Source organism: Paramisgurnus dabryanus, chromosome 8 (assembly GCF_030506205.2).
Source record: "Paramisgurnus dabryanus chromosome 8, PD_genome_1.1, whole genome shotgun sequence".
In the NCBI taxonomy this organism is placed as follows: Eukaryota; Metazoa; Chordata; class Actinopteri; order Cypriniformes; family Cobitidae; genus Paramisgurnus; species Paramisgurnus dabryanus.
The window spans coordinates 34,417,830-34,535,720 of NC_133344.1; the positions used below are offsets into that span (position 1 = coordinate 34,417,830).

The 117,891-nt window shown below is 36.4% G+C and overlaps 3 protein-coding genes across 3 annotated transcripts; all 3 read right to left on the reverse strand.

Moving 5' to 3' along the window:
- Positions 1–61,946: 61,946 nt before the first annotated feature.
- fam181b (family with sequence similarity 181 member B) lies at positions 61,947–65,617 on the reverse strand. The gene has a single exon (XM_065281631.2). The coding sequence runs from the start codon at positions 64,915–64,917 to the stop codon at positions 63,994–63,996; it is 924 nt and encodes a 307-aa protein (XP_065137703.1). The 5' UTR covers positions 64,918–65,617; the 3' UTR covers positions 61,947–63,993.
- Positions 65,618–77,938: 12,321 nt separating this feature from the next.
- prcp (prolylcarboxypeptidase (angiotensinase C)) lies at positions 77,939–94,982 on the reverse strand. Its single transcript, XM_065281632.2, has 9 exons — positions 94,827–94,982; positions 90,312–90,452; positions 90,050–90,151; positions 87,709–87,890; positions 87,244–87,395; positions 85,361–85,533; positions 81,258–81,425; positions 80,816–81,003; positions 77,939–79,257 (listed from the first exon to the last, which is right to left on the reverse strand). The coding sequence occupies exons 3-9, from the start codon at positions 90,143–90,145 to the stop codon at positions 79,053–79,055; spliced, it is 1,164 nt and encodes a 387-aa protein (XP_065137704.1). The 5' UTR covers positions 90,146–90,151; positions 90,312–90,452; positions 94,827–94,982; the 3' UTR covers positions 77,939–79,052.
- Positions 94,983–99,160: 4,178 nt separating this feature from the next.
- rab30 (RAB30, member RAS oncogene family) lies at positions 99,161–116,808 on the reverse strand. The gene is made up of 5 exons (XM_065281633.2): positions 116,332–116,808; positions 108,083–108,180; positions 107,451–107,534; positions 106,403–106,586; positions 99,161–101,117 (listed from the first exon to the last, which is right to left on the reverse strand). The coding sequence occupies exons 2-5, from the start codon at positions 108,167–108,169 to the stop codon at positions 100,864–100,866; spliced, it is 609 nt and encodes a 202-aa protein (XP_065137705.1). The 5' UTR covers positions 108,170–108,180; positions 116,332–116,808; the 3' UTR covers positions 99,161–100,863.
- Positions 116,809–117,891: the final 1,083 nt, after the last annotated feature.

Consider the following 117,891-nt stretch of genomic DNA (forward strand, 5'->3'; position numbering starts at 1 on the left):
ACAACCATCAATGTAATGATGTCTAATTATGTAAATGTTTTATTCTCTAAATATAAAAATATTTGCCTAATTAAACACGGATTGTTTTTTTTGTTTTTTTTTTTACAAATATTTAGTTATATAGACTGCAATGTAAGCTTTTATGAAAGTGATGGCCCCTAGTGGAGTCATGTGGGATAAGGTATAGCTAAGAGCGCTCCAGACCAACCTTACGAACGTATGACTTACAGAAGTGATACGTAACTAAGAACGTTTCGGAAAACACGTATTAGCGATAAGGTACAGCTTAAGGTACAACTTAAGAACGACGTAGCGTTAAGGTAGTTTCGGAGAACGCAGCCCTGATACATTAATGATTTTTATGGAAGTCGATAGAGGACATGCACTATTATCGTGATCTCGAGATAACAAAAGTTGTAATCTTGAGACATGATTAAAGCTTGCGTGTATTCTAGAACGTGCTGTTTTGTTTGTAAACAGCAAAAGCATATTTTGCTAAATTAGCATGGATGAACAAATTAGATTTTACTTGGATCAGAGATTCGCTCAAGCTGAAATAGATTTGTCAATATTTACAATTTTACAGTGGTGAATATAGGGACCGTCTTTAAGTTACTCAATAATATACAGGTTTCTACTTTTAACAGCATTTAAATGGAATGACTGAATGTCAACAAACACTCACAAAACCAATGTGTTTATGTGGTTGTCAGCTATAATGCACACTTTTTAGATTTTTGATATTTATTTAAATAAACTCTTAAATACTACTGAAAATAGAAACGTGTACAGTATTACTTTAGCGATGGCCCCTAAATTCACGAACATGAATCGTCCAACTTTATTTATTTATTAAGTCTATCACTGCACATTAGCCACACGTGTGGTAACAGCGAAGACCCCAACGTATGCAGTCCACTTCAAAATACACTAAATATGACAGGAAACTAAATTATGACATTTCGATTATCATGTCAGGATTCATGATAGAAAATCATCAGTTTTCTTTCTGTCATGATCACGAGAAAACAAGCAAGCAAAAATAAAAATAGTGCATGTCCTCTCTTGACTTCCGTTGATTTTAGCCGTAATTTGGGCATTTATCACTTTGTGGAAACAAACTTTTCATATCTTTTCAAAACCAGCAAGTTTTAATTCCACTTACCTAAGCAATCTGGGTTCTTAATCAAAAACTGCAATGCCTCAATAACTATCAATAAAGAACAAAAAGCCATTATTGCTGATTCATGTGAACACCCCTAAATGAAATCTGTTTACACAAAACCAAATGGAGAGCTCTTGTGTTCAACAGTTTGAGTTCAGCAGTATAAATCTTCATGCTGAACTTCAAGTAATTATCCTGTTTCTGACCTTCTAACCTTTTATGATCTATTTGAATATTTGTAAATAAGATGGCCTGGAAGCAATGGACTATGACATTTGTAATAGAGCTTTATAATCACAGCTGTAAAGCAATCTTCACTATTACAGCAAGCTACGTGTGGGGCAGAGCTCTGACCTTAAATATTTAATAAATATTAAATAAATAATATTTAAAAAAAGATTTGAAATGGTTTAAATATCAAACAGGTCACCTTACACTGTAATGCATCTATGAGACGTGCCATTTTTGTTCCTTTGTACACACAATTTCATTTTAGATTAAGTTTATTGTCTTATAACCACTACATAATATCTTATTGCATTTTTAGACGAGATTAAACCTTTATTAAATGACTTAAAGCCACTTATGTGAAATATGTGACCCTATCTGTGAAAAGCGGGCTAAAGTCTCATCATCTGATTATGGGATTAGGAGCATCAAAGGTTGATTTTTTTCCATTGGTTTTAATCTTTGACATGACCTTTCTCAGTCAATACTGAAGATGTTAAAGTCTGGTGTATTGTTAACAGCACTGTAAATGAAGTGATCTTAGTCTCTGTATCACTGCATGCTTTTCTGTTGTGCAGAGAAATATAAAAGCCTCTCTCTAATTGGCAAGGACAACCTTTCAGGTGCCTAATATATTCATGTGGAAGCCATGAGGAATATGATGTGTCATAAAAATCTGTCTTTTAATGAAGAAGGAGGATTACAGACTCTCTGCTCATGAAGATGAGGAGCATATAAAGAGAGTAATAGAGAGACCCCATTAAAAATTCCCATTAGGCAAAGTGATTTCCCAACGTGCATCTCTCCTTCTCTCAATCACTGTCTTTTTTATGTCTGTCTCTCTCTCTCTCTCTCTCTCTCTGATTTTTTGAGCCTCTTTGTGTGAAAGGTACTGTGTGCGTACCCAATATTATAATTGGCTTACAGTTCTTCTTGATAGTTTAGCATATATACAAATTTACAATATAGTCATTATATTTAATGCAGTTCTATTCAAATTTATTCATATTGCACTATTCCCAGTGCACATTTAAGGGTTATTAAGTTACAGAAATGGTTTATGAAATAACTAATGGTTGTGACATAACTGAAGTCTATGTTAAAGAAAAAGAGATGTCTTTTATAACCAGGAAAGGTACTTTTAAAAGTAATGCATTACAATATTAAGTTACTCCCACAAAAGTAACTAATTGTGTTACTTAGTTACTTTCCATGGAAAGTAATGCTTACGTTACTTTTAAGTTACTTTTCCTTCCTTGGCTGAGGCTTGATCTCTTTCAGGCCCTGCAGGTGTTTTTTATGACTGAGAAGCATTTCGAAATTGCGTATTTCCATCGCAAAAATGTCAATTATGGCCTCCTGTCTCCGTTCAGTTTAAATCAGTATTATTTTATACAACAAATTATTTAAACTGAAAAGTAACTTGCATGACTTTTTTTAAAAAGTAACTCAAATATTAATGTGTGATAAAGTAATGCTTACTTAACTCGTTACTTCAGAGAAGTAATTTATTGGATGTAGCCAGGGTTTGACAATTAGTAGGGGGTCCAGGGGTGTTAAGAGTTAACAAATGCTATCCCAGGAGGAAAAAAGTGCACTTAAATAAACTTTAAGTCCACTTACTAAATTCACTATTTGTGCAATCATTTTGTAGTTAAAGCAACACTATGTAGTTTCCATGTAAAAATGACTTACAGCTCCCCCATGTGGTTGAAAAGCGCAACAGTGCCTGGTATCAGACACTCTTCTGCAGGCAGGGGAGGGGCGGGGCTGTGTTTCCTACCCTCCACCGCCACTTTCAGAGTGTGCTTGTAGCAGCTAGGAGGCTGCTCAGGTTGCAGCAACAGTACAATTTGTCCAGTTAAAAGTTGTTCTATCACTTAATTAATTTTAGAGAGATTATTTAAATGTAAAAAAAACTACATAGTGTTGCTTTAATGTATCAAAAATTAGTCTTAAGTACTTTATCTAAGTGTACTTAACTGTGCTATTTTAAGACACCATTTATTTCAATACACTAGAAATCTATTTACTGGTATTGTATACTTTGTCAGGTGCATTGAAGTACTAGTAAAGTAGAACCATACACCTTTTATTAGTATTCGTAGTGCTTAACATTTACAAAATACTTATTTAAATGTAGTTTCAGTTCATTCAAGTATACTTTATTTTTTACCTGGGATCTTAAGTATTCTGTCTGAACCTTTTGCCATTTTACACATGAGAATACACACTCTGTCTGTGTTTTGGGGGTGGACATTGTTATATTATCCCTTTTTTATATTTATTATATCACAATTTGTAAACTCTTTATTGTTAGGGTGGATACCTAATTTGTTTTTATGCAACAGTGCTTATTATAGCATTATATTAATTATTTTAATAAGCAAGATTAGGCAATATAAACAATACTTTGTGTTTAATGCTCTTATGAACGTTTTATGACTCGATAAATGCTAACTCCTAAACTAAATAAATTTAACATGGCCTCTTTCATACCCAATGCTTACATATTTGAGATATTTCACTGCTTTACATCTTTGTACCAGTGTTATTTTCTACTGATTTTAGTGTTAAAAGCGTTTATTACATACGTAATAATCATGATGATTTTTTCATGCGTCTTACTGAATGTATCATGTCAGCAATAACCTGCCCACGCTGAATGATGTTGAATGACGGCATTTGATGGTGATGGTATCTTGTTATGGATTTTATTGTTGTTACTGTCTAATAAATCAAATCAAATAAAAAAGATCACTGTTTAGGTGGTCACCCCGTGTTGCCAGATATTAGTACAAAAACAAACAAAATAGGCCATAACGAAAAAAATTTAACAAAAAGTTCAGACTTTGTCTTTTAGAAATAAATAAGAGACATCGCTAACACTAACCAGCACACTCTCACTTTATAAAAAAACACCACGTCTAAAGAGGATTTTTCACAATGGGATCTGGCAACAATGCAAATGCTACACCGCGGCTGCCAGCATCTCACAGCTGTTAGTCTCTGTCATTTTACGCAAAACTATTGAGAGTGAGGAGTTGTCGTCATGGTACAGAGCTCCTCCCCCTTTCCGCCATGTTGGCAGGATTCCGGCAACAGAACATGATTGTTTACGTGTGTTGTTAGCTCGGTAGTAGATGAGGTTTTTCGCAATTCTACACTGTTTTACCATGCCTGGCAGTAACTGCTGCGTTAAAAACTACTCCAGCACATCACACGATACATATGGAAAACATTGGAACAGTGGAATACAGTTTTTAGGTTACCGAAATGGAGACACCATTATGCATAACAAAGACATCTCAAACAATGGCATATTTGCTTTAAAAATGTCATAACTGAATGAATGACACTTAATAACAGTTGTCATAAACATGCATAAAATCTCCTTTGTATTCATTCATGACATGTGTCATGTCATAAATAATTATGAAGGTTTTATGTCAGTCTTATCCCTTCAAGTAAAGTGTTGGAAACGTTTGTGTATATTGAACCGTTCAATTTGAACGTCTCGTTACAACCTAGTGTTTAGAAACCGTCGCAGTTAATTACTTTGTCATTTTGGTCAAAAAGTGTCTGCTAAATGCAATGTAACTTAATTACAATACACTAAACGCAAGTGAAGAAACGTAAGTTACCTTTGCCAGTACAATGCTGTTTGTGAGCTTGTTCCTGTAAGGTCTCTTTTCTTTCGCCTTATGTTTTGCATTGCTTTATTCATTTTCTTTATCGTATTTGTAGATCGTCTCCGAAATAATAAATTAAAAGAGGTCTGGAAGTCGCGTCTCTGTGAAGTTGCCCCTGGCAACTGATAGCGTCACCTACCATCATGGCCGACCGGCGCAGACCCCTCCCAAATCGGCACGTGACTCCTCACTCTCAATACAGTAATGTGTCCAAACTAAATTATATACGCAGATACCAATATGAATAGTTTAAAATTACTAATTAGTCATTCAAAGAACTTCAGATTATATTTCTTTATATGAAAAATTTTACAGAGGTCTGGACCTCGGTGGCCTCGTAACTGGCTACGTGCTTGTTATTACGTAATGCACGTTACTTGTAATGTGTTACCCCCAACACGGTTTACAACACTATGGCAATTTGTACATATTTTATGAGGTGGCTCATTCATATTAATTGTACGACCACATTCATACATTTTTGTACGGTTTGCCTCGACCCCTGTGATGCTGGGGTTAGGGGTGGGGTTTTTGTTTTTTATGATAATTGTAAGTTTTAACACATTTTGTGTTGATTTTGTGTTCAATTACCGTATTTTTCGGTCTATAAGCCGCGTTTCTTTCATAACTTGGCTGTTTCTTACAGTTGCCTTGGATTTTGTGAAATAGTCCACTGTGACTTATGTACGTTATGTCGTCTTAATGACGCATTTTTGAATGATGCGGCTTATATTCCGGTGCAGTTTATAGTCCAGAAAGTACGGTAAGTAAAATGGTTTAAATGCATGCAAGGTCAAAAAACACTGTCATTTTTTCAAAATACAAATTTAATATTAGATCCCTAAACGATTTGTGCAGAGCCATTCAAAGATTCAGTCCCCACTTTTCGGTAGCCTACTCTGCTCTGATTGGTCAACTGACAAAGTCTCCGCACAGTCCAACAATAGTGCAACATGCATTGACCAAGTTCTAGGTTGACTTACAACACATAACGAGTTTGAAAACCAACATCAATAGACATTATTCATCATTAATCCAAGTAATAAAAATGATGACAGACAATACAAAGGGCTTATGTCGGTTTATGAGGGTTCACACAACCATTCAAGAAATGATCCAGAATCCAATATTTGCATAGCACAAAAACGTAAACTTTACTAAAATCATGTCTGTTATCAATCATGAGAGTATTCTACCAAGTTAAGTTTTCTATCATTTATAATATCCCATAATCCTCTGTCTGCATACAAATTAGAGGTTGGTGGAAAGAATAAAAATGGGATGTTGAAAGAATCAGGCTAAAGTCATTCATAAATGTCAACTTATGATTCAATTATTACTGTGAGAAATAGGCATTTTAGTCATTAAATATTCACTTGGTTATCTGTAAAGTTCCCTGGAAAAGTTCTAGGTTCTTAGTTCTAGACATTATGATGTTTTTTAAACCCGTCTGTTTTTTGCAAGCCACTTTCAGGCCTGATATTGACATAAACTGTAAGCAAGTTGGATGTTTTTGCAGCATTCAGGCAGGCAAAGTGAATCTGGTAATGGAGATTATTACCTTTTTGTTAACTGATTTTTTTAGATTAGCAGACATAAGTCATCATGCTCTTTTTTAAACTACAATTTTAGTTCCTATCTAATTTTCCATAGCATATACGTTGGGAACTAATTATGAATCTGCATCTATTATTATGCTTACTATTGAGTACATGTAGTTAGATAGTTCTTTCCTTCAAGAATCAATAAATGTTTCAAACTTCTTTTTGTTTTGCCATACGGCGGTCCATTGGTCCTGAACCTGAAGTTATCTTTACACAATGTTCATGAAGATACACTCGCAGCCTCTAAGCCATCAGGCGAGCAGTGATGAACGACAAACCACGAGGTTTGACGGAGCGAGAGGACCCTCAGAACCTTGCGGCCGAGAAGAGGTCGGCCACATGCTGCTTGGATCATTACACCACCTGAGTCCAGACCTCTGCTGCCGTCCTGATTTATGATCTCCGGTAACCCAAACCACCCAATGGAGGCGTCCCATCCTGCCCAAACCGAGGCTCATCCATCTTGGTCCGTGAAGCCAAGCTACTCCACTGTACGTCTTGTTGAGCTGTGTTGGCCTCTTCAGTTTTAATCTCACTCCTTGATTTAATGGACACATTAAGGGCAGGACTCAATATGATACGGTAAAATACAGCAGGCTTGCCAGACAAACAAAATTAAAACGGCAGCAAATCGCACAACTCAGACGAATTTAAGCCATGTATGCTGTCTGCTTGAAGAAAATATAATGGAAGGATGGCACATCAACCCAGTATCACGAAATTGCGTGACTATTTCACGCATGGACCAGCGTGACAATGTCACGCTTTGCCGCGTTTGAGCGTGAGCATGTCACGCTTTCTGTTTGTGTCACTGTCACGTATTGGTTACTCAACTTTTTTGTCCTAATTTCTTACCATTGTCGCTTCGGTTTAGGGTTAGATTTACATAAAATGACACCCTTACCTAAACAAACTCTAACCCCAACGTCAGGTGACAATTGGTTAAAGTTTAGAAAATATAAAAGAATAAGTATTGTATCTTTTATTTTTATAAACCAATACTTAAAGTGACAAATACTTAAAGTGACATATAACACAAGCACCAAATCTAACCCTAAACCGAAGCGACAATGGTTTGAAAATAGGAAAAAAAAGTTGAGTAACCAATACGTGACAGTGACACAAACAGCAAAGCGTGACATGCTCACGCTCAAACGCGGCAAAGCGTGACATTGTCACGCTGGTCCATGCGTGAAATAGTCACGCATTTTCGTGATATAGGGTTGGGCACATCGGTATTTCTAAAAATCACCTTTTGGTAACTCACAAGTAATATTACACTGAAAATGTATGATCAGTTAAGATTTGTGAATGGGGGGGAAATAATGTTAATGATAGTTGACAGGCTTAGCCATGTGTCTGTAAAAAAAGCAAAAATAAATTTATAAAAATGGCAGATTCGCTGGAGTTATAAGATCGCATTTGTAGGCAGCATCTGTTAGGCTACGTTTTCAGGATGTTTAATGCTTTGCTGGTATACCTGGCGTCAAATCAATCAATTTTAATAGGAAAGTTCTGTTGAAAAATTACAAAACTTCAGAAAACTCAGTCACCTTGTTCTATAGACAAAATCTGTTCTGGATTAAACCAGTTGCCTCAACTAAATATGGGCATGTGATACCTGTTTGCTGCACCACCTGTCTGCATCAGCTCACATGCACAACATCAAGGAATCTAAATGGGGCAATACATGTTAATGCTAATGACATTAGCCGCAATAACCGAATCCTGGCTCTTATCTACTGTACAGTAATCCCAGGTCGGTGGGATGATCACAATTTGTGCACGCTCTAATTTGTTGCGTGCCAGAGAGAGTTTAATCAAATCTGACAAGATTGTGGTGAAGTAGCATCTGTTTGGACTTATAACTCATGGACTCATGCACAAAAACACAATCATAATTCTCACAGTGCACAAAATGAAAAATTGACGGTTTTGATCTACAAATGCTAAAGCAATAACGGATGAGACTCTGGAACATGCTAACCGGTCGATCTAGTCAATCAGGACTGGAATAGAATCCAATTTACACCTGCTAACCAATTACCTGAAGGCCCGACGGAAGATCAGCTATCGACAAGTAATAAATTGAGCTCATTGCATAATGCCAATTTAATGTTCAATGATATCGTCCACCCGAGACGACCACGCCCCCCTGCATCCGCCATACGCAGTAGACTGACAGGTCGAAAACGAATGAAAAAGACTTTCCTCCGGTGCCTAAACCTTGTAACCAACTGCATTAGCCAGATGCACGCAGCTTGTCTGCATCCTTTGCCGCCCCAGTAATTCTCATTACAGTAATTGTTGCTTGATGTTTTCATAATCTGCTGCTTAGAGGAAACAGTTTTCCTTCCTCTAATATCATCGCCGGCTCCCTGCGGCCCGCTCCTCAATGCTGGCCTCGCATTTTTATTTCTTATTCTTGCCTCCCTGTAATGAATTAGGATTCGTCCCAGTTGGCCGGTAGCCGTTTGGGCAAAGGACGCCTGGCTTGACTAAGCCTCGGCCTTCTGGCAGAAAAGGACTAATGGGCTCACTCCTCCTGACTTAATGACGCGGTCACATGTCCACATCCTGGCAAGCTTGGCTGGCATCTGGTACTCGCTCAACCAAGCACGCTCACAGAGTTTACTTACAATTCACCTGCACAATTACTCAAAATGAGGGATGAGCTGCTTAAATGCTCCCCTCAGGGTGCTATTCAACTGAAAGACGGTCATACATACTGAAGCATGGAATGATGGGGTAATTACCCAAACAACAATAAGGAACGAGTCTGTCTTTGATATAATGTCTGATTGCATGTCGGAACTAGCTGGTGTTGGGTTTTCATTGCAAATCAACCTGTTAGATCATCTTCGATTAATTATCGTTTTGCAATGTGTGCTAAAATTAGAGTTTTATAAATATCCAATCAAGTTACACTCTTAAAAGAAAGGTGCTTAAAAGGTTATTCGCAGCAATGTGATCAAAGAATCAATTTTTGAAGAGTTTTGTTGCAAAACGAGATAACTTCGTTTTTTTTTTCAGAAATCTCGTTTTTTTTGTTGTGCATTCCAATTAATGTCAATTCAACTGCAGTTGGTTTGTTGTGATTTAAACCTTCATAACTTAAAAAATACAGCTAAGTAGCACCATAAAACAAAATAATAACATGATAACATAATAATAAACATGTTTTGACAAAAATGTTAAAAACGGAGTTATCTCGTTTTGCAACAAAACTCTTCTTTTGTTCTTTAAAGAACTTTTTTGTTTAAAGGTTCTTGACAGAACCATTTCTTACCTTTTATAGTCTGGATAATCTTCTTCCACTTCAAAGAACCTTTGGCGGGATACAAACCATATCCGACAAAGCACCTTTATTTACTTAAACTTTATTAATGTACTATTTATAAATATACAATTTATAAGTGTATGTACATTTTTGCACTATACTTTGCTTTCACACTATATCACACATATGATGTCGGACTGTGCATAACATTACAAAGCAATTCTAGAAATTAAAAGCAATTTATTATCATCGTTCACTGTCCCTTAACGTAGTGACAAGTAATTCACACAGAAGGGCTTTGGCAAAAATGCGATTCCTTAAAGTTTACAGATGTGACTTTGGCTATTTAAAGCCGCTGTCACATAAGTAACCAAACAGTGTGTTGTGGGAACTGTTTTAGAGGCTATGATAAGATAATAAGCAAAAACTAACATAAATTGTATATTTAAGTTGAAATAGTTACATATTGTGATTTAAACAGATAAAAGAAACGTTTAAAATTACATTTTTCTGTGCATACACTCTCAGAAATAAAGGTACACACATTGTAACCAGGATACCTTCAAAAAGGTACACTTTTGTACCCAAAGAGTGCATATTAGTACTTCAAAGATACATATTTGTACCTAAATGGTACATTTTAAGATTTTTTTAAAGGGTACTGCCCCAGTGACAGCTTTTGGACCTTTACTACATTGTCGCTAAGGCATCTACAGGTAGTTACACTCTTTACCCTAACCCTAAACCCAAACTTGACCATACCCCTAACCCAAGTCCACAATAAGTATAATAAATACTGAAGTAAGAAATTCTTTAAAACATGCATTATTTTCAAATAATTCATAGTCAATTTTTCCTTACTTAATATTTTACCAAATATATAGACATATTATAGGAACTGAAATGAAACTGTACTGTACAGCAGAAATGACCCAGCCATTGTTCAGTCTATTTCTATTGTATTCATTGTATTCTCATCCACTCATACTGAACCTATCAAACTGCTTCATCGCTTTTGTTATTACCCTAAAGTTCCCAACAAATGTGTATTCAAAGCTTTTATATCTGGCCTTACACAGATGTCTGTCATTTGTTTTATGACTTTAATCCAAGGGTTTGTGATTCAATCCCTGATGGATACCCCCTATGATGTTTTTGCTCTTTTAATTTTATCACTGCATTGATTTGACGCACAGAGAGAGAGAGAGAGAGAGAGAGAGAGAGACATATCTTTCAGCTATGCACTGATGGCAAGAACTCTCTGCAAAGATCCCCTACAGGTTCAAGTAGATTGCTCCATCTACTGATGTTCAATCTGTACAAACAAACGTTCATTTAATACACACTCTGAAACGTTCTCAGAGAGATATTTAACCATCTTACTTATTAAAGACCAAGTTGATATATATTGCAGGGGAATGTTATTTTTACTGTAAAGTGTTTTCCAGTTACTTCTGAAAAGTGTTTTGTTACACATTTACATGTGAAAAGTAAAATATTATTAAGCTGCCAGAATAATAGACTGTCCGAAGTGTTGGTCCCCCCCATTGTAGTTCTCATACAGTTACTCCTTACATCATATGAGTTCTACTGTACTTTCAAAGTTGAAAATAATGACAACAATATGGTGCCAGACTTTGCTGCAGAGGGCTGTGAGAAATGTGATTTAAGGGAAAAACATCCAGTATGCGGCAGTCCTGTGGGTGAAAATGCCTTGTTGATGCTAGAGGTCAGAGGAGAATGGGCCAACTGAGTCAAGCTGATAGAAGAGCAACTTTGACTGAAATAACCACTCGTTACAACCGAGGTATGCAGCAAAGCATTTGTGAAGCCACAACACGCACAACCTTGAGGCTACAACAGCAGAAGACCCCATCAGGTACCACTCATCTCCACTACAAATAGGAAAAAGAGGCTACAATTTGCATGAGCTCACCAAAATTGGACAGTTGAAGACTGGAAAAATGTTGCCTGGTCTGATGAGTCTTGATTTCTGTTGATGGTAGAGTCAGAATTTGGTGTAAACAGAATGAGAACATGGATCCATCATGCCATGTTACAACTGTGCAGGCTGGTGATGGTGTAATGGTGTGGGGGATGTTTTCTTGGCACACTTTAGGCCCCTTGCCAATTGGGCATCGTTTAATTGCCACGGCCTACCTGAGCATTGTTTCTGACCATGTCCATCCCTTTATGACCACCGTGTTCCCATCCTCTGATGGCTACTTCCAGCAGGATAATGCACCATGTCACAAAGCTCGAATCATTTCAAATTGAATTCTTGAACATGACAATGAGTTCACTGTACTAAAATGGCCTCCACAGTCACCAGATCTCAACCCAATAAAGCATCTTTGGGATGTGGTGGAACGGGAGCTTTGTGCCCTGGATGTGCATCCCACAAATCTCCATCAACTGCAAGATGCTATCCTATCAATATGGGCCAACATTTCTAAAAAATGATTTCAGCACCTTGTTGAATCAATGCCACGTAGAATTAAGGCAGTTCTGAAGGCGAAAGGGGGTCAAACATAGTATTCCTGGAGGGCCGGTGTCCTGCAGAGTTAAGCTCCAACTTGCCTCAGCACATCTGCCTAAAAGTTTTAGTATGTCTAGTAAGACCTTAATTGGCTGCTTCAGGTGTGTTTTATTATGGTTGGAGCTAAACTCTACAGGACCAAAGTTGTCCATCCCTGATGTAATGCATGTACGCAGCACTTGCAATTGATTTAGCCTTACAATATTCCTTCTCTGTTCCATGAAATTTCTTACACGAGTAGCCTACCATTAAAAAAAGGCATTTAATTGTCATGAGACGAGTGAGGGGTTGAACAGAGACATTTATGTAACACGCACAATACGCCGTAGCATTTGAAGGACAAAGTAAACGATGTCCAGAAGTCAGAGTTATGAGTCTCCCGGTGTTAATTTATCGATGCGTTACTCAAGCCCCTCTGTGCGTAATAATGAAAGCGGCTATCGACCTCACCATCTGTGGATCAGACAGCTTTTGGGTTTTTCTAATTATCCCGTGCATGCATTCCTAAAGCCCTTGACTGGTGCAGAGGGCTTGTGAAGGAAGTCACAGCAAGGGTTGAGATGCCACTAGGTGATAATGTTCATTTATAATATGGCACACATCTCTCTCTCCAAGCCTTAAGACTTCTAGTAAAATACCCTGATTAGAATCAAAAACTCTGTTATGCGGGCAAATCTAACGGCTTGGGCCTGGCTTTGAAGGTGAACCTTTTGAGGACGTCGCCTTTGTTTTAAATCGGTCGTACATGAAAACCGTGGTTGGTCTGGTGCTGCGGTTATCTCTTTCTTTATGTCCTGCTGCAGTCGCTTTGAGGACAAGGTGCTTAAAAACTTAGAGTAATTAACGCTCAGGGTAATGACATGTCCTTCATACTCGTTGCTTGTACCCGAATTAATGTAGCTGTCCTGGATAATTAATCGATACGAGGGCATGCCAAAATAAATTATGATAAAGTCCGAAAAAAATATCACCAGGTATGTATGGGGCATACGTGGACACTGTTCGGACTCTCTCAGTCATAAAAATGCACTCGAGTCTATTCTAATGGGAAATTGGTTGTAATCTATCAAAATGGTTACGATTTACTTCAGTCGACACGTCCGGTAGAGTGGGTTTGGAAATGGGGGGGGGGGTTTGGATGACTATTAAAGCTCTCAAATTTTTTTCTGTTGCATGATTCATGGGTAGACGGGAGCCACTCTCGTAGGCTGACAGTCACGGGACGTGTGATTGATAGCATGCTGTGCTTATCATTGTGGTGTATCGGTTTTATGACAAAAGCTTGAAGGACGTTTGCTACTTGATATGGTTATTCCACAGCAGGCAGAAGGAGGCTTTCATAGCAAATGCAGCTTCACATTGTCTACTAAAGAATGTGTTTCCTACCCAGAGATCCAATGAGTGACACATCTGACATTCCCAGAAGCTTAGGCAATACCCCAATTGCATCAGTATAGTACATTCACCATTGTTATTTAAATGTTGATATATATATATACTGCTCATTTTATCATAGCTTGTCTGCTCAATTTATTGGTTTGTTCACCTTTTGTTCACCTTATTTGGAATGCAGATCAATGAGGAAAATTGCAACATGGCACTTAAATCATATTTATTGGTGAATCTATGAAAAGGTTTGTTGATCGATATTGTAATGCAAAGAAAATAAATGTATACTGTACATGAGTAAGTTTTTAAATTTAAATGTAAGATTTGTTTATTATTGTAGTATTTGTTGTATTGCCTTTATTTAGAATCTTTTTGAAAGAACAGTGTTATCCATTAATACTCAATAAAAAAATCTCACTTTCTTTTTCGGTGTCTTTGGTACACCTTGTACTTACTATAGTATTAACAGTTATAAAAATCCAGATAATTTACTCACCACCATGTCATCCAAAATGTTGATGTCTTTCTTTGTTCAGTGGAGCAGAAATTATGTTTTTTGAGGAAAACATTCCAGGATTTTTTTCATTTTAATGGACTTTAATGGACCCCAACACTTTACAGTTTCAATGCAGTTTACAATTGCAGTTTCAAAGGACTCTAAACAATCTCAAACGAGGCATAAGAGTCTTATCTAGAGAAACGATTGTTATTTTTGACAAGAAAAGTAAAAAATATGCACTTTTAAACCACAACTTCTTTTCTTCCTCCGGTCCTGTTTATGAGCTAGCGCGACCTCACGTAATTGAGTAATGTCATGAAAAGGTTACATGTTACATATATGAAACACACATTTGTGGACCATTTTAAACAATAAACTGACACAAAGACATTAATTAGTATCATACAACAACGTCAGAACGGTCCTCTTTCTCCACACTTGTAAACACTGGGGTGTAGTTTTGCATACGTCATCCATGACCTCTTGATGTGATGACGTATTACTTGAGGTCGCGCTGGCGCGTCACACGACTGGAGGACGACAAGAAGTTGTGATATAAAAGTGCATATTTTTTATTTTTCTTGCCCAAAATCACAATCGTTTCGCTAGATAAGACCCTTATGCCTCGTTTGGGATCGTTTAGAGTCCTTTGAAACTGCAATTTTAAACTGCATTAAAACTGTTAAGTGTTGGGGTCCATTAAAATGAGAAAAATCCTGTAATGTTTTCCTCAAAAAACATAATTTCTTCTCGACTGAACAAAGAAAGACTTTCAAAACATTTTGGATGACATAGTGGTGAGTAAATTATCTGGATTTTTTTTAAGAAAATGGACTAATCCTTTAATTATGCATAATTACATGCAACTTACCCTAACCCTATAGTAACTACATGTTACCTTTCATTACTCAGTATACTCAGTAATATAATTGCATTGTAACACGGACACTGTAACATAAAGTTCAAAAAATATTTCATATAAAACCAAAAAATACTAACAAAGCAGCATGATGCATATATATAAATATATATATATTTATATATAAATATATATATATATATATGCATACATCATGCTGCTTTCTTTAACATTTAAAATAAATGTTAAAGAAAATAAAGCTGTCTTACGATAACTTTAAAGATGTAATATAACCTTTTTCTGTCATAATTTTGGAATGTAATATGATGTGTTTCCATGTGTTTTACCTTGTTATCCTCATTTTCCTCAGTTTCAGTGCTAATCTTAGGTATCTTATTTGTTAACATTGATGTTTTTTCTCTGGAGAATGTGCCTTGATTTAATGGCCACAACATCTAATTTTCTGGGATGGTTGTCTTTGATTTACGTAGCCCATCCTATCATGGCTTAATCAGCAGAACCCAATGATCTGTGCGCAGGATCGGCCCATTTAATTAGAATGCATGTGAGCATCCGACCAGCACCGGTGTCCAAGGGTATTTAAACCTCGAAAGTACATTTCCACCACAGATCATTCAAATAATTAAGCTGTAATTACACATTGTTCGGGGAGTGTTAAGACAACAGAGGGACAGATTGCGGGACAGACACGTCAAGTAGAATGTAAATTACTGTCATTTTCAGAAAGCTTTTTTCTGTTATTCTCCTTTAAGGCACATTTTAACCAAACCAGAAATGGCTAAAAAAAACTAAAATCTTATAAATTAAGATTGGAATTTTGGGTAACACTACAAAAGGTAAAAAAATTACAAAGATGAATAATGCAGTGTAAATATTGTGTATTGTACTAATGCACAAGTACTGTTCATCTTGGCTTATATAGTTTACATTTATATTTATTCATTTAGCAGACAACTTTATGCAAGATGGCATACATATAGTATAAGTGGGCATTCATTATTCTGCATTAACTAATAGTTTACTAAAAATTAATTATTCAGGGATTTTTGTATTATGATATTATTGTTATGACAGTTACATATCAGTTCGTGTTTTCCCTGAGATTTAACCCGTGAACGACATGAACAATTACTGTGGGCCCCATACACACTACAAAGTTTTGGGAGTGACTTCCTCATTTAAATGCGGTCTGAATGCCTTAATTGATTGCAGGTTGTGATATTTACTTATTTTTAATTTAAAGCATTTAGGTTTGTTTCGGTTAATTGTAGTTCTTGTTTGGTTGTTCACATTAACACTAGGGTTGTGCTAATAGACAATACTATCGACGATAGTCAGACATATAGCGATAGTGGGCCTTCATGACGATAGTTGGTATGTTTGCCCATTATAGTTTTAAGTTATTATTGTGCTATTATAATTATCATCATAGTTTCAAATTAACATTTCCACACTTGCAACACCAATGCGCTTTGCATGCTTTTCCTCGCATGAGAGAGCTTGTAGGGTTCCCTTAAAATTAACCATGATTTCACTACAGTTAAAACCAAATAAACATGGCTACTGTACAGTATTAAAAAAATCTGTAGAAATTAAAGTATAACTGCCAGCTGTTTGGCAGCTAACTGCCAGTAACTTACTGTAGATTTAAATTTATATTATTACAGTTTGTTCAGAGGTAAATGAACATTAACTCTTTTCCCACCAAGTTATTTCGTCAATTAAGAGAAAACATGTGCATGAAAAAAATTTGTTACTGATGTACTGATGAGTTTTTATGGTTATCTGTAACACTGCAATCATCCACTAGAAGATGACTTACCAATTTATAAAAAAAACTGAAGTAAAAAATTATTTATTAATTTTACAGTCCGTGTATGTTTTGATAATCGTTCTGAATCTGATCTCTAACAAAATTCCTTTAGAAAAATGCAATTATTTCAGCTTTTTTGCAAAAAGATTTTTGAAGAAAAAAACCCATAAGCCCATTTATAAGCAGAAAAAAAATTTTTTCCTGTTTTTTTGTTTATTTATTGTTTGTTTGAAAGCAGAGGGTTTATTTTTAGAAGAAAATTTTCCTGGAAGGCATTGTGTGAAACTTTTGTGAAAATCACAAAAAATGCTAGCAGGCAACTTTTCAAAAGTCCTAGTGTTGTATATGGACATATATAACATGTCTGGATAATTTGTGTACTTAGTAAAGCCACATACCTTCTATTTAAATATCAAAGAACAATTTAACAGATTATTTCAAAGCATTCTTTGGCACCTTTAATAAGTTTTAATCTTTACAGAATAAAAATAAACAGCCTGGTGCAAAGAATTCTAGGAACCAAAATCTGAAGGAAAAAACAAAAAAAGGTTCATGAGGATTTCTAATTCCCAGAATGCATTTACATGAGGCTGTTATTTTAGTTTTATTCTGTAAAGATAAAGACTTGTTAATGTTCATTTAACTTTGAATAAAATGTTGTCATTAAATAACATACATATTTATATTATAACATAAATAATATAAATAAAATACTGGCAAACAGCTGCATAACTACAGCATTTTTTACAGTGTAGTAAACCATAGTTATCAATAACCATAGTTATACACCAAAAAAACATAGTTACCACACTTTTACCACAAAAAACATGGTTAATTTTCGACACCTCCCCTAAGACACCTTCTCGCACCTGAATTTAAAATGCGCATGACTCAGACTGAGCTTGTACTATGCGCAGCTATGACATTTCCACGTTGGTGGGCACGCAGAGGTTTAAAATAAAGGAGTAAGTTGTTCCTGTTCCCTGGCACGATAGAAATTTAGAAATGCCTGGGCATCAATGATGCTCTCAGATTAATGGCATCAGTTTTAAGAAGGTTGTGGTCATGATAGTGTTGCCAGCTGACCTTAGAATAAATCGCCTTTATTTTTATTCACCAATGCAGTGGCTTGTCATAAATGAGTAAAACATTAACAAATAAATAAATGAGTAAAGTATTGGCCCACCCCTGATACTATCGTGTATTGTTTATGTAGAAATAGGCCAATTGAAGGGAATGCTTTTAATTGTCATTGCCAAAAAGGTCAAATGCATTATATTCTTCATTTTTATTTTAAATTGCTAAAAGTTAAACTTAATGATTTTATGGCCTAGAAATGACCTGAATTTAATATTTCATCCATTATTTAGATAAACATTGTTTGCCAGTTGGAGTGTAGCCAGTCTCTGAGTTAGCGATCACCGACTATTGCACCAAGGACACGGAAATAACCTCAAGATAAAAACAAGAAGCACATTTTAAAATACATACTTTTTTTGATGGGCTTTATCACAGCCCCTCTTCATCTGCCGTCACCTATTTCTTGGCCCGACCGCGCTGCCTTTGACAGAAGCTATTCAGAGTTTAACGCATGGGCTGTATGCCCGAGCGCTTTCCCCCGAAACAGCGCATTCAGCTCCCTAACAGACTTCAGTATGTAACTGTGGTGAAGGCGAATGTGTCGTCATAGCGCAGCACCCTGAGAGGCTGTGAAGATGCATTGGAGCATGAAAGCTAAGCAGCCAAGCATGTTTCCTACCTGCATTATAATGTTACTGGAGATATTGTGCAAAAAGGCTATTTGGGTGGTTTCTTGGCAGCCGGCTGGCATTGCTGTCATAACTCTGTGACAGCAAATTCAGCAGAATTACATTACACCCCATAAGTCCAGGTTGGGCCCTTCACGTGAATAAATATCACTCAGGCTCTGTATGTCTTGTGTGTTTTTAATTTGCATTGCCCTGCTAAAGAGATGCATAGGCTCTTGATTACAATGTAAAATATACTGGGAATTTTTGGATGTGGTTACATGGTTGTGTTAACGTATCCAAATGATTTATAAACATGAACTACCCATGCATTAATCAATTCAATTTAATTCAATGTATTTATTCATAGAGTGCTTTAACAATTTTTCATCGTACCAAAGCAGCTTCACATGAAATGGAAACAAAGAAGGACAAAGAACAACAAAGCAGTTTTTAATTAAATATAGTTTAAGATTAATTATTAGAATGAAGGGTAACACTTTACTTGAAGGAGTGTTCAGACTGACATAACACCTTCATAATCACGAAATGATTTTATGGACGTTTATGACAACTGTCATTAAAGGTAATTTGTTTAATTATGTCATTTTTAATGCAAAGATGACATTGTTTAAGATGTCTTTGTTATGACAACTTGACTTTAACCAATACATCATAACTTGTCATGACAACTTGACATTACCACTTTTTAGCAGTGATACAAATTAAATTTGTCATTAAAATGTCATTAAGTGTTAATACTCTTGTCATATAGTTTTATAACAGCGTTGTGAATATTTTTCTTGACCTCAGCTACAGTGGTACATATATAATTTTTCATTAAAATGTCATTAAGTGTTAATACTCTGTCATATGATCGTGAATATTCTTGAGTTCATAATGTGTTTTAAGTTCCAGGTGTTAGAGAAATAAAATCAATCATCCAATAATAATATAATTCACCTAAAATTAAATGAAAACGTTGCAGCCTTGGGTCCATATCCGTGCAAAAACATTAATTGCATTAAATTAATTAAATGTTTTGTTCTATGTCAGAAAATTTCAAAACTCTCTGTGTGAGGAAGAACAAGTTCTGTTAGTTGTCAGATTTTTTATGTATTGTGCACATACATAAAGTTAAGTATAATATTTTGACGTGTCTGTTGCATTTTGTTAAAATATTTAAAATTATTTGACAGTATTAACACTTATTGACATTTTAAAGACAAGTTGAATTTGTACAACTGTAGTTGAGGTCAAGAAAAATATCCATGATGCTGTTATTAAACAATTTGACATATAAAGCTAGGTATTTCCTTAGGTTTGATAATTATTTTGCTATGCCATGTTTATGACAGATTTATGACAAGATATAATGTATTGGTTTATGTCAAGTTGTCACAGCATGTATGTAGCCCGTCATGTGTGTGGTTCCTTTTATGAAAATATATGTTCTGCGCATCGAGAGATCCTGTGTGCATCACGTGTTTTGTCAAAATAAGTGCCTGCTGCAGATGCGTCTAAAGGGTTTTTGATAAAGAGACGCTCGCATTTGCCAGGTACTCTCATAATCTCATGTGTATCAGAGTTTAGTGTTAAGGGAGTGTCTTGCATGTATTTGGGAACGTGAGCGTCTCTTTTATCATAAACGGTTTTGACACGTGTGCAGCAGGCACTTTTTTGACAAAACACGTGATGCACATGGTTCACATGATGCAACAAACACATACTTTGAAAACGCAAGCAACACACGACACTCCAAACACTTATTTTGAATTTATGCCCCTCAGATGAGCAGTCACGAGCCGCCACTGAACAATTATAATAAATACTCCAATAATACTATGCTTCATGTCTAAAATACAATGTTAGTGTCAAAGTACAATATCAAATATGTTATTTTGTTATTACTAACATACTGGACATGATCTATATCAAAAAGTACTTACAGTAACTCTACCATGGACCTTTGAAAATATAAAATGATTATTCAGTACCACTGGCATTATTAAGATATTGGGTGTGGTACCACAGTAATACCATGGTGGCATGTAGTACCAAGAACTTGTATGATGAAACTGTATTGCTTTTCTGTGTTGTGACTGTAGTACCAGTTTCATTTTTACAGTAATCATTAAATAGCCTATTATAATCATACCAAGGTTCCTTTGGGTTTTGTTTTCTTTCTATGTTGTTTTTTTAATGTCATGGCATATTTAAATGTTTGCGCAGTATAATTGTATATGGCAATTATTTAGCATTATGGTAAATATAGGTTGTAACCAAGATAAGAGCATCAATTAATAATAATATCAATATATACAGTATGAGCATTTAGACGGCATTAATGTTCAACATTAGATATACTGTAAGCAGAGCTCTGTGAAATCTGGTCAGTCATTTGATCTTATCTGTCTCTCAAATCATTTTCTCAAATCTCTCTCTCTCTCTCTCTCTCTCTCTCTCTCTCTCTCTCTCTCTCTCTCTCACACACACACACACACACGCACACACACGTGAAAGGTAGAATTAAATAGTACACAAGATCTCTATCGCTCTCTCTTATTATTTGTGGCACTGGCATTTTCACACTTGAGAAGATATACAGTAAAAGGGTCGTAAGTCACAATCATGCAACAACAGTTTTTTTATATGGTGTTTTGAAAAATGTAAGTTTATAAATTATAAATTTATTTTAAATTTATTTTGATGTATCGTGTTAATGATGTGACTCTTGTGTGTCTATATTTAGTGTGATATCTGTGAAAACTGTCAAAGCCATATAATAGTTCTTAGATCATGATAGAGTAAGTCTAAAAACTTTCATATTAACATTCTGCTTTATATAAAAAATATGTCATTAAACAGTTTTGTTTTACAACAGTATTAAAATATGTAAAACCTTTGTCGACCAAATGAAATGTGATAACTATCTATAAGTATTGCCATTGTCATTTTAAGTGAAGCTAGAGTTACTTTTAGGCTGGATTTACACTGCAAATCCCGATGCCCAATTCCAATTGTTGTCTGTATCTGATTTGTTTGGTGACACGCATGTTCTTTTCAAATTTACTCCGATATTAACATTTACACTAAACACTTGGCAAACTAATTCAAGGTAGACATTCTGGCCCAGAATAGCTTAAACCACAGAGGAGGTGAAATATCTCGATATGCAGTGGACACAGACAACATTATTATATAATGTTTACATACAAGATTTATTAAAGAGAATCAATCTACCAGCTTTATTTCTGTAAAAAGACATGAAACTTCAGCATCACTCCATTAAGTGTCCATTGCACTACTAAGAAGAGTCATGTGATCACGGGTTGACGTCATTTGCCAACGTCGCTTTATCAATGACGTGGGACACGTTTTGAGATGGGAATATCCTATTTGTCTGCTTACATTACAGATGGGAATGCATATATTTGATTCATATACGACTTATTTCTACATATGAATTACTAGGCCTGTAACCGATCTGAGAATATCGGAATATATGCACTTGTATCCTTTTACACTTTAGTGGGTCATATCCGATCTGTGCCACATGAGAGAAAAAAGACATTTTAAACACGCAATGTAAATGCGGCCTTACTGTGGGTTCACACCAGCCGCGGAAGAGGCGGCAAAAACGCGCTATTCGCGCGTAGTTGGACGCTTGAACATTTGAGTTCACTCGCTTCATTCTCGCGTGAAAGCCGCGGGTGAAATTCTAGTCATTCGAGAAATTCACGCGGAATGGGAGGGGCTTCTGCGACTCCGCGGAGACTACACCACTCCGCTCGCTTCCTGTAATCACGTCACTACAACAGCAAGGTCCTGATTGGTTAACGCGGCGCAGAATTCCGCCAAAGTTCAGATTTTTGAACTCGCGCATTTCCCGCGGCAACGCTCAATTCGTGCGGACCGTGTGTACCGTGCCGCAGGATGCCTAATCGCGTGTTTGCATTGACTTAACATGTAAATCATCCGCGCTTGCCGCCTCTTCTGCGGCTGGTGTGAATGCACAGTTAGACACCTTTAAAGCTCTACTGTGTACTTTTTTGTTTTAATTCTTAACAAAAACCCATGTTTTCTTTCAAAAGTATGTGCTCATTCATGTGTAATTACTTCCCACCCACTAATCAAAGTATTCTCGTAAGTGTAGAATCTGCTATTTAAAATGCATACCGTCGAAGCGCTCTCTGGCTGAATCCATGTTGTGCCTCCATCTTTGAAATACATTCGCCGACGAGGGACATTCCTGAAATTCAAGCTGCGCCTTCGCGCTTTCACTCTACACTCACGCTGGCCGATAGCTGAAGCCTCCGGAGGTTGCATGTGTAGGCGGTATACGTCATCAAGACAGTCTTATTTCAGAATATTAACAATTATAAAGCTGACAATTATTCTTAGTTAATTGTAAATTGATGTAATATGCGAATGACTTGCGAATGTAATGCTCAGTTAATTTAAATAAACCAGGCTTGATGACGTATCCAGCCTGTGACCTGCGTAGCTGAATCCTTCGGATTTTACAACAACCGCACACCGTGATGAACCTGCGATCTAATGCTTTGATTTGAAAGCCGGTTGAAGACATATTCTCGAGGACATTTAAACAAGTTGCCAAGGAAGTGAAACGGGGATTTTAAACGACAACGCGACAGAAAAAACATCAAGACCAAAGTCAATATTGGAGTTAGTTTTCCAAGATGGGGCTCAAGGGACACTGAAGTTGCACTTTCTATCTTCTCCACAGGTAATTCAGCATATTCGTTTACATCTATACAGTCCATGTTGTAAACTTGAAGTTTTATAGTTCCTTGGCTAACTTTAGCATGATTATGCATAACACTTGTTAGTGTAAACATGCATGTGGTTTAATGTGTTCGAACAGCCACACGCCGTCTCTCCGCCCATTTATGTAATCTGAGATAAATGTTTTTCATCTTTTCTGACCTCTAGCACAAACACACGGTGACAGCCCTATTTTTAGCCTTTCATTGATAAAAGCGTCTGATCTGCTCGTCTTTCGTTTCATTTTACAAGCGTGTGAAAGTTGTGCGATCTTTTTTCACTAATATGAGAGAAAGCTCTTACATATACACGGACATGTAACGTTTACTTAAAACATAAGCATTGTACTTTGACATAATATTAGTTCGCGTCCATTTAAACCCGTCATGGTTGCTTTTTGTATGTGATTTTTAGCGGACATATCATGACAATCAGACTTTTTTCATGTTAAACATAAATCTGTGTGCTTTGATGGATCACAGGCAAAGGACATTGCAAATTGTTAATTTTTTTCTCATTGCTTTTGCTTTGTAGCTACTGGAAGCCATGTTAACCTTGGCATGACACGGCCGGGCCACCGTACGAGTTAAAACGCGTTACGAATGGGGGGGGGGCTAGAAAGTAATATTCAGTTGCTTGTCATATAGACTTTCACCGCTAGATGGGAGTAGATCCTACACAGTGGAGCTTTAAAGGACAGACTTTTACTTCCTCTTCAGACCACACCTCTTGAAAAGTGTTTTGAGACATGACAACAAAATTATATTTTGTTAAAAACATTAGACAAGATTATTAAAAACTAAATGAAACCAACATGAATTGTGCAAGCCATTTACTGACCCAGAATGTGGAGGTCCACCCAAAACATTTTGTCCTGGGTCCTGTGAAATTTAGCAAAGGTCATGTTACAGTCACAGTAGTAAATAATGTTACAGTATACTGGAAATAAAGGTTTGCTTTCAACTGCAATCGATTCTTGCAGGCGGTACATGTAAGTCACCCTCACAATAGCTCTAATAATGTACCTTTCATAAAAATAAATGATTATCAAGATTAGTCTAATCTTAATGAAACCAGTGTTCAAAAAAGAGCCCTCTACACAATGCCTTACGCATTACTTTCATTTAAAAGTGCTATGCGGAGTCGAGCTGGAGTTGTTAATTAGATCAACCGAGTTAATTAAGAGAAGATTGGGTATTATGTTAATTACAGGAGCGGAACAGAGATAAGACTTATCTCACGGCATTCCACAAAGTCCTTTATATTATTATTGTTTGCGCTCAAGATTTTCTGTACATAATTAAATGTCAACACAAACCCCAGTCCTGAAACTAAACGCTTCAAAACCCATATTAGTAGATTGTACTGTTTTATGGGATTTTTGAACTGTTCTTTTGCATCAGATTTTGAATATGTGACTGTGTGTATTGCTGCCTTAAAGTCACAAGTTGGACGTAAATTATAATTATAATGAGATGTGTGTTTATCGATTTTAGTCCAAATATTAGAAAATATTTTGGCAGTTTTAAATCAGATCACATTTATGTGTATTGCACTTTTTTGTTGCTTAAAAGGGGCATTGTGTAACTTTTAAAAGGATCTCTTTACAGAAATGAAATATAATATACAAAACTGTATTATACTATATTATCATAACTATAAAGGCCTTACATAATGAACTGTTAATGTTCAGATGGGTGGGCCCATATAAAACAAGGTGGGCAAAGCATACGTGACCCAGGCTGTCTAAATGCATCGTAATGTGTGCAGTCTAATTTTGAGCTAGAGGCAAAAGCAAGTATACATGTCGAAATTGAAGTTTTCATAAATATAAGTAGCTACATTTAGCCCCCGTCCATTGATCCCAATGCTCCAAATGGTCATTAGACATCTAAAATGATGATGTTTTCTTAGAGGTGTACTGTACTAAATGCTTAACCTAAAGTTAGTAAAGTTTTGCACTTGCGCGTCTGCATTTTGGTTTCGTTTTTTAACCTCTAACACTCTGAGGCTATTTTGGGGATTTTCGCCTGGATTTGGCCTACCCAATTTCAAAAGCTTCTCATACCCACAAGCAGAGGTGCACATACAAAAGTTTGTTATCATTTTACAGGAAACCCTTTGAAATTACATAAAAGACTGTTAAAAGTGCTCAACATGGTTGTATGTGTTGTCAGTCCTCTAATAAACACAAAAATAAATAGGCGCTTTTTGATGTTTTTTTCTAAAGTTTGTATTTAAAAGTGTATAACTCTGGTCCTGGGTATCTCAGGTCCCTGCAGACAGTTTTGTTTGATTTCAGCAATTGCCAGCTTACAGAGGAATAATTATAATAAATGCAAAAGTTATTTTACTCCAACTGATGGGAGGAATAATACGCTTTTTGTATACAATTTCTGCCTAAAAACATTTGAAGTGCTCCCATACCACATACAGTGGAATAAATGCAATATCTTTATATCATTTAGCAGAAAACCCTTTGAAGTTACATAAAAAGCTGCTGTTTGTGACAAATTTTGTTATTTATGTTGTTTTTCATATGATGAAACACCAAATTTTCTTTTTCAAGTTGTAAATACTGTCTTTGATAATGTATAACTCTGGTTCTGTGTGCTCTAGCAGACTGCCGACAGTTCAGGGCCCGGTTCCCCAAAACGTTCTTATCGCTAAGTAGTTCTTAACCTATTCCTTAACCTCTCTCTTAACTCTATGGCACGATTCCCAAAAGGTTCGTACGCTAAGTATATCTTCTGTAAGTCACACTTTCGTAAGGTTGGTCTGGACCATTCGTAAGCTCTCTCTTAGCGTTGTTTGAGCGCAAAACGCTATCGCCGCAGTCTTTAGAAATCAGCGCAGCGCAGTACAAGTCAAACTATGGTATGCTGACAATGATTTTATGTTATGGACATTTTTAAGACTTATAATAAAATATGTTTGCAATGGATACAGGACTATTTATGCAGTTGACTTTATTTGGTATCAGAACTAATGAATCAAAGACGGCGCCGGTGTTTGTTCCTCATTGAAGTCTGTTCCCTCTATGTTTATAGCGTTTTCATCACGTTACATTTATAATTTATTTAGAAAGATTAAAGATTTCAATTGGTTATACTAAAAAGCAATAATATCATGTATTCTATTATACAATTTATTAAATATTTCATATTTGACAGTTTTATGTCTTTTAACATATAGCCTGTCTTTTTCTTTTTTTCTCTACTGTTTGTTTTAAAACTGTTATGTTTCCAAACATAATAAATATATATTATACATATAATATGATTCATACTGTAAAAATAATTGACTTACAATCAAGAACAGTCAAGATACATTACATAAATGCACACATATACATCTCAGTAGCCATTAAAAATTTCAATGTATATAAAGAATAAACGTAATTTGATAAAAATGCTATAAAAACACTACAGTAAAGGGAAACACCGGCCGCGTAACTGTTTAGTCCATGCCAATTTTTTTATTCGTCAACCCTTAAACCTTTTGACATTTTGCCTGACGTGGCTAAATAAAAAAATCGCCTTCCAAGACAACTCATTATGGAGCTGCTAGATCTTCTCAGACCATATTCTCTATCTAACTAGGTTGCTTTTTATTGAAAACATTAATTGTAAGCAATACCGCATTAAACAGAAATACTGCAGCTGCTTGCCAATCAATTTTGATTGTTAAATACCTTAACATTCGTATAAAAGTGTATTACATATTTTTTAAAAGTCAAAACCCATGTCAAGAAGCGGCACAAGTGGCACAACGGGATAAGGAGGGTGTATAAATAGCGAGGGATACCCGGTTCGTCTACCTGTATTACTGACAATTTGATCATTTAATTAATAGTCAATATTTTACAGATAACTTAAACTATGTTAAAATAAATGTGACTGGAATAATTTGAGTAATGTTCCATTTGTATATAACGTGTTGTCTTTCTTAACGTCGTAATGCACCTTCGCGTGAAGTGGAAAATCGATCCCTGAGTGATCGATCGCAAATAATTCAGCACCTTCACTTGGGACAGCGCCATTGTACGTCAAACTTAGAGGCAGCGTGTTAAGAAGCTTCCTAAGAGACACTTTGGGGAACATCAACAACTTTGGTAAGATATATCTTTTTGAGTCTTCTTAGCACGCTAAGAGTGAACGTTATCGGGGAACCGGGCCCTGGTTTTTAGCAGCAGCAGACAGTAAACACCCAAAAAAAGAATGAACTCTTTAGCATGTCGCATTCAAAAGATATTCTTATTTTACTGAAGGGTGCGAAAATACATTTTTCATATAAATATTAATTTTTTGTTTTGCACATATAATAAATAGCAAGGGATTAATTATGCACACAACCAAAGAAAATGCTGTGAATGGACTCATTGTTTAGAGTAGGACCTAAAATAAAAGATGGTGTATCATTTGTGGCTATATGTGCTATCTGAGGCAGTTCACACTCAAGTTTCCCATATGTTTACAAAAGACCATTTTTTACCTTATTATTCATTCAACGATTGTTGGATATGTGTTAATAATAGTTAATAACGACGTAGCCTTATTCCTGAGAATGAGAGCTTTCATTTGATATAAGACTTGCCCATGTTTATCATACTTGAAAAATATGAAATATGTGAATATTAAATCATATAATAAATTGTCGGGGGGGTGATAGTGTAAATTAAGTGTAAATAACTTTCTTACAGTAAAACATATCTCAAAGTGAGGCATATCTGCAGAAAGTAGAGAGTCTAAGCTTTCAAACAGTATCTCCAACACATCCTCACCCCATGGCGTCAATATTTGACGCCACTTGACCATGCGTCAATATGTTACGCGGAGGGTATACCCTTCGCGTCATTTTTTGACGAACTGGGGACTTCAATACTATTGAGTCCGTTGCATTCTCTTTCCTATTTTCGTACCATTTTCTTACCATTTTCGCGTCGGTTTAGGGTTAGATTTACATAATGACATCCCTACCCAAACCTATCCCTAACCCCAATGTCAGGCGACAACTGTTTAATTTCGCGTACCTAATAGTATTGAAGTCCCCAGTTCGTCAAAAAATGACGCGAAGGGTATACCCTCCGCGTAACATATTGACGCATGGTCAAGTGGCGTCAAATATTGACGCCATATGTGGTACTGGGTCCATGACAGACCATTAAAAATTAAAGGAATATTTTAAGTCTAAATAAGATAATTCTGGACCCGGTACAGAGTTAAACATGCAGGAATTAGAAAATAAAATAAAGGACTTGGATGTTAAAATAGTTTTTAAGAGAGATACAATTCGGGACTTGGTTGATCCAACTAGACGCGAATTCACACAGATTAAGGGCCCTAGTTTAACGATCTAAGCGCATTGTCTACAGTGCACAGCGCAACGTCTAAATGGGCGTGTCCGAATCCACTTTTGCTAATTTAACGACGGGAAAAATGGTTTTTGCGCCGAGCGCATGGTCGAAAAGGGTAGGTCCTATTGTAATGGGAGTATTTTGGGTGTAACGTGCAGTAAACCAATGAGAGTCTCAGCTCTCATTCCCTTTAAAAGCAAGTTGCGCTGGCGCTATGTCTAATCCCTATTTAGATGACGGACTTTGTAAACTGAAAAACTAAGCGGAGGTAGAAGATCCCCGGTTTAAGATTAATGTTAAATAATTGTGTGTTTTTCACTTGTATTGAAATTGTTATTTTTTTATTAAAACCTTTAAACCCCGTTTTCTTTTAGTCATGGAAGTAAAAAGCAGGCTTGTAATTGCTTTAAATGTATGGCTATCCAATATCATCACAACATTATTTACAAGTATGTAAGAAAAGGTTTGTACTGTAAAAATACTTTATTTGTAACAAACAGGAGATAAAGAATTTACAAATGGCTCTCCTCACGTGTCAGCACTTTGGACAGCGGTTTTTTTAGCAAAGAGTTTTTTTAAGCATTACTTAAAAATGTTTCTCATCTCAGCATATCCACAGGTACAGAGTCATCATATACAATAAATCCTTGAGGTAGCATTTAAAAAAAACATTTAAAAACAGACGCATTTGTTTAAAGCAAAGCATTTATTTACTTACCAGGCTACAGGTGAAGCAGCTCTTTGTGCCTTCTAACGTCTCATAATTAGTCTTCATTTATGTCCAAGAGACTCAATAATAATCTTTTACATTCAATCCTTTAATCTTTCATATTTAAAAGCATTTTTGTGCTGCTGCGCATTCATGTACTTTGTGATAAGCAAACCCGCGTTGTCCTCCCGTTTATAGGCGCATTTTACTAATGCGCTCTTTAAATAACATAAAACACATTGCACTATTTTAGTTGCCTCAAAATACCAACGCGCCAACAATGCACCTGAACACACCTCATTTTCTGACCAGAACGCCCATGGGCGCAAAAGGGGGCGCAAATGCATTTGCTATTTAAACAACGCAGCGCTAAACGTGAAAATTAGGGTGGAAACTAGCGAAAGACACTTGCGTCGCGCATTGCGCTGCATTGCGCCGGGTGTAAGATAGAGCCCATAATCTGTTATGTCTTATGTGAATGTTTGGTTATCTGTTCAGGGAAAATATCTGATGTGTAACTTTATATTACATCATTGCATTACAGCAAAGCTGTCTGTCTCAATGTCAATGTGAAAGAAAAATTTTATATATATTTTTCCTATAGAATTGTTTTTGACTTTGTGTGTGCCTAGTCTAGTAGTTTTACCAGTGATTTTAAAGTATGGGTGCAGTGATTTTGTTTTTGAAACTTTAAAAAATAATAATTTATTATTATTATTATTATGTTGCTGAATTACATCTGTCTGGAATATGGCTTTGTGGTTGGGTGGGCCACAAATCGAGGTGCCCACCTTTAGCTACGCCCCTGCAGTTATGTTTTTATTATCTTAGAATTATCTTTTGGAAAAAGGTAAGTACACCACTGCACTTTTTTTCATTTTAAGTGCTATAATAGTTCCTCTGTCAACCTAGAAAATGTGAATAAGATCAACCCAGTAACTTAGTTTTGATAAACCATTCTCTGCAAGCATGTGAAAAAAATAGCTCATTAAAATTTGGCTCCCCTTCTGATGTCAGAAGGGGAAATTAACACATTCTTAGAGTGTGATGTATTAAACATTGTATCAATCTCTTAAAAGCAAGCATTTTACTGAATGTTGTTTAGTCTATCTGATTTTTGTTTTTGCTATACAAAATTGTCTAGAAAATTGCTATACCTGCTATACTTAATCTGCACTATCCAACTACGGCAGTGCCATTTAGTGCAGAGATCAACTTATTTGCATTTTAAAGGACACACCCAAAATGACACATTTTTGCTCACACCTACAAAGAGGAAATTTTAACATGCTATAATAAATTATCTATATGATATTTTAAACTGGAACTTCACATACGGATTTTTTTTACAAAAAATCTTACCTATTGTGGCTTTAAGTTAAGTCTGTAAGTCACAAACTGAATTGAAAACCCCAACAAATTTGTTATTTTATAAATCCAATAGCCAGCTTACAATGTCTATGTTTGACTGTATGTTTTGATCAGTGTAAAATGGCCTTTATTTGTTGCGTTATATGTGTTATCGTTGTGTAGCCACAGAAAATATGGTACAGTAAATTTACTTTTGGTCCTGAAGTCAGTCTGTAAACTTTCTTTGTGAGTAGGATATTTTGAAAGGTTTTTTTAATATACCGAACACAATAACAGCTCACAGATTGCACCCAGGCTAAATTGTACCATGAACATTCACAATTACGCCCATAATTGTATTTTTTTATTATTATTATTTGTTTCCACAGCCCTGAGCTCTGAATTCTGGTTAGAAAAAGTAACCAAATTTTCCAAAGATAATTATAACCGTGTGGTTGTGGTTATGTGTGTTTATCATATAACTGCAATCATTACAGCAGGACGTATCGCAAAAGATGCTACAATTCTAATGGTTTTGTACCAATATCATACCCCTTTTTTATATTTCTTGACTCTACAAATTATTCTCCCCCAAGCAAGAGTGTGGAAAGTAAAGTATTTCACTAATGGCCACCTGCATAATTCAGCTTTAACCAACCAAAGTGGTCATGTGCTGTTTCTAATTATCTCTGTAGTGTTTCCAATAAAACTAATAGAGTAAACGCGGTACATAGCTGGCTTCTTTTTTCTAAAGTAATTCAATGTTACTGTACCTGCTAGCACACTGGAAATTTTACGCTGTCTCCATATAAGCCAGGGGGTAGATATTTACAACTTTGCACACAATTTTGTATAGCAAACATACAAATCAGACTATTAAACAATATTCAGTAACATGCTTGCTTTTAAATCTGACTATTTCCATGTTTAAGTGTTATAATTGGGTCCCCAGTGCTTCTATCAACCTAGAAAATGTGAAAAAAATCAAACCAGTTATTTAGCTTTTGTAAACCATTCTCTGCAAGTATGTGAAAAAATAGGTCATTGGAATTTGGTTCCCCTTGTGATGTCAGAAGAGGATAATACCGCCCCTTAATCTGCACTATCCAACCACAGCACTGCCATTTAGTGCAGAGATCAGCTCATTTGCATTTAAAGGATAGCACATTTTTGCTAACACCTAAAAAGTTGCAATTTTATAGTCCAGAAATTTTGTGTAATTGTTTGATCCTTTTTTTGATCCAACTGTTTTGTCCTATTTTCTTACCATTGTCGCTTCGGTTTAGGGTTAGATTTACAAAAAATGACATCCAAACCCAACTCTAACCCTAACGCCAGGCGACATAAATAAATAAATCAGAAAAAATAATATAAACCACTATATATAGTGACATTCTAATGCACACCAAATCTAACCCTAAACCGAAGAGACAATGGTTTAAAAATAGGAAAAAGCAGTTGAGTAATCATGATAATTACACGAAAACAAGAATTCGTTATACGATCACGGAAAAACGCAGAAATTCGTGATAATATCACGAAAAAATAATAAAAAATAATGTGACTATCACGTTACGAGACTGGGTAGCAATTTTAACATGATATAATAAATTGTCTATATGGCATCTTGAGCTAAAACTTTACATATGTACTCTGGCAACATCAAAGATTTATTTGACATCTTAAAAAAAGTCTTGTGAAATGTCCCCTTTAAAAGATTGATATACAACATTTTATACATCATAAGGGTTTAGAACTGTATGGGAAAGTAAAATATAATTCTGATAATATAATAACACTGATCCTGATTTAAAAAAGACATCACAAAGACTTCACATTCTCACTGAGGGCTAAGAAAGAAATATAACCATCCCTGGTTTAGGGGAGGGGTGCTCCAAAATATCTTTAAAACCATAAATGTTAATGTAACCATTTTTACTTGCCTTTCCTACTTTTTATGGATCTTAATCTGTCGCATTAGCCAAACAAACTTAAAAAATAGTCATAGGTCGTAATAAGGTGCTGGTAGCTGGATGACGCTTATCCTTGTAGGTCTGCTTGCAAAAACCACATATGGGATTGTATTTTATTATTTATTTTTTGCTTTAAAAATGCCATTGATTATTCTGCTTAATAAACTGTTAATAAATATAGCTAAATAAATTAATTTATTAATATAACAAAATTTGAATACAAATATTAAGAGTAAAAATTTAATGTTATTAAAGCAGTAAGGTTATTAAGGTCTTGCAATTCTTCACCGCACTGTTTCAATGCTCTTGCAGTTTAAATTCACAGCACATTCTCTTTGTTGTTTACATAACAAATGTGACTATAAATCAGTTTATCATTACACTGTCAAAGCAACAGAGCTAAAACTACAAACAATTAGGATAACCTGACTGAAACACAGCTGACAGCAAATTACTGCTGTACAAAATATCCACCCATTTTGCTGCCAATGAGGCCATTTTAGGATCATCATGTCATGAAAATCCTGGGAAGACACTTTCCCCACTGTTTTTGTTGACAAAACATTAGCATATGTGTTCATCAGTTACAGAGGTAACCAGTCACAGTCCATTTACACAATGGTTATTGATAGCCGAGGAGCGCTTCGTAAATGTTTAGTTAATGTGACTCCCTGCTAATTTCTCTATAATACTACAGCTACATCTGTGCGCTTGTTTCTTACTAATGTGCATGCATGGCGCAGGTGCACTCGGGGCGTGACCGAATCCACTTTTGCTATAGTTTAACGATGGAAAAAAACGGTCCGCACACCAGGCTCATGGTCCTGAAGAGTTGTAACTTCATCTTAATGAGTCATGCTGGTGTTTTAGGGGTAACATGTCATAAACCTATCAGAGTCTCATCTCCCATTCCCTTTAAAAGTCAGTTGCGCTTGAACCAGAACAGATTTGCTATTTACATGGCAGAATTTGCAAGGGCAAAGACTGAATGTTTCTCCAGAGAGGTAACCAATTTTATTCATCATTACTGCAAATGGGTCATTCTGATACATGCAATTACTATTCATTACGGCATCTAGGCAGTTTTATCTTTATGTACACAATAATAATCTTTTACATTGAAATCTTTTCATTTTTAATATTTAGGATATAAGGACCCGCGTATTACAAAAGCACCCTTTAAATAAATTTAAAAATACTGTGCCAGACCAGGTTTTAGCTGGTCAATGGCGCAATCAGTTTCAGTTGACTCAAAAATGTCGTCAATATTTGACGACACTTGACCATTCGTCATATGTTGACGCGAAGGGTATACCTTTCGCGTCATTTTTTGACGAACTGGGGACTTCAATACTATTACGTCCGTTGCATTCTCTTTCCTATTTTCTTACCATTTTCGCGTCGGTTTAGGGTTAGATTTACATAATGACATCCCTACCCAAACCTAACTCTAACCCCAACGCCAGGTGACAACTGTTTCATTTCGCGTACCTAACTCTAACCCCAACGCCAGGTGACAACTGTTTAATTTCGCGTACACTGTTTAATTTTGCGTAATCTAACCCTAAACCGATGCGAAAATGGTAAGAAAATAGGAAAGAGAATGCAACGGACATAATAGTATTGAAGTCCCCAGTTCGTCAACATATGACGAATGGTCAAGTGTCGTCAAATATTGACGACATGGGGTGAGACTGTGTTACAACCCATAAACACCTTGTTGGGCGAACAGATGGGTGCAAGTGAATTTGCTATTTAAACGTGGCGTTGAACTTAAAAATTCTAATTGCGTCTGGCTGAAACTAGCAAGAAACACCTGCGCCTGGTGTCGCTAAGATAGGGCCCCACATCTACAATTTCCATTGGTGACACCAGTGGCACAGAAATTACACACTTTTAAAGCAGTAAGTACAGAACCCTGTAGAAAGTGTTAATGAAAGTGAAGCAGTAAGTTCATCTTAATAACACAAGATTCATCTTAGAGAAAGAGCATTTACTGAAATGTTCATCCTATTCTGCATATCATTAGCACCCACCTGCTGCCACATACTTGGTAATGGGATTCATGTCATCGCAGTGGCAGTAGATGCACTAGAGTGCATTAATCAGATCACATGCCTCTCCTTTGGGTAACAGCACACTTTCATGCATGCTAAAACATTAATGTTGATTGGCAGTTTGTGCGAGGGACATCGTCCACCAGGAAGGAGGCATGAATGTTGAGGGAACAAACACATGTATGGCTTGTTTATGTTTCTAACATTGTTTTAAACACACTATGCTTACTGTACCTTTTTATTACTATTATTTGTATATTAACACTATTTATGGCTATATTCAGGGCAAGAAACAGTTAATCTACACACAAGATGCAAGAACATGCAAACTCAGAAAGAACCAGGGACTTTCTTGCTGTGAGACAATATTGATACCCTAGCACAGTGGTTTTCAAACTGGGGGCCGGAGCCCACAGGGGGGCCGCGAGATGGTGTCAGGGGGGCCCCAGTTTCATGACATTTTATGAAATACATTAATTTATCATGAATTCTGTGTATTAAACCTAAAAGAATAAGGCTACTAACCAAAAGCACTACTTTTTTTATTAAAATGTTGAGTTTTAGAACAGTTTTTTGTCACAAATTTTCTTTGGGGGGGCCGCGAAGGAATGCACCGTACAGAAGGGGGGCCACACTCTGAAAAAGTTTGGGAACCACTGTCATAGCCGACACTTTATTTTGATGGTTACCATTTCACATTCTGTTGCCTATACTGTAAGTAAAGCTGCACCTATGTCAACAAATATTAGTATTAGTAGAGTATTATTAGATTATTAGGGATTGGGCTAGGGTAGGGTTACGGTTAGTAGAATAAGTTGATGTACTTGTATTTTCAGTAGAATGCTGCTTGGGGTATCATCACAATAAAGTGTAATCAGATATTAACTCATTCCCTGACAGCCATTTTTTTAAAAGTTTCCCGTCAGCATTTTTGGGGATTTTCACAAAAGTTTCACAAAATGTCTTCGAGGAAAATTTTCTTCTAAAAATATATAAATATCAAATGAAAGAACAGACCCTCTGCTTTCAAACAAATAATAAACAAACAAAACAGGAAAAAAAGGGTTTCATCCTATCTATATTTTTTCTCTGCTTATCAACTCTTAAATATAGGTATTTTTCTTTAAAAATACGATTTTTTTGCAAAAAGCTGAAAAAATTTCGTTTTTTGTGAAGGAATTTTGTTTGCGTTCAGATTCAGAACGATTATCAAAACATACTCAAATATAAAATTTGGAAATAACGTTTTGGCTTCAGTTTTTTCATAAATTGGGTATCTAGTGGATAATCACGATATTGCAGATTAACATAAAAATTCATCAGGAACACGTTTTTTATATGCAAATGTTTTCTCATAATTGTCGAGATAACTGGTCAATGGCAGGGAAAGAGTTAAGACAGACAGTCTATGTTTGCATCTACCCGTTCTCACCAAGATGCGTACAAATGACACGCAGTGTGATTATTGTGCAATAGATACGCCAAATTCCGATTTTGCGTGCATATGATACGCCAGTCCTTCCCATTCACTTATATGGCGAATCGTTTCGTGACGTTTTATTTATTGTTTTCTCATTTGTTTTCTGTTTTTTAAACCATTTTCGCTTGGGTTTAGGGTTAGGTTTCAGATTTGTTTAAGCAGGTTATTTAATATACAGGTTTCTCTAAGTTTTTATCTATATTTAAGCCATGGTCGCTTGGAGTTGGGGTTAGAGTTGGGGTTTGGGTTAGGATGTCATTTTTATATAACAAAAAGTTGTTCTAACCTAAACCCAAGCGAAAATGGTAAAAAAAACAGAAAACAAATGAGAAAACAATAAATAAAACGTCACGAAACGATTCGCCATATAAGTGAATGGGAAGGACTGGCGTATCATATGCACGCAAAATCGGAATTTGGCGTATCTATTGCACGATAATCACACTGCGTGTCATTTGTACGCTTTTTGGTGAGAATGGGTTGGTTTGCATTGTGCTGTCAGTAAATTTATGTCAACCTAAAATTTTAATTGTGCTAAACTTTTTAACACCTGATGCTTTAACTTACTTTCTCACCTAATATTCCTTCAAAATACACTCACCTAGAGGATTATTATGAACACCATACTAATACTGTGTTTGACCCCCTTTCGCCTTCAGAGCTGCCTTAATTCTACGTGGCATTGATTCAACAAGGTGCTGAAAGCATTCTTTAGAAATGTTGGCCCATATTGATAGGATAGCATATTGGAGTTGATGGAGATTTGTGGGATGCACATCCAGGGTACGAAGCTCCCGTTTCACCACATCCCAAAGATGCTCTATTGGGTTGAGATCTGGTGACTGTGGGGGCCATTTTAGTACAGTGAACTCATTGTCATGTTCAAGAAACCAATTTGAAATGAATCAAGCTTTACATTTACATTTACATTTAGTCATTTAGCAGACGCTTTTGTCCAAAGCGACTTACAAGTGAGGTAAACAATAGAAGCAATTATGGCAACATAAGACAGCAATACATAAGTGCACTGGAAATAGTCTCATCAAGTCCAACACAATATACATAGCCAAGGGTATGTTAGTAGTTTTGTTTTTTTTTTGTTTTTTTAGATAAAGAGGAAGGTAGATAGAGTAGAGAAAGAGATAAAGAGAAGGGTAACTAAATAAAGATAGTAAATCTGTAATTAGGAAGTTAGGTAATGGTGGAAGAGATGGGTTTTTAGCCGAGTCTTAAAGACAGCTACAGTGTCAGCTGATCGTGTCACGACCGGCAGATCATTCCACAGTTGTGGGACAGTTCCTGAGAAGGTACGCGTTAGTGTTTTCTTCCCTTTTTGAGATGGTACCACAAGTCGTCGCTCGGTGGCAGAGCGCAGTGATCGAGAGGGTACATAAGGCTCTATAAGCAAGCGAAGGTAAGGGGGTGCTGACCCAGTGGTGGTTTTAAAGGCCAGGAGCAGAGCCTTAAATTTGATGCGGGCTGCTATAGGAAGCCAGTGTAACTTGACAAAGAGAGGAGTGACGTGCGCCCTCTTTGGCTCATTGAAGACCACTATTGCCACTGCGTTCTGAATCATCTGTAGGGGTTTGGTCGTGCAGGCTGGAAGCCCTGCCAGCAGCTCATTGCAGTAGTCCAGCCTGGACAGGACAAGAGCTTGGACCAGGACCTGCGTGGCATGCTCATCTAGGAAAGATGTAATTTTCCTAATATTGTAGAAGATGAATCTACAAGAGCGAGCAGTGCTGGCAACATGCTCCGTGAAGCTAAGCAGATCATCAATGACCACTCCCAGGTTTTTTGGCCATCCTGGAAGGCGTGATGGTCGAGGAACCTAGCTGAATGGAAAGGTTGTGTTGAATCTTGGGTTCAGATGATATGACAAACAGTTCTGTCTTCGCAAGGTTAAGCTGGAGATGGAGATCCTTCATCCAGAGTGAGATGTCCCTCAGGCATGCCGAGATGCGGGCAAAAGTGGTGGAACTACAAGTGGAGTTGAGTGTCCTCTGCATAGCAGTGGTAGGAAAAGCAATGTTTCCGAATGACAGTGCCCAGGAATGTCATATATATATCGAAAAGAGCAGCGGTCCAAGCACAGAGCCTTGAGGCACCCCGGTATCTAGACGTTGGGGTTTGGAGACGTCACCTCTCCAGGATACCCGAAATGACCTATCTGAGAGGTACGACTTGAACCATAAAAGCGCTGTGTCAGTGACACCCATAGACATGAGAGTCGACAGGAGGATGCGGTGATTGACGGTGTCAAAAGCTGCAGATAGATCCAGTAAGATCAGCACAGATGATTTGGAGGCTGCCCTTGCCTGCCTTAGGGCCTCAATGACTGATAGCAGCGCAGTCTCAGTGGAGTGACCACTTTTGAATCCAGACTGATTGCTATGCAGGAGGTTATTTTGTGTGAAGAAAGTGGAGAGCTGGTTGAACACAATGCGTTCAAGAGTCTTGGAAATGAAGGGAAGAAGAGAAACGGGTCTGTAGTTCTCTAGCATAGCAGGATTGAGAGTGGGTTTCTTCAGCAACGGGGTTATCCGGGCCTCTTTAAATGCTACAGGGAAGGTGCCAGTGGAAAGGGATGAATTGATAATGTGAGTGAGAGCAGGGATAACAGACGGAGAGATGGCCTGGAGGAGATGGGTGGGTATGGGATCTAGCGGGCAGGTAGTCGGATGATTAGAAGCCAAGACCTTGGAAACATCTGCTTCGGATAGGAGAGAGAAGGAGGGAAGGGAGCATGTCTCAGGGATTTGAGAATGCGCAAGAAGCGGCGGCTCGGAGAACTGACTGCTAATAGTTTTCGTTTTCTTCACAAAGAAGGAAGCAAAATCATCAGCCGTTAGGTCGGATGAAGGTGGAGGGGCAGGGGGACAAAGAAGGGTAGAGAAGGTCTTGAAGAGAGTGTGAGAGTCAGGTGAGTTGTTAATCTTTGAATGGTAGTATAGGGTCTTTGCAGAGGAGACATCCTTGGAGAAGGAGGCAAGAAGAGACTGATAGAGGCAGAGATCAGAAGGATCATTCGATCTGCGCCACTTCCTCTCTGTAGCCCTGAGTGTGGAGCGATGCTCACGGAGAACCTCAGTTAGCCAAGGAGCAGAAGGTGTGACCCGGGCCGGTCCAGATGTCAGAGGGCATAATGTGTCTAAGCAGGATGTAAGAGTGGAACAAAGTGTGTCAGTGGCATTGTCAGTATCTAACAGAGAGAGTTGGCTGGGAGCGGGCAGCGTGGAAACAATCGCAGAGGATAAGCGGGAGGGAGAGAGCGTGCGCAGGTTGCGCCTGAACGTGACCAATGGGGGATCGTATGTAGCGACAGGGGGAGTCAGGTCGAGGTCGAGAGTAATTAGGAAGTGATCAGATGTGTGAAGTGGGGTGACCTGGGTGTGGTAGGTGGAACAACAGCGTGTGTAGATAAGATCTAAAAGATTACCAGACCTGTGTGTTGGTAAAGTAGGGACTCGCTTGAGGTCAAACGACGCAGTCAGGGTGTTGAAGTCAGCTGCCTGTGGTTTCTCCAGGTGGATATTGAAGTCACCAAGTACTACTAAAGGAGTACCATCCTCAGGGAATGAAGACAGAAGTACATCTAACTCCTCCAAGAAGTGTCCAAGTTGACCTGGGGGGCGATAGATAACTAAAAAATGCATTTTAGTAGGGTGGATGATAGTAACAATATGCGATTCGAAAGAGTTGCTGTCACATGAGGGGGTTTGCTGTTGGAATTTCCAGTCCTTTGGGATGAGCAGACCAGTTCCTCCACCCCTTCCTGTTGTGCGAGGACTGTGTGAGAACGTGTAGTTGTTGGAGAGGGCAGCCGGAGTGGCCGTGTCCTCTGGTTTAATCCATGTCTCAGTAAGTGCTAAAACAGAAAGGCCAGAATGTGAGGCAATGGCAGTAATGAAATCTGCTTTGTTGACAGCAGATTGGCAGTTCCATAAGCCAATGGGAAGAGAGAGTGAGGCAATAGTGGAAGGTGGGAGAGTGCGGAGGTTATTAATATTTCTCCCACGGCGACGTGATACAACAGATTTACGAGTTGTAATGACAGTAGAGATTTGAAAGCACATAGTAAAATTATAAGAATAGGAAATGTACAAGAGAGGAAAAAGAGTGCTATATAGATAAATAGAAAAAGTTAGTACAAAAAGTGCAATACTCAAGTGCCCAGTCGGTGTCCCTGCTCGGTGGAGTCGCGCAGGTAGAGTCGATGGTCTTTACACTCTTCGGTCTTCACACGACGAGGGCTGCACGCGACCGCTGCCGCGGTGGACTGACTGCTTTTATAAGTGCTTCAAATGTGGGCTGAAACTCAGCAGGCCACGCCCGAAAACAATCAACAACACGTTAATGGCCGAAACTACTACTGTATTTACTGTAATACACTAAAGCACGCGAGGACACGCGAGAACAAACGCGGATTGCAGCACGTGAGACAAAGGTAAACAAGAGAGCGTTTCTTAGCAACGACACTGCGCTAAAACTTCACAAGTCTCAAATCAAATACACTTACACGTTTCTGTGGACTCCTGTTGATAACTGCTTCACCTGAAGACTGAACTGTTTACTGCTGTTTAAATACTCTCCTGGCGTTGGCCACGCCCGAAAACAATCAACAACACGTTAATGGCCGAAACTACTACTGTATTTACTGTAATACACTAAAGCACGCGAGGACACGCGAGAACAAACGCGGATTGCAGCACGTGAGACAAAGGTAAACAAGAGAGCGTTTCTTAGCAACGACACTGCGCTAAAACTTCACAAGTCTCAAATCAAATACACTTACACGTTTCTGTGGACTCCTGTTGATAACTGCTTCACCTGAAGACTGAACTGTTTACTGCTGTTTAAATACTCTCCTGGCGTTGGCCACGCCCGAAAACAATCAACAACACGTTAATGGCCGAAACTACTACTGTATTTACTGTAATACACTAAAGCACGCGAGGACACGCGAGAACAAACGCGGATTGCAGCACGTGAGACAAAGGTAAACAAGAGAGCGTTTCTTAGCAACGACACTGCGCTAAAACTTCACAAGTCTCAAATCAAATACACTTACACGTTTCTGTGGACTCCTGTTGATAACTGCTTTGTGACATGGTGCATTATCCTGCTGGAAGTAACCATCAGAGGATGGGTACATCTTGGTCATAAACGGATGGACATGGTCAGAAACAATGCTCAGATAGGCAGTGGCATTTAAACAATGCCCAATTGGCACTAAGGGGCCTAGAGTGTGCCAAGAAAACATCCCCCACACCATTACACCACCACCAGCAGCCTGCACAGTGGTAACAAGGCATGATGGATCCATTTTCTCATTCTGTTTACGCCAAATTCTGAATCTACCATCTGAATGTCTCAACAGAAATTGAGACTTATCAGACCAGGCAACATTTTTCCAGTCTTCAACTGTCCAATTTTGGTAAGCATGTGTAAATTGTAGCCTCTTTTTCTTATTTGTAGTGGAGATGAGTGATACCCGGTGGGGTCTTCTGCTGTTGTAGCCCATCCGCCTCAAGGTTGTGTGTGTTGTGGCTTCACAAATGCTTTGCTGCATACCTCGGTTGTAACGAGTGGTTATTTCAGTCAAAGTTGCTCTTGAATCAGTCGGCCCATTCTCCTCTGACCTCTAGCATCAACAAGGCATTTTCGCCCACAGCACTGCCCCATACTGGATGTTTTTCCCTTTTCACATAACTCTTTGTAAACCCTAGAAATGGTTGTGAGTGAAAATGTGTATATTCCAAGCAAAAATATAGAAAACTGTTCAGCCATGTGTATATGGTTGTTTTGGAGAAACATGTAATTTACTTCATCAGTTAAAGCAATGCATATCTGAGTAAATATGTTAATCGAAGCATACATCATCAATTTAACACGCATGCTTTGAGATATATAGTAAGGTCAGGTAAGAAAGGGTCAGGTCAAGCCTCCATGTTTCTTGTGCATAATACAAATGTCTTTAAAATGCGTATTATGTTTATCGGAGCCTCTCACGCTAACATCTGTTGCAGTTTTGGGTTAAGGAGCCTTGAGAACTCCCGCTGAAATTAATTAATGGGGTCAGAATCAAGTTCTTTGGAGTTTGGTGTGGCCTGACTGGAATAAAGAAAATTGAAACGGGTAGGTAGGGGGGTCAAACCTTTGGCTGTTCTGCCACGGAGCTATTAGCATAAATTAATGTATTTTGGTCCAGTGTCTGTGTTCTTGGATCAGCATGTCCTTGCTGCTTACTTATTAAAATGCAGACTGCGATATAACAAGCAAAGGTAACAGTAAGTTCAGCCAGAGGTTTTGTACAAACTCTGCCCTGTGTTTGTACGATAAGTGTCAGCGGTTTGGTATCAAAAGGTTTAACAGAAACTCTACATCCTTGCATTAAGGCAGTGACCTACTGTATGATTGGCTTGGCTGCTTTTGCATAAAATGGAATTCAAAGTCACCAAGTTTAAGTGACTTTGTCTTTTAACTTTTTGTCACATTTTGCTGTAGGATGAAGATTTTTTTAATTGAATAAACCAGGATTTAGCTCAGTTCCTCATATAAAGCATATAAAGCAGTGCAACTTTTCTTGTGTTATTTCCGTGTACATGTTCCCTGGGGATCAAACCTGTGACATTTGCTTTGCTAACCAATAGGCTACAATAATATTTTAACAAAGGTAATTGAATCATGATCAATTTTTATTTTTAGGTGAACTGTTCCTTTAAAACTTTCATTCTACGTCCCGCAGAGTTTATTACTAACACACCTGTCTTTAATTGTCACATAAAACCTGAACATAAGGGTAAAGCTAAACTCTGCATGACAATGGCCCTTCAGGAGCAGGATTGGACACCTGTGACTAAAGCGTGTTAATGATAATGATTCATGTGTAGTGCACATGCTGTGCGATGTGCACTCAGCAATTGCAGTGCCGCTCTATACTACTGCATATAAAGTCCAGGTCTTTGCAAAAAAGCAATGTTACCCATGACACAAAAGACACTCCTGAGCTCAACATCTCACAGTCCAGTGACTTCAGGGCTAAATCACCTGTCAGCTTTGCAGTCTGGTACTGAGATATTTCAATTCCACCTTATATCCAATACCATACAGAAAAAACCACACAGGTTTTGAATCCTACTTTAAATTCATTTCTGTTTTGTTTGCCACTTCCACTTCATTTTATGAAAAAAAGGTTGTAATTCACTATAATTTGCGTTGCACTGAAATTAAGGTAAGCGTGGTTATAAACAGGTGTTGTAATGGAAACAATGCATTACATTAGTGTGTTGTAGAGAATGTCAATAAATGTACGTAATATATGCAGGTTAAAAATTATGGCTATTTATTTGTTTTAGCTAATGGCACGTTTAGCGCGATTGATTCTACAATATTTGTCTCATTATAGATGTAAATATATGGGCATAGCAAACAAGGCATTCTTTGTGGAAAATCAATAATTCATCACCCACTGATCTGTAATTATGAAGTATTTCATCATGTGCTGAATCCTCATCACAGCTTAAAATGCAGATGGGATTCACATGTAAGGGAGACGATGACTATTCGTCACACTTTTTACGACATTGAATGTTTGTTGAAAGTCTTTCTTTTGTTAAAAACACTGAACAGACCACATCTCTATAGGCGGTAAGTTGGGATAGAATATAATGTAAGCAATTGTACAGTGTACTTTGTACAACTATGTACAGTACTGTGCAAAAGTCTTAGTCCACCACCACCAGTTTAATGTCCATCCATATTTATTTTTCAATCTATTTTATTAAGATACAAAAAAATATTGGAAGTATGTACAAAAAAATAAATAAATAAATTGTCAGGACTTAAGTCTTCTTTAGGCATTGTCAGGGTTTAGTGTGACCTCTCTTGTTACTAAACACATCTTGAGCGTTTTTGAGCAGAATAAAGTAAAAAAACAAATTTCTTTTAAATCCTCATTTCTAATTTTAATTTATTTAGGTTTAAGAGATCCTGCAGTTTGCTGCTATTGCTAAAGTGGAAGGGGAGTTTACATTTTGATACATTTTAATACTATATACACATTTCCTGTATATTCTGGATGTAGTTTATTAAAGAGACTGAAAAATATATATATATGATCACTATAGCATTGCAAAAACAACAAATCTAATTCTGGCATGGTGGCCTAAGACTTTTGTACGGAGCCCCTAAGGTGACATTAGAGTAAAAAAATCAAAAGTTTAGTTTCATGTGCTCACGTGAAACTTTCATGTGCAGAATATTTTTTACGTTTAGTTTCGCGGGCTCGCGTGAAACTATCGCTTTCACGTGCGCGCGATAGTTTCAGGTGAGCACGCGAAACAGTTTCGCGTGAGCACATGAAACTAAACTTTATTTAATTTTTGCTCCATGTCCCCTTTGGGGCTCCGTACATTTGCACAGTACATACACTATATAAAATGTTATTTAGCTAATTTCAAACAGTACAACATTTCAGAAAAACTAAAAATTCAACTAAAAAACAAGGTAACAAAGGTGGCATGCAAAAATATCAAAATGCCACTGTATTTGCTAACTGTTTTTATTGTGATTGTTGTATACTTTAACCTACAATAATGTATATGCATGCATTGTATCTGACAAGTCTTGCTTCAGCAAGATCTGGAGGCATTGCAAATATGGCGACCTCTAGTGATGATTATCCTACATATTGTGCCTTTAAACCGGGTGTGCCTTATACATCTTGAAAAGTGAAGCTGTTGGCTCTTTGATCCGCCTGGTGGCTGGATGCAGTACAAGTCATAAACCCCGCCCTCTCCATGCAAACGTATGGGACTCGGCCCTAAATAAAAAATTATTTACACTTCCAATAAAATTTTCCGAAAGATGGTTTTGGTCCTTTAAGGTAGTTGTTATCATGCTGATATATTTTCAATTGTTAATTTTTGTGATAAATTTAATTTCAGCTAGTAATTTGATGCTATAGAAACGGGGTGTGTCGATTGGCGTGGTTGAATTGGGCATGCCAGCATTTAGGCGGAGTTTTATACCTCGGCTCCGCCTCTGGCTCGACGGATAATTCCTTCTGCGCATGCCCTGCCTCCAAACAGATTTTTTTTACATAACATGGCAGGGCCCATGGTCGGACATTTTTGGCTTCAATTCATTACAATGGAAGGAAGTGACGTCGCGTCGTCCATTTTTTTTTACACTCTATGCTGTATTCATCTGTTTTCCGCAACGGTCATGGGATTGGCAGGTCGGCAGGAAACACACATATTGATTAAATACATATACTTTGAATTTACTGTTGCATAAATGTAGCCTAAATGTAACATAAAGGTAAATTCCTTTAAAAAGCAACCGGCAGTTTAAATATATTTGTTACATAGTTATCTGTTACATGTTATATCAGTGTGTTTTTGTTATACATAACCAGTGCTTCCAAAAACAATACAATCTCATGTCAATATGCACCTATTTTACAAGTTGGTTAATTGGTATGAATTTATACAATTTTATATTTGTCAATCCCTCATATGATATGATTTCGCCCATCTGATGTTAGGGTTAGGGGTGCTTTTTTCAAGCAATCTACGTTTTTGTGTGATTTACATTATACGAATTTATTCAAAATCGTCACCATGTAAAAAAATATGTGTTTTCCTGAACCTTACAATTACTAAGATTTAGTCAAGGTGATAACTAGCTCCTATCACTTAACTTATACTTATACAAACAAACGGTGCTAAACAGCACTAAAAGTGGTTCACTGGCTTGTAATCATAGGGGAACTATTTTAAGTGCTATAAAGCACCTATGTAGTACCTGTATAGCACCATATTGTGCTTAATAGAACCAGATGGTTCTTCCTAGGTGCTTTATAGGTGCTATATAGCACTACAAATGGTTCCCCTATGATTATGAGCTTTTAGTGCTATTTAGCTATAATTTTTTATAGCTACTGTGTACTGTATGTGCAATGCATGATTTACAATCATATTGCAATAACATTAACGCTTACATGTGGGCCGCAGAGTCCATCTAATGTTTCTCGGTTGAGTAGCATTACCTTGGCATGTGTTTCAGTGAGTGATGATCTTAAGAAACTGGGGGTAGAACTGCAGTGGGAGAAACCAGCTGTTAGCCATTTGTCTTCATATGGTCAATGAAGCAGTATTCACTATACAGCTGCTTCTGAGGATCTCACTTATTAAGCACATCTGTTGTGCCGCAGAACATGGCGGCCATTTATTGAGCCTGCAGAACTTTTGTTACAAATGAAAATAGAAACTTTTTAAACATTCGGTCTCATTCGCTAAGCATGCGTACGCTCTAAAAATGGCTGGGGTATTTTTAACACATGCTGGGTAAATATTGGACAGAACACATGCTGATATTACGCAGTAGCTGAAAATAGTCCCCTTAGTAACTTTCAATGGCAGGGGACTATTTTCGGGCACTGCGTAATATCACTACGCCTGCTGCAGCCATGTTACACCATATCTGCCTAGAAAATCGCAACTTTGAATTTTCCGTCGGTCTTAGTACATGATGTAACTACAGAAGAGTCAAGTTTTGAATAGGAAAAATATTCAAACTTTTTTATTCTTTTTGACCACAACGCTAATGGTCTTATCAGATTCAATGGATTGTGCTAAGCTATGCTAAAAGTGCTAGCGCCAGACCCGGAGATCAGCTGAATGGATTCCAAAACAGTAAAAATCAAATGTTAACTCTAGGGGAGCTGGAAAATGAGCATATTTTCAAAAAGTGGAGTGTCCCTTTAATGCCAATTGCATTAATCAGATGAAAAACACATGCAAAGCTATAAAAAAAATCAAGCAAAGGTGCTCGAAATACCCACCATTTTCCCTTTCGTCTTCAGATAAGTCATGACAAATGCACAACGAAATGAACGCCTCCTCACCTTCTTCATGTCCTTGCACAGCACTCGCCACATCCTGAGGCCCACGGAGTTTCAGCTCTCCACAAGCTGTCCATCTCCCATTGTGCCGGCTCTGAGCGGATTGAGTTATCTTTGTTTGATTAATACACTTCCCTCTGCATTGTCAATATTATTTCTCTCTGCATGTTATCTCTGGTCCTGTATGATGGGCGCACGGCGAATATGATGAAATACATTTGCTGTGTACTGATGCATATTGGTTTGAGATTTTTTTGGAGGGCACACAGATCCAACCTTGACCGAAATAGATTTTAAAAAGAAAACAATACTGATAGGAAGCGTTTCTCGGATTTAGAAAGTTTTGTTGAGAATCTTTTTAAACAATGAGAGTATTTCGGTAAAACCCTGACCACACAAAATGTATGCTTTTGGATCGAGATATATATAATCTGTCATTAACATTGAATTTGCCATTATGTATGCGAGCATATCCACAGAGACAAAGATGCAAATTTGGTTTTAATTTCCATAAATTTGCATCTTTGAAGAACCAGCAAGGACATAAGAAAGTATTGTGCCTTCAACAAGATGTACTCCCGGTTGATTCAATGTGAGGCTATATTTGTATTTCAAAATTTACCAAAGACCAATGCCAAACAAATGATCGTTCATGACTGTGTGGTAGTCATCAGCAGTAAATTGTTGATTATTATTTCCTCTCATATTTCTTGGCAGCCGTGTCTCCCGACTGTCCTCAAAAACCAAGTTTACAAGATGAGGTCAGTTTTGATATAAAGTTTTTACCGCCTTCATTTACTCTGCTTTAGTTTACATGCCTCTGTGGTGTCTAACCTGATTAGAGTGAAATCTAAATGCCAATTTTCGCTTCAGTGTAGCTCTTCCCACGAGAATAAATCTCTCTTTAATGTCACTGCTTATTAAAACGGACTATTTATAATTTCCATGTTATTAGGAAATTGCACACATACCCTTCAAGTGGATATAACGTAGATGCGTCTGATATTTTTCTAGTTTTTTCAGTGAGAAAGTTTTTTTGCAGTAAGCCTACCAATAAGTAATATTCTTTATGTTATTCCACTTTCTGTTAGCAGATTGTTGGCCATCTTTTCATGTATTTAGATGTTAACATTTTACAACGATATATGCTTTAACATACAATTATCAATACTTTTACACCATTTATTTATCTTAGTTAATGTTAAATGTAAATTTTACTTTTATATTTGTAAGATGCAATAATCCACCGCGAATTACAATGCACCCATCTATAAATTTTATCAGTATGTGTGTTCCCTGGGATCAAACTCAACCTTTCACGCAGGCTAAACGGTGTAAAAAATTTGCAAAGCTGTAAAAATAATGTTACATCAAAGTAAATTTGATATGCTAATCTAATTTAAGTTTATGTAACATAAAAAAACAAGTTGATTTGTGTTAAGTTAAAGGGTAACACTTGCACTGAAATAATTGATTCATTCAATTTACTCAATTTTTAAGGTAAGTGGTTGCAATCAATTTATTTAAGCTACATTTAAACAAAAAAAATTGGAAAAAAAAATAAAAAACTTCTTTAAATGTAACTTTAATAAATTGATTGCAACCACTTACCTTAAAAAAATGAGTAAATTGAATTAATAATTTTTTTTACTAAACATCAGTAGATGTATTAACTAACATGTACAAACATTGAACAATATATACTGTAGTTTTTCAGCATTATTTATTCTTGTTAATGTTAGCTAATGTCAATACAGTTTTTTTGTTACTTCATGGTGCATGAACTAATGTTAACAGTTTAGATTTTAATGATGTATGAGTAAATTCTAAAATGAACATGAACTAAGATTAATAAATGTTTTAGAAGTATTGTTCATTGTTAGTTCATATTGTTCATTATTAACTAATTGTTAACAAATACAACCTAAATAACACAAAATAATGTTATTTAACATTTAAGTCCTTTAAAAAAAATCAAAAGTTGCATGTAAAATCAGTAAATGACCAATGAATATTTCACCTAAAGTTACTTGATAGTGTAAGAGTGCTGCTTTGAGATGAACATGCTTGTTTTAACCTTCTAGGTTATTGGGATGACTTCTATTCAGGTCAATGTAACTGGGCTTTAAGCCTATAAATACTGGCTTTCACATACAGTACTTTACATGGTCAGTGGGGTGCAGGCCTATGCACATCTGGAAGTATGAAAAAATGCCCAATCTTTTCTCATGGGTTTTTTCTGGCCCCATTTTTGAGCCAATCACCTAAAACATAAATACCATGTGATCAATCACTCAAAAACTTCAGGAATATAGCCATGACATCCATGATTGGCTCATGGTGCAGTATCACATAATCATACATAAAACCTTCATGAGCTACTCTGTTCCTACAACTCGGTTGTGCTTTACATTCATGAGGTCATGCAACCGGTCATGAGTTCGGTTCCCATGGGAAAACACATACTGATACAATATATACCTCATAATGCACTGTAAACAGTGTTTCTGTGCCTTAGTAGATTTAAAGGTGTAGTGTGTAATTTTTGGAAGGATCTCTTGACATAAATGCTAAATATTATACAAAACTATATGATTAGGGGTGTATAAAGACCTTTCATAATGCACCGTTATGTTTTTATTACCTTAGAATGAGACGTTTTTATCTACATACACTGAGGGTCCTCTTACATGGAAGTCGCCATTTTGTGCCGCCATGTTTCTACAGAAGCCCTTAACGGACAAACTTTTTTACTAAGTTGTCTCCGACAATGACATGTTTGTCCGGTGGCGGCGAACGTAGCTCCTCTATGCGTTTCAAAAGCAAGGGGTGAGCAGTGGACTGAGTCGTTGGTTGCAATGCGAAACCTCACCACTAGATGCCGCAAAAATTTACACACTGCACCTTTAATAAAAAAATAAAATGAGTAAACTGTATTAAGAAAAATTAATTCTTGTTTATTAACCAAAATATGAGTTGAAATAACATAAAAATGTGATTAATTTGAGTAATTCTAAATAAGCACATTATTGAGTAAATTCAACTTAATTTTATCAGGCATAATCCACTTAAATTTGTAAGAATGAAATTAAATAAATAATTTTGTGTTGAAACTATTCACAGCAAATCTCAGCTAAATTTGCTGCACTGCAGGACCCAGGGTTTACATTTACATCAAGCACAGCATCAGAATTGCTCATTGTGCATGTAAGGGTCCTGCTTGCATGTTTGTATTGTTTCCTTGAGCAGTTATGGTCATAAATTTACAGCATACAAAAGTATGCCATGCAACCTGAGGCATCTGCTTTGGAAACAGGAAAGTCAGATCAAAATACCAAACCAAAAGTTGATCTAAAAGTTAAACCTATTCTTCAACAAACCACATAATTTGAGAAGGGAATGACCTTGAAGTAAAATGCCATGGTTTTGATAAATCCCCAACCCCTAATATACGCATTAGTGAGCTTGGTGTGCTTTCAGTTGGACCTGCATTTCTGCATGTTGCAACAATCCCATTCATTGCTGCTGCTGTCATGAGGTTTTTCACAATCAAAGGAAAATGTTGCCAAACAGAAGGAACAGCAAATCCCCCCTTAAACTGACTGAGAAACCAAAACTTGCATTACTTTTTTGAAAAAGTAACTTGCATTACTTTTTTGAGAAGTAACGCAAATATTAATGTGTACATTTAAAAAGTAAAGCTTTACTTACTCGTTAATTCAGAAAAGTAATATTATTACTTAATGCACATTACTTGTAATGCATTACCCCCAACACTGCTCGTAATACTTCCTATTGAATTGCCAGATATCTTTTCAAACTCTAAACCATAAAGAAATGGAGGAAAAAGACACTTTCACACCTATCTGCATAAAGCTTCATGTCAGACATCTGGGTCCTCATTTATTAAAAGCTGCGTAAAAACATCCTAAATTTGACCTCATGATCATTTCTCAAAAATGCATACATATGATTCATAGAACCAACATATGCACAAAAAATATGCACTTTAAAAAAAGACTTTGCTGCCTTACAATTTTTTGTTAAATCAACTTGGATTTACAAGTCATTTCAACTTACTATTATTTATCTTGACTAGAGATGAGTTGTTATAACTACAGGTGAGTTGTTATAACTTATAAAATTAAGTTGAGTTTTCTCAACTATATTTTAGTTTTGTTGACATGACTTGTAAATCTGAGTTGATTTAACAAAAACTTTTAAGGCAGCAAAGTATTTTTTACAGTGTGCATAGCACTTTCTTCAGATGTGAAATCTATAAATCGCAAATGATCTTGAACTTGTGCACAACTGAGCAGTTTCAGATCTCCGCAAAATTTGAGACGATGGGTGCTGATGCATGTACCAAACCATTTGAAAATCTGTAGAAAGCAAGTTATGGTCATTTAAAAGTACATGCATCATTAAAACACAATGCTATGAGTGAGCAGGTGCCCTGTCGTAAGATGGCCGCCAGGTGATGACGTTAAAGACTCCGGCGTTACACATAGCCTTTATACATATCTATGCACGCGACTTTTCCACATCAAAGACGATTTTTATAAATTTGAACGTTGCCATGGATTTTTGCGTATGCAGACTTTTAAATCAAATCTGTGCGTACGTATGCTTTATATGAATTCACAACATTCACATCCCATTCAATCATTTAAAAATCATTCAGTCACAGATTTCTAATAATATATTATATGCTTCTTTGTGTTTTGGACAATGAAGAATCTATACATAATTCTGCGATTGTATTTGTGTTGTCCGTGGTATTACGCAGTGTTTATTCGAAGGTAAATAAACAGCATCTACCGCATCTCTTTTCTGTCTAATTTGCAAAGTACTGAAAGCAATTTTAACAAGCTGGTTCCAGTTAACAACTGGCAGTAGATTCAGATAACACCTTTAATGAACAGTGAATTTCTGCACACTCTGCCCTGATGCTGGAAGGTCACGGTCTAAGATAAATGTCAAGGATATCATTATTTGAGAGCCGCAATAATGAGAAACGCATTTCTTCATTGTGTTTCTAATTTAGCAAGTTTGCATATGTACCATGATGCATCTCACACTATCATAGTGAGGGAATTGTTTTTTGGGGGGGGATTAGACGCCAAACATAAATGTTAAAAGTGGTGTGAAAACTCGGTGGATATAGTCTGATATGTTTACAGACAGCATCTCTAACAGGAATGGTAAAAATAACAAGCAAGCAATCTGATAATTGTGCATAGTCAGGGTAACAAAACAAACAAGCGTATATATTCACTTTTAAATGTGAGAAGAAATCATTTGGTGTTGACATCCAAGATCCAAACAAACTAAGATTAGTAGACCAAAATTCGGCAGATGGCAGGTTGTGTGATGTCTTCATACTCCAAAATCATACACTGTCAGAAAAAATAGTAAAAGTTATTCCAAGCTGTCACTGGGGCAGTACCCTTTAAAGATCATAATATGTACTATTTAGGTACAGATATGTATACATTTGATACCAGAATGTGCCTTTGTGATACTAATAGGATCTCTTTAGGTGCAAAGGTGTACTGTATAGGTCTCCTGACCTATAAGTTAGGGACCATTTTATGAACTTTTTTTCTATGAGTGTAATCAAAATACACAAAGTGAACAATATGGCTAAATGCATAATAAACTATTTTATCTAATGTGTCATGTCATGTCAGATATTTGGCATATTGTAGGGGCTATGGGGTACTATGATATTATTAATGCATTTTAGTGTAGTATGACAAACAATGTTGGGGCACCACTTAATCTAAAACATGGATCCTGAAGCATTTGAAAAGCACTGATCTAGGTTATGTGACTCAGCTCCACCTCCCCCTCGCAGCAGGTTACAAGATGAACGCAACACCCAATCTAAAATTGCAAACGATGTCCGATCTCCTCCACAAAAAAGAGCTTTAATAACCCTGAAGAGTCCTCAGAGACAAATAAGATCTTATAAAAGTGCAGAAAATCCCATTGCCTATCATGGACCTCTCTTTCGTAATTACAAGAGCTGCCCCCTTTTCAAAGGTGAAGGACTTTCACTTTCCAAGCACTCCAGGATGTGGGCCAGTTAACTTTCAGATCCAATTCAAGTGCAACACTATCTTATGATCTCAATCTGGAGGTCTAATAATAAATAAAGGGACAGTTCACCCAAATATGAAAAGAATTCATTTACTCAACCTGAAGTTGTTACAAACCAGAATAAATGTCTTTCTTCTGCTGAAAGTAGATACATTATTTGTTATCTAGCAGTTTTGGAGCACCTTTGACTTTTATAGTAAAACAAATAATACTATTGAAGTCAATGGTGCTCTAAAACTAACTACAAACATTGTTCAAAATATCTACCTTTGTGTTTAGCAGAATAAATACATTTATACTGGTTTGTAACAACTTCAGGGTGTGACAACTTCAAATCTAGCTAACAATAGAAAATGTTAATTGTACATACTGCTTAAATGACTCTTTAACATACTTAAACACCCAATAAAACCCTGTCTCCAGGTGCATAAAGATTGCAGATTTAAAGGAACACTCTAGCTCCCCTAGAGTTAAACATCAGTTGTTCAAAAAGTTCAAAATGATCCAGATTTGGAAATTCCAATGTTTCGCTATCCATGATCAGATAAACCACCTCACTTTTGTCCTAGTTTTTCAAAGCAAAACTGGATTGGATCACCCTGATCCAGATACACACTTTTTCAGATTAGCAAATCTAATCACATGTCTATGTTGACTATTATGTAAGAAACAGCAGGTAGTTTGTTTGGTATGTAGTCACTAAGTGTTTTTACTTGAAGAGACAATAAAACAACACAAATTTCACTTACTGTTTATTTCAATTTATCATTCAGTCTGTTCTTCTGGCCCTAAAAAACAAAACATGATCTGATGATTATGATTTTAACCCTTGTGCCTTGTTCCAATTTACTACCCTTTCGTGTTGGCCACTAAATTAAATGGCTGTTAAAATGTATCGGATAAATATTTTTTAATCAACTTCAGTACTGATCAAAACTACCAAATGTTTCCAAAAATTTCCTGATTTTAACTCTTTAATTGCCAAGCTCATAAGTGATGCCACTGATTTGCGCACGCACGCACGCACACACACACACACACACACACACACACAATATGCTATTATAGTCCATATAGCTCTATGAACAATCCACAATTTAAGCTCTGTTTTTTGCAAAGGCATACTAAAGGGTTAATGGTGCCACATGGTGATCAACAGTAAAAATGACAAATTTTACCTCTTTGCAAAAGGTAAAACCACAAAGAATCAAAAATGCATGATAATAAGGTGTCATGGCTCTGCAATCAAAAAATGTTATTATAATGGAAGTCAATGGGGGGAAAATGGCCACAAACAATAAATGAGGGAGAAAAAAATAAAATATGATGCTGCACAAAAACTAAAAATGCATCAAAGCCAATGTTTTTACCAATCTTTGACATGCCCAAGACTGTAAAAAAGGTAAAAGAAAATCCAGTCCACAGTCACTTTTTATATTGAAAATCTGTCATTTTGTGTGTGTGTTTTTCCCAAATCAGTGACACCACTTATAAACTTGGCAATGAAAGAGTTAAAATCATGGACTTTTTGTAAAAATTTGGTAGTTTTGATCAGTACTGAGGATGATTAACAGATTTATGCAAAAAAAGAAAAAAAATTTAATCCGATACAATTTTACAGCAGTTTAATTTAGTGGCCATTTTTGGCCGCTAACAACACGTAAGGGTAGTAAATTTCCCCACTGTATATTGTTAAGTTTTTAAAAAATTTCAAAGCATTTTCTTAAAATAGGTGTAAATATAAGATTTGTCACCAAAAATCATTCCATTTGCCGAAACACAGAGAAAGTTGTGGCCAAATTAAGAAAAATGGCCAAAAATGGCCCCAACAAGGCATAAGGGTTAATGAATATTCTGTACAGTGCCAAATGACAGTTAAGGATTACTTTTGTTAAAATTAAATGTTAAATATTTTGGTTTGCCATTGTCTGCTGAATGAGGGTTTTATTTGGACTTTTTCTTTCTTAATTGACTGGAAGGTTTAAATGGTAGCCCAATGTTTTACTTTGAATATCATTATAAGCATAGAACTGAACAAACTGAAAATTCAACAAACCTATGATACATTTATAAACATTACATAATAAAAATGTTGTATTGAAGACTTACTCTAGGTTTATAAGTTTAAGTAACATTTTATTAGAAGTTTTATTACATTTTTGTTCTTAAATCCACCCTTATGATGAGTTCAGAATAATTCTACGTTTTGGGATCAAACAAATCCCAATCTTACTAAAATGTTTTGACACATCAACACAAAGTGAAGAATTGATCCAGATCAAAACCATGATTGGATTTTTTGATCCAATCCAAACTCGGACTCCATGTTTTGTTTTTTTTAACAACCCATGAGTTTTACTGTTTTGGAGTCCACTGAGACAATCTTCGGGCAATGATATTACGCATTGCCAAAAAAATCCTGCAACTACACAAACTTAGTGCTAGTCACATTGAAAGTTACCTAGCTGGGGACTATTTTTGGGTTCCTGCAGCCATGTTACAGCAGCAAAGTCCTTGATTACGTCAGAATGCGGCTATAGTTCCTAGCCATATTGCCTAGAAAATAACAACTTAGTTGTAGTACACAATGTAACTACAGAAGAGTCCAATTATAAACAGGAAAAATATCAAAACTCGAAAACTGTTTTTTTTAGCGTGATGCTAATGGTCTAATCAGATTCAATGGATTATGCTAAGCTATGCTAAAAGTGCTAGCGCCAGACCCGGAGATCAGCTGAATGGATTCCAAAAAGGTAAAACTCATGTGTTTTACTCTAGGGGAGCTGGAAAATGAACCCCATTTTTCAAAAAAGTCTCCCTTTAACGTGCTCAACCATGGTTTATTTTACTGCATCATAAAGCATCATATTATATAAGCAGCAAGATACTTCAAATATTCATAAGTACATACATTTAGTTCATGAAGGTTTTAATACATGCACCAATTCACATCACTGTGCCCGATTTGACTGATCTTCAAAAGAATAACAGCCATTGGACGGAAGATCCTGTTTGTGGAGTTATTTCTGCATTTTCTGTCGGGAGCATTGAACCATTTGTTTTTGTGGATTGGGGGTAACCTCCACCAGTTTTAATGAATTGTTTACCTTGCGTGCTTTGTTGCGCTCAGCTTTTGATGTGACAGAGAAAGCTGAAAGCTGCTTGTTTTCGTTTCATTTTAGATCTCCTGAAATCGTCAACATGAAACGACGAGAATATTGCAACCGAGATGAAATATGTGGGAGGAATGGGGTTTCTTTGATGGCTTTTCAACTAAATATTTCAAACCCTTGGAGATGTTGCCAGCTCTCCGTCACTAAATGTTTGGATCACCTGTCAGGTTGTGACTGAAGCTGGAGTTGTGTGTAACAGAACTTGAATGGGATTTTATGTGAGGGGTAACAAACAGGATGAAAATTGTATAATAATTGTATATTAAAAATGTTGCCCTTATTCATTTGGAGAGTTGCTCAGTGTAAAATCCAAGCTAAAGTCATTGACTTTGCATTGATTTCAATTTTTGACATGACCTTACTCAGTCAATGTTAAAGATATAAAGCGTATATTTTCATAGCATGTTCTTATTGGATTTTATATCAGCAGATTTTCTACTTCAAAGAAGTAAATCAAGCAACAAATAAAAAAGGCATAATAAGTCAAACTGAATGATGTAATTACATTTTGTTACAGTATTGAAGATGAACTAATTTGATTTGTCTATTGAGTAACTGTAACTTTCAGTAAATTAGATTTTTTCTCATTGCAATTCAATGTTCTGTGACGCATGGACAATTAAAATCCAATTTCGAACTCACAAATTGACAGAAACCTTTTGAATTTTGCCCAACACTGCCTCAAACGAGTGTAAAGTAATTTCCTAGTTCTGTCAAAACTTCAAACAACACAAGACTTCCTGCATTCAAAGACGTCGATGTCTTACAATTTTAAAAAAAGTGTAGGATTCTTGTTTCTCATCCCCGGGCTGTCTCACATCACACGGCTGTCATCCCCCACCTCCGATATTTAGCCTCTGTTCATTTTAAGGAAAGGATCTGTCAGACAGCAATGGATTTGTCTTCGCTTCATTCCAGTAAGACCACATTCACCGGAAAGTGCAAAGCGGTCCGCTTGCTCGCCGAGTCTTTTCATAATTCTCTGGCACTTCATCTGTGCAATCGTCTGAAATAGATTAATTTCCCCGGGTGCAACCTCTGGATGCCAGTCTGTCTGTTCAAGGTAATCCTTCCAAGGCAATAATAATGAATTGTGTAATCCTTCCTCATTAGCACAGCATCGCTATGCCTTTATTCTAATGAAACATGGTGAGATACGAATAAAAATGGAGACGTCGCCACAGGTTTCAACCATGACGGCGCAAATTATTAGTCACCTTGGGTGGGTACATTTTTCAGAAATGGATATCTAGGAAGACAATAATTGGAGAATTGGCTCTATTGAGAAATCTCTGCTAGTGTGAAACAAAAAAGGTGGGTCATTTTGTTTCCCTCTTGTCTGGAAACAGAGACTGGGACTAGCTGTCGTGATTTTTATCTCCTAGAGATAGTTTACCTTAAAAATAAAGTCTTTCAGTTATTTTCACTGATGTTGCCCAGTTGAAAAGATACAGACCATTGAGTGCCCAATGAGCTTTTGTGACAACATACCCCAACAGTGCTCTAAAATCATTTATAAAATGGTTAGTTCCAATCCTTGATTCCGATTGGTCAATGGCTGTGCTTTATTCACAATAAAACACGGCTGTGACTGCTTCACCCAACAGTAGTTCTATTTATCACTGCGCCTTTATCAACCATACATATAGGTTTGATGTTTTTATTTAAACTTTCATGCAAATTACACACCGGAACGTTGTTGTTTACGGTCAGGGATGTTTTTTTCTAGCGGAAAGAATGCTTTTAATGATTTAACTTCATGAAAGTTGCGCTAATACATTTTTCTTTTTTACTTTAATATTGTGTGCCTACAATGCCCTTCAGTCATTACTTATTCACGATAAAGCACAGCCTCTCGTATGGAGGATGAAAAATGACTGAAGTGTATATAAATAAATTAATTAATAAATACATAAATAAATAAATTTAGATATATGGAAATAAATGTAGAAATAAATAAATACATGCAGAAATAAAAAAATTAATGTATTTTTTAATGTATTTATTTATATTAATGTATTTATTTTTATATACAGTCATTTTTTGTCCTCCATACTCTTGTACCTTATTGCTTACATATATTATTATAGTTTCAGATGTACTAAACAATAGCTGAGTGAATAGCTGATACCAACTACATTATTCATGTATTTATCTAATCAAAGATTTGTTAATTAAAAAGTTCAAAAGGTTGTTTTCTTTCGTACCTTCATGCAGTGGCGGCTCGTGACTGCTCATCCGAGGGGCGCAAATTCAAAATATGTGTTCAGAGTGTCATGTGTGTCATGTGCATCACGTGTTTTGTCAAAATAAGTGCCTTCTGCACATGCGTCGAAAGAGTTTATGATAAAAGAGACGCTCACGATCACAAAATACATGCAAGACACTCCCTTAACACTAAACTCTGATTATTACGCATGAGATTATACGAGTATCTGGCAAACGCAAGCGTCGCTTTTATCATAAACCCTTTAGACGCATCTGCAGCAGACACTTATTTTGACAAGACACGTGATGCACATAGGATCGCTCGACGCGCAGAACACATATTTTGAAATAACGACCCACACACATGATGGGCTACATACATGTTGTGACGAATTTCGCATGGTGCGCCCTCGAAAAAGAAGTCACCAACACTGCCTTCATGACCTTGCATGTGTCATATAAAACTGTTACATTTTTTAATAACACAATCAAGCAGCAACACACATATATTAAAATCGCTTATTCAAGATACACATTTTTCGGTTACACTTTATTTTACAGTACCCTTGTTACAGTGTAATCATAAGTATTGGGTCGTAATGACTAACAACTTACTATAGGGTTTGGTTTAGGTGCATGTAATTTTGCATGTTCCTATTCTTATAATAATAACAACATGTAATATGTGTAACTAAAACACCGTAAAATAAACAATTAACTATTTTCTTGCTAAAAATCATACAGATTGTACTTAAAAATCACATTCAACTGGGAAAGGCAGCCTTTTTCATGTAATGAAACCCAGCTGCACTTTTTGATACAAAGCCAAATAACTTCATTTAAATCTGTACAACATGACCTTTCTCTTTTTTGTAAAGAAGCTAATATCTAGAATCTTAATATCTCCTCTTAGACTGCATGTTCAGACTCTGATCATTTTTTAAAAGAATAGGCCTCTTTTTTCTCCAAAATATATGCTGGGTAGCAATGAGTGCCTCATTGTACTCAAAGTAAATGTTCATCTCTTTTGCATAATAATCACAGTACTGGAGTCTTGTGAGTGTGCTGTTCACATTTCTGAGGGAACAGAACATAAATGTATTTTAATATACAGAGTATATATACCTTCTATACATTATAGCAGTGTAGAAACCCATCTTGTCCAAGAAATAAGATTAGATACTCATTTGAGTCATTATAACACCATACTGTTCATACTGTTTATCTTACATGGGACGACACAACAGGTGGGGCGAAGGCAATAAAATAGATGGTGTTAAAATGCCATTTTGTATGATCAAATTGCAATTACATGTATTATACTTAAAAGTATGACGTGCTCAGCAGCTTAAAGCCCTTTGCATTAAGAAATAAGTGAAGATATAAAGTGTCTAATGTTCCTGCATGTTAGACTTTACAAACTAGTTACATACTACACACACAATACTAGCTGAACATACGCAGCTATATATCTCCTGTCGATAAATATTTACATTTAGGCATTTAGCAGACGTTTTTATCAAGCGATTTACAAAGATTACAATAATGCGATTTGTTATAGGGAGGCAGTAATACAAAAAAAAGAATGCTTATAACAAGTACAATTTTTCCCTATTCTGAAACAATACCTGTTGAAAGAGAGAAACAGAGAGTTGTTAAGTTTTTGATATTGTATAGTGTGTCATAAATGAAACTGTAATGATGTGTCTATTTTTTCAGAAATGAATTTGATTACAACAGCAATACTGCCATCTTGTGTAAAGAAAGAAAAAAACAACAGCTGAAGATTGCGTGATGATGTGCTTGACATTAACTTCTTAGGTTATGATGATATTTTAAAAATGTTAACAGCTTGAGATGAGAATGATAACTGCTATTGAGAATATATACCATTGTTGCCGTTTAATAGACCAAATAGATGAAATATACAGTATGGTGCATTTTATTAGTTTTTACATTGAACGCTATGCTGAGGTTGAATTATTTTTGTTGGACAAAATAATTGATTGTTGGTACAAATCTCTATATATATATATATATATATATATATATATATATATAATTTTATTCAAATCCAAAACAACCCTTACGAACCATGGTTTTACTACAGTTAAAACCAAAAACCATGGTTACTGTAGTAAAACCATGTTTTTCAAAAACCATATGAACATGGTTAGTGTAGTAAAACCATTATTGTCGGTAAAGATTGCCCAGTGAATTAACTTGATATTTGAAAATGTTATCATCATCATCATCATACAAGAAAAAAATAATGGTTTCATTAAAGTTAAAGGGTAGTAACAACACACTGAAAACATCCTGGTTTGTTTAAACCCATGGTTGTGGCGATTTTCTCTTTTAAACAATCGGTTTGGGTATGCCCTTGTTCTGCCATGAAACAACCCAGAAAAAAAACTGAGTTAGGGACGTGGGTGAATCTGAGGTGACTGGTTGCTGAAACCACGCCCGCCTATAGCTCGATTCAAGTGACAGCAGTGGCTGTTCAACCTTCACTCAAATGGCCACGCCCTTAATTATGCAGAACTTTAAGGCTTAATATAATTTAAACGGATGAGTTACAGAAAAATTCACCCACCTCACAGTTGTCATGAAGGGCAAAATTAGCTATACAGACCAAAATACTTTTTGTACCAGGCTGTAAACATATTCTTTTCTACTGTAAAGTTGGGCATTTTAAAATGGAGGTCTATGGGAAACGACTCTCTTTTGGAGCCAGCCTCTAGTGGCCAGTCGATGAGATTGGAAGGTTCCCCCTTGGGCGCTACACAAACGAGTGTGTACGTAGGTTAGTAAATTTGTTAAAAGCATGTGACTTGAGGCTGAGTTCTACTTGACTATGTTGGGATTATTGTAGCAAACAATAAAATATTTATTTTTTAATAGTATTTCGTCATAAATGCTTCATTTTATCATACTTAAAAATGTTAGCACATATCTTTGTGTGGCGCTTGGTAAAAATAAATCATGAAAACAAATGTGACCCAGTCCATTGACTTTTAATTGTAAGTGCCGATTCATTTTAAGTGCTGAATTCAACTAAAGTCTTTCAGCCAGCAGAGGGAGCCACAACCTGAAACGTGTTACACCCTCTGATTCCTCCTCAATGTTTCAAAAGTTTTTGCCTGTAGTAGAAACATTTTAACTTAATTGCTCACACATACATTGAGATTTCATTTCTTAAATGTGATGTATTTTCAGTGTTACACAGTCTATTTCTTTAGACAGTTCACTCAATACATAAAACTGACTGACACTGACTGAAATCTTTAACTGTAGGCTACAAAGAGATCATCTCTATGACAGATATAAAGACCAGCTTTATTTTGTCTCTTTATGAATGAACAGAACTTTCATTGAGTGTGCCTTTAGATGGCTAGATTCATTAATACAGACATGAAGAATCAGTTTCCCAAAATGCAAATGTCAGACAAAATGGGGTGGTTTCCCAAACAGGGCTTTTCTTTAAATGCATATTTGAAAATGAATTTAAAACGCCTTTTACATATATCAGTACCACTGCTAAAATATAACTAAAGCTTAGTCCTGGATTAATCTTAACCCTGTCCGGGAAACTGCCCCAATGAGTCTAAAACCCTTGTGAAGAGTGAAAACTAGTACAGCTTATAAATTACTAGCACACATTTCCCTCTCGGCTAATGCCTTCCACATAAAACTTATTTAGACTACAACTAAATATACAATAAATCATTAGCTTCCTTTATTTTAAATTGTTCTTCCCATTGCAAATGGAAATGTCTTATATCATATGTCATTTTCTACCCTAAAACAAAACAACTTAAGGCCAGTGCCTACATTCATGCATTACCTTTTAAGATGAAATGATTGTAACACAGTTGTGTTTTGCAAGTAAAAAAAATAACCAGTACATAGTTGTAGCCAGTTATGCACATACCTATACCAGGAAGTATACCAGGAAGCTACAAGTACAGATGTTTGAGGAGTTATTGAAATGAGAAGTTATTGTTTTAGGTATACAAACGTAACAATTTGTTTTACATGAACGGTGATCGATATAGACCATTTTGCAAGATGTAAACAACATTGGTCTAGAAGCACTTCCTGTTGTTTTTAATTTTTTAGTTCACATTTATTTGACATTTCGATTCAGTTCTAAATTTTCTGTTGGTTGTATTTTGTTCTTTAATTAATTAATATTAATATTTTGTTCAGTTTAAAAAATAATAAATCAGGAAGTGCTTCTAGACTAGTGTCTGTATATCCTGCAAAATGGTCTATAACAGTGTAGGCCGATTGTCGTGATTTGCTAATATTGCAGTTTTTCCTGTGTGGCCCCCCAAAAGTATTTGTACCATTAAAACACACTTAAAATGTATAAAAAGTATAATTGTGTTGCATTGCATGATTTATTTGTTCAAAAATAGTACTTGTTTGATATTTGAAGTATATGTGGACCCATTCTGGTTATCAAATGATGTAGCTAATGTGTGAATAAAACTACTTACATACACTAGAATGACACTGGAGCCCATCATTTAAAAATTATCTAGAAAACTCAATTTTGAGAAAAGGTCTAGCAGTATTTGTTTGCAGATGCCACTTGGTTTGATATTTTGTTGTTCGAGTGTGCACAAATACTTCATGGGGTCACTGTTTGTCTTTGACTGACAAAGATGCAGAGCCTTCTGAGATCACTTCTGTAAAAAAAATCCCTAATTTGTTTATTTTTGCAATATTTTCCAACTGGTAGTATTATCAATCAACCAATGCCTAAGTTAAAAAATAGTGAGTTATGTTATACATCCATGTTAGGCAAACATAATTATAGTAGCAATTTTGACTTGTTTTAAATGCAAGAAGAAATAAAATAAACTCCTGAGGTTTTCGCTTTATGATTAGAAATGTTTGTTTCTTTTAAACTTTAGGAGATGCAAGGTTATTTTTAGATGCTGTAGCATGCATGTATATTCTGTCAAACAATTGAATTAGATCTCATTTCCATACTAAACAACAGCATTTTTTTTAAAGTAATGCCAGAAATCTCTATTTTAAAGAGCAGGAAAGCTTCCTCTGTTGTATCCGTTTGTCAGATCATACGAGACCGGAGGTGCAGTGCAGTCTGTGAAGAAGTTTGGAAAGGTAAGTGCACACGGCGAGCTATGTTCCACCGGCAAAGCGCCAGAAATGTCTGCTTGACTATAAGGGTTTGGCTGTAGTGGTGCCGTCCGCATGTCCCCTGACTTTTTGGGAGTTCCCCAAGGCTCTGTGTATAAAAAACCAGCAGTCACGAAATCATACGAGCCAGGTTCGGGGCCACCGCTCACATCCTGTTGGATCCTGGTGTGAAATAGATCCTGCTCTGAAACCATGTTGCTGTAGTCGGGCCCAAGAAGCTCCAAAAACTCGGCGGCTTCTGGTGTCCCTCGCTCCAGGTCTTTAAGCGACATGCCAGACGTGGATGTAACTCTGGAGCTGTTGGCCGGCTCCGTGAAGAAAGACGGAGGGAGGTTTCGGTGTCGCAACGGAGGCTTCTTGGCCCTTTCTCCTCGTACATCCTTCGCCGGGTTGAATAGGGCAGCCAGGCTTTTGCTTTGCAGGTTGGCTTGCATCCCGTCCCTCTTGGGTGGCGTTTTGCTGGGTTGAGGCGAGTCTTGTCTTTTACATGGCTCCTGAACAGACGCGGCGCCTTGGGAAATGATGCCGGTGCACCTTTTAATCTGCTTCTGCAGGTACTTGCGATGGTTGACTTTTCTTTTGGACTTGACAGGTTTGTCCAATGCAATTTTGATGTTGCTGGAAGCCGAATCGATGAAGCTGAGAAGATCTCTGGTGGTCTCCCTAAAGTCACCCTCGCAGTCCACCTCACCCAGAAAGCTGCCCTCCAGACCCTTTTCCATCTCGTACTCCATGACCGAGCCAGGAAAGCAAAAGTTTAAGAACTGAGAGTTCATGATGGCAGCTTGAACAGCCATCGCTCTCCGCCACAAGTGCAAGACGTTTGCAGTAATTTCCAGTAGAGAGTCTCTAAAGCATATCACTTATCTCTACATTTCCAGGGTGGCTTGCTTACCCCTGGTCCCACGGTGGACACGCTCACAGTTCCCCTCTTTTCTGCCCAAGGATTGAGTTTGGGGGAAGGGAGGATTATTTTAGGGGGCAGGGCTAATGATGTCAGAACATCAAATGGGAGGGGCAGAGGGACCCTGGGACTTAACTCTTTGCTCATGCTTGACCACCTGCAACTAAGAGGGATTTGTCTGAGGCTTCCCACAGAGCAAAAAGACAATAGCCTAGGGGTTTAACTGTCTTGTTGTGTATGTGAATATATCCTGTTGGCATTTTGCACATTTTTTCTTTGTAAATAGCATATTTGCACTTAATTACATAAATGTTTGCTATAATATTACTTTTTTAATATTATTTGCACGTTTTGGATGTATTTGGCTTTGTTGCTTGTACGCTATAATTACAATAAACCCTAATTTAAAAATATTTATGGTATAAGTTGAACAAGATAAAGATTCACATACCTTAAGGATAAAGTTAAAGAGGTATGTTTGTTTATATTTCAAAACAAACAAAGCTATTATATGCGTACAAATTTAACAAAATAATTTAATGATGAAGACCAACTAATAGATGCTAATGATGAAAAATGCGTCTTTTAAAATGTGTTTATTTACGGCTGTCAAAAGATTAATCGCGATTAATCGCATCCAAAAATAAAAGTTTGTGTTTACATAACATATGTGTGTGTACTGTGTGTAAATATTATGTATATATAAATACACACAAACACAATCATGTATATATTTAAGAAATATTTGCATTTATATACTATATATATTAGTGTTGGGAAAAGATTAATCGCAATTAATCGCTTTCAAAATAAAAGTGATTTTTTTGCATAATATGTGTGTGTGTGTGTGTGTGCTGAGTGTAATTATTATGTATATTCAACCACACACACATACATATAGTCATTTCAGATTTTTTAATTATATATAATTTTTATTTATTTATATATAATATAGAATATATAAAAATATAAATAAATATATATACACGTGTAAATCTTTCTTAAATACATAAATGAATGTGTGTGTATTTATATATACATAATAATTACACACAGCACACACTCATATATTATGCAAAAAATCACTTTTATTTTTAATGCGATTAATCGCGATTAACCTTTTCCCAGCACTATATACATTTATATAATTTATATTATATATAAATATTTTATATATAAATATAACCAATTTTTCTTGTATATATATATATATATATATATATATATATATATATATATATATATATATATTAGGGATGCACCGATACCACTTTTTTGGAATACGAGTACGAGTACTTGCATTTCAGTACTTGCCGATACCGAGTATTTAATAAAAAACATGATTTAAATTTACAGGTAACAGCTTTAGTCATATAATTTAACAAAAAAAACAAAGGACTAGTTTTCCAGTTTGTTGTAAACTCTGCCTCTTTGGACAACACAAGAGGCATTAACCCCTTACACGCCGCTCAAACATAGACATTTCTCAGACCGTGGTATCGATTCCAGGTATCGGGGGACTTTTAACGAGTACTTAAGAAAATGTGGTATCGAGGCCGATACCAGTATCGGTATCGGTGCATCCCTAATATATATATATAAATATATATGATTGTGTGTTTATAAGATATAAATAATAATTATACATAGTACACACACATGTTATGTAAACACAAACTTTTATTTTGGATGCGATTAATCGCGATTAATCTTTTGACAGCCTTAGTTTATATAAAAGTCATTTTATATACAACATTTATTCAATGTCATTATAAATTTTAGACAACAGAACTGTTTTAATAATTATTTGACATTTAATTATATTTTATCTTTAACTTTCCATGCTAGATTTTTAAGACATTCCAGAAATTTTGTATAAGTTTTTTATAATTTAGGTTTATTTTTTTACAGTACATTACATGCAGTGTCATTTATATTTTGGTCTTTTAATTTATAATTTAGTTTAAGGTTACATAATATCCCTTTGGATGCTTATCGGATATATGTTTTATTAGTCCTTATAGGAGATGTTTGCTTTGGGACAGGTGCTGTTGTTTTTCCGTAACTTTTGAAACTCGCTAGAAGTCGATTTCTCGTGCATTCCCGCACCAGTGGGAATTTTAGCCTGTGTCTGACAACTATTATAGGCTGGCTTTGACATACAGCTCTACATGGTCTAAATAGCTTCTATTCTTCCTCGGCCAGTGAAAGGGATCTTTGTGCCAGAGATTCATTAAACTGCACCTCACAGCCCCTTCGTAAAATGAGGCTCAATAATGAACAGTCGATTTAACTAGAAAAGCTGCCGGAGCTGTTAAATTAAAGGGGAATAAAGTGCAGTTCAAGCCCAGTGTGGCAGAAGAAATTTTGACCTTAAGAAATCCTAGGTATGAGCGAAATAGCCGCTGTAAACAATTTAGCATTCACTGGAAGTTTCTTGGCCAGCAGTGAATGCTGAGGAGGGATCCAACGCTGGGAGTTTCATACGGGTCCGATCGGATCCTGATTTAGTGAAAGCACATCAAAGATGTAGCTCTGATTTTAAGCATTGAAAGAAAACACTTCAGGATGGAGGGATTAACTGAGTGTTTGAATATGGAGAGATTACCATTGATTTAAGGGATAATGTTGTCTTATCGAACAAGTCAGGATTATATGTCTACATTTTAAAGGAAACATATTGAGTTGCCGAATTCTGTTTAATATTTTTTGAAGTTTAAATGAAATAACATAGTGTTGCACATAACAAGTATTTATTTAAAGTATCTGACTGATAGAGGTTTTGTTTTTCGCAGATCACAAACGTTAAAAGTGACCTCAGATGTGCCGATTTACAGCTAAACTGGATTCAATTCAGATTTACTCCACTAAACTGTACTTTCCCAGACATTAAACCCGTTTATGGCAGCACTAACAAAGTGTCTTGTTTTAACGCATTCATTGCACTTTTGCATGTTGTAAAATCACGTGCCAGTGGACATTTTCTGCCGTGCCCTTTTTGTTTCTCACTCTGAGAGTTTTCCCAGGGAAATCTTTTTATTCCCTCCCCATAAGTGCATTTAAAGGTGAGACGGTGAATCATTTGGATGTTGGAAAGAGAAAAGAAAGTCTAAGCGCTTTTGAGAGTGGGGGACCATCGAGAGGGTTATTATCATGTAAATTGTGATGGAGAAAAGGGACAGTGAAACTGATAGCGGTGATCTAATTATCTGTAGCCCGGCTCAAGCCCTGCTGCTGAATGGGGGTCTCGGAGAAGCTGCCATTGCTTCACAATAAACTGTTGTACCACAATGGTAAAATAGCAACTGTGTAAAAACTAAATTTCCTTTCCTTTTTTTCACTGGTTTTTGCTATCACATTTTCAAAGTAAAGCCTATTTTAAACATAAACAGTGATACTGTTTCCCTTCAACTGAGAATAAATGTGAGTTACAAAAATGCAAACTCAAATACTTTTCTCAAATTATTAGCTTACTTGTATATTAGTCTTTCACCCCCCCAAAAAAAGAAAATTCTGTCATCATTTACTTACATTCATCTTCTAAACATGACTTTCTTTATAGAGGGTTTCAGCAGTAACAACATAAACAAACAGCTTTCGTGGTCACCACGTAACATCCGGTAAACTCTGCGAAGAATAAATAACAACAAAGTCATTTTAAAGTAGCTCATTTATATAACAAGCAAAATAAACAACACGTAGATTACATAGGAACCCAAAACATTTGTTATTTTCAACGAGGTATTTGTTTAAGAGTTCAGTTTCAGCAACTAGTCAGACCATAAACAAACAGAAACCGTAAGAAAAGTTTGGACCAGACGATTATCGCGTCACCGCACGTACGCCCGATGAAATCGTCTGTAGACGATTTCATCAGATGCACGTGGGTTGCCATAGTTACACACCTGGCCCAAAGTTAACGTCCGGTCTGTGTTTGTTTATCGATCAATTTAATGGCTACTACCTAGTCAAAATGTAACATTTGGCAGAGGTTTGGCAGCCAGGCAATAAATCAGGTGTGGTAGTTGATATACTACTATGATTTGAATTTGAAAGTAATTTACTGGTTATTTATAATAAATAATCTGCTCTCGAAGGACTCTTTTGTTATATATTCTTTGCAGAAGTCTTCGGAAGTCAAGTTAGGGGCTGGACACAACAAAACTTTTAAACGCGGCTGAAAACGCCTTGAGGACGCCGAATGCCAGCTGTTTTTCAGCTAAGTGCCAGCTTTCTTCAGCTGAGCGCTTTGGTAGCTGTGATACTTCAGCTGCGAGCCGGTTGGTTGCTGTAGTAATGTCCCGCCCCTCCTCCACTGTGATTGGGCGGCCGTGTGAGAACTGACATTGACGAGCGGAGATTTTCTCCCAAATAGGCTTTTCACACCTGAAATTGTTAACCCTGGGTTATTCTAAAACCAGGGTTAACGGAATCCTGGGTTATTTTTTTAATGTTTCACACTGTTCAAATTTAACCAGGGGTTAAGAGATAACCCTGGGTATTCATAAGTTGACGTTTCACACTGTGCATTCCTAAACCCTGGGTCAGGAGTCTCCAACCCAGCTCCAACACACCTGTCTGTAATTATCAAGCAACCCTGAACACCTTGATTAGCTACTTCAGCTGTGTTTAATTAGGGTCATAACATTCTAACCCTGCTTCGTTTCACACTGCATGCGTTTGGTGCTAACACCGCTTTCAAATTACAGGTGTGAAACGCTCCTTAACCCAGGGTTAAAAGCAGGGTTTAAAATGAAGATAACCCAGGGTTAAGCGCAGTGTGAAAAGCCTCTAAGTTGAATCTCTTTCAACTCTCGACGCTCAGCGACGAGCGCGGAAAAAACCCGCTAGCTGCTGGCTTATTTGAAAAACGCCGAGCTTCCATTGGAAACAATTGAAAACATGCGCCGGCCGCGGGCGTAAAAGTTTTGGTGTACACAACCCCTTAAGGCCACAAAAGCCGTTTTAAACGCAGCTGAAAGTGCCCGGCGGACAGCTTTTTTCAGCCTACTGCCAGCTTTTTTCAGCTGAGCGCATTGGTATACTTCTGCTTTGTTTTTCAGTCGTTGTACAATGTGCTGGTTGGTTGTTGTGATGTTTAACCCGCCCCTCCTTCACTGTGATTGGACGGACGTGTAAGAACTGATGAGCTGAGCTTTTCACTCTAAGTTGAATATTTTTCAACACTCGGCGTAAAAATCGCTGCATGCCAGCTTTTAGCACAGGGAAAAATGCTAGCTGCTGTCTTTTTTGAAAAACACTTCGCTTCCATTGGAAACAATTAAAAACATGCACCGGCCGCCAAAACAAAACAAAAAACTTTTGTTTAAATGTATCTTAAATAAATTGATTGTGAACACTTAGGCTACCTTAAAAAAAAATTAGTAAATTGAATTAATCATTTTTTTCAGTGTAATGATACCCATTGACTTTCATGGTATTTGTTTTCCTACTATGAAAGTCAGTGGATACCATTAACTGTGTGCTTACCATCAGATGCAAAATCCTCTAAATTCCACCTCCGTCAAAAATGAGATAATGATTTTACTGAATGCTCTCGGCACGTACATTACTGTGCAAAAGTCTTAGGCCACCATCACCAGCTTCGTTGTTTTAGCAAAATTTTAATGTTCGTCCATATTTGTTTCTCTCATTTTTAAGATACAAACAGAAAATACAGGAAATATGCACACAAAATTAAAAACAAAAAAATTTTCAGAACTTAATGTCTTCTTCAGGCATCGGTCAATATTTAGTGTGACCTCTCTTGGCACGAAACACATCTTGAGCTTTTTTGAGGAGACTGAAGTCCTGAAGTCATTTGATTAGAAATAGAAATAAGGATTTAATTTTATTTAGGATTAAGAGATCCTGCAGCTGCCTGCTATTGCTCAAGTGAAGGGGAGTTTACCATAAATACTTGACACTTCAGGTTTTATACAGTTTTACATACTACATACACATTTCCTGTATTTCTGGTTGTATTCTAATAAAGAGACTGAGAAATAATTATATATGATCACTATAACATTGCAAAAACAACAAATCTAATGGTAGCATGGTGGCCTAAGACTTTTGCACAGTACTGTATTATATGTTCATCGAATACTTTTGTTTAAAATTAGCTAAATCCAGGCCTCAGGCAATTGAAAAGCACCGGTTTGTTGGCAAAATCCATAGATAAAAAACTCATTCACAAGAAAACATGACAGACGCACTTGGATAGCGTGCACACCAAAGCTTTATGCTGGCGTACGTTTTTAATTGTTTAATATGAAAGCGCAGCTTTTCAAAAAAGCCAGAAGCTGTTTTTTTGCATTCAGCGCTGAACGGCGAGAGTTGAAAAATATTCAATGTCTGTTCTCACACAGCCATCCAATCACAGTGGAGAAGGGGCGGGATAAACATCACAACAACCAACCGGTGCATCGTTTAACGACTGATAAACAAAGCAGAAGAATCACTGCAATCAAAGCGCTCAGCTGAAAAAAAACTGGCAGTCGGCATCCGCCAGGCGCGTTTAAAAGCTTTGGTGTGCACAATCCCTTAGAGCCCTTTAAATCTTCTTTTGTTTTTAACAATAAAGAAACTCAATCAGGTTTGTAACAACATGAAGGTGAGTAAATGACAGAATTTTCATTTTTTTGGTGAACTATCCCTTTAAGGAACCGCTAGTAAATACAGTAAGTTGCCTTGAACAGTTATTATACAACATGTGCTTTGATTAACCAGAAATAAATATTTCAGAGAGCCGTGTAATAAATTGATAATTTTCTCTTTAATGGATCAATTCAATGCTGTTTTTATCTTTAACTGAAAACCTAGATAGGACATACCATTAAACCAGTTCTTTTCTTGGTCTCTTCAAGGCCTTGGGCTACGTACTTGGCTCTTTCATTTATTTTCTCAACAAGTCTCCAGGCCGCCCCTTTCTCTCTCTCTCTCTCTTAAGGAGCCTAATTTTGGCACGGTGACATCACCAGACGAATAGCCGATATTTTCTTGTCCTCCCGCACAGAGCTTTTGTACATGCTAGTCATTCACGTTTGAGGGCTTGACGCACTGATTCCGGAAACAAGTTTCTATGGCCACATAAAGGCCAAGGGGATCAAAGAAAGTGGGCAGTGGAATACTAACACAGAAAAGGAGAAAGAACTGCATGACATTAAAGAAAATAGGCAAAGGAGATTCCTAAACACTTGAACTTGCAGGAACTGCCCAGTCTATTTTGGGTCTGGGTCCAATGTATGAGGATGAAAGTGAAAATGACGTAACACTTCTGACTTTTTTGTTTTCGTTAAAAAGAAAAACTTTAGGATGCTTGTTATGGCTCTTAAAGGAATAGTTCACCCAAAAACCAAAAAGAACAACCTGATCTCACAAAATACGTGAAATAGTCACGCATTATTTTGCTCAGTTTTGCGTGACATTGTCACGTATTTCCACCATATTACGTGCCCCTGACACGACTTCTTTTCCGTGACAGTTTCACGTATTGGTTACTCAACTGTTTTTCCTATTTTCTTACAATTGTCGCTTCGGTTTGGGGTTAGAACAACCTTCTGTTACATAAAATGACATCCTTACCCAAACCCAACTCTAACCCCAACGTCAGGCGACGATGGTTTAAAAAGCATACGATTTTTTTTTCATAAACCAATACATTAAGTGACATCCTAACGCAAACAGCAAATCTAACCCCAAACCGAAGCGAAAATTGTTTAAAAATAGGAAAAACAGTTGAGTAACCAATACGTGAAACTGTCACGGAAAAGCAAGTCGTGTCAGGGGCACGTAATATGGTGGAAATACGTGACAATGTCACGCAAAACTGAGCAAAATAATGCGTGACTATTTCACGGATTTTTGGGAGATCATGTTGAAAAAGAAAGTAAATTCTGTCATCATTTACTCTCATGTTACAAACCTGTATAATTTTTTGGTTCTGATGACCACAAAAGAAGACATTTTTAAGGGAATGATCATGAGCCACTGACTTCCATAGTAGGAAAAATAATATATGGAAGTGAATGGGGCTCATGATCTGTAAAACACTTTTAAAATCATATTATTCATTAAAGAGATTTATCCTAAAAATGTCCTCGAAAGCTTTTTGAAACTTTTTGTTTTAGAAATTTTTTAATTAGTTAATGTTTTATTAAAGAGTTATTAAATCAAAAAATGTAAAGAATCATACAAATTTATTAACATTTTGTCATTACATTTTTTTATTTATTTAGCAGGCAGATTTCTCTGAAGCAGCTTACAAATGAGGGAGAATTCAATATTTTGTCTTATACGAGCCAATTATAAACATAGTACAAAAAATGTACAAGTGGGAATAGTCAACATCCACTTTAAACTACACTTATTCCCTTGATCCAAACTAGCACAAAATATAAATAAAACATTAGTAAAAACCAAATCATATAGAGGCGAATGAATCAACAAGGTCAAACTAAGTTGAACGAACTCAATGGGGGAGAACAAATGAAGCGGCCGAGGGAACAACATTCATCTTTCCGCTTTCGATTCCTGTCCATGGAAAGCTGCTTAAGCAAACGGAGCACTGAAAGTGAGTATTGTTTGGTTATCGTTACACACTGCACACCCGCCCTGCACCCGGAGAATTTACAAACTCAGCACCCGCTCTCTTTTACCCGTTTCCCTCTGACCCCCAAAGATGGGATGTTCTCTTATCCGACAGCAGGTTACACACACACACACATTTTGTCCCATTAGTGTGTGGTCTCAGTGTAAGCAGAGACATACTAGTAATACTAGTAACATATATGATTGATGAAAGTGTCAAAGAAGAAGAAAGAGCGTTAAATTAATGGCAACGTCACGGTCCTAAGAAGTGAAGTGAAATAGTGTTGAAACCCCCCACCGATTTTCCCTTATGTTTGTCTACATTTGTATGCTGAAAGACACAATTAATATTCAGTAAGGGTACACAATCGGATTAAATTTATTTTTAGCTGCATTTTTGTGACATGTTGTTGTTTACAATTTAACGACCAAGGTAATGATCAATTTGTGTATGCTGTAACCATATAAATGCATTTACTGAGATCTAGAGTATTTTCAATCTCAGGGGCCGTTTACACAACCTTTATTGCATTTTGGCTGTTTGTTATAGGGGACATTTTACAAGACTTTTTAAGATGTCAGATAAATCTTTGGTGTCCCTTGAGTACATATGTGAAGCTTTAGCTCAAAACACCATATAGATAATTTATTATAACATTTTAACATTAGAACTTTGAAGGTGCAAGCAAATGAGCTGATCTCTATACTAAATGGCTGTGCTGTTGGATAGTGCAGATTAAGGGGCGGTATTATTATAATAAGATCCCCTTCTGACATCACAAGGAGAGCCAAATCTTATTTGACATATTTGCGTATAAATAGCATGAAGTGTTAAAATCGTGTAATACATATGCCAAATTCTACTTTGGCATGCCCTTCCCATTTACTTAAACGGCAAATCTTTCTTTGTCCTTTTATTTATTGGTTTCTCAATTTTTTTCTGTTTTTTAAACCATTTTCGCTTGGGTTTAGGGTTAGATTTGAGATTTGCTTAAGGTGGATATTTAATATACAGGTTTCTCCATGTTTTTTGTCTATAGGCTATTTAAGCCATGGTCGCTTGAAGTTGTGGTTAGAATTGGGGTTTGGGTTAGGATGTCATTTTTATATAACAAAAGGTTGTTCTAACCCTAAACCCAAGCGAAAATGGTAATAAAAAGCAAAAAATTGAGAAACCAATAAATAAAACGACAAAAAAAGATAAACAGTTTAAAAGTGAATGGGAACGACTGGCGTATCATATGCATGCCAAAGTGGAATTTGGCGTATGTATTGCATGATTTTCACACTTCGTGTTATTTATACGCAACTCTGTGGGTTCGTTTTTTCACATGCTTGCAGAGAATGGTTTACCAAAACCAAGTTACTGGGTTGATCTTTATTACATTTTCTAGGTTGATAGAAGCACTGGGAACCCAATTATAGCACTTAAACATGAAAAAACATTGATTTCCTTTAACAGCCAAAAACGATGTATAATGCACCAGGCCACTAGTTGGCGATGTTATTTTGTAAGGAAACATGCACCTGCTCACATACACATTCTTATACAGAGTGATTAATGCAAACAATTAAGATGGCAAAAGCATCGAGCAGGTTAGTTCGGATGGCCGATGAGGCATTTTAAAGTTGCATACTTAGGGCCCTATTTTAACGATCTGAAACGCGCAAGTGACTTTGTGGGTGGATCTTGGGCGCTGTTGCTATTTTTACGGCGGGAGAAATAACTCTTGCGCCAGGCGCAAATCAATAAGGGGTTGGTCTGAAGTAGGTTCATTATTCATAGGTGTGGTTTGGGCGTAACGTCAAATAAACCAATCAGAACGTCATCCAACATTCCCTTTAAACGCAAGGGCGCAAGTTCCATGGCGGGTTGCTATTATTATGACGGATTTACCAGGCGTACGCCAGGAGCGGTTCACAGCCGAGGAGACCGACGTTCTTGTAAGAGCAGTCAAAGACAGAGAAGTTGTTTTGTATGGGGATAGGAGAAACCAGCCCAAATCAGCGTCGGTTAAACAGGCGTGAGAGGAAATAGCCACAATTGTCTCATCAGCTGGAATCCCCAGGACGTTGCGCCGCAAGCGCTACAATGATGTCAGGAGACGGGGGAATCCCAAGCTTGCCAGCATAAATCGGGCACGCCGTGTAACGGGAGGTGGATCTGCCTCAGGACCTGACGCCAGCAGAGGACATCGCTGCGTCCACCCTCACCGCTGAAAGCCAAGAAACGCAAGCAGTCCAACCCTAAAGTACACTTACAAATCAAGTTCACATACATTAAGGTTTCTTATGAAAACATTTTAATTATTATTTACATAAAATAAACCTAATACAGCCACACAACAAACTTATGAAAATATTTTAATCGTTATTTGCATGAGAATTTTTTAACGCAGCCAAACAATAATTAAAAACTATCACAACAATGCTCACCACTATGATTCCCCTTATCTCATGTGTTAATATTTTTTATTAACATTTATTAAACCAACCTGCTCGATGCTTTTGCCATCTTGATTGTTTGTATTTATCACTCTGTATAAGAATGTGTATGTGAGCAGTTGCATAGTGTTTCCCTACAAAGTAACAATGCCAACTAGTGACCTGGTGCATTATAGAGCGTTTTTAGTCAAATCCGTAAAAACTGATATTTTTGACGCTGAGGTGAATATTCATTTATTTAACCCTCATAAGCCCCTATGTTCGTGTATTAGAGTTCCCTGGGGGTAAAAATGAAGCCAGAAATTAAAAGGGTGATTACAAAAATATATACATTTTTAATGATATAAATAATATATAATTTTTTTGTTTACTTCCCATCTATACAATAATGCTGTGTTTTGGGACATATGAAGTACTTTTGTACCTGTTTACCACTCAATTCCTCAACTAACATTACCTTGCCTGTAAAATATCAAATTTTTATGAAAAATTCACATAAATTATGATCTAAATATGATTTAAATTGTTTGTAGATATTGATCTAGATGTTATGTGTTGAATTCGCCCATTTGATGTTTAGAAAAAAAACAGTTTAATGTTACAGTTTAGGAAATAAATCATTTTGACCAGCAGATGCCCATAGAGATCCATTCATTTTACTGGATGTGGCCAACTGCTCAACATCAGTACTTTACTTAAACATTTTGTGGAATATGTAGTGTGTAGGCCACAAGAGGTATTACAATTTGTGGCAAATGTTAACGCACGTGTATTAGCCAAATGAACTATGCTTTGCAAGGCCGTACATTCGACGGTGCGTAACAAATCTGACTATATATACCCAGGGCTTAAGCATGCCCTCAGTTTTTGCATTACTGTTGTAATAAACCTGAGTACTCAACAGGCTGATAAAGTTAATTTTTAAACATCTGTGCGATTAAACCACAAATTGTTATAAATTTGTGGCAAACTATAAACATGTTGAACATGTTAAACAACTAACTTACTCTGCAAGTTCAAGCGTACCTAAGTACAGAAATACAGGCACTTAAAAAAAAACTAGCTCTTCCTATTTGAGAGGATCAATGACTTTTTTCTATTTGGTGATGCTAGTCCTACAAAAATTACACTTGACACATTTGGGGTGTTTTTTTCGGGAACAGGGTTTATCCTAGTACCAGATTAAAAGGCATGTTTGAGCTGTTTTGACTTTAAAACACCTCGTACCGAGATATATTAATATATATCAGTGCCATTGTTTTGTCTCAAGATGTAAACCAGTATTGTTTTTATTGTAAGGTTTGTTTGTAAAAAAACGTCTTAAATGTCCTAAAATAACCAAAGCCTAGTCCTGGATTAATCTATACCCTGTCCAGGAAACCGCTCCAAAAAGTTTATGGGGCGATTTTCCAGACAGGGATTATACTAGTCCTACACTAAAATAAATGTAAGAGCTGACCACACTAAAAACAACTTGCATTGACATCTTAAAATATATCAGTGCCCTTTGTGTTGCTTAAAAATGCACACAGGTAATGTTTTTAGTAAGTCATGTTTGTTAAAAGTTATTAGAGGGATTATTTTAAGGGCCTTAGTTTAATTAGGAAATATAACTAGTTTTAACAAACATGCCTTACTAAAAACATTACCTGTGTGCATTTTGAAGCAAAACAAAGGGCACTGGTGTATTTTAAGATATGTCAGTGTTCATTTTGGACATTTTAGCTCTTGAATTTATTTTAGTCTAGGACTAATCCCTGTCCGCCCTATAATATTATATGTTATAACAATAGTAAAGGCAGAAACAATGTACTGAGCACAATTTTATTTTAATGATTACAAAACACTCAATGGGATTGTTTAGGGAACAAAAAGCAAAAATCATCACTCATCCTTCCTATGACCTTCCCCAATAAAACATCCTTCTCTGCTCTCTAGCTGTGATATTAATAATAATATTAGCAGGAGGCAGCTTTCCACAGACCAGATAATGTCTAGGTACTGCTATTTAAAGAGGCAGGAGCTGTCAGCGAGTGAATGCAGGTCTGGGGAAGTCCTGCAGGTCTGCTGTTTTACACCAGATGCCTCCTGCTAGCTACTTTATTGCTCGTTGTCTGTGGTTGGGTTTTCATTAAATCACAATTGAAAAGAGATGAGGAGGAACAGAAATATAGTTTTATGTAGTTGCGTTTATTGCGTGTTAGATTGTTTTGAAGTGTTTCATGCACTTACACACACACCATTATTTCAGTAAAAACATAATACTACTACAACCAGGAGTGCAAACCATTTGTCCAAAAAACAGAATATTGGTTGTTGCATATGAAAATAATAAAAAATCTCAGATCACTTACAAAGTCCAGCTAATTTTAGTGACCACTAAGAGTTTAATCTCTAAAGTTAGGAAATAACTCCAAAAATCTAAAGACTTAATGCTTTGATAAAATACTTAAAGGAATAGCAAATCTACATTTAACTCACATATGTGTCATACGGCTTCAAAAGTCTTGAAATTTAGCCCATTGACTACTTTAATGATACTTTTATGAATCTTTTTAAAGCTTTACATCATGTGTTCACTGCATGTTTGGTTTTATAAGAGACCAGCAGACCAAACATCCTTTGTGTTCAACAGAAGAAAATCATACATTAATTTTTCTATTTTCAGTATGTTGGGTAATACATTAGGTAAACTTTTGACTTTGGCAAAATCTTGCCCCTGAGAGTTGTTTGATATTTTTGAATTCTTGAATGTAAAACTTCAAAGCCGGTATTCTTCATTTATACACACAAACAGTAAACACAATCCCAATAAAAACATTGACATGTTTTGTTCAATTTAAGTACCAACAAAGAAAAAATAATTTTGGCACAAAGCAACCAGCACTTCCAAGGCACACAGGAAGTCAATACGCCTGAAATTTTTGGTTTTTCTTAACCTGTCCAATTTCCCTCAAGTACAGTATGTTATAATCTGACCATTTCTGGTTGTCATAGTGTCCTTGCAGCCTCTTTGATCCACTTTCTAAAGTACTGCACTTCCAGTGCTCGTGTTTTAAGGCCTGAGTCTGGATCATAATTGTTGTTGTAGCGCAGATCGAGGTGATGAGCTCCTTTATCAATCATAATGGCAACCAGAGATTCAGAGATACTCTTGGTTACTCCACCACTCATCCATGGGTCAAGATCTCCATTGCTGAAAAATATGACACTTGATAAGTTTTTACCAAACATAGTATCTGTAACACCTGTTGAAAAATAATGTCTTGCACACAACATAAAAATAATTAAAAAAAATAATTACAATGTACAGTAAAGGTTTTACTTTAAAACCTAAGGTCAGTTTCAAAGACAAGTTTGTTATATATACTTATTATAAGTAACCAGGAGATTTCATGATTTTTTTTCTTTGGAGGGTTAAAATCTGTTCGTGCATATAGAAGAGTTGTAAAGATTAAAGTCTCAAACCTAAAGAGATATTCTTTCTAAAAGTGAAACGCCTCATTCAAACACACCCACACATTAAGATTAACAGAAAAGCTAAACACAAATTTAAATAACAGGATAAAGTATTTATAAAAAGCTACATTTGTATTTACATTTTTTCTTAAATAAATGACTGAATATTGAATAAAAAGCAAGCCAATACGAGAGCCCAGATTAAATGTGAACTCCTTTCTTTCAAATTCATCCTAAGGTGAAACTTCAAAAAGCTTCTTGAAAAAGTGACTGCACCTTAAATTATAAAATATAAGTTTTAAATACATTTTGGATGCTTTTAGTCACAACATAATTCCCATAGTTACAATTGTGTTATGCCATAGTTTGTATGATTTTTATTATTATTCTAATGTGGAAAAATATAAATAAAGAATTTAAGTTTTGCATAGCAAAATTATACTCAAAGATTTTTTGAGTTTTGGGTCTAAATAAACGCCATATGCTGCCATGTGGTAGACATGCTTTGCTCCTGGAGCTGATATTTCAAATATGGTAACATTTCCCTCTCACACTTGAGGTATTCAGCCAATCACAACGCACTGGATAGCTGGCCAATCAGAGCACACCATGCTTTTCAGAATGATGAGCTTTATAAAAATCGTTTCAGAAAGGTGGGGCATAGAGGAGCAACAATAGTGTATTGTATTTAAAAAATAATGTGTTTTTTTAACCATAAACTGTGTGAATTGCATTGCATTACACCAAATACAAAAAAAAATTATTTTTAGAACATATAACCCCTTTAAAACAAACCAGAAATGCTGAAAACTTTTAGAATTTAAAATGCTGTTTGAGAAATTTGGTAGAGATGTCCTTATATTTTCAACATGAACTTGCATCTGTAATATAATTTCAAAGTATGCTAGGCTAGCAGAGTTATTTTAATTTTTATTTAATTTATTGTAGGTTTTTTTTTCAAATTTGAATTAGCCTTTATTTTTACATTTTAATTTTTCATGTTCATTTTAGTTACATTTTAGTAACTTGGCTATGAGCTTTTGTATTTGTATTAGTTTTTATTTTATCTGTTACAGTAACATTGCTATTTAACGTAAATGTATTTTTATTTATATTTATATTTTAGATTTAGGTTTTATTTTGTTACTGTTAATAATTTAAGTGCCTCAACTAAAATTTTTAAGTTTTAGTGAATGAAAATAACCCTGATAGGCAGTAGACAACAAGGCAGCTCACTAGGTTTTTGAAGCAAATTACTAATTCAGAAATGTTGTCAAATCAGTCCTGAATTTTACCTGAAAATGATGTTGCTGTGAGCACTTATGTTCCTTCCACCATATACAATTTCGGCCCAATCTTTTCGTGGCCGGACTCCAAACTGGGCATAGCACTCATCAGAGAAGGCTTGGAAGTCCCATGCTTGTGGCTCAAACATGTCATTTATACCATCAGTACACATCGGCATCACCATCTCTGTACAGGCCTGCACAATGAAAGCATATGGAATGCTGAAGTTATTAAAATAGTGAACTGCTACTGAATTATGTTTATTTGATAATTAAAGATCTTTGCACGCTGTTGTCCATAATTTTTGTATGCGGTTTTTCGTATTTGCTATCCTACAAATTAGCCGTTTAATCAAACGACCCTGAAAACCTGCCTGACTGCTCACTTTGTGTACCTAGCTTATAGTTTTACACAGAAGATTATTACAAAATCAATGTGCGAAAATCTTACCTGGTAGAACCAACCCAAGATGCCAAGATTCCCAGTAGCAGTCTGTGAGGTATTGAGACACAGAGCCTCTCCTGTGTAATTGTAGTAAACCCTTACGGCCTGAGAGATACCATGCAGTAGCTGTTTATCTGATACGCCTGTGTCAAACTTGAGATGTGTGCAGACCACCTGGAAATCCCAAAAGACAGCATGTAAAATGTCAAAAGAAAATCAGAATCCAAGATGGTAGGACAACATGCTTGAGTTTTATAAATTGCACAATAAACAGCTGCTTTGTGTGACATGTTACTGCATTACAAAGGCGTAAATCATCTATTTATTTGTCAATAAGAACATTTCATATGTTTCAGTTCACATTAAAGAATGAACATTAATTTCTTGCTGTCAAAAGCCCCCATGTGCTTTACCTGTGAAATCATCTGATTTACATGTCAAATTGAGTTTTTTCCACATTTAAGGGGAAAATTGTCATTTTTGACAAGATTTGGGTTCTTTGACATGGGAATATTTATAATTAAAAAATCTAAAAAATAATAAGGAATATAAATGTGTCCAAGAAAAATTTTCTCATCCTCCGCAACAATTTTCAATCATTGTTTAAGCCATCAGTGAACTAACATTTTCAAAAAACAAAATTTATTTTTCTCTCCAGATAAAAGTTAAAATTTTGTTTGTCATAGTACCTAGACAACTGAGATGAGATTGTAAATGCATATATTAAATGTAATATCATGTTGCGTTGCGGTAATGATAACTTTTGATAATGATAATCTAAAAAATTTAAATAATTTTATAAGAAATATGTTTTAAATCCTCTAAAAATAATGGTTATAGTAAGTTCAGACCTTAATCTTATATGTGCAAAAAAAAATGGCTTAAAGTTTTTTTTATTCTGATGCTGGACACGGATTTCGTGAAAATGGACACTGGATTTCGTGAGAATCACCCTTATGCATTTGCCAGACACCGATGCATTTGCGCATTCAAGCTATTTGTTTATTTTTCAGTATGTGTCTTCCCTGGGAATCGAACCCATGACCTTTGCATTGCTAATGCAATACTGTACCAATTGATCTACAGGAATAAGAAACCTTTACAAACATCTATCTATTTATAATCAAGCTATCTGAGGAAATTAACTTATTTATCTAAAAACATTCACAAAACACTCAAGAATGTCTTTCTAAATATTTTCCAGTAGATGGAAACGTGCGTAATGAACATTAGACATGTAAAGCGCGAAGTATAGTCTGTTTTATTACGTTTGCGCAAATGTATATGTACAGTCGAACACAGACGTTTAACACATGCGCATTGCGACAAAATGCAATGCATCTCCTCGGCTACATACTACAGTCTCCTGTAGGTTCATGCACGAACTATGCGTACAATGTATGCAGGGTTTCAAAAATCCGCACTCTTCTGATGATAAAAAATTGCATCACGTGCACTGTAATGTGGCCCCTACGTTACATATACATAAAAAATGGCACATACTTTGGCCTTAAGGGATAACGTACAGCAATCTGGTTGTTTTCGGAGAACAAAACTTGATGGGCAATTTAAAGACTATGATTCAATTGCAGATTGAATTGTGAGCTTGTAAGTGGTTTTGTCTGAGTTCAAGCCAGGATGTTGCTAAGGTTCTCGTCTGAGATGGTGGTCTGTGCGCGAGATAAGCTACACGCATGTCCGAGCAGAAATGTGTCCTATGACAAAAATGGCAGTGGCTGGCCAAAGCACCTTTTCTGCTTTTCAGATGGGATTAAGCTTACACATTCATCTCCGGCAACAGATTTCCCACTCCAGAGCTTTTAAAACCCCCTTCTCCCAGTCAGTCACATAATCACATTAGCTTTGTCATTAAAAAGCCTCCTCTTTGCACCCGTTGCCTAAACTGCTTTAGCCACCCATAGGGGTTGAATACATTATCAGATTTGAGGGGGGAAAGAAAACTACTCAAGAGTAAACCATCTGAGTCTACACAATCTGCATACTAAAATTTATAGGCAACAAGCTAAGTTACCAACAAAGAAAGTATAGAACAGCCTTAAAAAATAATACGCTTTTCTGAATTTAAATATAAGTAAATGATTAGAATATTTAATCAAAAACCTTGAATGAAATAATAGTCTAATAGTGCTAATAAAACAATAATTTCTCTTCTGTATTCTCAAACATATTCAATGTATGAAAATAAAGATGTTTTCATGAGTCAATAAACATGTTTACATCCACACTACTCTCTGACTTACACTAAACAAAAGCTTAAATCTCAGGGTGACATAATAATAAACCTTTATGAATATTAATGAACACATTTGCATTCTGAAGCAAATGAGCGCACCAACTCACTTTGAGGGCCCTATTTTAACGATCTAAGCGCATTGTCTAAAGCGCACAGCGCAACATCTAAATGGGCGTGTCCGAATCCACTTTTGCTAATTTAACGACGGGAAAAATGGATTTTGCGCCGAGCGCATGGTCGAAAAGGGTAGGTCCTATTGTAATGGGAGTATTTTGGGCGTAACGTGCAATAAACCAATGAGAGTCTCTGCTCTCATCCCCTTTAAAAGCTAGTTGCGCTGGCGTTATGTCTAATCCCTATTTAAATGACGGACTTTGTAAACTGAAAAAATAAGCGGAGGAAGAAGATCCCCAGTTTAAGATTAATGTTAAATAATTGTGTTGTTTTTCACTTGTATTGAAATTGTTATTTTTTTATCAAAACCTTTAAAACCCGTTTTCTTTTAGTCATGGAAGTAAAAAGCAGGCTTGTAATTGCTTTTAATGTATGGCTATCCAATATCATCAAAAAATTATTTACAAGCATGTAAGATAAGGTTTGTACTCTAAAAATACTTTATTTGTAACAAACAGGAGATAAAGAAATTACAAACGGCTCTCCTCACGTTTCAGCACTTTGGACAGCGTTTTTTTTTAGCAAAGAGTTTTTTTAAGCATTACTTAAAAATGTTTCTCATCTCACCATATCCACAGGTACAGAGTCATCATATACAATAAATCCGTGAGGTAGCATTAAAAAAAAAACATTTAAAAACAGACGCATTTGTTTAAAGCAAAGCATTTATTTACTTAGCAGGCTGCAGGTGAAGCAGCTCTTTGCGCCTTCTAACGTCTCATAATCTGTCCTCATTTATGTCCAAGAGATTCAATAATAATCTTTTACATTCAATCCTTTAATCTTTCATATTTAAAAGCATTTTTGTGCTGCTGCGCATTATGTACCTTGTGATAAGCAAACCCGCGTTGTCCTCCCGTGTTTAGGCGCATTTTACTAATGCGCTCTTTAAATAACATAAAACACATTGCGCCATTGACTTTAGACTTTAGACCAGGTTTTTGTTGGTCAATGGCGTAGTCTATTTTAGTTGCCTCAAAATAGCAACGCGCCAACAATGCGCCTGAACACACCTCGTTTTCAGACCAGAACGCCCATGGGCGCAAAAGGGGGCGCAAATGCAATTGCTATTTAAACAACGCGGCGCTAAACGTGAAAATTAGGGTGGAAACTAGCGAAAGACACTTGCGTCGCGCATTGCGCTGCATTGCGCCGGGTGTAAGATAGAGCCCTGAGTGTTTCAGAGATGAGTCAGCATTAAAGCAACACTATGTAGTTTCCAAGTAAAAATGAATGACAGCGCCCCCATGTGGTTGAAAAGCGCAACAGTGCCTATTATCAGACACTCTTCTGCAGGCAGGGGGAGGGGCGGGGCTGTGTTTCCTACCCTCCACCGCCACTTTCAGAGTGTGCTTGTAGCAGCTAGGAGGTTGCTCAGGTTGCAGCAACAGTACAATTTGTCCAGTTAAAAGTTGTTCTATCACTGAAATAATTTTAGAGACATTATTTAAAGGTAAAAAAACTACATAGTGTTGCTTTAATGAGGAAATCATTTGAGCAGCTCAATTTTTGTAGTATTGTATTTACCTGAATTTCCATTTCAATTCTTTCATTTCAAAGTCTTTTATTTTATTTTATTGTGTTTTATGATGTTTATTGCGACCTAAAATGGCCGACTCCCTGATCAGCCCTGACTACTGGACAAGGGAGCTGACAGAGCTCCAGACAAAGTTTCTTGTACCTCAACAGGCCAGCGTGGGAGCGGCTGCAGGAAGTTGGCTTCATATGGATAGTCCACCATGGCTAAATTCACCCAGGTTTCCTGAAGCCATGCCTTGAATCCGTAGACATCCTCTTGACTCTTTAAAGAAGAACAAAGTCCAAACTCCTGAGACAGCCACTGCAGACCCTCACCTACAGGAAAACAATCAGATGAGTCTACAAAAACAAGACTTAGTAATCCAAAAATAAATGACAAATTGACAGTTTTAAAACAACTTTTTTAATAAAAAAAAGCCTGAATGACTTTATCGCAGGACACTTAAAAGAAACTGTGTGATGCATGCAGTGGCCAAAGAAGCAACAGGTCTAACACAGTGGTGGCTGGTAAACAATCTTTTGGGGTGGGCACAATGACCTGAAAATCTTTTAAAAAGTGTTTTTGAACAATACCATTAAGGTATACTACAGTATTTTCGACAGTTTACCAATTTACTATACTTAATACTACTAAATATTAGCCTGGGTTTCCTCATGCTGCCTTGCGCGCAGATTTTTTCACGCTGCAAGTCTAGCATGGAAACTATGGACCTATTTTGCCCCTGAAATAGGGAACCAATCACAGAACGGGGAGGGGACAGCAAGACGATGACGACGTCTATGCGACACAGCGATTGGCTATGAGCTGTGTAAAGACGCATTTGATAGACATTCGTAGAGCCCGATAAACAGCATAGGGAACCAATCACAGAACGGGGAGGGGGCACTAAGACGATGACGACGTCTATGCGACACAGCGATTGGCTATGAGCTGTGTAAAGACGCATTTGATAGACATTCGTAGAGCCCGATAAACAGCATAGGGAACCAATCACAGAACGGGGAGGGGGCACTAAGACGATGACGACGTCTATGCAACACACCGATTGGCTATAAGCTATGTACAGGCGCATCTGATAGACATTTGTAGCGCCCAATAAACAGCTCTGGGCATTCGTAAACCACGCCTCAAATACGAGAAAATAAACATGTGGTTCCCAGACCACGTCTCATTCTCTATGAGACTGGTCTGGTGTTAGCCAGGCTAACTAAATATAATAGTACATTACAATTTACAGTTTCCTATAGTAAAAACTAAAGTGTACTACAGTATTACAGATAGTAAATACAATAACAGACATTACTTAAGCAGTGCACTGATTATAATGGGTTTGCATTGCTCATGTCTTGGTGGTATCACACTGTACGAAGGACGAGTAATGCTGGCATCGTCGATCATTGACCGCTGCCGTGAATTTGTAAAAAGTTTTATCTTTATAGAAAACACTGAAACTTGGTGGGTGTACTGTCGTTATGTTCAGTACCAGGAATTTTTAAGTGAGAAAGAGAATCGTCCAATCACATGAGGTCATGCAAAAAGAATATTAATACGCCATCAACAAAAGTGGGTGGTCCGGGGCGCACAGAGGTGTGCCCCATTGCCGGTCTGACACAAGCCAATCAGAGAGCAGCCTGAGGTCACCTGCCAGCCGAAAGTTTGTGTACCTACATAGACACTCATTTGTCTGGTGCCCTGCATGTGGAATATACATAAACACAAACTACAGAAATAAAAACTGCAGAAATACAAACTAATAAAATTGCTAATAATACTTTTAAGAAATGCTAGCATGACTACTATTTGAAAAGTGCGAATAAATGATTTTGCAAAATATAATGTACTTATGTTAACTGTTTAATCAGTCGTCTTCTGTGGATAATTCGGAGGGTGGCGCCCCTGCACCCTCTATTGACCAGCCGCCACTGGTCTAACATCTAAAAAGCTAAACTAGTCGACTATTGTTAAAATGCATTCGGTAATCGAGTAATCATGCGACAAGCAGCACAGACATCACATTAGCCAACCTGTCGCCGTGATGCTATCAATAGCCGCCCAGGACTTCCTGATGTTGCTGCTACAGTGAACACCACTGTTAGTGAAATCACGGGTGACCACTTGGTAAAAACCACCACAGGGCACAATGAACTGCCAGATAGGAGCAGATGAAGCAAGAGCTCTGAAATATATAAAGAGAAATTCACATAACAATAAAACAAAAAATAAAGACACAAAATTAATACCCCTTATGCTCTTCATTCCTCAATATTTTTGTAAATGTAGATAGCCTGTACATCTGCCTCACGGATAGAATAAACTGACCTCTAAAACCACTTTTTGTTTATTCAATGCTTTATTCATCCTCCATAATAATCCTGGTTAATATCTTTAAATAAACTTTATTTAAAACTTTTATGGCAAATATTACCCTTTTTAATTGGGTAATGATTTTATTAGAAAAACATTAATGCAAAATGCATTAATATCCTTACCCAACGACAGCACTGGGATACTTCATCCTCAACCAGGCGGCCAGCATTCCTCCATAAGAGCCACCAATGGCGATGACTGGACTGGTCTGTGCACCCGGGACGCTTTCTTTCAGAGCTTTGATTAAAACCGCAAAGTCAGCTAATGCCTGTTCTGAGGTCAGGTAGTTCAGATACTTTGCATTCTGAAGAACGGGACAATTACACAAATAAGGTTAATTCTCCGATAGCTACGACCAGGGCAGGACTTAACAGGGTGGAGGCCCCTGGGCTTGAATAAATTTTGGGCCCTACATTATCAGAACAAAAGGTACAAAGGCTGTCACTGGGACGGTACCCTTTAAATGGGTCCTAATATTTACCATTTAGGTACAGATATAGGTAAATTTTTACCCATTATATGCACTCTTTAGGTACAAAGGTGTACTATTTGAAAGGGTACCACCCCAGTGACAGTTTGTGTAAATTATCTTCTGAGAGTGCACATACAGTAAACAACCTAAAATAAAAAATATATCATAGAACTACATTTTAGGGAAGTTTCCCGACAGGGTTTAGATTAATCCAGCACTAGGCCTATTGCTAGGTTATATTAGGGCATTCAAGTAGTTTTTACAAACAAACCTTACAAAAACATCACTGGTGTGCGTCTTGAGACAAAACAATGGCAATGATATATGTTAAGATATATCAGTGCAAAATGTGTTTAAATTAAGACAGATCAAACATGCATTTTAGTCTTGGACTAGGATAAGACCTGACTAGGAAACTGCCCCTATATCTCTAAAGCAGAACATAAGCCCCGTCTAAAATTAAATCATGTATTTTAGGGATGTCACAAATCCAAATTAATCATGCACATTAAAAAATGCCCCATAACAACATTTAAAATCATTATGTTAGACTTAGCTTAAGAAGAGAATGATATGTTTTGATTAACATTCACCTTATTACACACCATATAATGTTATAAACATAATCAACAAGCGTATTTTGTGCATATAGCCTAAGTGGTGCAGTGAAAAGAAAATATTTTAGGATATTATTTAATAATTATGACAAGACCATCATGTAATACACAAAAACCAAAGTGGAGAAGATGATCATTAATTAATTTTGCGTCTGATATGAACGTAATACATTAATACTTTGAACGTAGATATAAAAATGAACACTTTTCAGAAGTTTAAACTGTGATTCTGTTAGCAAACATGCTGAAAGAGAAACTACAGGAAAGTTAGTCTAGCTAGCTAGTGGATTATATCAAAAGCATCAGGACATCAACATGGCCATGATTTAGTAAATCCTCACCTCCAAATGAAGTAATAAACTGGACTGATGATTTAAATGTTGATATAATAATGTGCGTTGTTAACTCTCCGGATTTTGTTATGTTTCGTAGCCCTGCTCCACTCGTTCACTTTTCCACAGAAACTGTTTGGTTACAGGGTCGTGTGAGCTGCAGACTTCGAGCAGATTGGATTTCATTTGGCGCTACGCAGACCGCTTGGTGATGATGTCGAAGTACCGCGAGAGCGATTAGAAAGCAGACTTCTCCGTGTGAGCTCTCGCGGTACTCTGATGTAATTTTTTGGCTGTTGTTGAACCACGTGAATACACCCGTCTGCTTTACAATCACTTTGCGCCGTGATAATTTGATTTCATATAATGATCGGATCGCGCAGTGCCGCATGAAGTTAAATGTACCAAATATCAAATAGCGGACTGTATATGAGGTTCAACCCGCCAAAGTAGCAAGTGGAGCATGCGAATGGTGAGTGATTCAGATGTCAATTTATGAATGAAAGTGTCAAGGGTTTGTCACACACTGTTAAGTATTTTCACGCTTTTTTAAATGGGTATACGGAAATCCTTGACCATTACTAGTGGATATACTGCGTATACCTGCTGCGTATCACGTTAGATTACAAACAAACAAGAAAAAACAGAGTAACAAGACCTACTCTAGTAATCTTTCATACGGAGCGCTTCATTTTCGCGTTGCTCTTTCTCGTTATCTGTAAAGCTTATTTATGACTCTCATTTCGCGTATTCGCTATTATACTAGCATCTATGGGTTTCAAAAGCAGTAAACGCAGGGCGTCATATTCAGCACCAAGATGACTGACATATATATATTAACGAATTAAATGCAGCACCAAACAATTCCGCACCAACCATAGGCTGTAAAATAATAAATGAAAACGACTGAACAAATCAAACGAACGCAAGCCGGCACGGAGGCCCCTATTGGCCGGGGCCCCTGGGCTCAAGCCCAATCAAGCCCAATGGTAAGTCCGGCCATGGCTACGACACACGTATCGCTCTACGTTTGTGGACTTACGCTGTAGGATTTCTCTCCGAATGGCATGGACTCTCCGTAGTAGCGATGTTCGGCAAACACCAGCATGGCTCTCAGCTCCTCGGCCACATCCCACATGAAACCCTTGGAAAAATCCGATTATTAAGAATACTTTAATAAAACATTCATCATGGATGGTAACTTTTTATTTACTAAAGTGAACTTGCTTTCTACTTATTGGACCCAAAGCAACATTAACATCAATGCATCCTCACATTACAGAGGTTTTCATTATTGATCTTACAGTGTTGTTACAGAACCAGGTGATGTCTCCTTCATTGCCGGTGTAAAACAGGATTGGGTCTCCTTTTTTCTTCCAATGCTGATCATTGAGAAGATACCTCTGCTTGAATGTGCCATTCTCCAAAAACCCAAAATGATCGATCTGTAATAAAATCAATAACAGGAAAAATATTTTATTATGATAAATACATCTTATAAAAAGGGTTGCAAGGAATCCGTGCATGCAAAAAATAACAAATGCAATTCCTAATAAGCCAAGAGTTATCAGCAGGGTAATGAGCCAAAAACCAGACCAGTTTAAAGCCTGATTTGAACTTTATGATAAGATATTAGTCTGATTTTATGTTATTAAAGTGTAATCCTGACAAACAGTTTCGGAGACTTTTATCATTCCTCATTCAAGCAAAAAGCAGCTACATGACTGAAAAATAGCCGTAAAGGATGGGCCTCTCCAGCATTCCTGTCCGTACCGTACAGTAATAACACTAGTACACTGTCTTTATTCCTGGGTGTTCCCGGGAATCTTCTGGCCCTGAGCCACCTCGTATTGTTGAGTGTTAAATCTCAGAGCAGGATGGAGGGACAATTAGGCTCAATTTGTATTAAAATCTATTGCCAGCGTCAGGGATGCCACATTAGTTCCGGTTTCAGCAGGACTGTGATATCCTTTCATTCGGTCCAGGGTTTGTCCACTGTCCTCTACAATTTCCATAAACTCTTCAAGTTTGAGGGAATGAGTAAAACGACTGTTAAAATATCTTCCCAGAGCTGCAATGCTGTTTTCTTTTAGTTCTCATCTTGAATCCCACCCAACACTTAATAAAGAATGTTCTCGCTAGTGTTTTGTTTTGTTGTAAATACGCTCTTTCTCCTTGCGCCGGCCACAAAAGAGGCAGAAATTTTATGAGCCAGTGACAGCAAAAGGACTCCGAGTGCTGACAGCTACATTCATTCAACAGCAGTTAGATCCTGGCTCCAGGTCAAATGAGTGTCAGCTATATTCACACGCTTTAGGGAGTTATTTTGTGTACGCCGATAAAAACAAAACGCTAAAAAAGATAAACAATGTACATGATTTTTGCATTTTATAAATTTGTGTCTCTGAAAACCCAGGTAGACATTTACTTTTTTTCTACATAAAATTATCTTACTTAATGTAAAGCTTTTCTGTGGAAATATACCCTTGATATCTTTAGTATTAACTGAGTAAGGTCAAGTCAAAGATTGAAATCAAACTTTGATGCTCCAAATCTCTAAAGACTGATTTTTACAGGCAGGGTCACATATTACAATAAATATATAACAAGATGTTAGGTTATGTTTAGGTTATGTGTCATATTTTGTACAGTTAACAACTTGTGAAGCATTTTATGTTTTTAGAACAACTTACATGTTCAAATTTTTATTATAAAATATACATGTTTTATTTTGTTTTGAAATTAGGTTGTGAAAGTATATTGTGGAAACATTTTTATAAGCTTTAAAATGACCAAACATTTAGTATTATTTAAAAGAAACACAATCTTTACTGTAAAACAAGTATGGAGATTTTAGCTTCAGGACTATTAAATAAACCAGAGGTTCAGTTCAAAATTGTGCAGCGCCATCTTTTGGTGGTTTTATTTCTCTGGCACATACAGCCATGAAAAATTAAGAGACTTCAGTTTTGAATTTAATAATCATTTCTAGATGTATTGTGACCATTTCAGTCTGTTGAATTTCAACAAAAGCAAATATCTAGATAACAGCATGACAAGACCTATTAAAGATGTGACTAAAAATTAGGGTTTTCCCCAAAAAAATATTTTCCTAAAATTCATGTATAAAAATAAAGGGTATCCCACACAATATTAACTTGCAAAAGATGAAAATATTTATTGTGACGTTTCGATCACAAGATCTTCCTCAGGCATACATGTAAAAACATTAGTATTTTGTTAAAACACTGCATCTTTTTTGATATTTTGACCATGTTTTCCCCATTTAAATTTAAATAAAACATTATTTGTATTAAGAATTTGGCAGAAATGTTATCATACATAAACCAAAAATTATAATTTTACTCAAATTTTTTCCATGTTTAAGTGCTATAATTGGGTCCCCAGTGCTTCTATCAACCTAGAAAATGTGAAAAAAATCAACCCAGTAAATTAGTTTTGGTAAACCATTCTCTGCAAGCATGTGAAAAATATAGGTCATTGAAATTCTGCTCCCCTTGTGATGTCAGAAGGGGATACCACCACTTAATCTGCACTATCCAACCACAGCACTGCCATTTTGTGCAGAGATCAACTCATTTGCAGGTTAAAAGACACCCAACAACGGCACATTTATGCTCACACCTACAAAGTGGCAATTTTAACATGATATAATAAATTATCTATATGGTTTTTGAGCTAAAACTTCACATATGTACTCTGGGGACATCAAAGATTTATTTGACATCTTAAAAACTTCTTGTGAAATGTCCCCTTTAAACACCTATAAATAGTAAATCTAGAAAAACTGAAAGGGACCATTAAAATGGTCTTTTAATTTTTTGCTGCGGCTATAATATTAGTTTTCTCAGTTTTACTGTTATTAATAATGCCTATTATTATACAACAGGACAATATTTTAAACTAAGGCAGCAAATATAACTCAAATATAACCCTGAAATAGGAAGGTTGTGATCAAATCACATGTCATCATCCTACTTCCTGTTTCTATGTTAAAATATAAATGATGTCACATGACTCTTTTTCTATTTTAACATGTTGCCCAAAATCCTCTATTAGGCTGTTTTATGAACAAGAGAACACAATATAGCCTTAGTACATGTAAACTATATAAGCAAATATGTAGATTTTAATGGATAAGTTTGAGTTGATGAAGTTTGAAAGTTTAATGAGTGTTTTTAACCAAAACAAGTTCAATTAATGTTTTTACATTTTGCATTTCTTACGGATTCATGAAACGGGTGCATGTGTTTACAAAAACATGTTTTCCTTAAAGGAATAGTTCATTTTCTTAAAAGAAAAATCCAGATAATTTACTCACCACCATGTCATCCAAAATGTTGATGTCTTTCTTTGTTCAGTCGAGAAGAAATTATGTTTTTTGAGGAAAACATTTCAGGATTTTTCTCATTTTAATGGACTTTAATAGAGCCCAACATTTAATACTTAACTCAACACATGACAGTTTTTTTCAACGGAGTTTCAAAGAACTATAAACGATCCCAAACGATGCATAAGGGTCTTATCTAGCAAAACGATTGTCATTTTTGACAAGAAAAATAAAAAATGTGCACGTTTAAAGCACAACTTCTCGTCTAGAACCGGTCGTGATGCGCCAGCGTGACCCCACACAATACGTCATGACGTCAAGAGGTCACAGAGGACGAACGCGAGACTCCGCCCCAGTGTTTACAAGCGTCTTGCAAGAGGACCGTTCCTACGTTGTTGTATGTCAACTGATACTAATTAATGTCTTTGTGTCAGTTTATTGTTTACAATGGTCCGCAAATGTGCGTTTTATTTATGTAACACGTGACCTCCCTACGTCACTCCGCATTTACGCTAGGTCGCGCTGGACCGGACCTAGACGAGAAGTTGTGCTTTAAAAGTGCATATTTTTCTTGTCAAAAATGACAATCGTTTCGCTAGATAAGACCCTTATGCCTCGTTTGGGATCGTTTAGAGTCCTTTGAAACTCCGTTGAAAAAAACTGTTAAGTGTTGAGTTAAGTATTAAATGTTGGGCTCTATTAAAGTCCATTAAAATGAGAAAAATCCTGCAATGTTTTCCTCAAAAAACATAATTTCTTCTGGACTGAACAAAGAAAGACATCAACATTTTGGATGACATGGTGGTGAGTAAATTATCTGGATTTTCTTTTAAGAAAATGGAATATTCCTTTAACCGGCAAGAAAAGCTAAAAGTATATCCATAAAACAACTGTTTAACAAACAGAATAAAAAAACATCAGATTACAGCCAGAGTCCGGCTGAAATGTGAAATAATAAACCACATGGAATATAAACCCAAAACAACATTTCACTTCCCGAATTTCTGTCTAGTTTGTTCTCATTTTCTTTGTAATTCTTTTTAAAAGCCTCGTCTTTACTACAAATCAAAGCTGCTCTAATTTGAAGCACACCAAGTGCTGACAATAGCAAAACCAAGACAATAAGAAAGTAAGGAAATGGCCTAATCATCCTGAGGGCTCAGAGGATGAGCCGAGCACACACAGTAAAACAATGGCCATCACTTCAGTCTGCACAGGTCAAGCAGTCATTTGGCTCACAGTACGACCTTACAGGCAGGGTTGTTTTGTCTAAAGTAAGACGCGGGGTTTTCCTGTGTCAGCCTTTCACACGAACAGCATGTGAAACAGGCAGATCATTTCTTTAGGCTGAGATGTAAATTATTAATATTGTGCACCAATAGCATTTCTGTCAATAATTACACCAAAACTGTCAAAAAAAATAGACAAACAATATCACTTGAAAAAATAAGTGTAAAGGACTTCTCACTTTTTCACTTTCGGTTCAACAACAAAAAATCCCTTCAGGCAGAAAGCCAGTATCATGATACGTCCCTGAAGGCAAAGCCAAGCCTAGAAATCTTATAGTTGTGCTGTTATTCTGTGGGGGCTGAAAGGAAAAGGAAATTTCCTACAGACACAAAGCAGAACGCAGAGATTATCCACACATAAAATAAAGGAAATCCTTAAAGGAAGCCGAGTAGTAAGTTAATGAGAAACCATGGGAAGTTTAAACTGCTGCCAGCTGGAAAATAACACAATGTGATAACAATATGTTACAAGTTTTATGCTTTCCTTACTCATACTGTCTGTGCTAAACAATATACACAAGATATGAGTGGAAAAGTAAGGGTGTGTGTATACAGACATGATCAATCATAAGATTTCTCAAATAAACAAGAAAAATATTAACAGGATTTTCAGATTTATTAGTCAACCACTGAACTAATGACCAGGTAGAAATAGGTAAGACTAAATTACATTCCTTAACATTAGTAAATGTATTAGTTAACTTGAACTTACAAATGATATTTACAGCATTGATATTTGTTGATGTTAAAACCAATACAAAAGTTCACTGCTTGTTTGTTACTTCACTGTGCAAACTAACAGATACAACTTTTGGTTTTAAAGATTGTGTTAGTAAATGATGAAGTTAACATTACCTAAAATTAACAAATGTTGTAAAAGTATTGTTCATTGTTAGACTATGCAATTGGCTAACTCTTCCAGAACTAAAGTCTCAATGTAAATATGAGATAGGAGCATCAAAGTTTGACTTCGTTCATCGATTTCTATCTTTGACATGACCTTACTCGGTCAATATTAAAGATAACAAGATTATATTTTCAAAAGATGATCTTTACTTTATATAAGACGATTTTATGTAGAAAACAACAGGCTCGGTCACATCAAGCAGGATTATTTCTTTTGTTTCTTTCGACTAACTGCATGTTTGAGTAATTTCCAAGTGCAACAACATAACGTGCTTCCGTATTGCAAGCACGTGAGCAGCGCAGTGGCTTATGGTTGATGTAGTTTAAAAATGATTATTCTATTAAGAAAGTTTAACTTGCATAAAAGCAAAAAAAACCTCTTGATAAAACCCTCCTTTAATTTGTTTGTACTGATTAAAAAATCCTTTATGAGTCTCTTAAAACAAATGTTTAAAAAAGTCTGAAAACATCTCTTATATTGGGAAAAATCTTGAATCTTGATTATAATTGTCTAGATCTTATGGAAATGGAAATGTATATATTTTTTCTTTATATATATAAATTATTATTCAAATTATTTATGCTAATTTTTGAGCCATTTTCCACAACTAATTCTAAAAAAAGAATTCACTTCTGAAGTGTTTGCAAACTTTTATGAGTTTTGTAAGCATGTTTAGGCCCCTAAAATGTGTTTTAAGGAGAATAATAAACAGAGCGGTTCTAATATATATAAAATAAATTCAGAGGTGTATAAAACTTTTATACATTTAGTACATTTTATACATTTTCCAAGCATCTGTACTTTATCAGAGTGTTTGTCTAGGCCTAGGGAAAAAAAATACTTTTCTTTACTAAAAAAAAAGTTCACTACATTCTAAAGCATAGAATCATACTGTGTATTCATTATATATTGCATATTAAAATTTATTGAATGCCTAATTACATAAAAATTGTGTACTTTTACTTTCTTTAGGAAAAGTATGAAAATAATTTTTACTTAAAAGTACAAAAAAATAACTCGATGTTTAATGTACTTTAATATTAAATATAAACCAAAAACTTGAAATTATGAAATGTAGTTGATTAAAAATTATTATATGTTTTGGAATGTATGTTTTCCAAAGAAAAACACTAACAAAATACGAATAATTAAAAATTACTTATATGTTGAACGTAGTTCACCCAAAAATGAAAATTCTGTCATCATTACTCATCCTCATGTTGTTACAGACCTGTATAAATTTCTTTGTTCTGATAAACACAAAGGAAGATATTTCGAGGAATGTTTATAATTAAACCGTTCATGGACCCCATTCACTTTCATAGTAGGAAAAAAGAATACTATGGAAGTGAAAGGGGTCCACAAACGGTTTAATTACAAACATTCCTCAAAATATCTTCCTTTGTGTTCATCAGAATAAAGAAATTTATACAGGTTTGTAACAACATGAGGGCAAGTAATTGATGACAGAATTTTCATTTTTGGGTGAACTATCCCTTTAAGTACTACTCTGAATAAATTATATGTAAAATAAAAAAGCAATTATTGCAACAATTTTGTAGGTGAAGTGTTAGCAACATAAAATGTATTTCTTTAGAATATCCAATAAAAATAGAAAGACAAATGCAATTATTAGCACAACTATCCGAGTACTGTATCAAAATTACAAAGTCATCTTCTAACTAAATAAACATCATATTTTTAAAATAATCTTTTTAAAGGCTTATTTATTTTCAATTCTTATAACATTTACTCAAGTATAATTGTAACATGTATTATTATTTTTATTTGTAAGGGATTTTAAGACACATAAAATATACTCATGCTCTTGCAATGCCAACATAATTAGTGTCATACCATGTTTATTTGAAGAAAGAAGTATACTTACAGTCTACTGAAAATTAAAACAAAAGGTCACAAACAGAATTGCTTAAACAAAACACCTTACTTTAGGTGTTGCATTGCTGCAGTTGTGTGTTCAGCTCTTTAGTCATGATGAGAGAGGTATTACACATAATGCATCACACCCATCTAATGCATCACTCACTAAAGGTTTTCGCCCTCACTACACAAAGGATTGTTACCCCTTGACATATATTGTACTTCATATAATGAAATGGTGATGATAATAATGTCTATACAGAAAAAGTAAGCACTTAGTAATACTACTACATTGAAAATCGGAGTCCTTAAAATGGAAAACAAATAATCCTAGTGCCACTGGTACACAATATGGCAATTAAAACAAAGTCAAAAATATCCAAAAGAGACAATACTGTGCATGGCACGTCATAGAAAGAAAATTTATACAAAACTACAAAAGATTATTACTTGAAAATAAAATGTGTTAATAAAAAATCTTAATATTACAGATAAGCAGCTATGTGCAAATATGAAGAAAATGCTTTATACTGCAAAGCAATTGGCAATGACAACCAAAACAGGTTGAAAATATGGTTCGCTGTTATGTTGAATGAATTTACTAAACTAAATCAATGAATCATCATTACAGATTTCACCAAGACTTCATCCTTAATCTATATGGGAATTTAATCACAAAAAGCAAAAATGCATGAAATGCAGGAAATGCTATTTAGCAGCAGATAAAATACTGAAAGTCTATAGATTCACAGTTACATCGTAATGACAAAGGTGCACAGCCAAGGTTGGAGGTACACATTCAAACTGTTTAAAAGTCATTAAAATGCACAACACAAATCCAGAACAAAGGCCAAATGAAATCAGGATCATACTACACCACACCATGACAAAACTCAAACAACTGTTTCTCAAAATGATCCACTGAAACATCAAAACCGATTGTGCAAGAATTCACTATCAACATCTAGCAAATACATATTTCTCTTATTCATACATGAACTTACACACAAACAAACAAACAAACAGTTTTCTCTGCCTCTCAAGTACCAAAAGCTTTAAACATTGTTATGGTTATCATAATAACACAGCTAGACTAAATTAATATGAAGCATCTTCACTGTAAAAATTCTTTGTTGCACTTTAATTTTTAAGTTTAGTCAACTTGAAATTACAATTAATTTCACCTCTCTTCACTAGTGAGTTATTATAAAAATAAAGTTTTAAAAACTTAAGCTAATTCAACTTAAGACCTTACAAGTCAAGAATGTTGAATGAACTTAACAATGTATAAAAACGTAAATGTGCAACAAGGAATTTTTACAGTGTACATTTCGGTTATAATACTTCAAAAGGTGAAAGGACGGAGTATGTCCAACTTCGAATCAGAGTAATGTTGTGGGAAAAACATTGTGTGTATGGAATGAAATAAGTATTTAGACAGTGTACTAAAAAAACAAACGGTGCTATATAGCACCAAAACAATTGCTTTGGATCGTAACGATAGAAGAACCATTTTAGTGCCATATAGCACCGGTGAAGAACCAGTGAAGCACCAGTGAAGCACCAGTGTAGAACCATATAGGGGCCATATAGCACCACATATGGTTCTACATAGCACTATATGGTTCTACACAGGTGCTTCACTGGTGCTTCACTGGTTCTTCACCGGTGCTATATGGCACTAAAAATGGTTCTTCTATCGTTACGATCCAAAGCAACTGTTTTGGTGCTATATAGCACCGTTTGTTTTTTAGAGTGTATGCCATTGGACAAGGAGTTAAAACCATGGTGTTCACTTTTAGGATGTGCAAATACATAAAAAGATGAAATGCCAAAAAACTCTTGCTGGGTGAACACCTGTCCGGGTTACACCGCAAATCAAAATCACCTGAAAAAAAAATATTTAGCATATCCTACTGCACTGTGACTTTTTTTAAACTCCCTCCCATACATATAAATTGTAGTGTTTGTATCAGTATGATTTAATTTTAATGATGTCCAGGATGATTCTAGAATCCAAAGGGAATAATCAAGAAGTGAAACATTCAAATGCATAATGAAAAATCATGAAAATAATGTCACAATGCATTTAAATTGGCTCCAAACAAAATCTAATATCTCGAGGTTCACATTAAATCAAATATAGCACAAGTTTTGCTATAAACGAATACACCAAACCCATACCAAATGTCATTTGTTGGTTGTCTAAACACATGTAAGTGCAATGCGGAATGTTAAAAGAAATGCAAAATATAAAGTCACACAAGTCTGAAATATCACAAGGGTGAGTGAATAATGGCCGAATTTTCATTAAAATGAACTGTCCCTTTAAGGATCATATAAACAGGCTTTGTGTTTTAATATAACCTAGACGAGTTTTCATGAGACTGCCATTTACAATATGACAACAGGATGGCTACATGACAGAGGCACATTGGGCTTTTGCTATGGTTTATCAAAATGACACAGTATTTGTTGTGTATTAGCAACCAAACGTCCATGCAAGCTTTAATGAGAATGTATATACTTATTAAAATGACTGCCTAATGATTTAAAAGAAGTTGTCGCTTTCATTATCATCCTGTCACAGATTATTGACGGATGTAAAATAAATGGGCATGCATGTACCACCTCATGATATCACGAGCAAAGAAGTCACACCAACGTTGTGGCAATGCATTTAAAAGGAATAATTCACCCGAAATATTTTACTTCTGCACTGCTTACCCTTATGTCATTCCAAACCAGCATAGCTGATTTTATTCAGAAAGAAATGCTAATTTGTATTCATTGAAAATCTTCTTTCGATCATAGCCCTCATTTGTGAACGCCATTAGTTTGTGTTTTGCAAAACGCCATTAGTTTGTGTTTTGTAAACAAATAATTTGAATAAGCAGAAGTGTGAATAAGAACTGTTGGTGTTTTGATCAATAAAAGGAGTCAAATTAAAAAGTGGGTGAGCAATAATGACAGAATTTTCATTTTTGGGTGAACCCTCCCTTAAAACGGGTAAGATTGAAGGTGAGGACCTGCACTTGTTATGAACTATTATAAAGGATCCTAAGGATAATAAGATACATCGGCTCACAAGTCAGAAGGAAAATCCCAACTGTTGCATTGTACAGAAGTGTAAAAAATTTCATTGCCTGACCTGTCAGCTGGCATTTTTTGTGTAACAAGATATTTCTCTCCCGTTTAAAATCATAAAACCATCAAGAGCTTCAGTGCCCTCATTTGAAAGCAGCATAATCTGATCATATATGTCTCGAATGTACAGAGTACGGTTTAAAATACCCAAGGGTTTGAGGACGGGTAAAGTAGTAGACTTTAAAAGACTAACCACTGTAGTGTTTGCATTGCACTGACAATACAACCACTTTGTATGCAATCCGTGTCGCCCCTTGAGCCAAAAAGGGTGGCCAAATCTACTAGTTCATGCTGCTGCAGCAACTCAAATAATTGATGTTTTTCCCTTCTCCGGGCATGGGGGTGGAGTCGTTGTTGTCCAACGTGTTTTGCTTGGCCTCGCGGATCAGTTCGCAAGCCAGGTCCAGGAAGAGCTTCTCCACGTTGTCCGACTCTTTGGCCGAGGTCTCCAGATACAACATGCTCTGAGACTCCGCAAACTCCTCCGCTCGCTGCCGATGGACTTCCCGCTTGTCGGCCAGGTCTATCTTATTCCCTGCAAAAAGTAAGAACAGGTTTGAATGACAAAAAAAAATCAAATATGTGTGTGCATTTAAGTTGTCCATCAAAATGCAGTTCGTTCATGGTTCAAATGTTTAACAGCTGCAAGAGAAATATTAAACTACCGCTGTTGGACAATTTTTTGCATCTGCAAACTGCTGAGTGCAATGCAAACATTAATCAAGATAAATACATAAATGCATGGCTGATTAACTTTATTTCTACACCACCATACAGACCATTAACTAGTTGTTTAGATTTGAAGAAAATGTAAGTGGTTTGTTTATAACTCGTGGGCTAAAGTGTTGTGGGTGGCTGCAAGGACAGTTGTACTGTTGCTAAAAAAGTCTGTATAATATTTTGATCCATGGTTATACAGTAGCTTGAGTCTTAGCTTTAATGTACATGAGTGGGATTTTTTGAGTGTGCTTTAAAGTCAACACGAAAACATCTTATCGCTCAGAAAATAAACAACCGCTCTGCAGTCTGCCTGACTTTCATTTAAAAATCGTTTTTATAAAAATATAAGATCAGCCGCATCTAAATGGGTTTTATTAAATGGTTAGTTCCAGCCTTGATTCTGATTGGTCAATAGCAGTGTTTTATTTACGATAAAGCTATGGCCGCTGCATACGTCACACTTTTTCATAGTTTGGTTGGTCCTGCGACTTTTAGTCAGGTGCAACTTATAGACGGCTTCATCGAATGTTTTTTTCTTTTCAAAACGCATTTTTGCTGAAACCACGCTCGCCTAGCTTGACTCCAGTGACCGTAATGGCTGTTCAACTGTCACTCAAGTGGCCACGCCCTTAATTATGCAGAACTTTAAGGCTTAATAGAATTTAAACGGATGAGTTACAAAAAAAAATCACCCCCTCACAGATGTCATGAAGGGCAAAATAAGCTATATACAGGGTTCCCACACCTTAGTTAACTTTAAATTAAAGGACCTTTCAAGGACTTTCCAGGTGCAAATCCCCCTCAAATTCAAGGACTACATCGTGTTACCTTTTAAGATACATTGTTACAGTTCCCTTTCAAGCGAACTTGCGCTGCGTCACTTCGGTGACACTTTGGGGGCGCCTCCAAGGGTAAGTGCGTCTAAATGTGTTTATCAAATTTAACCAATGGTGAGGCTTAATGACAAAGACAGGGTGACGCGGGAGCCAGGAAGTATATCGCTATCTGAAATATTACCAAAGACGGCGTTACAGGGATGCAGGAAGTATGGCAAGGGAGACGCAGCGTCTCGTTCCCTTCTCAGGGAACAACAGTTAGATACGTAACCCGAGAGTTTTCATGTGTCAAACACAACTATGCAAAAAAGCATTTTGGTATGAATCAACATTCGCATACAGAAGATATAAGCATTTAAAGTGAACAGTTTAGCATGTGTGCTTTAAAAGTCTAGAATTTTCCCAGAAAACGTCTTGCATAAAATAGATTCAAGCACTTTCAATGACCTGTATCTATGTATGAATATTTTCAAAAACTTCCCAGGGCCTTACATTTTTTCCCCAGATTCACAAACTTTCAAGGATTTCAAGGACCTGTGGGAACCCTGTATATAGACCAAAAACAGTTTTTGTACTAGGCTGTAAACATTAATTTCTACTGTAAAGTTTGGATTTTAACATGGGAATTGACTCCCTTTTGGAGCCAGCCTCTAGTGGCCAGTCGATGAATTGCAGTTTAAGTCACTTCCGTATTGGCTTTATCAGAGAGATCGGAAGACCACTTAAAACAGTAATAGCTGTCACAAATTATATTATAAAGTAAAAACTGGTTACTTTTTTGGGCCATTTCGTTCTTCCGGTTTGAAAAGTTAAGTTGAAGTCACGTCATAGCAGTGAGATAGGGATGGGCGATATGGCCTAAAATCCATATTGCGTTATACATTGCAGCCTCTTGCGATAGCGATATGTATTGCGATATAATAATTTTAATAGACTCATTTCAGAACAGGTTACATAGACCCTTAGAAAAGCCAAACTGCAAAAAAGTAAGTAAAAGTAAACCGTTATGGCCAGATTAGTCTTGTTACCACTCTTAGCTGGAACTTTTGCCTGGCACACTCTACAGCAGGGGTGTCCAGACTTTTTTGTGTGGTGATCTACTTTTAAAATGATAAAGCCGACAAGATCTATCTGCTAAAAAACACAGTTAATTATTTTTATAACACTAAACACTTTAAATGCTTGTGAGGACTATACTGCATATATATATATATACTGCATGTTTCACAATTACTAGACCATAATGCCAATTTCGCGCATGGAGCAGCAGTTAACTTATGTAACTTATGGCTTAAATCCAAATAATAGATGTTGCATCGGTATTTTTCACAAGTTCCTCTGTTTTGCTGACGCTTTCATCCATGTTTATTCGGCTGCAGCTCGTGGCTCTAAAGTTCGCGGGTAGATAGTGTCATCAACACGCATTATCGCGATAGTGCAATAGATTTAAAATCTCTATCGTGTGCCAATTTTCTATCGTTTATATTGCCCATCCCTACAGTGAGATAAATCCAAGTTTTTCCAGACGTTCATTGGCTGCCATGTCTCCCAAAAGTGTATTTACGTCATTGTTATTTTTAATAGTATTCATAAGCATTGTAACATTATTCATGAGAAAGGACTTGTCTAATCCAATCACAGTGTGCCATGATTTGCACAAGCTATCCCAGCATTTATGCATGCAAAGTATCACTCGAGGATATGCCTCATCAATATCATTAAATCATTAATGTCTGTGATCCCACTAAGTTGCTGGAAATAAAGAGCCTATAGTGAGAATCAGGCATTACATTAAAGGACAAGTTCTGTATTTTAGACTTAAAGCCCTGTTTTCAGATTGTTTATGGTGAAATGGAACGGTTTTGACTGAAATTTCGACATTTGCGGCTTGTGTTTCACCTCACACCTCTACAATGGGTGTATAGGTGCACTGGAACAATCCTTCCTAAAATGCATTAAACTTTCGTTTACAAAGACGTGAAACTCACCGAGTGGTCAGGGGTGTTCACTGATATGCTCACACAAAAATCGCTGCAAAAGATGCTTTCCAACAGCTGTTTTAGCATTCGTTGTTAACTTGTGGACCTATTTTTCCAAACGCCTCACACCCGTACATTCTTCCGCTTAGAGCTTGAATAATAAACACTCCAGCCCAGGTGGTGGCGCTAATCCGCCATTGCCAATTGCAAGAATAGAAACAAAGTTCCCGGCGCGGAGTAATACCGTACCTCACAGCACATCTAATACAAGTCAATGGAGTTGGTAAAAACTACGATAAAACCTGTTGGAATGCGTATTTTGCAGTGATTTTTGTGTGAGCATATCAGTGAACACCCCTGACCACTCGGTGAGTTTCACGTCTTTGTAAACGAAAGTTTAATGCATTTTAGGAAGGATTGTTCCAGTGCACCATTAAACCCATTGTAGAGGTCTGAGCTGAAACACAAACACGCGAAAATTCTCAGGGCAGCCGCAAATGTCGGAATTTCAGTCAAAACCGTTCTATTTCACCATAAACAATCTGAAAACAGGGCTTTAAGTCTAAAATACCGAACTTGTCCTTTACTTGGAGGAAAAATCATCATTTATTAAAAAAATGTGTATTATTAAAAGATTTTTTATGGAACACTGGTGCATCTTTTATCATATTACTGTTGCTGCCATTTAAGGAAAAAAATTGTAAAGCAGCTAAACTGTAAAGACAGCACAAAAGAAGACTGCACAGGGCTCGAAATTGCGACTATTTTGGTCGCATATGCGACCGAAATTTAATCTGTGCGACCTTAAAATATATTTGGGAGCATTTGTGCGACTGCCAATTTTGTTGTGGTGCGACTTGATTTAGATTGTGATGCTGCGTGCTGCTGTCCCAGGTTCAGTGTTCTCTCCAACGTTACATAACCAATCAAATTTCGCCATTAAGTTCTTACGTTTAATGAAGACCGCAGATTGGCTAATATGAGCGTCAGTCATTCCTTGTTGCCATGCTACGTTAATACGTGAAGCGCGAAAACGTGAAAGACGAACCGTGAGCATGACGAGAACGAGCCAACTACAGCCAATGTTACTACTGTAATTAATCAGACGATCCGGATTCAAATGCGACTCCACCACCGGAAGATAAGACTTGACGTTAAACCTTTCGGAGAGAGTGGCTTAAAGATTTTGAGTATCTCCGCTATGAGAATGGCTCGATGTAACTTACTGTGTTTACTGTAAATCCTGTAAAACGGCATTGGTGGCGGAATCAAAACATTTTAAGCGCCAGACCTTGCTTAAACATGGCGAAAGTGCCAAAAACACAAGTAGTGTCATGATAAATGTGTTCATTATTGATGGAGACACCGACCTGTCTGTCAAAGAGTGTTTGATAGTGTATGTGCGCATGCGCTGGGGAATGGACATCCGACAAACATCCTTGTGGTCCATGTTGATGTGGAACACGACAATGCTGATGGTATGTTTTTATAGTATTTTTTAAAACATTAAAACATAATTTTGGAATCTATGCAGCAAAAAATAAAATAAAATAAATAGAAGAACAAATTTTAAATGCCGGCCACAGTGGCGTTTTATTTTTAATAAAATAAATCTATTAACATATACATTGTAGTTTTGGTGCCTTTAAATTTTTGGATGGATGCGCCTAAATTTTTGTTGGTGCTCCTAACTCTTTAAAGTTGGGAGCACCAGTGCTACCAAATAAAAAAGTTAATTTTGAGCCCTGCTGCATATCTTAGACTGATATTTATGAAATCCAGTAAATAAAGGCAAGAAGTATTAACAGTCATTTTTGTTACGTTCTGCAAAATGCATGCATACGCTAACACAGTGGTTCTCAAACTTTTTCCGCGTGCGGCCCCCCTTGTGTACAGTGCATTCCTTCGCGGCCCCCCAAAGAAAATTTATGACAAAAACTGTTCTAAAATTTAACATTTTAATTAAACAAAACATATTAAGTCATACAAAATAGTGCTGTTGGTTAGTAGCCTTATTTTTTTAGGTTTAATTACACAGAATTCATGATAAATGAATGTATTTTATAAAATGTCATAAAACTGGGGCCCCCTGGCACCATCTCGTGGCTCCCCTGGGGGCCCCGGACCCCAGTTTGAGAACCACTGCTCTTACATATATCTAGCAATACATATCAAGTTAAGCTGTACAAAAATTAACCTGTTCTCTATGGTGTATTGTAGTAAACCATCAGTCTACTTGAATAATGATTTTTTTTATTTTGGAAGCATTTCAAATCAACACTAACCTACTAAGATTGTCACCACTTGGTTGTTAGCATACTGCTCAATCTCCCTCAGCCACTCAGGAAGGCACCGGAAGGAATCCTCGCAGGTGATGTCATAGGTGAGGATGAGGGCGTTGGCACTGCGATAGTAGCTCTGGGTTATGGAGCGAAACCTCTCCTGCCCGGCTGTGTCCCAGATCTGGAGCTGCGAGGAGATGAACGGATCAAATGATCCCTGAAATCAATCTAGCAGTTTCAGCAGAACCCAATACAAGCAGAGTTTCAACCTCAGAGATGCCAAGGCACAGGCAATATGAAGTGAATTTACTTTCACAATGCATCCCAGCAGTCTATCGGCTGTTAGTCCTCTGGATGTATACGTCACAACAGTAGATTTTTGTAAAGCTGACATGAAATACTACACTGTATTGCGGTTGCATTTACAGCTGGCATCTAGAGATGGTTAAAGGCATGTATAGATGGTTAAACTAAGTGAAAGTGAAGTAATGCATGGTAACCTATACTTGGAAATTGACTTCTGCATTTAACACATCCCATTGAGTAGTGAACACCCACATACACCCTAAGCAGTGGGCAGCTATCACTCAAATGCCCAGGGAGCAATTGGGGCAAAGATGCTTTGCTCAAGGTCACCTCAATCGCAGCCTGCTGGCCATGACACTTGAACCGAAGACTTTCGGGTTACCTTCAAGTTACAAGCCCGACTCGCTATCCACTAGGCCTTCTGCCTTACTAAGACAGAAGGCCAATTGCAAATTCAAATTTTGATTCAATTGATTCAAGATCTTTATTGTCATCTGGTAGAATAACATTTTGTCCATTCTTCTTGAAAAAAATGGGGTAAAAGAGCGCGAGAAACAATAAATTATAAAAGACACTGAAAATGCAAATGAGTATACAACAGAAAAAAATATTAGAAATAAAAATACACAATAACAAAAAGTCAACATAAGTTTGAATTACAAAATGGTATGCAATTTGAAAAAATAAATTACAATAAAACAATGTAGTACCATATAATGATACTAAATTGAAGTGTCACACCTACCTTTACTTTAACTCCTTTTATTTCAACAGTTTTGATCATGAAGTCAACTCCTATGGTCGCACCTTGTCCAGGAGGGAACAGGCCCTAGAAAATTATCAAAAAAGGAGCAGAAATAAATCAATTATTCTTCTATACAAGTCATTTAAATATTCAGTGAAAATACATACAACCTAGTATGTATTATGTGGTGAGTTACTTTTGACAAATAGCCATAGCTTTATATGACTGTTCTCTTTATATGTTATTATATTTTTTTATTTATACATAAATTGAATTCAACATGGTTTATAAAAGTAGGCTACATTATTTACTGTCGACAACAATTGAATCTTTCACATACTTTAGGAATGAGGCGCACCAATCTAACATTTACATTTATGAACCGTCTTATAAACCACTTTTATGATGCTTTTAAGACCTTTTGTATTTCAATCCCTATTCATTGTCACTACACGCAAAAATTGGCCAACGCAGTGTTCAGAATTTTCATTTCTAGCTAAACCAATCCTTTGAAATATTGCTCCTGTGTCAGAGGATTAAAATAACCCCAAATATATTGAATTCGTGTCAATTTGTTTGAACAATGACAAATCTTTGTTGAAAGAAATGAAATTATAAGTTATAGCACAGACCTGAGTGAAGCGTCGGACAAGGCAGGTTTTCCCCACTCCTGCATTTCCTATCAGCACAATTTTGAATAAAAAGTCATAATCCTCCATGCTCACCAACGCTAAGAGAGAGAGAGAGAGAGAGAGAGAGAGAGAGACCTTATTTTCCACATATCATACATTTTTGTAGCTCCAGATTTCACTCACATCCTAAAACACACAGATTGAAAAGCACCATGTCCCTGATTGGCCATCTAAGGCTGTGAGTCCGAAGCTGGAGGAATTATGATAATGTCGGTCTTCTCTACATCAGTGGTTCCCAAACTTTTTCAACGTGCGGCCCCCCTTGTGTACGGTGCATTCCTTCGGCGCCCCCCAAAGAAAATTTGTGACAAAAAAACTGTTCTAAAACTCAACATTTTAATAAAAAAAAACATTAAATTATACAAAAAAAGTAGTGCTTTTGGTTAGTAGCCTTATTTTTTTAGGTTTAATTACACAGAATTCATGATAAATTAATGTATTTCATAAAATGTCATAAAACTGGGGCCCCCCGGCACCATCTCGCGGCCCCCAGTTTGAAAACCACTGCTATACATCACCAATCCCAGGAAGTAAACTGTTGCCTACAATCCACGTGTTTGTTGTAGTCCAGGAAAAGAGGTTCACGTTGGAGATGATAACTTGCGTCATCGTTTTATTTGGGATTTGTACCTTTTGCATATAGTTTCAGTAAGGAGGTTTAATCAACTCTGAATTAAAACATGAACTCTTGAGTTGACTAATCTGAGATGGGAAAACCATCGACTCTAAATAGACTGAATATCCATTGTCAATGGAGCATCGATATTAAAATTCACCTTGGCAACAGCATGTAAAAAAGAGGTCTGAATACTTTTCACTGCTAAACTACACAAAAAATTATCAGGGTTAAAATATCAGATGTAAATAAACTGAGGACTGCAAGTTGTTGAACCTTATATACATTTTCATGCAGATGCAATTCCATGGACAAAGGAACATGACAACAGCTAAAAATTAAATAAGACTTGGGCATTAAAGGCTACCTGACTTTACAAAGGTTTGACATTAATAAAATTAAAATACGCCAAGCCAGTATTTGAACTCAGGTTGTCAAAAGTATGTCTGCCCTGACCACTGCGCACAGCACTACCCCACTAGACCAGCAACTCTGATGAATGAATTTGTAAAAAAAAAACGTAAAGGGAACTGAGCACGGCCACAAAGGTTGATAGTCACTTAAGGATTAGTATTGAAATATATTATAAAATGTATTAAAAGAAAAATTATTAATATTATGCTTAAATAAAGGCTAGGGCTGCTCGATTATGGGCAAAATCATAATCACAGTTATTTAAAAAATATATATATATATCATTGTTATTTAACTTGACTACTAAGTGACTATGAAAACACAAATTTATTTAACCTTTTAACTCTTTCCCCGCCATTGACGAGATTTCTCGTCAATTAAGAGAAAACGCTTCCCCGCCAATGACGAGATATTCCGTCTTTCCGCAATACCGCTATTATCCACCAGGTGGCGCCCTTCCGCAACTTTTTAAAACCGGAAGTATTGCCCTATGCCAAGCTGCTGCATGTCCGTGTCTGTTTTAAAGATCGCTCTGAATCGGATCTCTATGAAAAGTCCGTCATAAAAATGGAATTATTTCTGCTTTTTGCTCAAAATATGGTGTTTTTGCAAAAACCTACCCATATTCAAAAGCTGATTGCAAAAGAACCACTAAAGGTAGGATGAAACGTTTTTTTTTGTTTGAAAGCAGAGGGTCTGTTCTTTCATTTGGTATATTGTATGTTTATATATTTAAAGAAGAACATTTTCTGGAAGGCATTAAACTTTGGTGAAAATCATGAAAAACGCTGGCGCTGGCTGGCAACTTTTTTTAAAAACGCTGGCGGTGAAAGAGTTAATGAACTCTTTCCCCACCAGCATTTAAAAAAAAAAATGCCACCCAGCACAAGCATTTTTGCTGATTTTCACAAAAGTTTAATGGCTTCCAGAAAATATTCTTTAAAAATATAAACGTACAATATATCAAATGAAAGAAAAACCCTCCTGTTTCATTCTACCTTTATTTGGTGGATAATAGCTATATTACGGATCGCTGGAAAAACTTCTCATTGGCAGGGAAGCGTTTTATCTCAATTGATGAGTTAACTCTCAATGGCAGGGAAAGAGTTAAGTAAGTGTTGCATTAGGCTACACGTGTCAAAGCAGTGGTGCCTTCGAACTGCTTTACAAACACAAATGCTATTTAAATTGTAATGGCACAATAATTGTTTTAGCCCGATTATCCTGTTTTTGTAATCGATTTAATATCAAACTGAAATTGAAAATCAAAAACGATTAATTGCACAGCCTTAATAAATGCATGTGGTTAGGGCTGCACGATTCGGAGAAAAAATCTAATTGCGATTTTTCTGAACAAAATTGCGATTCGCGATTTAAAGTGCGATTCATTTGTATATAATAAAAGAGCTACATCCAGGTTTGTTGTGGTGGTTTTAATAGCACCAAAGAAAGATGCTGTGCTACTGTTTATTTAAAACCTCTTAAACATTGTACCAAGTTGTCTGCAGGACTTTTTTAATCTAAGAACATTAAAATACAATGTAACAAAAATTTATTGAAAGTTTTATTTAAAATAACATATATGCCAATGTATTTTGGCTGTCACTACAACAATGCTTCTGACAAGCAAATGTTTAGTTTTTTCTTTTAATCATAAGACTATACTCATCTTGTTTTACTTTTCAGGCATCTGTAATAAATGTAAATATATAAGTTATTAGAATCTATGATTTAACATAAGCAAAAAATACAAATAAACACTGCACAGTCCTCACTGTAAGATTTTAAATGTGGAGCTGCAGAAGCTTGTTCAGTTAAGAGTAAGGAGAGATTTTAATTTTTGGTGTGTAATAAACATTTCTGACACAGAAAGCACCAGGTTACTGTCTGTCACTTTAAGACACAAGACAGCTTTAAAACTGCTCTGCTTCAATATACTGATAAACATCCAGCTGTTTATGTTCACTTAGACAAGAAAGAAAACTTAAGTTTAGTGATCACGTGTGTGCTGACTGCTCTCTGTGTGCGCGCTTCGTGAACCCTCGTGCCTGTAAATATTCAAAGTGGTGCAGATGTGCGCGTGCAAGAAAGTATAATGTACCTCTTTCGTCTGCTGTGTTCCGGGCTATAAACCTGCTTATAGTCTGATGAGGCGCTTGTCATTGTTTGCGATGCATGACAAGAAACGGACGTATATACACCTTTCTTTAAGTCCAACATTACACAAAAGGGAAATGTTTTCGCGCATTTCTGTCCTTTCATTTGCCGGTTAATGAGTTATAATGGGTTTTTATAATGACCCCGGTTTAAAAATGACTGAATCCAAAACCTGCCAACTTCATGACATTCCGCGTTGTGCAGTTAACTCTTTCACCGCCAGCGTTTTTAAAAAAAGTTGCCAGGCAGCGCCAGCGTTTTTCATGATTTTCACAAAAGTTTAATGCCCTCCAGAAAATGTTCTTCTTTAAATATATAAACATACAATATACCAAATGAAAGAACAGACCCTCTGCTTTCAAACAAAAAAAAAAAACGTTTCATCCTACCTTTAGTGGTTCTTTTGCAATCAGCTTTTGAATATGGGTAGGTTTTTGCAAAAACACCATATTTTGAACAAAAAGCAGAGTTAATTCCATTTTTGTGACGGAATTTTCATAGAGATCCCATTCAGAGCGATCTTTAAAACAGACACGGACATGCAGCAGCTTGCCATAGGGCAATACTTCCGGGTTTAGAAAGTTGCGGAAAGACGGAAAATCTCGTCATTGGCGGGGAAGCGTTTTCTCTTAATTGACGAGATATCTCGTCAATGGCGGGGAAAGAGTTAATTCCATTTGTATGCATTTCGCGATTCTGTCCGTGTTTTTTCCGCATCGCGGAAATCATATGGCCGTACACTTTGTTGGGGAGTTGAACTGCTGCTCGCTCAATGGCGTTATCTGACGTGTTGTCAGCACCTCAGTGTTAATGCACTCTATTGGTTTAAACTGCATCAAACGTAAAATGCGCATGAAGCGAACTGTCAAAAACGGCGTACTAGATGATTGTTATATTTGATAGTTTTGAATCGAAATAATCACAGCTCTTGCGATTCGAAAATCGCATCCATTCACATCGCGATTTCGGTTTAAAAACGATTAATCGTGCAGCCCTACATGTGGTTAATACAAAAATCCATTGGGTCTCATAATACTCTGCCAATGTAAATGTAACACCCACAAATGAATCTAACATCACTACAGCAGGGGTTTTCAACCTTTTGCAACTTACGGCCCACCAATGACTGTTTAAAACATGCAGAGGATCACCTTTCATAATACTATCAATGCGGACAACAGAAAAACAATGCATTTTGACATGACTTTTGCATCACTAAAGGTAAACCTGTAGATGAACGAGGAACGTCACTGAGTACGTTTACATGCACAGAATAAGTGGATAACTATCAAAAATCTGAATTACAGAAAACTGTTTTCATGCGTTTACACGCAAATCAGTAAGCCGGCTATGCAGACAACTGCGTTTACATGGGACTTGAAGAATTATCAGTTTTCTTGCAGGCAGTGACGTCACCACCTATAGTACACAATAGTCGTTCAAAAAGTCAACGGTCGGCATATCTGTCTTAAGCTATATTGTTGTATCTCTTCTCGTGTCTGCAGAACCTGTAAATGTAACATGAGCTTTTATTTTCACAGTTTCTCTACCAACTGCTTTAGTCGAGCAGAGACTTTTATGCGTTACCTTGCGCTTACTTCTGCGTGTGACGTTCATCTTTCATACGCGGAGACATGCGCACATGGACAAAACCGTGAGAAAGACGGTTAAGGTGTTTACATGCCACACGAAATCGGCGTAATGAGCAAAAAACTACCTGTGCCGATCGGTTTTTGCTTACGCTGTTTATGAGCTTTCCCCGATTAAAGAAAACCGCTTTACGCGTTTACATGACCCCACGTGTTATCAGTTTATTAAGCATAATCGGCGTAAGACTGTGCATGTAAACGCACTCATTGCTTCCAATGGAAAAACCAAACCACATTGGTGTCATTTTGAGCAAAAAAACAAAACAAAAAACATTTAGAGAGGAAGATGTAAAGACGGGCTTTTAGGCTTAGACTTTGGGCTCTCTTACACCCAGCACAATGCAGCGCAATGCGAAACGCAAGTGTCTTTTGCTAGTTTCCACCCTGCGCAATAATTTCACGTTTAGCGCCACGTTGTTTAAATAGCAAATGCATTTGCGCCCCCTTTTGCGCCCATGGGCGTTCTGGTCTGAAAACGAGATGTGTTCAGGCGTATTGTTGGCGCGTTGCTATTTTGAGGCAACTAAAATAGACTACACCATTGACTAAAACCTGGTCTAAAGTCTAAAGTTATGGCGCAATATGTTTTTAGTTATTTAAAGAGCGTGTTAGTAATATGCACCTATAAACGGGACGACAACGCGGGTTTGCTTATTACATACGTGAATGTGCAGCAGCACAAAAACGCTTTTAAATATGAAAGATTAAAGGATTGAATGTAAAAGATTATTAATGAGTCTCTTGGACATAAATGAGGACTAATTATGAGACGTTAGAAGGCGTAAAGAGCTGCTTCACCTGCAGTCTGGTAAGTAAATAAATGCTTTGCTTTAAACAAATGCATCTTTTTTTAAATGTTTTTTTTTAAATGCTACCTCACGGATTTATTGTATATGACGCTGTCCAAGTGCTGAAACGTGCGGAGAGCCGTTTGTAAATTCTTTATCTCTTGTTTGTTACAAATAAAGTATTTTTAGAGTACAAACCTTTTCTTACATACTTGTAAATTATTTTTTGATGATATTGGATAGCCATACATTTAAAGCAATTAAAAGCCTGCTTTTTTACTTCCATGACTAAAAGAAAACGGGGTTTAAAGGTTTTAATAAAAAAATTACAATTTCAATACAAGTGAAAATCAACACAATTATTTAACATTAATCTTAAACTGAGGATATTCTTCCTCAGCTTAGTTTTTCAGTTTACAAAGTCTGTCATCTAAATAGCGATTAAACATAGCGCCAGCGCAACTAGCTTTTAAAGGGGATAAGAGCTGAGACTCTCATTGGTTTCAGGGCTCGAAATTGCGACTGTTTTGGTTGCATATGCGAACAAAATTTAATCTGTGCGACCTTAAAATATATTTGGGAGCATTTGTGCGACTGCCTATTTTGTTGTGGTGTGACTTGATTTAGATTGTGTATGCTGTGTGCTGTTAGCCTGGGTGCCAGCCGATCTTAGCCCCGCCCACCACGATTTGAAATACGGGGAAGATCGTTTAGACGTTGCGCTTTAGAAAAGTACTCGAGGGTAGTACCTTTGAGAAGTTATTTTTATGAATCTTGCTTTATTCACATCAGATTTTTCTTATGAATTTATATGAATTAAAATTGCTCATTCAAGATGCATGAACTAAAAGCCCATTTATGTTTGAATATCGCAACAGCAATCAAATCACGTCAGATAGAACGTATGTTTATTCAGATGCACCTAATCTAAGTATATTAAATTGGCTTACAAGTCATTTCAATTGACTGTTTTATATTTTTTGTTGAAATTGCAGTGTAATATATAAAATATGTAAAGGTTTCCCGGACAGGGATTAGCTTAAGAAAGGACTAGACCTTAGTTAGAAAAAATAAGTTTAACAAACATGCCTTACTAAAAACAAAACAAAGGGCACTGATGTATTTTAAGATATGTCGGTGAAAGTTGTTTTCAGTTTGGACAGCTCTTACATTTATTTTAGTCTAGGACTAGTCTAATCCCTCTCCAGGAAACTGCCCCATAGAGTAGTAAGTTAAGTTGACTTGAACTGGCAATTTGATTATAATGTAAAGACAGCTCAAATGTTTCAGTGTACATAATGAAAATGTGCGCAATAAATAATGACATAAACACAGCTACTTATTTAAAAATGGCTTGACTTATCTCAACGTCATGGGTTTGGCATACTTCCTATTCTGAAACAGAAAACCCAGAGTTTCCCTCATTTTAGAGTTAACATATTCAGAGTTTTAACTTAACCTCCTTTTTAAAACGGGCCCCTGATGTCTCTAGGGACTCTGTTTTAACCATGCATTATTTAATCAACAGTCCTTGTGTATTTTAGATGGCACATTTACTGCATGTGTCTGTGGTGTTGCTATAGAAGAAACTGCTATGCACAGGCTGAAAGGCTGCAGTTGCCAAGGCCTGTGGTAGGATGCTGTGAGGACTGCAATAAATGCACAATGAATAAAGATAAACTCCCATAGGCCTGTCAACACACACACACACACACACACACACACACACACACACACACACACACACACACATAGGCAAATATGCTTTCAACAGCTGATTAACTGTGGAGGACAAGTCAAACTCAGAAGAATTAGAAAACAATAAAACAATGAAATATTAATGCAATTAGATGCCGCAATAAATTGAACGAAGGCAGATATTAACAATCACTACACAACCATGACAGGGTTATTTACATTTATTACGAAATTCACTCTCACATTTCTAGATGTTTGGATTGACTAAAAGTCCAAATAATTTACAAAAACTCACATAAAGCAATTCCCAGCTACTATTTAATATTTATTTCTATGACTTTCCAGGCTTGGCAATTACAAGATCAATGTTTTGTACAATACACTATAACAAAATGGGGTTTTAGTCTCACTGACTGAATATGTAAGCATAATGCAACAGACTTTAATCTTGAAATCAACATGTTGAACGCAATTGTACTATTTATTATAGGACAGCATTGCCATTCGTGTTTTTAGGAATGTGTGGATTACAAATAATAATTTTAATCTAAAAATGCCATGTATGACATCTGCCTGTAGTAAATTAAATGCAAATCTTTTATAATATAAACAATAAAGAAAATAGGATAGGACTTCTGCTATGCAACATATACTTTTGATATGAAAGAAATCGACAGATGTGGCCTAACGCATTTGTCTAACGTTACATTATAAACGTCTCAGTAGGGATAACTGCTCATGTAAACACATTTTAATTAATGCCTGATTAATAACTGCAGTCGTATACCGTTAGTTAGTTAGCTAGCAGGATGCTCTGCACAAGCTCCATGTTCATTAAAGGTCACATTAAATCATATTTACACTTACCAAACACAGGGGATTTACCCCGCTGATTTTATTATATCCAATGCATTCAGTCTTTTCTTCTGGGAGTCTAAACGACACTGGCAATCTTGCAACGCCAGCAATCTCGTCAAATTTTCGGCTCCACTGTTGCACAATGATCGCAGAGTTTCCTTCGTTTTTACAATGACATCATGCTGCTAGTGATGGTCGTTTTCGAAGCACTGCTTCATGAGGCTTCGAAACATTTACGAATCTTTTGTTTCGAATCAGTGGTTCGGAGCGTGTTTCAAACTGGCCCAAGTCACGTGATTTTAGCAAACGAGGCTTCATTACGTCATAACTGTTTCGAAACGTTTCGAAAATCCGACGATTCACCACTAGGGGGAGTTGATCACATGACCAGTGTCTAATATGTTTCGGTGAACTCGGGTCAGTTTTATTATAAAAGTTCATAAAACATTTATCCTTCTGACTAATTACACTGCCATTTTGTCTATTTATTGTTTATAGACAGATTTAATGACAAAAATGTGCATAATTAAAAGGGTAGTTCGTTTTAATGATTTGTTTGCCCTAAATAAAACAAAAAACACATAATAAACTTTTAACTATGTCTTAATTAAGTTAAATAATTTTTTTAAACATATTTTAATAAAAATCTTGCTATTTTTTTGTAAAAAAAAAGTCTAAAATGTTTGGCCATATCTGCTCTACACTATTTTGACCAGCAGAGGTCGCCAGCGTGTGTGCTGTTTCGAACTGCTTCGAAAAACTGAATCAATTTTCGAAGCAATTGGTTCATTTGATTCGAAGCTTCGAAAAGCTTCGTTTCTCCCATCACTACATGCTGCTTCCCCAGTGGAAGCCGAGCCCGAAAAACACGAGCAGAGGAAGGGCATTGTGGGATTTGTAGTTCAGATGTATCGAGCTACGAGCTCGGGGAGATAAAAGTAATATGCTCTGATTTTTTGTGACACAAATTATAAAATAAGTCGAATCGGACTATTTAAGTATAGTTTTGATGTTGTATAATTGGTACTAACCTCGATAAAAGGAATATGTTTTCTGGGATTTGTAGTTCTAGGCGTAGCGCGGAGGATGGATGGGAACATGAACTGTGAATATGAATATGAACTGTTAAGTTAAGTCTCGTGTGACAATTAAACAGTTAATTAACTATATGTATTATTCTGAAAAGTTGTTATTTTGAAAAAGTACGTAAAATAAAGTATAAAATTACTTAACTCACTAAATAATCATGCAAGGGCATCCGCGTAAATGACAACAGTAAACAAACAATACATAAATAAACAAAGTGTACTGTATATACCATTTATGTAAAAAACAACAAAGTAAAAGCTTACAGTGTTCATACCTTTTGACCAATAGATGGCGATGTCACATTACTGATCATGTGTTTTTGTTTTTGAGCAATTAAGGTTTACTATACTTATTATACTTAGTTAATTGTACATTTTCAATTGTTTAAATTAAATTGATGTAATATGCTTATGATTTGCGATTGCGAATGCTCATTCAGTACAATTAAAGAGTAACTAAACCCTAAACCAACTTTTTTTA

Excerpts from the sequence above, each read along its gene's own strand:
- fam181b (XM_065281631.2), bottom strand. The coding sequence starts at position 64,917 with ATGGCTGTTCAAGCTGCCATCATGAACTCTCAGTTCTTAAACTTTTGC.
- prcp (XM_065281632.2), bottom strand. The coding sequence starts at position 90,145 with ATGTGGGATGTGGCCGAGGAGCTGAGAGCCATGCTGGTGTTTGCCGAA. Across the intron at positions 87,891-90,049 it reads TCGGAGAGAAATCCTACAGC|AATGCAAAGTATCTGAACTA; the intron begins GTAAGTCCACAA and ends CCCGTTCTTCAG. Across the intron at positions 81,426-85,360 it reads TCCCACGCTGGCCTGTTGAG|GTGGTCTGCACACATCTCAA; the intron begins GTACAAGAAACT and ends TGGGATTTCCAG.
- rab30 (XM_065281633.2), bottom strand. The coding sequence starts at position 108,169 with ATGGAGGATTATGACTTTTTATTCAAAATTGTGCTGATAGGAAATGCA. Across the intron at positions 107,535-108,082 it reads TTGTCCGACGCTTCACTCAG|GGCCTGTTCCCTCCTGGACA; the intron begins GTCTGTGCTATA and ends ATAATTTTCTAG. Across the intron at positions 101,118-106,402 it reads AGTGGTGACAATCTTAGTAG|GGAATAAGATAGACCTGGCC; the intron begins GTTAGTGTTGAT and ends TACTTTTTGCAG.